The sequence below is a fragment of the Equus przewalskii genome, chromosome 13, assembly GCF_037783145.1.
Source record: "Equus przewalskii isolate Varuska chromosome 13, EquPr2, whole genome shotgun sequence".
Classification (NCBI taxonomy): domain Eukaryota; kingdom Metazoa; phylum Chordata; class Mammalia; order Perissodactyla; family Equidae; genus Equus; species Equus przewalskii.
In genome coordinates, this window is record NC_091843.1 from 66,183,344 (window position 1) to 66,327,522 (window position 144,179).

Consider the following 144,179-nt stretch of genomic DNA (forward strand, 5'->3'; position numbering starts at 1 on the left):
CTATGAAGACTAACATCCTGGGATGACTGGGCCATTCCTCAAGCTGGGCTTTCTCAGCTCTTTGCTGGTTGGAGGATTAGGTGGCAAGAAGGAATCTTCTAGTATTTAAAAAAAAACAAACAAAAAAACATACTTTCCCAGGATAAAGTGAGAAACAGATGCTTCAGTCAAACTTCCACTAAACAGTGGTAACTATAATTTCTTCTCTGATATGAAAGACTTTTTTTTCGTTCTGGAAAATGATTCTAAGATTCTTGCAAATAAGACTGTCCAGTTTAGTGACTATAGTGAGATCACAGTTCTTGAATAACAATGGAAAAAGTGAGTTGTACTGACCTTTCTAGTTAATTTCCGTGGAAAGCAATATATTGCAATATGTATGGCCAATAACAATAAATTGTATTTAACAATCTAAGACAAGCATTGTTTAATACTGAAACAGTTTTCCTCATTATTTCTACTTTGAAAGCTAAAAGGAAGTAGATCAAGAAGAGAAATAAAAAATTATTTGCCATTTAAGTCACTCTCTGATTCAGGAAATAAAATATTTTAATTCAGTTCCACTTAAAAAATAAAAATAGTTTCCTTACTCCCACAATGAGCACATTAACCACATTTCCACATACAGAAAGCTTAGATACAGCCAACTGTTTACAAGACATGTCTCCATATAATACATTTACATTCATGTGAAGTATACGAACATACAGTTGTATGTATTTATGACTTTTGCATCTGGTACCTTCTAAAACTAACACGTAATATACTTATTTTCTAAAAGTCAGTACATATATGATGATTTAAGGTTAGGAGAGTCTCTTTTGAAGAATTTTAATAGTTATATTCATACAAGAATTCAATAATTTTTCTAAACATAAGCTTCAAACTAAAGCTTTAGGAATGTAAGTTATCTGACTGGCAATGCACAGAATTCTTAGGTTGCGCTGTTTGGTTTACGGTTTATTTCAAGTGGTCTGTAACTATTTGTGCATTAAGGGAAAAAAAGCACCAAGGATAATAAATATTTTTTCACATCATAGGTAAAATCATAACACAATGATCTTAATTTTCCTTCAAAATCTAATCATTTGAAAAGAGCATTTATTTCAAATGCTTCATATTTAAGCTTTCTTAGTGAGATCAACTGATACACCGGAGATAAGAATGGAAATGGTAAAAACAGGTGCTATACATAATATCTACTAACTACAGAATTCAGATATTCTTCTCACGTTGACGATTTCCATTTTTGAACTGAGTTCCTTAGATGTAAAAAGAATTCTGAAAGTAAGCATAACATTTATGAACTTGTCAACCATATCTCTTAAAAGGAAACTCTAAAGATGTCTTTCTTGCCAATATATGAAGCAAAATTTTCCTGATGAACAAAAGCACCTTATGGTAAGGAAATATATAAAGAAAATATTTTCTAAAAATTAATATACAAATTTGTGTGCATAAAAGTATAGTTATCCCAGCTGTATATGTAATAATATTAAATAATGCACAATAAAAAAATTCGAAGCACTGATTGAAAAAATAACTCATATGCTAACACTCCAGTTATTAAATATTGCAGTATATGTAACTGTAACAATTGGGAGAAAAAAAAAAGCTTTCTAATCTAAATGGTCAATGAAATCTCTTTGGAAATATACCTATTACAAGTTCCCAATATGTAATCCTGGCCATCAAATTTCAATCCAAGCTATAGTTTTTCACAGCCAACATGCAATCCCATGAAAATGAAAGTGTGTACAGAGGCTACCTCACAGATTCTTCAGTAAATAGCATCACTGGTGTGACAGTGGTACAGGCCAGCTGAGCTTTATGTTCCTTTTCTTTACCACAGGCACATGGTAAACACCACGTTAAGAATGACAGATCTTCATCACCATAAGTTTTGCCATTTATAAAATGCTAAATAAACATTGTTTTAAACATTTCCAGATCATGACAAAAGTTCCGTACCTACATATATACAAAGTATTCTCTAGATTTAACCTATTTTTTAATGAAGACAGAGATGTATAAAGAGAAACCATAAATTACTTGCTTTGACAGTTTTCAGTCAACGTTTATTACACGTCTTTTTCTACTGAACACATGATTTTTATAAGTATAAGGAGTTCCAGCTTCTGCTAAAAAGATTTCATTTCTTCTTCCCAGTGCTTTTTTTGTGTTCATGCATTTCTGTTTTGCTAGTAATACTCTTTCTCCGAGATGAGGTATTAGGAACAACTGCACTGGAAGGTCCACTGGTGGCTGTACAAAAAGATAAAAACTATTGCTTAGATTTTCACAAGCAATCCAAGTTCAAGTAATACTGCTAAATAACAAAATAAGTCATCTTGTGTTAGAATTGTGATGTAAATGAAACATTGTAAACATGTAATATAGCATTTTTAACTTTTTTCTTTTTAGAATTTGACACCAATACAGAAAAGTAATGCCAACGGGCTGTGTTCACAAATTTCTCTTTTCACTTTACATTCTTCTTAGGAGACTAATTTTTTTCATCATTTTTAACTACCATCTATTATGCTAATGACTTCAAATTTATACTTCTGGCCCAGGCCTTTTCCCTCACCTCAAGATCTGTACATTGTGTATATCCTACTAGAAATCTCTATATAGATATCTCAGAGGAAACACAAACTTAACAGGTTTAAAACTGAACTCATCATTTTCCCTATAAACACCTATTTTCTCCTATAACTCCTATCTCACCATTCTCTAAAAAGCTAAAATGTTAGGCAACTAGAAACGTTCTTGACTTAGGACTCATCCTTCAACATCCAAACCAACATCAAGCCCTAATGAGTTATCAAAAAGTCATTCTAAGCCGAGTTACATTCTGGTATGGAAGGGTAACGTACAGTCAGATCAATTGTCCTGCAGGTAACAAGTATAAACTCTGGATAAAATAGGAAAAACAACTACCCAAAGACACTGAAGAGCGAATAAAAGCAGGCATATACCGGACAAGAATCAATACTTGGAAGAAGGAAACAACATGGGATGAGTCCTCCTTGCCCTCCCTACCCCTGCCCTTTTTTAAAGCTTTTGGCCTAAGGACAGGATCCAGTCTGCATCATGTGGAATAGCTAAAACTCCAACATAAAACTCAGTCTTACTAGCATGAAGAACCAGAAGACAAGTACTAGGGCAGTTATAGTTTCTGGAAAGTCAAGAGAGAAATCCCAAAAAGGAGAGCCCTCAGTTCTTTGTATAAACCCTGATCCAAGTTATGGAGTGAGCAGAGTGAGCTCCAAGAAGTCTAGATAAGGCTAAAAGAAGTGAAGTGAAATTTGAGCTGTCAACCACTTCAAGGGACACAGTTTTGCAAACTGAGCTCAGCCAAGGTTAACTCTTTGCTTTAAAAAAACCAAAGCAACCCAATACTCTTTGGAGGAATATAACAGAATCTAGAGTTTCTACAACATATCATTGACAATGTCTAAAGCACAATAAAAAATTACTCAAAATATGAAAAAGTAGGAAAACATCTTTCTTCTTGAGAGTGGGTAAATTGACAGACTAATCCTGAAATCAGCCAGATTAACAGGGACAAGAATTTTAAAGCAACTATTTTAACTATACTCAAGAACAAAGGAAAATATGCTTATAATGAATAAAAACATAGGAAATCTCCAAAGAAAAAAAATAATCAACAATACTGTCTAAAATTAACAAATAAATATCTGAAATAAAAATTCACTGAATGGGTTTAACAGCAGAATGGAGACAGCAGGTAAAAGTGAACATCAACCAGGATTATTACCTAAAAAAAAAAATCCTAAGCATGCCATAGTCCAACAGCTGAGAACCAAAGAGAAAGGGAAAACATTGAAAGCAGGCAGAGTAAAATAACCCATTAACCACCACAGACATGGGAACAATTCAGATTAACAAAGACTTCTCATCAGAAACAATGGGAACCAGAAGACAGTGGAACAACATCTTTAAAATACTGAAAGAAAAAACTTTCTTCCCAGAACTTTTCCAGCAAAACTACCTTTCAAGAATGAAAGTGAAATAAAGATGTTTCAAACAATAACAGACCTGCAGTATAAGAAATGCTAAAATATTCAGGTTGAAAGCAAATGAAATTAGATGGAAACAAACACTTAGAAGAAGGAATGAAAAGCATCAAAAATGGCAAATATGTGGATAAATAAAAGACTTTTTTTCTCCTCTTAATTTCTTTAAAATACATATGACTGTCTAAAGCAAACACGATAACATTGCATGTCGCTCTTACAATATATGTAGAAGTGACATATATGGGTAACTTTGTGTAAAGGATGGGAGGAGGGGAAGGTAAAGAACCTATACAGTTGCAAGGCTTCTACATTTCACTCTAAGTGGTATAAAATTAATTCTAAGTAGACCACGGGAAGTTAGAGATGTATATTTACAGTTACCAAAAAAGGATAATGCAAAATGTTACAGCTAAAAAGCCAACAGAAATGAAAACGAAATTCTAAAAAACAATGAATTAACACAAAACAAGGCAGGAAAGAATAAAAGAAGAATAATAATAACAATTAGAAGGAATAAACAGAAAATAAAATAGTAGAACTAACCCAACCATATCAATAATTACATTAAATGTTAAGGGACTATAAACATTGCAACCATAAAGCAGATATTGTTAAAATGGCTTCTTAAAAAAGTCAAATACATGCTGTCTACAAAAAACCCCCTTAAATATAAAGATACAGATGGGTTACAAAATTACACCATGCATACAGTAAACATAAGAAAGCTAAAAGCAGCTAAATTCACATCTGATAAAACAAACTTTAAGACAAAGCATTACAAGAGATCAAAGAGGGAAATTTCATGATGATAAATGGGTCAATACATTAGGAAGTCATAATAATCAAACATGTATGCACTTAGCTAATAACAGGGCTTCAAAATACACAAAGTAAAAATTGACTGAATTAAACAGAAGAATAGACAATTCCACAGTTATGAGTGGAAATTCCTTTCTAAGCAATTGATAGAACAATCAGAACCTCTCCTTCCTTGCATGTGTCCCCACCACCCAAAATGGAAAAGACAGAGAAGATCTGAATAACATTGTCAACAGTCTTGACCTGATGGATACTGAGAGAACACTACATCAATGAACTATGGAATAAAAATTCTTTTTTAGCGCACTTGGTATATTTAAACTGTACCAAGTCCAAGTGTTAAGCCATAAAAGAGTCTCACATTTAAAAGACTGAAATCATACAGTGTATGTTTTGTAATTGCAATGAAATTAAATATGAAATTGGTAACAAGGTATCCAAACCTCAGCCTGCCCCAAATATTTGGAAATTAACCAATGTTTCTAAATACTCCATGACTCAAGGAATCACAAAGTAAATTAGAAAATATTTTTAGCTGAAAGAGGATGAAAATACAACATAACTTTCGCAAATTGTAGCTAAAGAAATAGTCAGACAGAAACTTACAGCTTTAAATGTTTATACAACAAGAGAAGAAATGTCTAACAATCAGTGATTTGAGAAACTAGAAATAGGGGAAAAAAGTATGCTCTTGGCTCCCTTGTCGAATATTAGCTGTCCATAAATGTGTGGGTTTATTTCTGGGCTCTCGATTCTGTTCCATTGATTTGTGTGTGTGTTTTTGTGCAAGTACCATGCTGTTTTGGTTAACATGGCTTTGGAATATATTTTGAAATCAGGGAGTGTGATACCTCCAGCTTTGTTCTTTTTTCTCAGGAATCCTTTGGCTATTTGGGGTCTTTTGCTGTTCCATATAAATTTTAGGATTCTTTGTTCTATTTCTGTGAAAAATGTTGTTGGAACTTTGATAGGGATTGCATTGAATCTGTACATTGCTTGTGGAAGTATGGACATTTTAATGATCATAATCCTTCCAATCTAAGAGCATGGAATATCTTTCCATTTCTTTGTGCCTTCTTCGATTTCTTTCAACAATGTTTTACAGTTTTCAGCATACAATCTTTCACTTCTTTGGTTAAGTTTATTCCTGGGTATTTTATTCTTTTTGTTGCAATTGTAAATGGGATTATATTCTTAATTTCTTTCTGCTACTTCGTTGCTAGTGTATAGAAACACAACTGATTTTTGTATGTTGATTTTGTATCCTGCAACTTGACTGTATTCATTTATTATTTCTAAAAGTTTTTGAGTGGATTCTTTAGGGTTTTCTATATATAAAATCATGTCTGCAAAGAGTGACAGTTTCACTTCTTTTCCAGTATGGATCCCTTTTATTTCTTTTTCTTGCCTGACTGCTCTGGCTAGGACTTCCAATACTATGTTAAATAAGAGTGGTAACAGTGGGCATCCTTGTCTGGTTCCTGTTCTTAGAGGGATAGCTTTCAGTTTTTATCCACTGAGAACATTTGCTGTGGGTTTGTCATATATGGCCTTTATTATGTTGAGGAAAAAAGTAAACTCAAAGTAAGTAGAAGGAAGAAAATAATAAAGAACAGAAATTAACGAAATATAAAACAGAAAGAAAACCAACCAATCAAATCCAATTTTTTGAAAAGATCAACAAAATGGATAAATCCCCAGTGAGAATGATCAAGAAAAAGAAAAGAACATGAATTACCAGTATCATGAATAACAGAGGGTATTACCACATTGATTAAAAGGATAATAAAGAAACAAGAAAGTTGATGATGTAGATAAAAGGAACAAATTCCTTAAAAAATAAAGTTACCAAAACTTCCACAAAAATGACATAGAAAATTAATTCTATCAAAATTTAAGGATGAAATAACTATCTTACAAAAAACTTGTCAGAAAATAGAAGAAGAAATACTTCCTAAATGATTTTATGAGGCCAGCATTATCCTGATACCAAAACCTGAAAGACATTACTAAAAAAAGAAACCTTCAGAGCAATATCCTTCACAAATGCAGGTGCAAAAATCCTCAACAATCAAACTGAGTTCAGCAACATATATATAGAAAAAAAATCATAAATCACAACTAAGAAGGGTTCATAAGATTGGCTTATGTCATATTTAAAAAGTCAAATGTAACATCACTTCATCTTTATTATTTAAAAATGTGTATAAATAATGCATTTATTATGTATCTAATAAGTAGAGAACAACAATGTACCATGACTCAAAGATTATTCAAATCTCAGGTCTACTGACTATTAGCTACATAAACAGGGACAAGTCACAACCTCTCTTCAAGTTTCTCCGTCAGTAATGGTTATAAGAAGGGTATTGATCTCTGGAGGCCATGTCGAGAACTAAGAATAAGAAAGCGCTTTGCAGTATAAAGAACTATATAAATGCTAGCTTTGAGTTGTACATGCAACACACCATAATTTACATTTAAAATACTGTTTCACTCATCTGTAGCTGCATACACTGATTATTTAGAAATGTACAAGGTTTAAATCTCTTTAAGATACTGTGTCTGATTTATAAGGCCTGGTAATCTGACAAAGCTATAATCAGGTATAACAGATCAAATCAGTGGTATAGAGTGTCATCAGAGCTCTTGTTTTGAAAATCATATAAATACATCATCAGTGGAGGGGGTTGGGTGGGGTCTTGAGTGGGAGATAAGAGAGAGAACATTTTAGAAAAAAAAACCGACATGAGTGTTACAGGGATTTATTTGGGGAGAAGTAAAGAGAACAGTTCGGCTATAGTATAATAACAATAGCAGCAAACATTTAGTGAGTGTTTACCATGTGTGCTAAGTACTTCATATGTTACTGCATTCACTTCTGACAACTTAAAAAACGGGTACTATTTCTCTGATTTTATGACTATGAAACCAAGGATCAGAGAGGTTAAGTAACGTGCCCAAGGTCATATAGCTAATAAGTAGCAGAGCTGAGATTTTAATCTACACCCCTCTGACTCCCAAGCACAAACTCTTAACCAAAAGAATATTTGAGAGGACTAAAAGGAGGAAAAGAATGAAGACATCTGCACTGAGGAGACAGTCAAAGCCTTGCAGCGATATGGAATTGAAGTTATGTGGAAGAAAAAAGGCATAGGGTAAGAAAAAAATGAAGAGTTGATAGTCCCTGTCTGGGCTAAGAAAGTAGAAAGAAGAAGAACCATCAAACAAAAAGATAGACAAATCAGATAAATGGAATGAACACCAAGACAGAGTAATATCTTGGAGGTCAAGATAAGAGAACATTTCAGGAAGGATCAATGACACAACCAATTATGCCAAGAACTTAAAACAGAAAAAAGCTAATAAAAGATCGTTGAATTTGGTAGTCATACCTTCAGACTGAGAATGGAGATACTAAAATACTGTAAAGAAAGAAAAAAAATCTTCATATATAAAGATGCCTAAGCTCAACAGAAAAACAAAAGAAGACAGTCCATAAATTAGTTTGGAAAAAAGTGTAAATATGAAACATATTTTATTAACAGATGCAGGGGGAGACAATCAACAGAGGAAAAATACAAACATATCAAAAGGCTACAATGATAGATTTTTAACCCCTAGGATCATTACACTCTAGGAGGATCATTACACCTCCCAGAGTGCAATGATCCTACTTAAAAACAGATTTTACACTTAAAAAGCAAGCTATTAATATCTATATCTAATTGATATACAGAATATACAAATTCCCATACACTTCTAACCTGGTTTGCTGCTTGCTTTAGTACTCTTTAAGGTAGCTGGTGGTGTTGGGAGGATCTTTGCAGGTGTATATGTATTTAAAGATACTTTTCGTCTCATTACTGGACTGGAACGTGAAGTTGTAGAGGCTGAAAAAAAAATAAACAAACATAATAATTCAGCAATTTCCTGCCAATTCTATCTTTACATTTTAGAAGATTTCTTATGACATATTTAGTGGCCCTATGAATACACATAATAACAGGAGAAGACAGACTAGGTTTGTAGAGTAAACTCAGCAAAACCATCTTTGCTATAAAAAGTTCTCTAATGCTCTTGACCAAATAAATGTTCTGTTTATATTGTAAACAATTAGCATTTAACAGTATTCACCAAAGGAATACCAACAGGAATAGAGCAATACACTTAATTTTATTCTGTCCTGATAGAAACTCAGATTCTTAAAGGATGGCAGAGAACTGACGGCATAGTTTTATTGCTAGTAACAGAAGACAAAGAATCCCAAATTGTTTCTCTCAAAAATACCAAGTAGCGATTCAAGGACAGTTCATCTGTAAACACAATGGTCTACTAAACTATCATATTTAAGAATAAACTAACCAGATGACAAGTAAGCAGGTAAATCAGATTGTCTCCCTGTCTTCCTACATTACCCAGCTGAGATTCATTTTCATGCAAGGGAATTTTAAAGACATTTTTTTCTCTTTCTGATCAAAGTGGGGAGACTGAGAGGTGTGAAAAGGAAAAGTAGGGATAATCTTAAGTATGGAATCCTCTGGGGAACGATAGGCCAGAGTAGGGGAGCTATTGGCATGAGTTTCTGGATCCTTCAACAAAGAGAGGTGGGGAGATAACAAAAACAGATTTGCCTATTTTTGCAATTTTGGAAGAGGACTTGAGAGCAATAAAACAGTGTGTCTCTGAAAAACCATTATGTGGGACAATTATGGCAAATGTGCCTTAGGTGGTTGATATCTACACTATAGGAACATAAATTCCACTGGCAGAAGCTCAAAGTAGTCACTAATGAAATAATCTAAAAGTGACGAAAAAGTCCCTAAAACATCATATGAAGCACTAACTTCACCATTACTCAGCTCTTTCCTGCTTGCATTTTTTATCCTATTCTGTTAACTTCCACCTCTAACTTACCCAATTAGTATTTTCACATCTTTTCCCCGAATCTGATCTTGTCAGTGCCCCACTGTAAGCCATCTACTAGTTACCACATATTGATTAATTTTGTCCTAGGTGAGGAAAAAAACTTTCTGAATGACAGAAGATTAACAATGTCTTCTCCCTTATTATAAACACCACAAAATCAATATAGTTCTATATTATGATGCTACTTCCTTGACAATTCAAGAAATTAAGTATAAATAATGTAAATATACTGAGATTACTAAATATTAATTCTGCAGTTACACTATAAAATACAGGATTCAGATACTTCCATCATAATTGGCACCATATTTTCTTTACTATTCAAGAAGAACGAAAAAACCATACACTTTAGAAGATCTGCTAACTAACACTAACTAGTTGATTTCCTCAATAGTGTCTTTCTAATATTTTTCTTGAAACCGTAAACTTTTCTCAAGTGAAATCTTAAACAAAATGGATCAAAGCAGACACTCCAGTTGAAGCAGCCATGGAAGACACAAGATTTAACCATTCAGCATCCTTCTCTTCCTCATGGAACTTCCAAAAGCTCTTGGGAATAAAGACCAACAAACTGAATTAACTCCAAGGTTTATCCAATTCTGTGAATTGCATTAACGACATTTACTTTCTCATTTAGTTTCCTTAGTAAGTAATGACATGAAATTTTAAGACAGCTAGAGGGATTGGGGTACAACTTGCATCCACAATACAGAGAAGAGCTAATCAGAACTGGAGAAAGAATTTAACATCCTCAATTAATGTAACACAATAATACACTCTGGTGAATTGAATTCACTAACCACAGAAATGAAGCCTTCATAAAATAACAGCACCACAGAAAACCCCTTCGAAGATTATCTTTTCATAAATATCCCACCAAAATTCTCTTTCCAAAACAAATAGACATCAGTACTGCTGCTATTACCTTTAAGTCATTCACTGAAAATCTTCTAAATTCTAAATAGCATTGCTATCTACCCTAAGTTCTTCTTTACTAATTAGAATCTTTCTTTAATCTCTGTTTTAAGATTACAAATCTCTGCTCCAAGGAAGCAGTGAAACATCAAGTATAAAAAGGAGTAAAAGGGTGAATGAGAATTTATTCAGGTTCTCTACTGCATTCTGGGGAGCAGGACTGTCCATTCTATCAGCTAACAGAGAATAAAAGGAGACGAACATCCTTCATTTTGCTGACTTGGACTTGAAAGCTTGGAGAAGTTATTTCATTTGGAGTGTTATCAATTCTCAGAATCAGGCACATTCATAAGCAAATTCTGAAATTCAAACTTATTTCCCAAAACCATTCCTAAAGTGAAATATTTTAAAAGTGTCACACCAAGATACCTATCACCATTGATGATTGAAAGCAGAAGACAATGTGAATAGAACTCTCTAGAATAATACAGTGTGGTAGCCCAAGAAAGGGAAGAGAATAACAAGACATGAAAGTGGCTTTCATTCCAAGACCTCTAATTTTAATCTTAGGAGAAATAAATTTACAGCATTCTCCTTACAAAAACGAGAATGGTACAGAGAAAGTCTGTAGCTTTCCTAAGAGATGACTAGGACTAGCAAGACTCTTAACTCTAAGAAGAACACTCTCTCCCAAAACTAATGTTTCCTAAACTGGAAATTCTAACATGCCATAAGATCCTATAGAGCTGAAAATGACAACAGCCAGCTGACTGCTCACATCTAAAAGGGGAGCCTTGAACAATTCTCAAGACAATGTCCCTAGAATAGAGCTACACGATGCATAAACGTGTTACCCAAAAAAGTATTTTCTCAAAAAATAAACTCTGGAAAATCTGGGAATACAGGTTTCCTTACAGAAGAACCTTAGCTGTTTACATACTAATGTGACAATACCTCTCCAAAGGGAGGTGGGATAGGATACACACTTTCCAAAACATACTTAGCCACGAACCCCTTTTCTTCACACACACAAATTAACCTCTTCAGAATATTTTCTGAAGAATACCATCTGAAAAACAGTTGTCCTAATTTGCTCTCTTTAGCCAAGAGCTCTTTCTGAATCAATATGACTTACTTACCAAGAGTAGTGAGGGGATGGGCAGGTGTGCATGTGTAGGTTAATGTAGACTGATATTTTGTAATTTTTAAAAAGTTTACTATAAAATCACATACAGTAGGAACGTGAAAAAAGACTGTGACTCTCTATTATGTTGCTGACTTCTATTGCTGGGTCTTAGATTTTTTGTTTTTCTTTTCGTAAGAAAAAAGTTTTCTGGGAGTCAAGAAAAGTGGTGCATTGCATATTTCACCAAAGAATTACAAATAATATTCTTTTTCACCCCTTTCTCTCCTAAAACTCTATTCACTACCACTACTTGAGTTTATATTTTTGTAATTCTTTTTATATTCAGATAATGTCTACTGCCCCCAAATCAAATAATAATTTTTCCTACAAATTTCAGGAGTCTTCCGTGGAACTTCACTTGATGGAGAAGCAATGGAGGCAAGAAAGTCATCCACCTGCTTTAAAGACAGGGCATTGTGAAGAGTTTCTAGAGGACAAATAGATGGCACCATGGAATACAATTCAAAGCCTGGAAAAAAAACAAAAATGAGAAAAAAGTTGGATATTTAAAAATCATTATTTAGAAGGGAAGAAGACCATTACTTAGAACTGGACAGTTTAGGTCTTTTCAATCTATCACATGCAAACACACGAATCTCTGAAGTCATGACACCAGATGCTATGCAGTATGCGGTTGGAACAAGATGTGACAAAGATTTCATTTTAAACGTAATCACATAGTACAGCATGCACACAATTTCATTCTATATTTTGGTAAAATCTAAGAATAACACTTAAAGAAAACAACCTGGGGGAAAGACAGAAAAAATACAATTTTTCAGTTTTTACTTTTTAAAATCAGGTCTATTTGACAGGTGAATAAGGGGATACCAAGATGTGTCCCTGATGCCAGGATGCTAAAGGTAACTTCTTGTTGAAAAACAATTATGTAATTACGCGTGAAGAGTGATTTTAAATACTTTTCCAGTCATACCAAGGCCAACCATACTCTCTAGTGCAATCCCATAACATTCATTCATTTATGCTGAAATTAAAATTCCAAAATGTATTTCACCTACCTTTATTGAATTAACACAGTAATTCTATTGGAAATTGCTAAGCTGAGTAAAGTCAGGCCAAGTAAAAAGCAAAATACAAAATACAAATACGTTTGCATTCAACAATGGCACAAAAGTTTCATGAAACAAACCATGCTGATATGTAACACCATCAGTGAAACAAAAGCACTTAAACACAGTTTTAAAAACAAATACAATATAGGTTCTTTGCTTTTTATAAAAATTGCCTGTTCATTTAAACTTTATTCAACTGAATGGCTTTTAAAATTGCTTCATATACAACCAAAATAACAAGTCTTTCTGCATCTACTTCCAAAAATTCAAACTAATTTTCCTCCAAAGGAAATACTTTTAATATGTAAATTAAGGTTGTATATGAAATCTAATATTATTAATTAAAAAGTAAAAATTAATTAAACTCTCTTCTTCAATAGGCATCTGCTCATTTTAATACTGACTGATATTTATTTAATTTTGGGAGGAAATATTGACCCAAGAACTGCCTGAGTCTTAGCTGGAATAGGGAAACTTGGTTAAAAGAGAATCTAATCTTCCTATGAAAAGAACCAAAGGATTTACAAAACCGGTATGTTTGATTTTCAGGTACAAACCACAGCATGACAGAACATTACATATATTTAAAAAGAAAAACAAAAGACAACTAGAACCATAATAGCAGCTAAAGCACCTACGTTAAGCACTAAAGAAATTAGGCTTGCACAAGTATTGCATTTTTTTAAAGTACCAGATTCATGCAAATAAGCGCAAACCCTTTCTTTGCATTACACTAAACTTAACAATATGGTTTTTTATCCTTTCCTCAGAATATTTACAAGTCTTTTGAAACAACTATTTTCTTGCATTTGCCTGTTAGATTTTACAACAGGCAAATGACAATATAATTGAGTTCCTCTGGACTATGTTTTTTTCCATTTATCTTTAGTAAACTTTTTCTTTAATGCACAATGAAAGGGTTAGCGCAGCAATTTAAAAAGCCACCCTGCTGTCATGTTTAGAAGCTATAAAAACATACCACTGGAGCCTAGAAATTCCACAGAGGAAACGGACCAGCACCTATAGAGGTGTAGGTGTTCTGCACAGAGGCCCAGAAAATAAGGTAAAGCACTGTCAGAAGATACTTGTTTCACCATGTTCCTTGAACTAAAGATGAAGGGAGGGTAAGTCCATGATATGTGTTAAGATGGAAATAACATGAAAGTTAGGGGAAATAAAAAGTGAAAGAAAGAGTCAAATGACAATTCATAGGACAGATAAGACAACATAATATATAAAAAAAGAAAAAAGAAATCTTGAAAACCCAAAAGAAGTATTTCTAGAGTTGAAAGGAATGCATTTTACATGCATTAAGTCACACAATGAGTGGAAAATCCACATTTTTTTTAAAAGCCTAAACCAAAGGAATATAAAATTACTCTATTTTCTGTTAAATTTAACAAAAGCATTTTTGTTCTTTTGTTTTTTAGCTTCAGTAAACATAGATTTCTCCTACATAAAACTTGCAATACTGGCTATAAACACATAAGCATTCTGCACAAAAACTATAGTCAGTTTTAAACCTGCAATGTCTCTTCTGAGAATTGTGTGACTTCTGTTTTTCTTGTGACTTCAGTTTTTCTTCTAGAGGTTCTTATGCATATGGGTTCTTTAGAAGCTGCAGCTGTATCAAATAAGGATCTTTTTCTTCTTCAAAGAGTAGCATTTAAACAGCTACAATGAAGGGAAAGCACATTAAGCTTTACGGCTAAATTTTCTCTCGTGGAGGATGAGATCTTCTTACTCCACCTTCAAGAAGTATTATGAAGTGCACTGTCATTGAGCTGTGCTGTTAAAGGGTCCGGATGGGGGAGAATGACTATAAACTTGTGTCCAATCCTTTAGCTTCATAAATGCTTTTGAAAGACCCGACTTGAGTTTTTGAGAGACTTATTTGCAGTTAAAAAGAAAAAAAGTTCCAGGAATAAAAGTACCTTCAATCTGAATAAAAGCAAAAATTTGTATGTTTTCTTTTAAATTCTTTGATCTTATTATGTAAAAATGATCAGTAAATACTCCCTCTTGCCCCATAAGAACAAGCCATATGTAAAGAAGCTGTAATAATGCAACAATTCAGTTTATAAATAATGGCCACGAAACACTTTCCTGTTCAGCCTTGAAAATTCAATTTAATTGAATCAGCTTTCTAGATTTTTAACTTAGTCTTCTTCCCATCAGGATTTCTCCAAATTTTAATAAAAAGCAGTGATACCAAAAGGAATTGGTCGCTTAACAGCAAACCATACTGCCACATGAGGACAAAGTGAATGCTGGGTGAAGTTTTCAGAGTGCTCCAGATCGAGTCGGGTTTTGCTTTAGACACAGAGCCAGGGATAAAAGAATGTTACACAGTGAAATCTGCACTCCCTGCTTCCCAAGAATTTTTCAAAGATACATCTTATTTTGCTATTTGACAAGTGTGGCTCTATAACTTTGTTAAACAGCTCAATAAAATAAACGTGATCAGAAAAGAAATCAGGCATGAAAAAACATTAAAATTATTAAGAATTAAGAAGAAAATAAAGAATATCAGTTGTTATATTTTTAAAATTTGTGTAAACTGATCACTTGAGAAATTAGATGGAATTTTCAGGTGCTAATTTAGAATTAAAACTCATCATCATTGTGGTCATCTAAAAGTTTGATGAGTAGTATTAAATTACTGTGTAAATTACAGCTAAAAAAGGGAGCTGGACAGTATCAGTACTTTGGGTAAATAATACGGTGGAGTCGTATGCCAATTGAAATTAAGGACAGAGAAATGATGATACTGCATATCCCACATTTTGAAATTAAAAAAAATAAAAAAGGATGAAGCAGGGAGTATCTTTTAAAATAAAAGCAAAACGTACCATTGGTTGGGTGTCGAGCAAATGAGATAGAAAACCTTTTAACAGCAGAACCGCGTGTGGCGTCTGAGAAAGAGAAAAACAGGTACCTGAAATTCGTAACAGCTACCAAAAGAAGGACACTTAAAAAGAGGGAAAAACAAATATATAAGGAGGTTAGAATTAGGTGACATGCAGAAGGGACAATGAGAGAGGGTAATAAGCCAAATACTGGTTAGAAGAAGTAAAATGGCTTGATGATAGAGGCAGTGTTTAATGAAATATACAAAAAAAAGAAAAGCAGGATGAGCTGGCAATTCTAGTAAACCCATGTTTTACTGACTAAAGTAAATTTGTAGATACATGAGAAAAAGTTTTAAATAAAGCTAATTCTGAAAGGGCTAATAAATACACTTATTAACAAAAGGGACAAGCTTCCACGAGTCTCAAAAGACATTCTGAATATTAAAACTGAAGGTATATTAACAATGGTGAGAGCATCTCCTTCAACTAGTGATCCTAACATATTCTCATCCTAGAATTATTTTTATAAAAAATTGCCAATATGATATTTTCTTCTACTTATAAACATTCTATTCACATCATTTTATTTAGATCAATATCAGTAAGTAAAATAAGGGTTAACAATGAGCAAATGTTGAAAAGATCAAAGAAACATTTATTCTTTGTAATATAGCTTATCAACTATCTAAAAGAATACACATCATGCAGTTCTAAATTTCACATTTCAGAAAACTACTAACTGAACAAGTACCGTAAGTCTAACTACAATTAACTGTTTGATGAAACATGATTCCAAGCTGTGGATAGTAAAGCACTGATAGTCATTTAGGCAAACGGTGCTAGGATTCCACTTGAATCAGTCAGTGGCCTTAGGCTTGCCTTTGAGAAATACTGTATGTTCATGGGTGTGTGCATGGGTGTAGGTATGAATCTGTGTGTGCACGTGTGCACATACCATCTATGCAGCCAGAAGAGGTCAGCTTTTTACGATGAGTACGAGCATAATCCTGTAGGTTAGGTGCGCTTGAAGAACCCCCGAGCACCGAGGTGCTAAACAGGCCCGCACAGTGAGACCCTGATGGGAGTTAGAGAAAATACATACAACAACGGGTGTTCTTCCATTCACATTGGGAATTCATGCAGCATGCAATAACTTGGCTCTTACCACACATATTTGGCAGTGCCTTGAACAGGCTCACAATTTGCTTGTAACATCAATTTTAATACAACCACTACTACCATTTATCATATGCACAAATGGGGGTATTTAACACTGGACGAAACGTTGTCTTTGAAAAAATAACATGCCCACACAATAATTAGACATATACATATTAAAAGCATTAAAAACACTACCATAGAAATTAATTTAGGATGATAAAGGACTCTGTCAATCATTTTGCATGAGCAGACAGATGAGGTCATATAAAAAAACCTCTCCTAGCACAAATTAAGTCATATTAAATCAATATTTTTGAATGTATTTCTGTAAATGAAGAATCTTTTCTGATGCCCTTGAATTAAGAATTATCAATATATGTTATGAAATAAGGCAAATCAAAGCTTACTTATTTGTGAGAAGATCAGGTAAAAATAATTTCTTTTAGGTCATCCAGGCCTAAATCACTTTAAATTTCCAATACTTAAATGACTTAAGATCTTAAAGATCCCAGTGAAATACGTTATTTGAAAATACAACACAGCCAATATAAATTGATGCTTAATTTGTAGCAAAAGTCTTTACATCCAAGCAAAACTTTTACCACTGGGTAAGGATTAAATCAGCTTCCATGAAATACATTATGATACATGAAGGAAAGAGTAATATATATACACATATACATATTTCTGGCAAGATACTGTGGGAATATTAAAAGCTATCAACATAAGCTATATGTAATTAACTAAAGAAAGATCTTCAAGTATGTTGGCATCAATGGACAGTTCATATACTGAGTATAGAGATCATAATGCATACATAGCTGAAACATAATGAAATTTACTTATGCTTTTATTAAATCTATTTAGACAACTATTTACAGAAAATAATATGCCAGTACCTCATATAGTTTATCAACAATGAGCTTAAAACCAAATATGTTTAGAAAGGTCTTTTTCAATGTTGCTTTGTTTGAATGTTAGCCAAGAGCTAATTATATTCTATAGGTCAACAAAGGGTAACAGTACCACTGTGCATTAGTTTTGCTTTGGTTCTCCTTAAGAGATGACAGAAAATTAATATACCCAAACAGGATGTGAAACACTACCACTTACAATGTTTTTTTAATCGGAAAAGTAGGAAGTTCCTTTTTGTATGCAATAGCATATTTTCATCTTTATCAATTGGGAAAAATGAAAATTTAAACATGCTGGGATTTTAATTTATAAAATATAAGATTAAAAGCTAGAATTGGCCATTGGACTAAGTAGTTTACATTATAGGCATTCAAAGTGTTATAAAACAAAATTAAATGTTATTTCTTGTTCATTTTATCAAAACTTTATTGTATATTTCCAGTTGTATAACTCAAAATGAACATTAAATAATAACTAAAGCATAGCATTTGGTCATGCTTTCACCACTGAAGAGTTTTACATGTGTGCAAATAGTGAGTTTAAGAAGATTTGGAATACAATTTCCTTTAGACCACATACCTACAGTAGGGTTCTGCTTCTGTTCCACAAGAGTTCTTGGTGTTCGCAGGTAATTAGCATTTTCAGATACAACCTGCACAAGGAAAGCAAAATAAATGAGGTAAAACAGTAAAATAACTTCAAAAGTCATTCTTCATTTGCAGCCTGTTCCAGACAGACAAAGGTTAATAAGCTGTATGATAATTATTAGTAGAAATACATAAAACATGAAAGATCATGCAAGATCCCCTTCTGAAGGGAGTCCATTTCATATGAGGTCCTTGCAATGAAGTGGTGCGAAGCAGGCATTCAGAATGAAATATCATGTATGAAACAAGACAGATGAAACAATAGACTGATATAATTTCACTCCCTCTTAAAAGAAGCCAAATGCCCACTCTTATTAAACAGCTCCTGTATTTGAAGGGGGGAAAAAACAATCACAAACAAAAGAAAAGACAGACAGAGACTGTTGAGGTCACCATACAATTACTGATCCATGCATGGGCTTTATCAGAGTAACCTTTAAATATTCACAGCCTTAATGGATACCATAATCCCTTTTCCTATAATCAAATGCATTATATTTCCAAAAGGAAATTGCTGGAATTCTGGGAAAAGTCATGTGTAACAGCAGACCTTCCACTGTAAAAAACCAACCAACCAAACAAACAAAAAACATAGTATTTTAAGTTTCCAAATGTCATCACAGAAAGTCCTTCTGAAGCCATTTCATTCTGACCATATTTTTGTGGGCACACATACATTGCCCCCCCTTATCTTAGAGAGAGCATTAAAATATCATACAACTCAGAAACTATCATACTGTATGCATCCCTTAAATCAGACAGTTCCAGATAATGGAAAAGTGAGGGACAGAACGATCAGTATTCGATGTATCCTGCTAATTAACACAGAGCCACATCAATTTTGATATTTTAAAACACGTTCACATTCTCAGCAAATTCCAAATGGAATCTAATTTTTCAATTATGAGGGAAAAAATGATTAAATTTTCTTACCATCAAATTATGTAATTTTGTTTCTCAATGTTTTAAAGGACAACTAAGCCAAAGAAAGATTTCTGTCCTTTTTAAAAAATTTTATTAACAAGCTAAAGTTCCAGGAGTGTACAATTTATTAATTTTTAAATCCTGGATATTTAAGACCCTCCCAGTAAAAATGCTAAACACATGCAATGTAAGCGGTTTCCTTCCCTCAAATATTGTCAGATATCACAAGCATTTTTAAATGAACTCTAAATTTAAAAACAGAAGGATTTACTCTGATGTAAAATATAAGGGATTAGATGTCCTCAAAGACAGCTGTTTGTTGCTCTGAATGCGGGGAGGAAAAATGTTTAATGAAGTAAAGTTTAAAAACCTGTTGCCATGAGCCAAAAATACTGGATGTGAAAGCCAATGATTTGGGGGAGACAGGGGAAGAAGTGATTTGTTCCCCTGATCTGCGTCTTCGACGCCCAGTACCCACACCACTGGTATAATGCAGCCAGGTACCAGTACCCTCTGGGCTAGACACACTCAGGGGGCTCTCTTCCTGGAAGTGAGAAAAGGGGGCAAAAAAAAAAAAAAAAAAAAAAAAAAAAGCAGAGCATGCAAAGTTAGATACAACAGAGCCAAATGATCAGAAAGAAAAAAAAATACAGTTTGTTTGCATTTGCTTATCAATTTTTTAAAAAAACTATTAAACAGTAATTTGGGAGCTAACTATTTCAATATTTGAGAAATTGATAGGAATGACATAAATCTAATTATATGTGCTAATAATTATGAGAATTACCTTATTATCTTAAATATACAAAATATTTATACTGCTTAATAGTTGTCCCTTCTCTCTTAAAACCGGAAAGATTTTAACAATTTTCTATCTTAGCAATTTTTTAAATATGGAAAATATTTTGTTTAATTTTAGATATTCAAAAGGCTTTGTGCGATATTGAGTAAACTTTTCAATCCAAAGCACTAAAGAATCGTGCAAACAGTTGAAGAGATTTCAATGTATATAACAGAAAAGAAAATCTGTCTGCCAGACATAAAAAAAAAATTAGAGATCATAAGATGGATTCAAATTGCACTTGTTTACACTTCCAAGCTATCTACTTGTTTATCCCCTCCAAAGATTATTTATAGAGTTCAATAGGCAAAACATGCAGCAAACATTCTCATTTTCCATGTTTGCATGTTCAGGTTTCAGACAGTGAGGACAGAGTAAAATCTACTTGCACAAAATGAAGAGAATAGTCTTTTTCTCTGTGTGTCTTTTGGAAGTACAAACTTCTGATATCCATGGAGATGGTGGACGCTGGAAAAAGTCTTCAAGGTTTTACTTGAATAATTTACCTTATGGAAGTAAAAGTTTAGCATGGCATAGAAATAATCTCTTGAACGCAACTATTTAAGTATTTATGAGAAAAAAGTTTATAAATGTGTTCTGCGTTTTAAGAGTTAAGAAAGGGCAGTGATTTTGTTGAAGATTTTACAAATACAGATGAGTTGCAAAATGAAGACTCAATACATTTGGCTCTATCAGTGTTATAGGCTTTTTGGAGAACAGAAGAAGGTTTAATGGTGAAATTCTGAACAATTTGATTAATTAATCACAGATTGCTTTGTTCAACGACATCAAAATCACTGCCCTCACACAAATGGTAGTTTAGGTTATATTAATATGTCATTTCCTGATTTTCTGAAATTAAAGATACCTGAACATAACCCCATGTTTTTCATTTTTAAATTAAGCTATAACAGAAGAAATAATCCCCAATTCTACAGTTGTTAATCATCCTCTTTTATAATTTAAAATATCTATCATGTTCACAGGAACACTAATTAGTATACAATTTCCATTATAAAATTACAACAATCTATTTTATTTATGGATGTTTCCATATATATAATTATCAAATTGGGGCACATATATATTTGGAATTTGAGAATCATTAGGCACTTATGTTTGTACAATTTGGGGCTATAGAAATGAGCATAATTCTTTGTTGTTTATACTCTTACTCACCAACTGCTGGATAATGTTATAACTAACTCTTAAGACTTGGCATATTTAATTATCAACAAAAAATATTTTTCTAGCATAAAAATTGATGGTTCTTTCTATCTTAAAGTTAAATTCTTTCTTTATACTTTTAACTTGAGCATTTAGAAAACATTTATAAGCACTGAACTCAATCAGTGCTGGGAGAATCATACTATAGAGAATATAAATAACCCAAAATAAAGGTATTTAAAGTATAAAAATGTACACAGATGTTAAAGATTTACTTAACAAGCTTCATTCCAACTATTCAACTTTCCTTTTAAACATTATTTTAGTAGTTATTTAAATGTTATTCTATTAGTGAACATAAGAATTAGCATGTAATTTAACTGTAGATCACAATACAAAGGTAAATTTTTCAACTATATCATCACATTTTCGAATTCCTATACTGACTTCTGCCATCAGGCTAACAACTTAGAATTTCATAGTGTGAGCTACAGTGCGACTGGAACCAGCTGTTGCTGAAGCACCTCCGGCGATTCTTCTCTACTTTAACCAAAAACTATTCCTGATCCATTAAATCAGACTTTCAAAAAAGTTCTTTATTAGAATAACCTAAAGTGACAAGACAAAAAAATTGGATCAATTCTTAGAAAGGCCTTATTTTACAATTTCTATTCCATTTTGTTATGAAAACTATACATAAAGCTCCAAATTCTAAAAACTAATCTCTATATTTTCTAACTACCTCTATATTTTTTAAAATTTGAAAAACAAAGTTGACAATTAAAAATCTGGTACGTTCCCAAACTCCTTAATTAAAGCTGTATTTTCTTTTCTGTTTTATTAAAATATAGTTAGTTTACTTTATGAAAAACATGCGCTCACATATACACGTACTTCATTTGTAGCCATCTTCCTAGATCTTGGAAGTGGAGACTTCCTGTGTATATGAATTGGCTCTGATACCATAGGTTTGAACAATATCACAGCTCGATCAACCTCATCTTTTTTAGAAGTATGTGGTTCGTCATCATTATCAATTTTAAAAGATCTCCTGCCTTCATTCTGTGGGCAAAGAACACAACATATAAAATTCAGGTAAAATAACAATCTCTTCTGATGGACAAATTCAACCATCAATTGGTATAGTCACTTGAACTACATATCCAAGTTTGTTTATTCAAATGAATATTAAGTGAATTCTTACAATAGCCCAGTATTATTCTGAATATTTTGGGACAGATGATAGAGTTCTCAACTTCAAGAAATACATATACTCTATGGAGAAATTAAACAATAAAATGACAATAAAAAGCCATTAAAAAAAAGTGCTTAATTAAATTTCATCAAATGCCCAAATAAATAAGCAATAATAATAAATGCCAGCAAGAAACGTAGAGCTCAGTTTTGTTACACAGGAATGAACCCGAGCACAAAGTAAAACGGCATCTGAATTTATAAATTTTAGAGTGTTTAAATTCTATTCCAAATATTTCTAACAAACGTGATGACTGCATACATAAATAACAATCATTTGACGACTCACTAAACATTTAATGAGTGTGTACCACATGCCAGGACACACATGAATAAGACACAATCCTAGACTGCAAGGATCTCACACTATGGTAGAGGAGATAGAAAACTTAAAAAAACTTATACCCTTCTATAATAGAATGGATAAACTGGGGCATAGTCATACAATAAAACACATATTTTAAAGCAGTAAGAATGGACGAACGAAAACTAAATAAAATTACATCAATGAATCTCCCACACATAACATTAGCCAAAAAGAAGCCAAGCAGAAGTACATAAAAACCCTCATCAAACTAAGAGGTATAGAAAATAAAGAGGAATTTCTTTAACCGGATAAGGGATATCTAAAAACTTGAAACAATCATCACAGTTAATAATAAATCATTGAAGGACAAGTGTGCCCACTATCACTAAATCTACTCAACATTTTACTGGACAGCTGTCGTTATTCAGGGATACGATCATAAACATAGAAAATCTAAATGACTATGGATAAATTATCAGAATGAATACAGCATGTAGTAAGATTACCAGTTATAAAATCTTTATACAAAAATGAGTTAAGATTCAATATGACAAAAACTAACAGAAAATGAAATTTAAATAAACCATTTACAACAGCATAAAAATACAAAGAATTTAGGAATTAATCTGACAAAGAAGTACAAGACATAAAAAAAATCTGAAATTTTATCAAAAAGATATAAAGAATAGCTAAATAAATTCAGAGATATATCAAGTCCTTGGACTAGAAGATTCAATACTGGAAAAGTGTTATTCTCTCAAAATTGATCTGCAGAGTTTATGTAAGCTCAATCAAAATCACAGAAAGTTTTCTTCGGAACATTACCTTTTGCTTTAGTTTGGGAATGAACAAGGATGCTTAGTGTCAATGCTTCTATTCAACACCATACTATCCAAATGGCCAAGATATATGAAAAGGTGCTAATCCTTACTCGTCATGAAGAAAATGTAAATTTAAACCACAATGATATCACTACATACCCCCGAAAATAGCTACATTAAAAACAATGATCACACCAAGTGCTGACAAGGACATGGCAGTATCTTTAGAAAAACTATTTGGAAAACTATCTGACTACATCTTTTAAACTTGAACATACACATACCCTATGACCTAGCAATTTTACTCCTAGATATTATTTCCAAAAGAAATGTGTACATATGTTCACCAAAAGACCTGTATAAGAATGCTCATAAAAGCATTCATCTTCATAGCTTGAATTGGAAACAAATCAAGTGATCATCAAAGTGGAATAGATCAACACATTGCACCACATTTATTTAATGAAATCCTACATGGCAACAAAAATGAAGAACAAACTGGATGAATACCACAAACATAATGAAAAAAAAGAAGTCAAAACTACCCCCACCAAAAAAAAAAGCAAGCATTTTGTGATTCCATTTATATAAAGTTCAAAAATAGGCAAAATTAATCTATCATGCTAGAAATCATGATAGTAGGTAACTTTGTGGAGAAGACAGGGAGGTTGTGAGAGGGAGGGGCACACGCAGGTCTTCTGGAATGATGATATTGCTCTGTCTATGACCTGGCTGGTTGTTTTACAATTGTGTTCACTTTGTGACATATCATTAAGCTATATATTTATGATTTAGGTACTTTTATCAATATGTATTATAACTTGGTAAAAAAGTTTTAAGTTGTGTACATATTTAATTTTGTAAGGTTATTATAATGACTAAAATGCAATAATGCATGCCAAGTGCTTAGTAGAGTGTTCAGCATGGACTAGTCCTCAAGGAAAACTACAACCAAAACCAAAACCAAAACTATAGTTATTCATTCTAAATAATGCTCTTAAAAATCCAAAGACTGTACATAGACAGTAAAATTCTAATATGCCTAAAATGTTGTCTACTCAAACCATATGTAAGATAAATTTAAACTATCTTGCTAATTAGTAGTTGAGATAAGAATTACAGTACATAATAGAAAATTCTTACAGAAACCTCATGAAAATCTAGAACTGTAGTAACCAAGTACTGAGAGTTTCACCTTAATTACCTCTCTTGAAGCTGGTCTATATCCATAGCCAGATGGTAAATTTTTGTCTTCTTCACATCCTTTGGCTCCTGGACTAAAGTGTAATTCAACATGAAATCGTTCCTCTGAGGAAAGATCCTAAAAAATATTATAGAACATTTTTAAATCTAGAAACTTCAAGCTATTTATTTACCTCTGGTAACACATGCAAATTGAGAACTCCTTTACCTTGTTAGGATCCTCATAAAGCATGATGACAATCTGAGTCATGTAGTTGAGCTCATTGACAACATTCAAATAATCCATAGCTCGTTTCCACTGTTCATCCTTTGATTCCTGAACAAAAAGTGTAAGGTAAGCATTTCCTCATATTGCATTAAAGTCATTTTATTTTCATTATGGTATTTGTTTAATCCTGAGTGATACCACACAAATTAGATGAATACTTATATGCACAATCTGTCAAAATATCTCCACTATATTTGTGTCAATAAATTACTTAAGCTTAAGTAAATTATTTAAGAAATCTCTTACCAGTAGTATTAGAAACTGTAGTGGTAACTTTTTTTAAATAGCTTATAGAAAGCAAAAATAAAGTATCTCTTGGAATATGATACCCACTATTGAATTCTGAGGATGAGGGGCAGTTGTCAACCTTAAGTCCCAAAGTACCTATAGTATCATGCTTCATAAACAGAAGACTATCCTGTAGGAGTAGTGCTATTTTTCCCACCATCATATAGTCCATAAATGGAACACACGCCTATCTGTAAATATCCCTCATTACACTGCAGTGATATTTTCAAACACTCAGCAGGAAGAGGCATATGTAGATTCTATTAATCTTACCATCTCCTTCACCACTCCTCCAACTTCATTTAAAGAATCATTGGTCTTTAAACATGTAATTATAGTGCATCAGAACTGAAAGGGATCTTAGAGAACACGTACTACAATTCTAGGTAGAAAATTCTAACTGAAAAGGTGAAACTACTCAAGTACATGTAAAGTCTATAGTCAATAGTCAACAGGGTCTACTTAGACCTTATGTACATCACAGATAACCTTCCTTCATTTCGTATATGTCATAAGCATTACAAATATATAAGAGCATCCAAAATTTTTGTTATACAATAAGAATACACAATATTTTGGACTTGAGTATACAAAGTACCTTGTTTTAAAAAATAAAATTTGGTATGTAAAAGCCCAAACTTACAAGACCACATGCTGACTACTTACTTAAAAAAACAAAATTCAGCATATATTTCCTTTTTAAATTTAGACATGTACATCCCTGAGGAAGCATTCTCCTTTTGAAGCTTTTGGAACAGTAAAGTTAAATCAATATCATGTAATTTGTATAATTACATATATTCTTAGCCTCATTTCAACAAATGGCTATTCATACCTCTAAACACTCCAATGCCAAGCCAGCTATTCCTACTCAAAGCAACACCCTAGAGTAAAAATTGCATCTGTGTGTTTGGTGTGTCTGCCTGTGTCTGTGTTTAGAGAAAGGATGCATGCAAAGATGTATAGTTACGCATCACTTAACAGGGATACGTTCTGAGAAATGTGTCATTAGGTGATTTTGTCCCTGTGTGAACATCACAGAGTGTACTTACACAAACCTATATGGTATGGGCTATTACACAGCTAGGTTATATGGTGGTGCAGTGCGTGAATCTATAGGTTTTTTTCAAAATTGATAAGATAAAACATAAATTAGCATAGCATTGCATTTCACTAGACGTAAATTACTAAATGATGGGTTTAAATTAAATGCTAAAAATTTTCAATAGGTGAAAAGATCTATTAGACTTTGTGATACTACATTATTAATTAGAATGTCATCTAATATCTAATTCAGTGTTGTAGCTAGAGATTTTGCTAGGTCTGCTCTAATGAACAGATAAAATTAAATAATATATTGCAGTATTTTCTGGAACATAATCAATTTACAAGAATCCATAAAAATCTTTTTTTTTATTAAGGCTCACTAAATATATTCCCTGAAATCTTGCTTATAATCTTATTTCCTTAATACCTTTTGAAGAAAACCTATTATGAATATAATACATTTATATTTATTTACCTAGTCCACACAGAAAAACTAAAAATTCCAACTTGGAAGAGACTGAACAAGACTTTAAGTATGTTAGTTACAGGGTCTTAATAAGGATAATAAGAGCTGGGATAATGAATTGTAGTTCAAATAAATTAATTTTCTTAAAATTACAAAAGAAGATATCATTTTGGAATAGACTTTAATTTTCACTTTAGTAAAAACACATATTTTCTTTTGTCCTGGAAGCACAGATTTGTTTTTTTGGAAGCACAGATTTTTAAAAGAATGGAGTTACTCAGCTTTTATTTTAGAAATGCAGTCGAATGCAATATATACTCAACAAGTTCTGGTTCTACTGCCACCACTCCAGTCCTAACCATATCATCTTTCTTCATATCATTGCTCAGTTTCCTAACTGGTTTCTCCTCATATCACTCCTGCCTAGCTATTGTCCACACAGCAACTAAAGCCACTCGCTTCCCTGCTTAAAACCTTTCAATGACCTCCTAATCCTCTGAGGAGCCCCAAGGCACTGGCCCTCCAAACTTATCTGTTGCCACTTTATCCATCACTCACATTATGCTCCAACCAGAGGCCTCCTATTGGTTCGTATATCCTCCATGTTCTTTCCACCTTCTAAATAAGTGCAAGAAGGTCAAAGGGGACCATTTAAGAGATACAGCTCTCCTCCCTAAAAACAATTCCATCATTACTACTGGATATATAAACTTTTGCCTTGCTAAATAATTGTCATTTTTTTTCACTCACTAGTTCTTTTATTAAAGCTCCACTAATCCACATATGTATGCAAGGGATGTCACTTTGCTATTCCTTAATGGGACAGAGAAGAAATCAAAGCAAGAGGAAAGAACATATAAATTGGAAAATTTGATGGAAATAGACCACTGAAATAGTTTTATGGTAACTTTAATAATAGCTATTCATCAAGGCCCAATAAGAAGACTGTTTAGAATAAAAACACATAGACCAAATCCGTTATACATTTTACTGCCCTTTATTTAAAAAGTATATAACAAAGCTGAACTAATTTTCTTTTTCTTTTCTTTTTTTTTTTTAAAAGACTGGCACCGGGGCTAACAACTGTTGCCAATCTTTTTTTTTTTTTCTGCTTTATCTCCCCAAACCCCTCCTATACATAGTTTGTATATCTTAGTTGCAGCCCCTTCTAGTTGTGGGATGTGGGACGCTGCCTCAACGTGGCCTGACGAGCAGTGCCATGTCCGTGCCCAGGATCCGAACCCTGGGCCGCTGCAGCGGAGCGTGCGAACTTAACCACTCGGCCACGGAGCCGGCCCCTAATTTTCCTATAAAGATCACTTTTTTTTTTTTTTTGATGAAGATTAGCCCTGAGCTAACTACTGCCAATCTCCTCTTTTTTGCTGAGGAAGACTGGCCCTGAGGTAACATCCATGCCCATCTTCCTCTACTTTATATGTAGGACGCCTATCACAGAATGGCTTTTGCCAAGTGGTGCCATGTCTGCACCCGGGATCTGAACCGGCAAACCCTGGGCCGCCGAGAAGCTGAACGTGTGAACTTAACTGCTGCACCACTGGGCTGGCCCCTAAAGATCATTTTTTATAGATGTACAAGAACCCCAGCCGAGGTCCCAGCTTACAGCCCGTATTAAATACCAGACATGAGAGGAAAGCATTTATGATTCAAGCCCCAGTCACTACTGGACTGCAACCTCATGAGAGACTCAAAACAAAACTCCCTAAGTGATCAGTTAAGCCTTTAAACTGAGAAATAAAAATACAATGACTATGTTTTGCTTTACACCAATAAGCTTTAGTATGAGATTCATTACATAACACTAGATAAGAGGCACAATGTCAACCAAACACCAAGTCCTGTCAATTTTAACCCCCAAATAACTCAAATTCATCAGATTCTCTTTATCTCACTGCCATCAGCCTATAACATCACCTAAAATGTTTTATATTATCACTTGCTTAAATGAATCTTCTCCAAAGGGAAGAGAACATGTCTTTATCCCCAACATCTACCATAGAGCTTGGTATATATAGTAGACCCTTGATAAATGATGAATTATTAAAGTTGCCCAATAAAAACTGGTGTTTGTGATTTGGTTACAAATTCAAGGAAACATATTTGTTAAGTAGGCTGGAATAATTTATTCTACTTACATTGCATAAGGCACCATAGCGAAGAATAGATAGTAAAGAATGTACATGACTTTCACTGGTGAAATATAATCTGGTACGGACATGACGTTCAGGAGACAGAACACCTCTGGAATACCTAAAGTTAGAAGCAGACAGTGTTAAAATATAACCATACAGTCAAAACTTAAGTTTGAAATTATTTTGTAAAATGGAATTTAATCTTACTAGAAATTAAAAAAACATAAGTAAACCTATCACTCTTCCAACCACAATTGAGGAGTTATCTTAGTAGATATTCCTCTAACATGAAGATAACTGGAACTAACTGGGACCTCTGAGATTAGTCAAAGAAGAGCTAACATTAGTCAAGTTCACTGTAAATAGGTCATTCTAACCACTCTATTAGCAATGACAGAAGCTCACAGACATTTATGCTGCTGAATGGAGTACACACTGATGCCCATGTGAATGATGACACATATCCCCTTTCCTTGTTCACCTCAGTTTTTCCCCCAATTTGGAGCAAAAAAGGAACCTTGGATGAAAGTTAACTCTTAGGAATACCTAGGTAATCCTTATTTCCACAGTGTGCCAAATGACACACTCCTGCTTTCTTCATAGAAATGTTAAAAACTAATTTAGATTTGAAGTATGTAAAAATAGATGCCTATAGTTTAAATACCAGTACAGTCTCTTACACAGGATGGAGTTTATTTACAGTGTCATCATCTTGAGTCCTCTGAAGGTCTGAGCGAATTTTTCTAACTAGAGGAGTACAGTAGCCTTTGGCAATCTCCAGTTTTTCAGCTTTAGTTATACCATATTCCTGAGCAGAAAATACATGATATTAGAAAAAGAGTATAATCACAAAGAGCTCTAACAAATGTACTGCTAAGTTAAAGAATTCTAGTGAGAGACAAATACTTTTATTAAGCCTTTTTTGAACATTACACAACATCTAGTTTACATTTCTGCAACTGCAAGTATACTACTCCCAAAACTATTAAGTATAATTGGAAAGATTTTTTGGTGGAACTTTGAGTTTCTTGGAAAAAGCAAGTAATTTCTGAAGAGGGGAGGAGGAATGGATGAAGCAATCTTTATGGACAGTAGTTCAACTCAATTGGAAGGTTTACATGTAACAATCCTAAAAGAAAGATGGATTAAGGACACAAACACTGATGCACAAAACAGTCAATAAACATACGGTAAGAAATATAAATTGAAAGCATGAGATTTTCTCTATCCAAATGTCAAAGAATAATAAGGCTAACACATTACTTAAAAGCCTTTAGCCAGTACTTTTAAAGCTTTAACTAGTGGTGAGCAAAAAACAGCATGAAATTATCAAATTTAATGGTCTATAATCATTACCAGTTAATTAAATTTATAAGGAATTACAGTCTGAAGTGTCAAGAAAACATAGTATTATAATAATAATAAAAATTACAGTTCAGAGGGGTAGATTAGAAAATGACCTGATATTTAAAGAGAAAAATCTGTGATGTATGTAGAAGGGAAGGGAGGGGGAACGAGGAAGAGAGCAGAAGGTAGGGTCGAAGGATAGAGAGGGAAAGAAGGGAGAGTCAAGAGAAAGAGGGAAGAAATAGGCCTACCCTTTCTCTCCAAGTTCATTCTGGGATATCTGAATTTAAAGGCTACTTCCTGCTATCAGTTACTTCCCAGATGGCAAAGTCAGTACAGATAAGAGATCTCAAAACTGCCTATTAAAGAAAAGCTGACAGATTACAGAACGAAGACCTATGAAAATGGAACTTCTTGGGGTCAATTACCTTAAACTAATGTTTGGATGGTTCAATAATCTCACCAGCAGAAATGAATGTGAATTGGGAGTGCAAAAGGGATATATATGTAACTGTCTATGTGTAAATAAAAGGAAAATGTTGAAATTAAAAATCATCAGGGGATTATAAATCATTATGACCTCAATAAAATTATTTTTAAAAAAATCATCTGGGGAAATTTGTTGTTGTTATTAGCAAGGTGTGAGGAAACAGGTACTCTCATACACTGTTCGTCTGGAAGAAAATTGGTAAAAGATTTCTGTAGCTACAGCAATAGTCTTGAGTGCATGTAAAGACATGTATAAAGAGAGTGAAAAAAATTAAAAGAATCCAGATTTCTAAATAGGAGAAATTAGTTAAATAAATTATTATTACATCACACCATTCGGCCATTAGGAATAATGATACTTATTAGCTTTACTGATATGGAAAGAAGTTCTTGATGCTAAGTGAAGGAAAAAAAAAATCAAGCTGTAAAACAGTATGCTTTTCCTGGTTCCATTTTTGCAAAGAATACATTTGTTATATATATGAAATTATGAGAAAAATTATATCTGCATGAATTTAAGGGAAAAGGCCTTTAAGAATTTTCCAAAACACTGAAATATTTTTCTCTAGTTGGTAACGTCAGTGATTTTTTTTTTTGCTATATACATTTTCTCATTTTACAACAAAGATATATTACTTTTGTGATAAACAAATCTTTCTCTTCAACACAGTGACATATTTTGTTCATCTGCCACCACCAACTAGGACAAACAATTAATTGTTAGATATCCAAGTTCTGATACGTAATTACAATATTTCTGCCATAAACAGAACTGATTAACATACCAGATGAAGCTATTTGAAAGCTTATTATGTGGTGATATTTAACAAGCGTCTCATTGGACTTTATATGGCAAATGCTATTATAAAGAATTCTCTGCATTTCACAGCCTACAAATTACAAAGAAAATTGTCTTCAAACTTCAATAAATGTGTGCCATCTCAATTAAGAGAATCTTAATACCAAATTTAGTCTTAGTTCTTATCTACCACAATACCATTGTCCACCATACTATTGTGACTATTATACAGTATCATTTTTAAACCAAGGCCTCTATTTTTTGAGAAATGAGACTACTTAAAAAGTGAAGAGTTGACTCTATCGCAGCGAAAATACCTCTCATAATTAAAATCAGTTTGTTAAAATAACTAAAAAGTAATAAATCATGTTTGTCATAGTTAAGCTTAGATCTGATTAGAATTACATAATTCGCATAGTATATATATGAGAATTAATCAATTAAGAGTGGAAAAGGAGTTTTTAGAGGCACAGCAATACTGTGAAGTACACCAGAACACATATACATTTTTTCTGCATGGATAGTGGTACTCTTTTAATCTAAATTAGTATATTTCAAACAAGTCAAAACTTTACAATATTTGACTGAGTCATCAAGTCTCTAAGCTTGCAATAGTCTTTATTTAGAACTAAGTGCAAAATTTTCATTTTTTCCATTACAAACTATAGTTTCATTACCATTACTGTAAATATGTTTATAATTTTTAGTTACTTGTTCAGTGATTGAAAATGCCTACATTTTGTCCATGGTTTTGGATTTATGAAGGGTAAAGTAACAAAGCAAAATAACACTTACTGAACTGAATTAAACACCCCATTAAAAAAAGAACAAACCCCAAGTTTTTGCCAGAATAAGGAATATCAAACCAAAAAGTTATAGAGGTAAATCCCAAGTTGTCCTCTCAATTTATAACCTCAGAACTTAGGAAAGCACATAAAAAGATCTCTGCTTTTAAAGTTATAAATTTACCAAAATTTAACTATGAATTTACCAAAAATAAGACTGATTCTTGGAAGCTTGGCATAATGTTGTCTGAAGAGTCCCGAGATTTCAAAGATAAATAATTTATCCAAGAAAAATAATTTTGGAGATGTCTTCAAATAAGTTCTCAGACTTATTTGTGAAAATCTAACCTAATTGCATCAAAAGACAATTACTATAACAGAGACTGAGAAGAGTTGAGCATGACGAATTACTTTAAAAGACACAAATAATGTCTCAAATCTTCCCTAACCATTCTTACCTTTGGTGTGTCTTCTAATTATAATACTTTAAAAATTCATTATAAATATTTAGCTTACAAAGAAATGGTAAGAAATTTCCTTAGCTACATAAGCAATACACCTGAAATATACACAAAGTAAGTAGAAAACCCCATTGACAACTGAGTATTCTTTTGAGCCCAACTTTTAGAAACCAACTTTCCAATCTCATTTCTAGAACAGTTAGCATACGTAACTAAGAAGGAAGAGGTAAGAGATTAAATAAGCCATGCAACAACAGACGTGATTATACTAACAAATCATTTGTGTATTTATTTAGCCACTGAGTAGGTCATACATTTAGATAGACTGACAGCCTACCTTGAAAAATGCACATAGCCATCATAAAAATTTAAGAGGGTCTTATGTTTACAACTTACCTGCTAAAAAGTATACTTTTAAATAATCTTCACTGTAAGAATAGTACAACAGGATGCACTGAGCCTGGACTAACGTCAAAGCAATCCAAAACAATGAAAAAGATCAGGGTCTTATTTATGCTTCCAATGCAAACTAATTATATGTTTACCGGAATTAACAGTAACCATTCTCAGAATCGTTAATAAGAAAAATCTGAATGAATCTTCTATCTTGAATTTCATAACAAAGATGGATGCTGATTCAGTAACTTTACTGAATGAGTTATAATCAAATAAGTGTCAACTCAATGATCATCTATCTACACCATGTAGCTAAAATTGAGTTCTGCACAATTTAGTGTGTTCACTTTGATGGTCATCTTAAAATATCTTATCTGTTATAAAAAGAAAACCTTTTATTGTGTGAAACAAAATTTCTTTTTTGCAGAATAAAACTTCTCCTCCATTTAGAAAGCAAAAGAAGTTGTCAGAGAATAAGTCCTTGTTTTCTAAGTAAGTGTACAGTGAGGCCCAAAGACATAGTCTTGAAGTCTGAGATATTTTTATCCTGTCTTTTAAAAACAATTCCTGTTTGCAAATCACTGGTTCATATAATATACCTAAAATTGTCTATATTATATATCTGACCAAACAAATAAGTAGTTGCTCTTTTATGCTGTAAGAATAAGCTTATCTTTAACATGTATACAAATAACTATAAGAAAGTTGTGTACTGTTCAAATTCCCAGTTTTCCACAGTCTGTAGTTTTTCCTGGACTTTCTGTGAATATTAGAAAAGGGACATTGATATTATTTTAACCATTTTTACATATGAATATTTTTAAGTGAGGTTACTTTTGTTCATAATCTTTATACTTTTCAAGTATTTCATTCTTTCCTGCTTTTCAACTTTGGTTCACAGTTGGAATGTCTGATATACTCCAAGATCCCCTTTACAATATCCAAATAATCTTTTAGTAATTGAGTTGAAAAATGGCCCCAAAAGGGCATCTGGAACTATTTTCTTCTAACATATCCGTTATCTCAACTTGTCTTGTCACTTGCCTCTTTATTATCAATCTGATTCTCTGCCTAATTGCATTTCAGTTATTTGAATTCTGGTTTCACCCTTTATTTTTATTCTTCTATAATGAAAATACCCAGGACGCACCCCCCCTCCTCAAATAACCACTTACATCTTGACCTCTAAATATTATTTTCAAAATATGTTCACATAAAGGGAAAAAACTTGCAAAATTTACACAGGGCCACAACGACCTTTTCCTCCCTCTCTGCACACATTTCCATAGCATAGAGCCGGTAGGTGCACAACAGGTGCCCAATAAATACTTAATTGATTTATTCCATCCTGTTTTCAGTTGTTTTGATTGTTACTATATTGTTCTTTAGGAGTATCAATTCTTAAATTTTAAAAAGCCACTACAATCAAATGATTAAGAAATCAAATAATGATTTAATATAACAAAAAGTTTAAAATGTAAATTCAGAATTACTTACTTTCCTTTTTAAAGTTATGGGTTTTTTAGGGACATGAAAACCAACTATCTTTTATCCACCGACAGACATTTTAAAAGTACCCATACAGCACTTTAAGAAAATTGATTCCTAGAAATCACTTACCTGAGGGATAACAATATCTGCTAAAGCTTTCGAAAGTCTATATAATTCCATTGTGTTTTCTAATTTCAAGGAACCATTATGCTGGACATCATATTTTATACAGTCATATATGTCAGGGATTTTACTAATGTCATATCTTCCATTCTTTGTTTTAAAGTCTTTCTCCAACTTGGACCATCTACGTAGCATAAGCTCTAACGTCTCACTATGGTAAAGCTGAATATCTAAAACAACATAATATTTTTAGTATATTAAACTCAAAAATAAGATTAAGAATATATATTAAAAAGTTGATAACTGGAAACTTTTTTAAACATCAAAGGTAAAATTGTTAAGAAACTAGGAAATGTTATCACAGGCATATACTATTAGCAACCATATATTTTGTAGGCTTGAATAAACGCATAAACACATGGGTTAGGAACTGGGTTTATAAAAGATTTTTCCATATGTTACATACTTCAATAGTAAGAAAAAGAACTACAACAATTATAACAAAACTCTTTTAAGCTAATACATTTTCAATTCTGAATTTTAAATACCATCATTTTAATTTGATTCACATAACTAACAGAATAGACAGACTGTCTTTAGCAGAAAGGAACCTTAGAAATTAAACAGTTCAAAGGATCAATTTTTACCAGTAAGAAATCCAAGATGCCAAAGTTGCCCAAGTTATTAACCAAGCTAGTCTCAGAGCCAGAGCCCAGATCACCTTCCTTTTGCTTGCTCCGTCTTATTATGCTGCCTATTTGCTGCTTAACTGTATGGCAATGCTACATAATTAATCAAATGAGTGTTTTAGTATATCTTTCATGCTACCACAGACAAAAGCAACTCTAACTTAGCTTTTATTCTTTTGCAAGATATATATTAATTCATATTACTCCTAGATATAGTATGAGAGTCTTGATTTCTTAAGATTGGTGCATCTTATTTTAGGATATTTATAGTAATTAGACAGTAAAATTTGTTTTATGCTCTAAGAAAAACATAGTATTTACCTGATGATTTGGGATCTTCCATTCGATGTCTGATTTGAGAAGTTAAACTTTGTATCAATGAATAAACTTTGTCACAGGTCTTCACAGGATTTTTAATTAAATGCATTGATTTGATAAGAGAAATGCTTCCAGATGGAGTAAGCTACAAATGAGTAAAGTACAAATATTATGTCTGGTTATGCCCAATTGTCCAAGAGAACAACATACAAAATTTTCCAGTAGCTAGAGAATAATTCCATACCACAAACTAAGATAACCTCCCAAATAAGTAACAAGATCAAGGAGGAAGTAAAAACCTCAGAATTTCATGTTAAAAACATACTAACCCTTAGCAACATTAGATTATCCACAGGAAAGGTTTAGCAGAAGTACTCTAATTTATGATGAGATTTTATTCTAACTTACAATGACAATTTGCTGACTCACTTCATATGTGCAAATATGGTTCTAACCATTTGACACATATTTACATGTAATAACCCCAAGACTCTATTATTATCATCATCTTTTTCCACATAGAGTACTTAGAGGTTAAGCAACTTGTCCAAGATCAAACCACTAGCACATGAAGAGTGGGATAAAAAAGCAAGTAGTCTGGCTATAGAGCTGGTGCTCTTAACCACCATGCTAATGCCTTTGTGATGAGATTTTCCCAAGTCAACAAAAGCCATTAATGACAACAGTTTCAAATTTAAGTTTTGACACTTAGCTTGGTAAGTTATTTAACCCCATGAAATAAGTTTCTACAAATATAAAAAATGTAAAGTGGAATTCTAATTCTTATTATGGTAAACTAGGTAGTTTGGACCAATCTAACCATTGAAGATAAGTAAAGATCCTGGGCAAAGAACTTCTATACTTCTGCTTTAAGGAATCTGAGAGATAAGATGGTAAAGAATTACATAATCAAAACTCATAGGTCAGTGATCCAGAGAGTGATCCTGAATAGACAGCAGAGGAGTGGAGTAAAGCATTAATAGCCTTGTTAGGTTAAAGAGCGAAGTCCAAGGTTCCCAAAGGTGGAACTCTGGTAAACTCTCTGCATTTAGGGTTCAAAAAAATGAGGGTGAATAAGAAGCAAACCAATCCACTGACAAACTGCAGACCAGGTTCAAAGAAACTGTTGGCCCAGAAAGATCTGTTCTCAAACTGGATTAAGGCAACCTTAGATTGCTGTGTCCATAGGTACATAGCAGGAACAAATAAAAAGCCTTAACGGAAGATGATAATATAATCTTAAGCTCATTTTATTTCCACAAACAAATAAAATATACACCCATAATTAAAGATATTCAGGCACACAACAAAACAGGACATCATCAATGCCAATAGGCAGAACAAACAACAGAAACAGAACCAAAGAGACTCTAGGTGTTAGAATTATCAAAATCTAAAAAGTGAGGAGACTTCCTATGTTCAAGAAGATAAAACATCAGAAATCATCAAAGAACTACAAACTACTAAAAAATGACAATGAATTATACAAAAAAAGGATGCAAATAGAAATTCTAGAATTGAAAAATACACTGGCTGATTTTAAAGCACAGTAGATATAGCCAAGACAGATTTAGTAAATTGGAAGACTGGTTAGGAGATGTTATCCAGAATAAAGAATAGAGACAAAAAGGATGAAAAAAACCAAAAGGATAAGAGAAGAGAAAGTTCTAACAAATATATATTAGGAGACCCAGAAGAAGATAACAGAAGCAATATTTTTTTTAAAAAAACTCTCCCAAACTGAAATCACAGATCCAAGAATCCTAATAAACTAGCAGCAAGATGAATTAAAAATCAATCTACATGTAGACATACAATAGAAAAACTGCTGAAGACCAAAGATAAAAACAAAATGTTAAAAGTGCCAGAGGGGTTATTTAAAAAGATTATCTTCAAAGGGGCAACAGTAAGATCAACAGATGACTTCTCAAGGGAAACACTGGAAACTAGAAGATAGTCAAACAACACTTTCAATGCAATGAAAGAAAATAAATGCCATCCTAGAATGCTATACTCAGTGAAAATATCCTGTAAGAGTAAAGTTGAAATAAAAAAATCTTCAGACAAACAAAACATAATTCACTACCAGTAGACTGATACTAACAGAATTACTATATTTTTCTTCAGACAGAGAAAAATGATCTTAAATGGGAACTCTAAAATTCAGAAAGAATAAAAGGTATTTAAGAGGGCAAATTAATGGGTAAAGCTAAATGAATATTGCTTGCATAAAAGAATAATAATAAGTGATATACTGTGAGGTTTAAAACATACGGAATTAAAATAAACAATATAAATAGCACATAAGTTGCAAGCTGGAAAAATGTTGCAATGATTTTAGGCCCTGCTGCTAAATGTAAGGTCCAAAGACTAGCAGCATTGGCAAGAACTGGAAGTTTATTAGAAATGCAGAATCTCAGCCCCTTCCCCCAATGTGATGAATCAAAATCTACATTTTTAACAAGATCCCAGATGCTTCTGATGCAAGCTAAAGTCTAAAAAGCACTCCAGAGTCCCTGCATTATCCAGGAGGAGAGTAAAAACATGACATAAACATTCGACTTTCAGAAGTCACTGAAGCCTACTGTTATCTCTAGGGTAACAACGAACAAATAGTAAAGTCCAAAACAATTTTCAAAGTAACAGAGAAATAAGTAAATAAATAAAAAGTAACAATTCCAATGAAGCATGAGAAAAAATTAAAGCAGGCAGTACAAATATATAGCACTTAAAAAGATAAAAGATTCATATATAAATTTATCAGTAATTTATACTATAAATGGGATAATTGCCCTAAGATTTTCATAACAAATTTTTTGAAAACTATATGCAGATTTTAAGAAATATACCTAAAAATATAGTTTCAGAAAGATTGAAAGTAAAAAGATATACTATGAAAACACCAAATAAAAGGAAAAAAACTGTTGTAGCTATATTAATCTCAAACTAAACTTTGAGGTAAAAAGCACTGATTGAAATCTATCAATTCTAAATTTGTATGCATCTATTAGTCAACCCAAACGAGTGATATATATTTAAAAAAAAAAAAAGTTGATTTTATTCTAGGAACCAAGGTAGCTTCATATCCCCCAAAATCACACGATGCAACAGATGAAAAGAAAATATGACAAAATTCAGTAACTTTTCATGATAAAAACTCTCAGCAAAATAGGAACAGAATGGAATTTCCTTATTCTGAAAAAAAGTAGCTATGACAAAATCTACAGAAAACATCACACTTAATGGACAAGTGTTAAAAGCTTTCTCTTTGAGAACATGGACAAGAAAAGAAACGTCATTTTAATTCTGTTTTGAAGGTGCTAGCTTTTGAAGTAAGGCAAGAAAAAGAAAAAATGTAAGGATTGGAAAGAAAAAAAGATCTGTGGATATGCTGTAAAGGATCAAAAAAATCTCCAAATTATTAAGTTAATAAATTAGTTCAATAATTTATAAAATAGAACACAGGTCAACTCTTATGGACTTCTGGTGGGAGCGTAAACTGGTTCAATGACTTTGGGAAGCAGTTTGACATGACCTACTATTACCAAAACATAAGCATACTGTGGGTCACAATAATTCCACTCTGAGAATATGCCCAGGAGAAATGCATGTTGATATGCACTAGGAGGCCTACAAGGACTTTCACAGCAGTATTAATCATAATAGCCTAAAATTATAACAGTAGTAGAAAGCATACATAAATTGTAGTACATTCATAAAATAGAACACGGGTCGACAATCTATGACCTGCAGGCCAAAGGAGGCCTGTGGCATGGCCCATTAGCTAAGAATAGTTATTACTTTTTTTTTTTTGAGGAAGATTAGCCCTGAGCTAACATGCACCACCAATCCTCTTCTTTTTGCTGAGCAAGATTGGCCCTGAGCTAACATTCGTGCCCATCTTCCTCCACTTTTTATATGTGGGACGCCTGCCACAGCATGGCTTGATAAGTGGTGAATAGGTCCGTGCCCAGGATCCAAATTGGTGAAGCCTGAGCCGCCAAAGTGGAGTGTGTGAACTTAACTGCTGCATCACTCGGCCAGCCCCAGTTTTTACATTTTTAAACGGTAGTCAAAAAAAAAAGGAATAATCAAGAAGAGAACATGTTACCTGCAAAGCCTAAAGTATTTACCATCTGGTCTTTTAAAGAAACAGTTTGCCAATCCCTGAAATAAAATACTACATAGAAACGATTAATAACTAAGGAAATTCTCAAAAATATAGATGAGTTTCACAAACATAGTATTGACCAAAAGCAGACAGACATAAAAGAAAGCGTTTTATTATATGAAGCTTAAAAACAACCAAAATTGAGACTAAAGTAGTTAGAAATGCATACTTATCCAAATAAGTATTCTGGATATTATAAGGCTACAAAAAAGAGCAACATAAAAAGTCAGGACAGTAGTTACTTCCAGGAGATAGGGAAGGGGCTGCAATTGGGAGGGGCGCACAGGGGCTAGAGTTATTTCACGCTTCTACTTCTCCAGGGGGACAGCGATTACATGAGATTTGCTTTATAATACAATAAGTTCTAAGTTTATGGTTTACACATTTTATATGTGCATAATATTTCACAGTGTAAAAGAATTTGCTAAGACTCACCTTTTCATAATCCTCAGCAGTAAAATCCCTGTCTTTCTGAAGTATTTCATGAAGTCTTGCTTTCACACGTTGCTGACAACTGCTCAGTGAGTCACTATCGCTATCCAAAAGACCATTCATATTCGCACTTTTCACCATTTGAACAAGAATGGGTGTGAGCTCTCCTTCTAGAGCTAAGAGCCCCTAGATATATTTTAAAAAGCCAACACAGATTTAAAAATTAGTATGTGAAATAACAAAAAGTATCATCATAATTATTGACACAAGCTGAATGTCATAAGGTATAAGCTATTTATAATATATAAACTGTATTAATAATAAAGTTTATCACTGGCATTCAGGGCTTTAGTTTGAAGTTTCAAATTTGGAATTTTTAAATACTGCCTTAGTAAAAATCTTTTAAAGTGCAATATTAGATGAAAATTCTAGAAAACATTTATTTATACCTTTGCAAAAGCAGCTGCAGTCATCTGGACTCGACCTTCATCAGAGGCATATATTTTGAGGTCATGTCGGTAGGTACTATGTAATCTAAGTAAACCACAACCGGGAAATCCTGCATAATCTCCTGAAAAGAAATCCTCAAATCACTTAAGCTATATTTTTACCTCACTGTATTTCTATAAATATTTACTAACATCCTCGAAATAAATGAGGATTAGAAAATACAATGTATGAATTTCACCCAATTAAAGAAACCTCAAAATTTACCTTGACCTCCAGGATACATACACCTGAAAGCTCTTCCAAGTTCCTCAGCCTGGACCCTGCCTGCAGGGGTTAGTTCTCCTCCCCATTTTAGAACCAAAAGCAAGGATGGTTCTTCTCTTCGGCTGTCTAAGACACGTGAATGGATAAAGCAAACGTCAAGTTTATTTCTTTTAAACAGACATGTTTCAAGGTTAATTTTTTCTTTGTGCTCTCTTCTGCAGTGGAATATGGCCCTTATGTAAATTACTTTGTTCCTTAAACATACCCATCTTTCTAGGCTGTTGCTTCTGTCAGAAATACCCCTTGCTCCACCTGTTAAAATCTTAGTAAGATTTCAAAATCTCTTCCACACTTTGGGAAGAAGGCTCTTTCCCAGTTTTCTGAAAGGAAGTATTGCCTCTCCCTTCCCTGCTCTCACAGTGGTATGAAAGCCACGGCATTTGTCCAGTATATTTAATTTAGTTGTGCTAGGTAGCTAGATTAAGCACTCCTTGATGACAGGGTCCAGATCTTGTCTTTATAGCAAGAGCCTCCTGCAGTGCTGTTACATAAAAGATACTCTTAGCTGAGGTACAGAAGATATACACATTTTTATGATTAGGAATCAGAAATTTGCATAATTTTTAGGTAGATGTGAGATGACAGAGCCTAATATGTATTACAATTTAAATTTATGGGTGAGATATACAATAAAATGTAGCCAAGAGCAGCTTTTTAAATTTGGAATTGTGGAATCTCTGTATGTCCTAGATTAAAGTAATTTTCTCAGACATAGGAGAAGTACCATAAGTGAATGAGTTTCTATACTTAATTTTGACTTGCCCTTTATCACAGCCTAAGATCTTTGTTGGGTTACAGAAAGAAAGACAACTTAAAAATAAACCATATAAGCGCTAAAGAATTTAATGATAATTCATTAACAGTGATAGAAAAATCACCCTTTCCCCTGGGGTTAGTTAGTAGTTGTATGTGCTCTACCATGTAGGCCAATACTAATTTATGGAAAGACATTTAATTGGCTTTTTAATGACAGTTATTTAAAGAATGTTTTTGATCACAGACATTAAGATATAGGAAATTAATCTGCACTGTTATTAATCACAGATTGTGATAAGAGAGCAACATGTCAAATTTTAAAATAAATATATAAAGGTCAACATAATCAAACTTGTGTTTGCAGTGAAGATAATCACTAAAATTTTGCTACTATAAATAATGCCATTGATCAATCTTTCCCTATCTGATTACTTCCTTGGGGTAGATTCTTCTAAGAAAAATTAAGGTCAAAGCATACGAATATTTTTTGAAGTTCTGACACATACATATATTGCCAAATTACTTTTCAAAGAGTTATTTCAATTTATACACCTACCAGTAGACTGAAATCCTGTCTCATCAGCATTCTTCATTACCAGTTTGAAAAAAGAATAAAATACTTTGCCGATGTCATAGGCAAGAGTGATTGATTACAAATACTGTTATCATTATTTTATTGTGCATCTGCAACTCTCCATGAAACGGCTCCTCCAACCCCTGCCCATTTTTCTTTTGAAAGGTAGATAAATTTATGGACTTTTGTGCTGACTGCTCTTAGGAGACTAATTTTATTTAAGTGCTTAGTCTGATTTATTGGGTGGAAGAAAATATCCATTTTAGAAACACATTGATTGTGTATTTTTTCATATAGTCTTTTCATACTTTTTGAGCTTTATTCTGTATACTCTGCCCTCTTATACCAAAAGAGGAAGAAAGGGACCCATTAAGTAACATCAAGTTATAAATAAATAAACTTTCTGAAACAACCTCAGAGTAAAAGGGAAGCCAAAAGCAGTTTCCAAATTAATAAAATCTATCCTTTACTTAAAGGATACAGAATCTATACTTTATTTAAAAGATAGAAGGCACAGTTAACAAAACTCCACTTTACTTTTCCTTTATTCAGCATGCCAGTCCGTAAACTATTAGACAGAACAAAGCCCAAAGATAATCAACGATGAGTAGCAAGTCCCTACATGTAATTAAAACACAACAGGCATTAATAATGACATACCTTCCTCTTCACTAGATGTTTTAGGACAACCATGAGGGAGATAGGTTAACTGGACCTTACGATTTATTCCAGAAAAATGGCCATACCTGACAAATGGCAAGGAGAATGGACAATATTCAGTAAGCGTTCAATGTGAACTCCTAAAGAAAAGCTCAAATCCATTTTAAATATTAATGTCCCCTTCTGTTTGTAATTACCTTGTTGAATTCTTCAAAATATACTAGCAGAAAATCTGTACCATAGCTAGTCATTCTAACCCCATTAAAAATGAAAACACAAAAAAGTTTCTCTACAAAACTTAGACAATTTTGAAGATATGACAAAGTATAGAAATATATAAAAACATAAATGTATGTGTGCTTAAAAAATAAAGGAAATAGGGGGCTGGCCCCATGGCCTAGTGGTTAAGTTCGCACACTCCACTGCAGGTGGCCCAGTGTTTTGTTGGTTCGAATCCTGGGTGTGGACATGGCACTGCTCATCAAACCACGCTGAGGCAGCATCCCACATGCCACAACCAGAAGGACCCACAACGAAGAATATACAACTATGTACCAGGGGTCTTTGGGGAGAAAAAGGAAAAAAAGAAAATCTTTAAAAAAAATAAATAAATAAAGGAAATAAGATTGTAAGTGGCCAAATTACGTAAAGCTTATAACAGGAATACTGGTGGTACCAATTTCACTTGATTAAAACATCAACATTGTTTTTTATTCAAGCAGCACTGAATCTGTGGTCATGTTAGTAATGTGGCCTTCAGTCTAAGTAGCACTTTAGAGGAGATCCAAATTTTGATCTTCTCACCAAAATTAAAAGTAAAACTAAAACAATAACCTTCAGTATAACAATCTATTTTCACACTGGTGAAAATAAAAATCTCATTAGAGTTTCACTAATTTCTCTTCAGCTACAGTGATAAGAGCAAACAGATCAAACTGTGAAGGAAATTAACATGAAAAGTCACACATACCAAAAAAGAGTACTACAAGTAGTTAGCAAAATTAAGGATTTAAAAAAGATACTCACATCTCTAACACGGTCTTAAGTTGTTCAAGTTTTGACTTGTTTTCTTCAATTTCAGAATCATTATTTTGCCCCAGCTCCATAAGAAGTTGTCGTGCAATATCCAGCACTTCCTACAAAATAAATTAATAAAGAATTGAATTTTTATATAACTTTTCCATTAGCAATTTAAAACTCAGTAAGAAATCAAATGCACTTGCCTGTAATTGTTTTGGCTTTTTGAGTTTTAATTTGCCAGATTTATATCCATCACACTTTTCAAAAAGATCAAAAAATCTTGTAAAAAAGACAGAGCACTGTTAGTTGTTTGCAATAATTAATATTACCACCATATACATAAAAAAATCAGTTATAATAAATGACAGATATGGAACTCAGGGGTCTAGGGATTTCAAATACTGTGTGTCATCTTTTACTATACCATGTTGCTCCTCTACTTTGAATGATAAAACTTAGTATTTTCCTAAACCATATCAAACTAATAATCACTAGATTATTTTTAAAAGTTTACTCATGATGGAAATTGAACATATGATTATAATACAAAATATATTCGCTGAAGTCACTATATACACATAAATATTTTAAAAATACATTTCCACACATATTTAATAGCTCAGGTTTTCAAATTTTATTATCTCCAAATCAAATACCGAATAGAAATAACATAAACTTTCATTCCACCAATTTTCTTCTGGAAGGTTGAGAGGTTAATGACTCTCAGAAAGCAACGTAAGAGAATAATAAACTAAGATTAAACAGCACACCTTTACAATAATAAATGAAAGCCAGGTCAGACTGATGATCATCTATGGATACTGCCACAATAATTTTCAGATGCTGATATATACAATTATTTTAAATGGGCTTTGTTTGCATCCAGTGGTTTAAATATTAATGGCCATGAAATGGTGGTAAACAGCTTTTCTATATGATGTATTAATCAAAATAGCTAATCACCTATCAGAAATCTTAAATTATCTCCTGAGTGTTAAATTATTCCCCTTAAAACATACTTTTGATGCCTCACTTCCATTTTCATTTTTTGTTTTGGTGTTCGATCCCCGTGACGTATGACAGCTATGACACATCTAAGTTCCATCCTAAAATAAAAAAAAAATATGTTCTCAATTTTCTAACAAAGATTTGTGTTGTATAATTCAAATTAATGCAACATCTCGTTATTTAAAGCTATCTTTTACCATTTCAAGATCTTCCCCATGAGAATAGTACTTGTAACAACCAGTCCATTTTATCAAATCAAATCCTAAAAAGAATGTAAGAAGCTGGAGGGGGAGTAATATTAAGCTATACAATATCTGCTTCTTCTCTGGAAATAACTATGCTAACTCTGAGATAAAAGGAAATGGACTGCAATCCCAAAACTTGATTAAATACTTGTCCTGTAGATCACTATAGACTGAGATTTCAATAAATCCAAACAAAATTAAGCTTTATTGATAGGTGCTATATTTACTTTGCCCATGTAAGAAGAACAAGGATTTCAAACTCAAATTACTAGAGGATAAAACTGTCCTAGGAAGAATGCTAGGGTATAATTTAGTGTTTGCCAAACTGAGCCTCGGAATACACCCTGAAGGATTTTAATAAGTTATCCCCCAAAATTTGTGTTAAGTAAGTTTGGAAATACTGGTTTAAAAACAAAATTAAATATTTTTGGTCCTCCCTCACCCTAATCAGGACTTGTTCAGAATACTTAAAATGATAATGTAAATCTCTAAGCTGTAAATATGAAGAATTTGGTAAGTTTCAAGTAGTAATTTTCACTAGTTGAATGTTATGAAACACTTTGACAATATTGGTCTAATTAACCTACCTCAAGATATAATTATATTTTTTCTTTACATGCTGAGAGCACCAAAGTTGTGTGACCACTGACTATGAACCTTTAAGTAATACACCTGTTGGCACCTCCTTTATTTTTATAGCTTAATTCAATAGTTCTACAATTATCCAAGCACTTTCCAGGATTTTATTTGTAATAACAGAAAAGATTTTTAGTCTAGACGGACTCCTATAAAAACATATAATCTATTTCTCTACCTGCAAAGTGAATCATATACAACATACACAGTAAAGTGTCTAATAATCATTCAGAAATTTAACCTTTATTGTAACAGCACAGACTGATGGGGAAGACCCAAGCAGTTTCTAAATTAAAATATTCAAACTTACATAGTTCCAGAAGTAGTTGGTACAATTGGGATATCTTCAGCTTCTAAGGGTATTGACCATGGGATATGAAATTGTGGAGCAAGCTCTCGCATTACAATATTGCTTTAAGACAAAAAGAAAAAAATTAAAAATTAGTTCATTTTAGGACAAAATTGGATATTTAATGACAAATGATAGAGAGCCATAAGAGTGAAAGTCAAAGTATCGAGTGATGATAACAGCACATAAAAAGCAACCTAAAGAATCAATCCTGATCAAGAAAAACTAGATCAGCAGTTCTAAATTGATGTATCAGAACATACTAATGGGATGTCATGAATTTGGAATTAGTTACTTATTTACTTTAGTTTTAAAAACATAAATCACACTGGATTCAAATAAATCACTATAATTGCATCATATCTACTTACATAGATTCTAAAACCCAGGACTGTCTCCTCTGCATGGCCACTGATCATTTCTTACTAGTTTATTGATCACCTATAAAGCTATTCTAAATACCATTGTTCTTTTTTTTTTAACAAATTTCTATTATATTTTACTAAAATGTTAACAGTGAAGACATGCTTAAATACATAAAACATTTTTTATTTTATTTAAATTTAGCATTTATTCATGCTGACATTTAGTAAGCTCTTCCAAATTTCAGGTTAAGGGTAAGTTCATGAATCTTTGAAATATACTATAAAAGCTGACTCCAATTATTAAAATACATTTTAAAGCGTAAGTTTCTTATGGCTTTGTCATTTTTACTTTGAAATGGTTTAAAATAGCTTGTCTTGTGAGTCTTCTAAATCAAGGTATAAGAAAACAGATCAAAGAAAATAAAGATGGCATTCTCATATGCAATAATTTCTCTTACATTCACCTGATAATCTAATGAGATTATCTTTAAGTAACACATGCTTGTAGAAAGCAGCATCATTCAAAAGAATCCTGAATTCCAAATATTTCTATTTTACTCTGGTTACTTATTTTATGAATGTTAATTTTGTGCCATTAAGTAAAAGAATGAAATTTTCTGAACTATAATTATATAGCAAAAACTTCAGAAGGGACCTGCCCAGTGGCGTAGTGGTTGGGTTCACGCGTTCCGTTTTGGTGGCCCAGGGTTCGCAGGTTTGGATCCTGGGTGCAGATCTAGCACCACTCATCAACCCATGCTGTGGTGGTGTCCCACATACAAAATAGAGGAAAACTGGCACAGATGTTAGCTTAGGGACAATCTTCCTCAAGCAAAAAGAGGAAACAGCTGATAGCTCAGGGCAAATCTTTCTTGTAAAAAAAAAAAAATTTAGGAGCAAAGTAATCTAATAAATCAGCTGTTTTTATTAATAATCACTTTATAAATCACTGTTACAGCATTCCTAAATCTATGAAGTTAAAATTCTTTTAAAGCTTTATCTATACTGGTCATAAACTAATCTGTCTTTGATAACCCAAAGTATAAGCCAGGATTTGGCATCATCTTTGGGGATATAATTTTATGAACACTAATTTCTACTCTAGAGTGCTTACACAAAATCTTATCATCTGACATTTACAATTATTTGGTTTCTGAATAAACAGTGTTCATTAGCTATAACAATGGTAAAGAGGAAAAAATATAGAGAAAAAAAATTCTTACCCAAGTATTTTTGCACAATCATCATAATACTTCATGGAATTTTTCACAAAACTGAAGCCATTGACATCACAGACATAGGACTGTCCATTGGCCCGTAACAAATCAAAGCCACAAACTGTTTGCTATTTAAAATAAATTATAAACTTTAAAGTACCATTTGAATTAGGATTCGCAGTTTTCCAGTCTTATTGGAACATATCAAATTATATAAATGGCTAAAAGTGTATTACCGGTTATTAGTTTACTTCATAATAAGTAAAAAATGAAAGAAATTACTTATTTATAACCTGAATACTCTGAAAATATATAACACATGCCATATGATTATTTAACTTCCTTACTATGAAGCAGATGTAGAATAAAGCTTAAGAGACAAGAGAGGCCACAAACATAACATATGGTATCAAGAAGCTCTTCAATTAACATTTCATTAAAAAATAAAAGTAAAAAATTTTAAAGACTTTGATAAACTTTGTGCTTGTAGAAATTATATCCCTTTAATCTAAAAAGACATATCCCAAAAGAAATGTCAAATTATCCCTATTAATCTTTTAAATCCTGACAACCATATCTTTTAAACCCCACAACTACACCTGTGAGCACCCCAAACAAATTTACTTTATTTGGGAGAAGAAAACAGTTGAAAGGTATGAATTTCCTGCTCAGGCTCCAGGAATTTTCTAATCTTCTACATTTTCTATTCAAATCATCACATATTACTACTATTACTACAATGTGATTTAAGTCTGGTATTACAAAATTTAAATGACTTATATAAAGTTATTAAAATACATTTTCAGGCTAATATTCCTTCTGTAAAAGAGGCTTCAAATTATAAAGACACAAAGAATTTATTATTTAATAACCATTAATATACACCAGTCTTTAAGTTACATATCCGAGGCAAGGCTTCCGAAAGGTAATTTATCCTTTATTAGATGCAAGCAGTACTACTCCTATTTAAATCTTTACTAAACGGTAGTAAAAACTTAACAATATAGATTAATTGAAGGAATTAGTCAAATGTGAGAAGTAAAAAGTTTTCTTTGAGAAATGTATTTGTATTGCTTTCACGCACATATTTTATCACAAAATAGGACAAAGGATCAATTGCCAAGGCTAGAAGACTACTGAGGACTTTTTTATTCAACAAAAATATCGTTTATCAATTCTATGAGTAAATAATACTTGTAACCAGTTTTGTTTTTAATATGCTAAACAATACCCCTAAAAACTGGTTAACTCTACTGTTCTAGTTAAGTTTTCCTCTGTAATTTTAATTTCTGAATAAAATGGACAAAGTCCCTTTTATATAATACAAAAAGAATATAGAGAAACAAAGGCCTTCATTTATTATACATTTTTATTACTGGCACAATAAGAATCCTTTGAAAAGTACATAACTCATTCAGATGTACCACTCTCACTTTCTCAGCTTACTTCTCCAATTATAAGCCCAAATCTCTTTTACTCAAAAAAGAAAATTAGAATTCCTTTTACAAAGGTCTATATGGCCTGTATAACATCTTACCTTAAACGCAAGGCAGACTTTCCAAGCAATTAATTTCTCTCGTGCATTAAGAATAACAGGGTATCTTACTTCTTTTCCTTCACTATCTCGTTCCACCTTGCCATCGAGTGCTGGAGATTTTCGAGCTTCGGCATGGGCATAATCTGGACCCACTGTATAAACCTTTCATGGAAATTAAACGTATATTTTATTTAAAAATATCTATATAAAAATACAGCAGACAACAAATTCAAAGGAAAGAATAATCAATAAAAAATACTTCAGTTTCCAGACTATTCTTTCACACATTTTTCCATTTTGCACGTCAAAATTTTCAATACACTGAAAGAGGTTATAAGTAACTAATTTCATGGCAAAACTGGTAAAGTGAGGTTTCATTCTTTACAGAAAGTTATACCAAGCATTATGAGGAAATACTAGGATATAGATGATGTGATCCCTCTCAAATTGCTTTTAGTTTAACAGAAGAAAGGTACAAATAATCACAAAAACATTTTAGATGGAAATAACTGCCCAAAAAAAGATTAAAAAAGGAGTGGGGGAGGTGAGGGACAGCATGAATTCAAAGGCAGACAGGAAACGGAAGGGCACTCTAAACAAAGGTAATAAACACAGACGGAGTCAGACGCATGAAATAGCATGACATATTCAGGTAAGAGTAAGTTATTTGGTATGGTTTACACTGTAAGAAACAAGGTCCATAGGACAGAAAGAAGGTAGATTGTGAAATATCTTGTATGCCAGCCTTATGAATCTGATTGTTATCCTGTGGTCAATGAGGATCCACAAGAGAATTTTTAAGAAGAGGTTCACGATCAGGTTTACACCCTTAGAAAGAACACTCTGCGTAGACAGAGCCTGGTTGAAGGTAAAGCAATTAAGACCTTATTTTTCACCAACAGAAATCACAAATATTTTTATATCACACTACAGTTGTTGCAGATCTCAAAAAAACATTTAAGTTAATCAATGCTTGGAAACTGAGGTGGCTATTAGACCCTTACCCACTATATTTTGTTACTTAATGTCCTTTCAAAGAAGCATACATATTATTGTATCACAAAATTGGTTTTTAAATATTTTGATAACTACATTTCTACAAAATTTGTCTCCTTTGTAATCCCGTATGTTTTATTTTAAGCATTTGGGAACATTATTCTAAAAAAAGGGTCCACAGGCTTCAGATTGCCAAAGGCATTCACAGTCCAAAAGAGATTAAGAATCTCTTGCTAAAAAGAAAGAGATACAGAGTAGAGGTTAGGGATAGCTAATTAAAGGGTAATCTCTTTTTCTGAGATCATTGGTAAACTCTAAATACAAAATTAAAATATACTTTGATCAATCTTACCTTAACATCAGTACCATCTGTGGGCATAAACTCTTCATATATATATGAGCCTGTTTTCCGTACATTGCTTTCTGGGGAATAAACACTACTTCTACTGCCAATCTGAAAATCAAAAATCAATATGACAACTACATTATTCCCCTCATTTTTATAATATAACCCTTTAACCATCTATTTCCATACCAGATATTCCAAAAATTTTTTCAACCCACAAATATTTAACAAAACTTACTATGTAGTTGATCCTATGTTATTTTCTGCTCTAATTGTAACTTACGTGTTAGTTAAACAGCATAAAAAACAATGAACACTAAGAATAATGTTTCTAAGATTCAACCATGTTGCTGCATGTAACTCTAGTTTGTTCATTTTTACTACTATAGAATTTTCCATATATAGTGTATGGTATAAATACACCATAATTCCGTCATTCTCCTATCAATGTATATTTAGGTTGCTTTCTAAGCTTTAGCTAGTAGAACAATGTTGCTTTGAATATTCTTAGAAGTGTCCCTGTGGCACATGTGTGCAAGAGCGTTTCTAAGGTCTATACTAGAAGTGGAATCGCTAGGTGATAGAATATGCTCATATCCAATTTACAAAGATAATGCCAAAATCTTTTATAAACTGTTTTAACAATTTAGTTTCTCCAGCAATGTATAAGAGTTCTCACTGCTCCATATCTTTGTCTATATTTGGTATTGTCAGACTTCTTAATATTTGCAGCTCTCATGGATTTAAAATTGTGTTCTTACTTCACATTTCTATGGTTGTTTGTAAGTGTATATACATTTTTAAACCTGATATAATGCTAAATTACGTTGCTAAGAGGCTATACTAATTTACCTTTCTGCCAGGTTGGATTTGTGCTTGTTTTCTGACTATCTCAATCTTTTTGATCTTTGCTAATCCAAAAAAGTAATTCAATGTTATTATCTTTTAGACTTGATTTGCATTTATTTTACTATGGGTGCAATTTTGAGCATACTTTTATGTATATAAAAGTTATCGGTATTACTCCTATGAACTACCTATTTTGGGGACCATTTTTCTAAAAGACTGCTGATCTTTATCTGAAATTTCTTTTTTTTATTATTATTTATTTTATTTTATTTTTTTTCTGCTTTATTTCCCCAAATCCCCCTGGTACATAGTTGTATATCTTAGTTGCAGGTCCTTCTAGTTGTGGCATGTGGGACACCGCTTCAACGTGGCCTGACGAGCGGTGCTATGTCCACGACTAGGATCTGAACCGAAACCCTGGGGCACTGCAGCGGAACCTACAAACTTAAACACTCAGCCACAGGGCCAGCCCGCTTTTTTTATTTTTATTTTTTATTTTTTTTTCCTGAATTTCTTATATAACAGATACATAAATGCAAAGTAGAAGGAAAATCAAGTAATTTTCTTGGTATTCTGTAGGTACCAATTTTGCATAAGCAACATTGTGTAACCAAAACGATGCTTTGCTTTTCTAACAAAGTATATCAACTTTATTAATTTATCTCTAAATGATACATTCTTATTTAAATGCAGTATTATTAAATACTTGATTGCCTTTAGTAAAATTCATACAACAATGTATCAAGAACAACATTCACTAGGATAACAAAGGTTACCTTTCGAAAAAGTCTTTGACTTCCACCACCAGCAGATGTTGGATAATAAATGTAAACATTGTGATCTTCCGCACTGACTGGCTTTTCTACAAATGGCTTTTGGAAAACCTCTCCATTTACTTCTACATGATCTTCCCCTTCAATCAGATTGCATTCTATAAATCAAACATAATAGCAAGAAAAGTTACAGATTGTACATTATCTAGATATAATATTATTGAGGATGTTTTATACTAGAATATTGATTACAAAGAAAAGTAATAGTGGATAATGTACTGATTTGATTTGAATCAAAACTATTTATGCAAACAACACTTATAATATATCGCATTAGGAACTATAGTTGTTTTTCAAAATCTTATGGACCTGCCATTTCACCCTATCATCCCACAGAATTCAAGGTGAGATACGAAATGATGCCAATAGGAAAAACTGAGAAATAATTCCATAATGCTATCATCTTCTGAAAAACATATGGGATCATTCATAACATAGATGCCATAAAACATGAAACTATTTAGTTGGAAAAGTAACCTATATGCAGAGTAAATAAGCAATCCAACCAGGAAGTCAATTTTTCACCTTGAGACAAACAAGAAAAGTTTCCTGTTACAGATAATAAATGCTTTACCTGGATTTTACCAGAAGTTTCTTTAAGGTACAATCAAGTCATCAAAATTCACGAAAATATTATCAGAATCTTAGATCTTAAGATAGAAAAGGCTTTTGTAGATTAAGTTATGTATAGCTTAGGAGCTATGTTTTGGATTACCAGGAAAATGAAGCCAAAGGTATTTGAAAATACTAATAGATAGTAATATTTCAAAATTCCTAGTCATTAGAAATTTAATCACAGCATCCCAGCATGAAGTTACTAAGATGTAGTTCAACAGTCATAGATGAATCACTTGTTTACCCCCAGTCAATACAAATATTCAAATATGTAATTTAAAAATTCTTTGATCCTCAGAGATACGTCAAATGTAGACCAAACAAAAATAGGACATACAACTCCTAAATTATTAGTTAGCCTTTTAGTTCGTAGTGTCACATTTTAACTAAATATAATGCATGTTTATTTGGATCATTAAAAAAAACCTGAATAGAACACTATGACTTCTTTAAGTACATGGGAAGTGGTTCAAAAGTATGTTGTGTGACAGAAGGTACCCTGCTTACAATCTCTTACTCTTACCTTTGGGATTATTTGGGTCACGGTTCAAAATTGCATAACGAGGAAGTAAGATACCTTCCGCTTGAAGAATACTATATACTTCTCTCCTGAAGGAAAAGGAAAACATCCTTATTATTTTATTGCTCTATTTCACAATAAGTATATTATTGTACTGTTCATAAAGTATATTACTACTGTTCTACCACTAAAAAAGGCATGTATACTCTTTTTATTTTTTAAATAAACAAATTAAGTCATTTAAAATATTGAAAAAAGGTATTCTAAGGAAATACTCAGCAATTAGAACAAAATTGTATGCACAATACATTTTGTGGAATATTAAAATACTAATTTTTAAAACTGGGAATGTAAATGTATAAGAAAATGGTTAAAAAAAGTTGCTATACTGCAATGACAGAATATTACCTAACCATTAAAAACCTTATACTCTACAAATTTGGGAAAATTTTCACAGTATTATAAAAGTGATCCTGATTTTGTAAAATGCAAATATATGTATGTATTGCTTTCTATATGAAAAAATATGGTAGATGTAATGGCAGAGTTAAATACATGTCTTTATGCTTTTATTTTCCAAACTTCTTGAAATGAATATGCATTTATATATGTGTGTACATATTTATATTTATAATATATAAACACCTATTAATATGTAAACCTTGGAAAAATGTTTTAAAATTTTAGATATTAATAATGTTACTATCTGGAAGAAGAGAAAAAAATAAAAAGAGAAGTACAAAAAAACTATAAAGCCTTATCTCTATAAAGCATTTTAATTTATATAACCTTATATTGTAATGCTAACACACAAATAGAATGTTGGTGAAATCAGAAAGGTTCTCATCAGCGTGAAACATCAATTAAATCAAATACACAAATACATTCATATTTTACAATTTCTCTTAGAAATCCCTGCTTCTGGCCTGTTAAATGAATGCAAAGATATATAGCGAAATATTTTTCAAAATGGTTACACTTCACCATTAAAAAAATTTAGTTAAATGAGTAAAGCCCTAATTTCATTATCAGTCACATGATAGAACAATTGTTCATAATTTTTAATGATTTAGTAGGCTCTGGAAATTAAACCTGGTTTAAGTCCTTGTCCCACTACTTGTGGAACTACTTGTAACTTTGGACAAATTGACATTCCTGATTCTCAAGTTTCTACATCTGTAAAACTGTGTATAAATACCTATATCTAAGTATCATTTCAAGGATACCATGAATTAATGTATATGAAAACACCTGATGTCATGTCAGCTTATAGATACTAAATAAATGTTAATTTTCCTTCCCTTAATTTAGTCAACTTCACCACTCACCTATCTTGTATGAGATACTGCATATTCAAGTCATTGATTACAAATGGATTCCTGAGTTTTGCATAGGCAACTGCTTTGTCCAGTGGAAATCCTAAGAACACATATTATTAACATATTCTGTACAATCTTAAGGTAAGTTGACATCTATAACTTTATCAACTTGAATTTACACCACTTCCCATAAAAGATTAACTTCATCATGCATATAACTGCTGTCTATATAAAGCATGGAATAAAACATACATAAAACTTGATTTAACTTTAGATATTAAAAAATCCTATTTTTCCTAGTTAATTTGATTGATAAGGCACAGCAAGCCAGTGGTTATATAACCAAATTTAGAGCACTGACACGTTAGTCACTGCCTGTTTATTCAGTCACTTGACAGAAGGTAAGATTAACTCATATACAAACAGAAATCTATACACATGAGTGTATCACAGTCACCTGGTGATTTTTAAAAAATATATACAATTCTTCTTAAGTATTTCGATGCTTATACATATAAATGAGCTGCTAATTCAAAGAATTTATGCATCTTTAAAAATAGCAGCAAAAACAAAAATCAATTCATACAACAAATATGCTTAAAATATAAAATATATGAGTAGAATCATGCTTGCTGTTACTAGGTCAATGTTAAGATATCAAAAGTTAACTCCCTAAAATTTCTAGACTTTGGTAAAGTTACTAATTACAATGAAAACAAATTGAATGGCAGATATAGCAAGAAGAAATCCAAAAAACAATCTAAAGAATTTTAATGATTATACTTCACTCTCTGTTTTGACACTAAAAATCTCCAATCTTATCCATCAATACATATTATTAAGAGAGGCAGCGTACCATGGAGGTTAAGAGCATAAACCAGGGTTCAAATCCTGGCTCCATCTTTCACTAGCTATGCGACCTTGGGCAAACTTATTTAACATCTCTTGGCACCTGATTCCTGGCTATAAACGGATATTATACCAATCTTCTGTAGTAGATCTTTTGAGGAATTAAATAAGAGTGTATATAAAACAGCACAACACCTGGCATAGTAAGTGCTCAATAAATGTTAACTATTATTATTCCTTTAATGACAATATTTTAATGAAGGAAAAGGGTAAAAATCAGCAAGCACGCATAACTTTAGCATTTAACTATAGTACACTAGAGCACACCTGTAAAGACACTGTATTTTGTAGTATTATCAGAATAATTAGTAGAGAAAATACTAAAGCATATTGAATTTAAAAAACAAACAGAAAGCTACGTCAGTTAAAAATTTACTGCTAAATTCCTGTTAGTTTTTAAGATTTAAACAGAAGTACTCCATACCAAGAATCATTGGCCACAAATTACAAACCCTTCAAGTTTCATAAAGACTCTCAGAAGAATTCAACACTTGTAAAGACGTTTCAACGTCTATGAATCGAAGCCTCCTAACAGGATTCAGCAAATTGGAAACAGCTACACAGTCAGTTCCTGCTTTTGTTGTTGTTGTTACAGAAGAACTTTTTCCTTACCAAGAGGTAGCACATGGGATGTGACCTTAGATAGCACCTAGTTCCTACAGGCAAACAGCTTTTATTGGAAGAACCATATTGTAGTAAGGGAAGAACACCTTACCCTCAAGGATAAGCAAATTTTAAGATTCTCTGAAATGAGGGATTCAGTCTGTAAGGACCAGGGTCTTGGCTTCTTTATGAAATAATGAAAATCAACATAGGCTATGGGAGCACAAAAAGTCTCAGCCACGTTCCATCCCCTTCTTGCTGATGGAGATGCTTCTTGGACACCTAACTAAAGCGAGACTTTAACACAGCTCAGGACTACATATTTTGAGAACAATTTAATATGAATACATTTATAATTGAGCACACATCTTTTAAATTATAGTTCTTAGTGAGAAATCCACTTAATTCACAGATTCTTCTAACTTTTCAGGTATACACTTAACAATAAGTTTGATTAGTGGACTTTACTATGAACTAATACTTTACTATCAAGTCATACTTAAGCTTAATTGATATTTCAGTTTGATTTATAAATGATAGCAAGTAAAATCTAAAATTCAAATATTGAGTTCGTAAGAAATAAAGTATGAATATGTGTATGAGGAATGATAGAACATTTTCTACATGGCAAAAGCATAGGGGATTAAAATACTCAAGAATTTATCCTAAGAAATTTAGAGTTGAAAACAAAGATATACATTCAAAGAGTTCATCACAACCTTTTTTTTTAATATTGAAAACTGGAAACCACCTGTTGGCTATCGGTTAAATATGTTATAGTATATCCACTCAATGATACACTACAACGCCATTAAAAATCAAGTTTTTGAAGAATGATATGGAGGGGAAAAAACCTCATGATATAATTAGTGAAAAAATTAAATATATATTATAGTACTAAATTTGTTTTTATAAAACACACAGAGGGGCCGGCCCAGTGGCACAGCAGTTAAGTGTGCACATTCTGCCTTGGCGGCCCGGGGTTTGCCGGTTCAGATCCCAGGTGCAGACATGGCACCTCTTGGCAAAAGCCATCCTGTGGTAGACGTCCCACATACAAAGTAGAAGATGGGCATGGATGTTAGCTCAGGGCCAGTCTTCCTCAGTGAAAAGAGGAGGACTGGCAGCAGTTTGCTCAGGGCTAATCTTCCTCAAAAAAAAAAAAAAAAAAAAAAACCACACATAGAGGGGCCAGTCCACTGATGCAGTGGTTAAGTTTGCATGTTCTGCTTCAGTGGCCCAAGGTTTGCTGGTTCAGGGTTTGGATCCCGGGTGCAGATCTATGCAATGCTTATCAAGCCATGCTGTGGCAGGCGTCCCACATATAAAGTAGAGGACGATGGGCATGGATGTTAGCTCAGGGCCAGTCTTCCTCAGCAAAAGGGGGAGGATAGGTGGCAGATGTTAGATTGGGGCTAACCTTCCTCAAAAAAGAAAAAAAAAAACCACATAGGCAAAAAGACTGGAAAGATATATATCGAAATAACATCACCTATCTGTGACAGTGGGTGAGTTTAAATTTATTTTTCTACTTTACCTAATATTCTACAATTAATATGTATTAGTTTTATAATCAGAAATGATAAAGGAGTTTCCCTCCCCATTCTTTAATACCTTTAGAATGGAAAGAAATAAGACAATCGCATAAAGGCCAGTTTTCCACTGGTTCATTCAAAATAACATCCTCCTCAAATACTACTACTGTGATGTATTTAAATAAGGAGATCCGTTCAAGAATTTCCTTCATTGGTTTGGATTTGGATTTCTTTGCCATGGAACATATTCCAACCACAATCTGCCTTTCCGGTGGCTAAAACAGAAAAGAAACAAAAACTCAGGTTGACTTCACAAGAACTCCAAAGTACAGCAATCTTACATCTTTCTGAGAAGTAGATGAGGCATGTCATGAATCAATAAAAGTAACACATCAACCAAAAAAGGCATTTTTCAAAATTATGTCATTGTTATAGTAAACAAGCTTTCTACAAAAGTGTGGAAAAAATTTTAAAACAAAAAAACTTTCAGATGTCGTTACTATTTTCATTCAGATTTCAAACTTAAACAAGTACTCCTTCTTTAACTGTCTCTAGCATTTATTTACCTTCCTCACACTAGAAAGGGGCAAATAAGGGCAAGATTGTATCTAATCTAAGTAAAAAGGCCAATAAAAGTGAGAAAAAATTATCTTGCCTAAAATATGATGTTGTTCTGACTACAAAGCTATACAGTATTAAACTATTTTTGTAGATTGAGCTTGAATATTAGGTGGTCACCAATGACAACTTGGAAGGAAATTTTGGAGAAAGCCACATTGCTAACAGAGGTGTCAGTTCTTTGACAACCTAATCGTCATACTCGATATTCCTGTTTAATGGTGTTGGTCATCTCTTGTACCCACGTTACAGCTCAAATGCCATGATTTAGCCTAAAACTAAAAAAAGCAGGATCTAGAAATAATAACTTATGAGTAGCTCATGGGTTTATAAAATTACTTAAGATTCATTCTGAGGTCTTTGCAGTTAGGTGCTTAGAGTTTTATCGAATATCTAAAGCGTGACCAGTTTTTCATTTCAATTCTCTCTCCTCCATGATATTTTATATATTTCCTATGACATTATAATCTTGCTCAAAAGTATTTTACCAGACTTTATGTTATTATAAATCTAAGAATAAAATTGGATATAACATCAGAATTAAATCGTTATTCTTCTTCAGCTGAGAACTATATTTCTTCACTGCCTCCTCTAACTCATATGAAATTTAGAGTTCAAATTGGTATTGGATTTGACTGTAAATCAAACAGACCGTAAATCCTAACCTCCCTGGTTAACCTGTAATCCTATAAAACCTCCCTTTTATGTTTCCTTACTCAATTTTTTTCTGATCAAAAGCCTCGACATAGCTCATTATGATGTTCCTAAAGTAGATTTCTCCAAATAAAAGAACTCAACCTAACATTTCATGCTGCTTTACAGTTAAAATAAAAAGACTAATATGTTAAGTTTTGTTTACTAACTATAGATCTATTCAATGAATATCTGTTCATTGGCTAAGATAAACTGGAAACATTCAAGTTTAAAATGTACAAATAAACCTATATTAAGACAAAATTAGAGAACATTCCTATTAGGTAAAACCTCAGAAGCATGAAAATAATTTTTTAAGCAGATCTAAGTTATTTTATTAGATTTAATGTCTAAAATAGAATTTACATCTTTGAAATCTTTAAAACAGGAGAATGATCTGGGACAAATCATTTTACCAAATTATAGGTCAAATGAACTATATCAAGTTCCTCAAAAGTGACACCTATGTATCCTGAATGCAAACTCAATATAATTAGTACCGATATTCCAAGAACTATGCTAAGTGCTAGCGAGTTAGATATACAGAAACAACCTGTTCTCAAAATACTTTGACTCTAAAGGGGAACACAGTATTGATACAGTACATTATGATACATGGAATACAAGTATAGATGTCAAGGTATAGAAACAGTACTGAGGAAGAAGTGTTTGAGTTTCTCACGGAGAAAAGAGCAGGAGAGGGGGAAGAGTGAACAACACGAAATCTGAGCAGGGTTTTGAAGAATGAAAAACAATTCATAAGGCACCCAAAAATAAGGGCATTTCATAGAGATGAAGAAGTACCTACAACAGCATGGCGGTGTGGTACAATGGGATGGAACATGAGGGGAAAAAATTTGATATTGCTAAAACATAAAAGGTAGAAGGGATGAGAGACAACTACAGTTGTAGATATAAACGAGAGAAAAGTTCTTATATGTAAGAAGGCTGGACTTGATATAGCAGTAGTGTTCACAGTGTGTTCAGAAGAACCCTAGAGAAAAAGGGCAAGGGTAGTAGAGCCTGAGCCCGTAGTACTTTCTCGTCTAAGTCAGCCGGAGAAGCTCTGCTTTTATGTTTTACTTACTGGACTTCTAGATAAGACTTAAAATGAAGAAAAATTTTGGCTGGTAAGATAAGCTTGAAAATCATTATTTTTTTCCTGGGGTGAAGTGGGTGGGTAGGATAGGTTTTAAATGAGTGACAGTTTGATTTGCATTTCAGACATGTGTAACTGCATTGTGAAAAGTGTTGGTAAATAACTATGAAAAAGAATTTTTAAAGAGTTATCTAATAACTATTTTTGGTTTGTTTTTATTACTTTTGCCAAATATAAAGGTTTTCGTTTTTTGTTTTTTTTAAAGATTTTACTTTTCCTTTTTCTCCCCAAAGCCCCCAGGTACATAGTTGTGTATTTTTAGTTGTAGGTCCTTCTAGTTGTGGCAGGTGGAATGCCGCCTTCAGCATGGCTTGATGAGTGGTGCCATGTCCGCACCCAAGATACGGACCGGCGAAACCCTGGGCCACCGAAGGGGAGTGCAGGAACTTAACCACTCGGCCATGGGGCTAGCCCCAGGTTTTTGTTTTTAAAACAAAATTCTCTTTCCAATTGGAAATAAGAAAAACAAATATATTATAAGTTTATATTTTAAATCAGTTCTCAGACTAAAGCAATCTCTACTTATAAAGGGAAAACGATGATGAAAAAGCAAAAGATTGGGCTAATGTAACTATAGCAAAACGAACATAATAAATGTGTGTTATTCCTAAAGATCCTGTATGGATATACACTCTAACAGATGACATCAGAAAGAGAACAAGACTTACACACACACACCTGTAGATACCTGAGTAGCCTCTCCTTCTAACCACACAGTTTAAAGACTACTGAATAGTTAAAAAACAGGGATATCCTCAGGTCAACCACCACTTGTGCTGACAACATGACAAACCTAATGAGGCTGGTTAAGCAGTCCTTCTTTAGTATCTTTAAAATTATTTCCTTCTACTTCTTTATCTTGACCTATTTGTTACGTCCTTTTATACACAAGAAAAGCTTTTGATTTATAGCCACTTTTTCTACCCAAGTCTGTGTCATGCTAGGCACATCACTGAAAGATACCAAAATAGGCCCATTAAACAACTTAAAAGTCTAACCCTCAACTGTATTTCTTCATACACCATAGATTCAGTAATGTTACTCATGAAAGAAAATATGCTTTTTCAGTTTAAAATATTTCCAACAAATTTCTATGTGAGAAAAACATCTTCACAATTTCAGATAATAGTATTAATTCACGTTAACAGTGATCAGTAAAGTCTATCTCTTACTGGTCTTCTCTCACCAAACAAGCAAACACTTACAGACTCATCCTCTTCCTCCTCATCTTCATCTGCATGGTGGAAGAAATGTCGATAATTTCCAGGGTTTATTTCTGTATCTTCAGGCCCAACAAAGAATCTGGGGGCTTCACTCATTTTTACTTCATTTGATAGAAATATAATTTAAATGTGCTATACTAAAACGGCTTCTAAATAAACAGCCGCAGAAGAAAGCATTCTCTCTATACTAGCTGACACATAGGTCTGCTGCAGCTTGCTTCTGCTTATACAGCCACTTGAAAATTGTGATGACAGTTAGTTGGCAAACATTCTTTCCTTCTCAGATATCATTGCTTCATTGTTGATGCAGCTTAAAAGACAAAGACAGTAAGGCTATTGCTTTCATGAGTTGATACAGCAATCTTTTTACCTAAAATGAAATGAAAGAAATAATTTTGGAGACAGAACTTTAAAATATTCATGTAAAAATAATTTTAAATGACACTTGTAAAATCAGTATCAACAACTTGACGCATACCTCCAAAACACATTTTTTCCATAAAATTAAGAAATTAAGACTCTGATCTTCAGTAACATACATCTTAGCAATTTGACAAATTGATACAAAATAACAACTACACACTAAATTTCTCAAGCCCAAAAATATCTAACAAATTAGAAGAAAATTATTCAAATTATAACAAAATTATGTTAAAAGCTACATCCCTCTGTACATAGGTCAGTAATATCTGAATGGAATGGAAAAGAATAAAATGTAATGTGGGTTTAAAAACCATTGACAGCTATACATTAACCTGAAATTATATTAAATCAATTTTAGAAAGGCTTCAATTTATAAAAGTTCAGTTTGTAAACAGGTTTTTTAAGGAAAATAACCATTTGGCTTTCTGGTCTCATATATTAATCAACAAAAGAAGATCAGAACTTTTTGTAGATTTCATTATAACAGCAGCTCTCAAACTTTTAGAAGTCAAAGACTCTCTGGCAAATCTAATAAAATCTATGGGTCCTCTCCTCAGAAAAAAAATGCACATGTGCACTAAATCCTACAAGCAATTGTTTGTCATTGACTGACATCCAAACTCTTCCACATAAACCGATGTCCATGAACATCAGTTTAAGAATTAACATATAACAGTGATACAACCTCAAAATATTTTTTACTAAAGCTGTTTACATGTACGTGTTCCTTGCTCATATTAGAACTAATTACCTACCAAGACTACATATCAAATGCTTCCTTTGATTACTGGTAATATAAGAAATTACTTGATCAAATATTCTTAAGAAGAGTTGAATGATATGCAAGATACAATTGAAAAGCATAACTCCAAAAGTCCTATTCCTAAAGATCTAATTCTAGTTTAACCGGGGGCTTCCCATGAAACATGAAAACTAGTTTACCCAACCAGGCTTGATTTTATCCATCTTTATAACTAAAATTACACAGTGTTATGAAATTTAAAACAGTTTGTGAGTAAAGAATAAAAGTAGCAATAATTCATTTTACAAATCAATGCCTTCATGTGTGTGGTGACGGACTGTAATCAGTCTTTGGGCAGTGAACATGATATAATCTACACAGAAATCAAAATACAACGATGTACACTTGAAATTTATATAATGTTATAAACCAACGTTACCACAATTAAAAACTAAGTAAATAAATGCCCTTCACTCCTACTCCCTTTGCACTGTTTTATATATACAAGATGCTTGCTGAAAAAGAACAACAAAAGCTTTCAATTGCTATAAAACTTGATGGCAGCGTATAAGCTGACCTCAGTTCTGGTTTTGTTATCAAACACCCTTTGGTTTCTTTTTACTTTCTCACTCCTCCCATCTAAAAACAGCTCTAATATTTCAATAGTGGGAAGGGCACAACTTTTGGAGTCAGATATACTTATTTAAATCTGTCACTATGTAACAGGCAAATTATGCTAGTTTCTCTAGGTCTCAGTGTCTTCATCTGTAAAAAAGGGGATATCATAACACCCTGTAATTCCGTGACGACTGAGTAGCATAAGTGTTTAGCATATACTAAACACTCAATAAACCTCAGCTTCTACAGGCACTCTATAAACCAAGCTCCTAATGTAATGTGCAAAACTAACAGAATGAATATTGCTGATTATTTATTGAAGTGAATATATTTATTCAACAAATACTTTTCACTTGTTATAGAAGGCACAGTATTGAGTGCTGATGATATAAAATCACAGTAAACATGGCCCTTTTTCTCGTTTTATAAATGCTTAAAGTACATAACGTCCATCATTTCATTATAATTAAACCAAATACAGTTTATGCATATAGCATTTCCACATTATTCAACATTTTGATCAAACTACATCCTTGGTCATGAATTCCAAAATATGTAATTATTTAGCCTTAAAGATATTGCATTATTCAAACAACAGACTTGAGTCTGTCTTCTGGGATGCTTGTAAAAACTCATGTTACTAAACCTACCACAAATTTTCTGAAGCATTTCCTAACTAGAGAATCTATATTTTAACAAATGGATGTGCGGCCAGGTTTGGGAGTCTCTTTAAATCTGTGCCAAAGAAAAATACTACCTAACCCTGATTTCTAAATTTGAAATTTGTACCATGCTACTAAAGTATCCACACTCAAAGCAGTGGTTCTCAAACTTTCACAAGCATCAGAAATCACCTGGAGGGCTTGCTAAAACACTGAACTAAAAAGACTGGGAGTCGGGGTCATTAGTCTGCTTTCCTGAAAGTTCCAAGGTGATACTGATGCTGCTGGTCAGGGAATCACACTTTGAAAACCATTGCTCTACACTTTGACAAAACTTAGAAACTTTTCTCATAATTGCTCAGCTCTGTGTCCTTAACTAAGTTATTGAAACTCTCCAGTCACCATCTGTAAAATGGAATGACAAATCTCATAGATTGCTTTGAAGATTAAATGACAATCAGACACCAGAGCAATTAGCACATGGTAAGGACTCAGTAAATGTTAGCTGTTTATATATCATGTTAGCTGTTGCTCTAAGACAGATTTCTGAGCTAAACTAAACTGGCACAGAACAAATACAAACAATTCCATTTAGAATGTACCTATTCACCTCCCGTTTAATGAAGCCACAGAAACTTCTCTTTGCCACTGCTGCTGCTAAAGACCTCATTAAACTTTTTTTCCAGTCTTACCACACTGCTTGAGACTCTCATGGACACCAGTGCCTGAAATAAACAGTCATCTCCTTCACATCTTTAATGGTCATGGTCAAAGCTACCTAATTCTTAAAACGACACCTTGGATCATCCATCGGTCCAATGTAGTGTTCAGAACCACCTCCCTTAGCTAAACTTAAAATCTTTGCAAGCCATCACTGTAGCCCTTTCTATAGGTTCTCAGGAGCCCAACTATGAACTAGTAAATCTCTGCTCCCCAAATCAGAGAAAATAGGAGTCCCAGCTTCTGCTGCTCAGCCTGAACACAGACACACAACCAGTTTTCCTGAAATCCTAAAAGCATTTTCCAGTGGAAACACTTAAAAATGGTGACTCCTTTCCAGGGATCCATTACTACAGCTACATAATTATTAAATAGGCTTCTGCAGGGTGGCAAAGGCAGCCAAGCATCATTTACAAAATTATTTATACAAAAAGGACCATGCCAAGTTCCACACAATTTTCACATTAATTTCTTTCTTTCTTCAAACATTCATGCAATATCTTTTTGCTGAGTCTGCTTTTCCTTCTAACTGGAATTCACTGCTCTCCTTGAAAGTTCCTATTTCTCCCTCAATAACCAACTGGGAAGTCCTCAGTGAATGCTTTTCTGACAACTATCACACCTCTGCCAGTCCCAAACACACATCAGCACCCTCTCTCATCTTCTATGTTCCACAAAGCATTCTGGAGTATCCAAATTATCTGTTTCCATTAGAGTTAGGGTTTTTCCTCTCCAGCTTTTTATTATGAAAAAATTTCAAATATTCAGAAAAGTTGAAAGAACAGTTCACTATAAACACCCATCTACCCAGCAACAGACTCAACAATTACTAACATTTTGCCATATTTACTCTCTATTTATACATACACATACCACGTTTGCTGTACCATTTGAAGGTTGCAGACATCAACACATTTCCTAAATACTTTAGTATGCATCTCCTAAAAAGGACATCCCCCTACATAACAATATCATTTCCACTTAAGAAAATTAATAGTTCCATAATACTATTTATATGTAGTTGGTTGTGTGGGAGCTTTTGGAGAACAAGGACCTACTTTATCTATCTTCCCAGCACTTACTTGGTGCACAGTACTTACTTGGGTGATCAATAAATGTTCTGCCAATTGTCCAGTTTAAACAAATAATAGTTTAAATAAATAAACTGAACAATTAAATAAAATGAGAATAATAATCTAATATACCTCACGGAATTGTTGAGGTGTATGGGAGATAACATGTAAAACACTTGGCACGGTTAATGGCAGTTATCGTTATTCTGTTTGCCTGAAACAAAAACTTTATTTTTCATTGAAGAATTTTCAAAAGCAAAACAAAACCCTATGCCAGTGTGGAGTAAGGATGCTGGGTGCTAAATCAGCCACATTTCCTATCTCCACGGCTAAGCCTCCCAGCACGCTAAAGCAAGACTAGTGTTACCCACACGACTACAAAGGTCGCAAACTCCCAGGAAGTCGCCGAGAACCCAGTAAGTGAGATGCAATGGTCGCCACCTGGCTCGAAGCGCGCGAGCAGGCAACCCTCTCCAACCGCTGAGGGGCGGCAGCGACCTGCAGCCTCCGTCCTGACACTGGAATGCTGCAACGCGTGGAGCCTTTGTTCTTTGGCAGTGGGGGTGGAGGCGCAGAGGAGCAAAGAGATAAAGACTGAGGAATGAAAATAAAAATAGCCACCTCTGTCCGCAGCAGTGCCCAAACTCGAGGTTGCCTACGCGGGTGGAGCGAGCTCGCAGCCTGGAGTACCAGAAGCAGCTCGACAGTTCCCTGCCAGCTGAGCTGAACCCTCTGGCTTCTCAACCCCAAGAAATGAAATAGGGAAGCAAGGGAGGAGCAGGAGGAGGGGAAATGAAGAGGCGACAAGACGCTCCGGACTGTGCTGTCACTCCTCCACGCCCACACTGCCCTCCGCTCCGGCGCTGGCGCTCAGAGGAGTGCGTGCCGAGGCGCCGCACAGCCGCCCGGAGACCAAATCACTGTCCAGCAAGGGCCGCCAACCTGGGGCGACCAGGTTCCGCATGTCAGGGCTCCTTCGGGCTCGGGGCTCTCACCTGCCACGCTGCGGTCGCCACGCGAGCTGCTGGAGATGGCCGAGCCCTTGCAGGTCTCGGTTTCTCCGTTAATGCCGGGGGCGGTAGGGAGGTGTGGGTCAAGAGACTCCAGCTGTGAGCGTGGACGTGGGTCTTCCCTCTTCAGCAGCTGCTGAAGGACCACACAGAGGGACCTCTGCACCGCACTACTACATCTAGCCAAGCTTGGGCACGCCTCTTTTTCGCCCGCCTTGGGTCTCCCACGCAAACCTCACCGGGCGGAACAACTTCCGGCAGAAGCCAAACGATCCACTCTAATTTTCCGTGACCCAAGCGCTCCACTCCCCATAAGTACCCACCTCTTAACGGCACGGGTAGTTCCGCTTCCGGCAGCATCAGATAAGTCGCGAGAGGAAGCTTAAATTCTGTCGCTTGCATTTAGGACCACTTCGGTGAGTGGTCGTTCTGGTGTGCTTTGTCATACCTAATGATTTTTAAAGTGAGGCGTGACCTGACAATTTCAAAACCATTCGCGTCGCCTAGCCTAAGGAAGGGTGGAATTGACTCCGGATATTTGCGCAGGCGCCCTTGGGGCGGGAGGGCCTTGCTAGGGCGTTGCGGTGTCCCGAGGCAGCTGAGCAGAAAAGGGGCGAGTTCAGTTGTCGGGCTTGGGGAGATGCCGACTCGGTGGAACCGGGTTTTACTTAATGGTAGTTTTCCTGCTTGTGCTAAGTTTAACTGGACCTTGCCCTTAAGAATTAGTTAATGGGCCAACTAAACGCTCTGTTAATGCTCCCTCGCAATTAATGTAGCGTCCGAGACTTTGAGCAAATTCAAAAGTTGATTGCGGCACTTGGCTGATACTAAAGGATTCTCCCCCTTACTTTATCACAGTTGTCATTTAATCTGAAATATTACGCTTTCCCCCAAATTAAAATCTGTGGAGGGGAGAAACGCGAGCTCAGGGAGAATCTTGTCTCGTAGTTTTAAGGGAAAAGGACACTATCTCCGTGTGGGTTTTTATTGAATGAGAGTTTCTGAACCAAAGTAGACATAATTTTCAAAATGGAAATTCATTTATCACATGGGGCTTTGTGTGTATGCGTATGGAGATGAAGGCATTTTAAACGATTTTGTACGTTGAAGTGAAACATTGTAGAGAAATGTCTACTGTATTTAGATTTCCCAGTCTTTGGCCTTACGTAAAATTGTGTTCTTCCATATTTCAGAGATTGAAATAGAATAATTGAGAAGTAAAAATTTTGATCCCAAATTAACATGTTTATTGAAATATTAACAGATTTTAAGTTGGAAGAAATGCGTATTATAGCCTTTTAGAGGCTTAAATTGGTAGCCATGATGGGTTTTGCCCTTAGTGAAACAGTTAAATCCTAATTTTAAAGTGGTGACTGTCTTTATTGCACATACAGGATAAAATTACTAAGGGAATTAAATAATAAGTATTTACACGAGTATTTATTGATTTTATGTGATGCCGTACAGGGACATTGTGTAAAAAGCTCAACCAGATATGATCCTGACATTTCCTCTTGCATAACTGGAAGTTGCAACGTGCGACCTTCACTATCTTTCTTACTCCAGTGTGTTTTAATACACAAGCAATTATTATTTTAACAAAACTTATTGAAAATATGCGCATATCCAAAGAAGGCCTAATATAACCTTCATTTTTATAATTCAAACCATTTAACTCTCCCAATCATTTAATAATATTTGGGTATAGGAAGATAGTTTATTTATGTTTGTTCCAAATATTACAGCTTAAAACCATATTCTCATATTAAATACTTAAATAGACGGTTTCCAGGGAACAAATGGTGAATATACTTTGAAAAGAAAAGACTACTGGTTCCTTAAGTTATTACCGTACGTAAATAACAAATATTAGCAGCAAACCTTAGCCATCTACTTAAAAGCTAATTTTTTGTGAACTGATTTTTCTTTCTTACACAGTTTTTCACTTGTCCTTGTCATCTGTCATTACTGCCAGAACTAGAAGCTTAGACTATAATCTCATTATAAAGTATACAACTTTTGAGTCTTCTGGGTTTTGTTGTTACCCATAAAACATTATAAACATTGCAATAAAACATAAGTTACAATTAATGAAAGGAATGAGATTTTTAAGGCTTTTTCTTTATACAGATTTTGAGAAAAGAAAGGGTTCTGTGTTACTTTGAGCGGCTTCATATGGATGATAATACTTAAATATTTTAACAGTGATTATCTATTGCTTTACCATTTGCAAAGCACTTTTCAAATCCATTATCTTAGTGATCCACATAATTGTGAAAAAGGAGGGATAAGTATTGTCCTTTTTCCAAACGTGGATACTGAAGCCTAGGTATGTCACCCCCTAGAAATTCTGACTCCTAAAAGCCTTACTACCTTTTTAAGCACATCCTACTTGTAGTGCCATGTATATGCTAGAGAAGTTATGTTTTCTGAAGCGAAGTAATAGTTACCTTTGGAACACGTGGTCTTTTTTAGTTCAGTGCTCCCCCTCCTGTCAGGAAATGCAAGTAATTCTTTATTCATTCACAAGTAGTTGAATGTCCACAGCATCCCAGACACTGTGTGAAACAATGTAAACATTAAAAATTAATAAGACCTTCTCATTCCTCATTTATAATCTATTTATTACAAAAAACACTTTATAACTTTTCTAGCAGAGGCCTGAACCAAGTATTATGAAAGCTAAGGATGACAAATAATTATTAGTGTAGCAGGGGGAAAAAACGTGAAATTTGAAGCAGCAGAGACCAAGGTTCAGATGTCAGCACAGGCACTCTCTTAACTGTGTTGCCTTGAGTAAACTGGATAATTTCTCTGAACCTCCATTTTTGTATCTACTCAATGGATGTAAGACTCGTACCTACTCCATAGGATGTGAGGATCATCGCATAAAGTACTGTATAAAGTTCTCAATTAAAGAACTGCTTTTGTAGTTATTTAAAAGATTTCAAAAATTTTTTAAAAATTATTTCCTCTCCCTATAGTTTTGGCTTTTCGAGATGTCATATACATAGTAGCAAATAATATGTTAGCCTTTCGTATCTGGCTTCTTTCACTTAGCATGATGATCTTGAGATTCATCCGTATTGTTAGGTGTGTTAGTAGTTTGTTCCTTATCAATGCTGACTAGTATTCCACAGAGTGGATCTACCACAATTTGTTTATCCGTTCACTAGTTGATAAACATTTGGATTGTTTTCAGGTTTTGGCTCTTATGAATAAAGCTTCCAGAAACATTCATATATAGATTTCTGTGTGGACCTATACTTTCCTTTCTCTTGGGTTAAAACTGTTTTCCAACATATTTGCACTAGTTTGTATTTTCGCCAGCAATGCTCTGCACCTTGGTAGTACTTAGTATTCTTAGATTTTCTTTTGTTTGTTTTTTTTTTTGATTTTTGATTGTTCTTTGCCATTTTGATGGATGTGTAGTGGTAGCTTATTGTGGTTGTAATTTACATTTTTCATTGTCTAATGGTATTGAGCATCTTTTCATGTGTTTATTTGCTAACCATATCTTCTTTGATGAAGTGTGTGTTCAAATCTTTTTCCCATTCTTTGAATTGGATTGTTTTCTTATTATTGAGCTTTGAGAGTTCTTTATAAATTCTGGACACAATTTATTATAATGTGTACTACAAATATTTTCTCAAACTGTGACTTCTCTTTTTATTTTCTTAACAGTATCTTTATAAGAACAAAAGTTTTAATTTTTTCTTTTATGGATGGTTCTTTTTGTTTGCTGTCTAGGAACCTAAGCTCACAAAGATTTTCTTTTTTGTTGTCTTCTAGAATTCTATAGTTTTAGATTTTATATTTAGGTCTATGCCCCATGATGAGTTAATTTTTACAGATGGTGCTCATTATCAATTGAAGTTCATCTTTTTTCATTTAGATAGATAGTTGTTCCAGCATCATTTGTTGTAAGTACTATCCTTTCTCTATTGAATTACCTTGGTACCTTTGTTGAAAATCAATTTGCCATTTCTATGTAGCTCTGTTTCTGGACATTCTATTTCTGTTCCATAGATCAATGGCTATCATTTTGCCAATACCACACAGTTGTGATTACTATAGTGTTAAAGGAAGTCTTGAAACCAGGTACTGTGAAATTCTTCAACTATGTTCTTGTTTTTCAAACTTTTTTAGCTATTCTAAGTCCTTTGGTTTTCCATGTCAACTTTAGAATCAGCTTGTCAGTTTCTACAAAAGAGCTTGCTGGGGTTCCAACTGCGTTGCATTAATTCTGTAGATCAGTTTGCAGAGAACTCACATTTTAGTGAGTTTATCCAGCTTTTTCTCTTTGTTAGGGTGGAAGTGACTGTTTTTCCAGCTTTCAGCATTCTAGACAGAAGATTATATTGGAATTCTTTTCATGCTATTTCAGAAAGGAATAATTTGCTTACATTGTTGAGTATTATAATTTACCAATTTCAAGCTAAGTTAACCTTTTTTTTTTTTAATACTTTTTGGTGAGGAAGATTGGCCCTGAGCTAACATCTGTTGCTGCTCTTCCTCTTTTTTTTTTCCCTCCTCAAAGCCCCAGCACATAGTTGTATATCCTAGTCATAAGTCATTCTAATTCTTCTGTGTGGGTTGCTGCCACAGCATGGCTTGATGACCAGTGTGTAGGTCCGTGCCCAGGATCTGAACCAGCAAATCTAGCCCACTGAAATAGAGTTCACGAATTTAACCACTCGGCCATGGGGTGGCCCCTAAGTTAATCCTTTGAAGTCTTTTTCTTATCTGGAAAATGGGAGGTTGAATCACAATCTCCGGGCTTCCTTTCAGTTCTTTAGCCAAGATCTAATTTTTCTGTGCATGATGTGATATATTTAATTTTTCAAAAATCTGATCATATTTCTTTACTTCTTGAAAATTAAATATATTTGTATTATCCTTTGCTATGTTATATTTCTGTGAAAGATGCCAGGGAATGGAAATAATGAAATAAACTGACCCTCCTGTTAATAATAATTAGTCTTTCACATTAGAAAGCCTTACTTCATGAACTTATTGGAAGCTAGAAATACATATCACCAAGCATGATGTATATGATTTAAGAAGTGTAAAAATTAATTTTGCAAAGAGAAAAATCAAATAGGAAACCTCATTCTTTTGTGAAGTTACCTCTTGCCTTTTTTCTTTATTCAGGAAGTGCTTGGAAAACAGAAATGAGGAGTTGACCTTGTAGGTCCTTTTGCGTTAGACTCTTAGAGAACTTGGTGAATGTTAAAAAAGTGAAACACCCATGTAGGGACTACCCAGATCCCACCTCCAGATAATGAAATAGATCATTAATCATACTCCAGAAGCCCCCTTTCTTTCCTTTCCTAGTCACTACTCTTCCCTCATCCCCAAACCACAAGTATGCTTTTTAAAACTTTATATTATAATCTGGTTTAAACCACAAATTAGGAAAGGAACATAATCCTCTAATTTCTCTCTGGGTATATGTGTTTGAAAATATAAAAATTAATTAAAATAAATGTATAGGTGTTTATACTAATGTGAAAATTAGATTGATTCTATAAAATATATTCATTATTATCTTCAAGACTGCTATGTTCATAGGGATATAAGGACGTATAAGTATGGTCCATTCCTAAAGGATATTATGGTGAACATAACTCTAAACTTGACCTTTCCTTCCTCCTTTCCTCTTCTCTTAGTGGAAGAGATCAAAAGACTAATGCCTCTGTTTGTGAGTTGGATCCTGTTCCCTACTGCTGTCTCAGGAACTTTCTTCCATCAGTCATAATTTCTCTCCTTCTTGTTTCCAGTAGTCTCTAGAAGCCCTTACCTTAGCATAAAGCTTTTCAGGTCATTCTCTTCTTGAAAGCAAAACAATCTCTCTTTAAAAATTTTTTTAATTGTAGTAAAATCACATAACATAAAATTTAGCATCTTTTTTTTTTATCATGAATGATATCAGGTAGGAATTCAACTTTTTATTCTAAATTGATAGTCAATTTTTCATAAAATGCTATTTCTCTATTAGTTATACCATAAATTTTCATATATAAATGTTTGTTTCTAAACGCTCTATTCTTTCATGAAACTCTGCTTATATTTATATTAATAATATACCATTTTATTACTATAACTTTATAGTATAACTTGATATCAAAAAGTTGCTTTTTTTAATCCCTGAAACATTTCCTTGGCTTCATTTCTCTATATATACTTACAGAGAAACTTTAGATTCAACTTGTTAAATTTTATTTTCAAAAAAGACATTGGGATATTTGTTGATTCATCTTAACTATTTCTAAGTGTACAGTTCAGTGGCATTAAGTACATTCACATTGTTGTGCAGACATCAGCAGAACTCTTTTCACCTTACATAACCGAAACTAGGTACTCTTTAAACAGTAACTCCTCCATTACTCCCAACCCTCTAGTGCCTGGCAACCACCATTCTACTGTCTGTCTCTATGAATTTATCTACTCTAGGTACCTCATATAAGTGGAATTATACAGTCTTTGTCTTCTTGTGACTTGGTGACTTGGCTTATTTCACTTAACATAATGTCCTCAAGGTTCATCCATTTTGTAGTATTGTGTCAGAATTTCCTTCCCCTTTAAGGCTGAATAATTACTCCGTTGTATGTATATACCACATTTTGCTTAGCCATTCATCCATCTATGGAGGCTTAGGTTGCTTCTACCTTTTGGCTGTTGTGAATAATGCTGCTATGAACCTGAGTGTCAAAACAATCTTTTAACCCTACTAGAATGTAACTCCATAAGGGTTAAGAGGATATGTGTTTTGTTCGTTATTGCATTTCCAGTGTTGTCTGACAAGTAGCAGGTAGCCAATAATATTTTTTAGATCAATGGATGGGCCTCATATTTGTCTCTAGCAACTGTCTTGTAGTTTCTTGCCTTCAAACTAAATTTAAGCTTACTAAATTCACTTTCTTGATGCCTCTTCATTCCTTACCTCATTGCAGACTAGTTTCCACCTGCCCTGCTCTACTATAACTATTGCCAAAACACTAGACACATTTTACTTCTTATATCACTTAACCTCTCCTCTGCTTGGCACATAAGAACTCTTTATTCCCTAGGCTTCTGTGGTTAGAACCTCTTCTAGCTTTTTTCCTATCTCTCTAGCTATTCTCATGCCCATGAGGGATTTACAATATCTTTGGGAGAGAGACATATAAATTAGTAGGCTCAATAAGATGTAGATTTTATAAAAGTTGGTACATGTTACTGTGAGTTTACCAAGAAAGGTGTGCACAATTCTTCAGTTCTGCTTGAGAAGAAATAGATGTGGTCAGGAGAGAATTATAGGTGAGTGAACTCATTAATGTGAATGTTAAAGGATAAGGATATGTACACTGCTCTTCTTACTCAGTACACTTTCCATGAGCTCCTTCCTCCACTGCCTTTACTTCATCTACCGTCCACATGCTGAGTTCATCCATGAGCTGAATACAACATGTTCAATGTCATCTTTCTCCCTAAGCCAGAACTTCAGAAGTGATCCCAGACTCTTCTTTTCATACACTCCACACATCCAGTCAGTCACAGTTATCAAAAATATCTATCCATTTCCACTAACACTGCTTTGACTCAGAATTTCATCATTTTTTCCTTACTTAGGCAGTAGTCCCTTAATTGACCTGTACTGGTCTTCCTATCTCTTCTCCCCAGTCTATATTTCATATTGGTGAAGAATGGACTTTGTGGAATAGAAATATGATATATAACTCCTACTTATTCTTCAAAATTCAGGTTATCCCGGGTGGGGGTGGTCAGAGAAGGCACTCTGTATGAAACAACACCTAACCAGGGTTTTGAAAGATGAGTAGGGTTGGAGAGGTGGGGATGAGTTCTATTCCAGGCAAAAGTACCAATAAAAAGGTGTGAGCACACTGTACAGAATGGTTGAAGAACTATGGAGATTTGTATAACTGGAGCTTAGAGTCTGGGTCAAGAATGCCAAGAGATAAGTATGGAAGTATTGGTAAAAATCAAATCTTAAAAAATCTTGTATACTGACTGAAGTGTTTAGATATCGTCAGGAATATCAGAAGGCCATTATTTCAAGTCAGGTTAGTATTTTGATAAGACTTGATTTTAGGATGACCTCTGTGGCTGCAGTGAGGAGAGGGACAAAACTAGACAGCAGAAGCAAGGTCAGATACGAAGTGAGTCTGAACACAGTGGCCCTGGAGTGAAGTCCAAGCTTCCACCTCATCCAAAATGCTTTGCCTCCCTCCCTAAGTGCATCTGGGTGTCTGCACATCTGTTTTAATACTAGTTTTCTTTGCATATTCTGTCATAACACCATTCTATACTGTATAAATGCTGATTTACTCCTCTGTGCCTGTCCTTACACCATAAGCTCCTTGAGGGCAGGGATTTCCTCTTTGATAGGAATACAATAACTTTGTATTTCTATCACCTAGTACATATAACAATTTAAGGACTTGGTAAATGAATGAACAAACAAATAAAAAGACATATGGATGAATGGGCAAACAACTATAGTGGAGGGTAAAACACGGAAAGTTCTACAAAGGTGCAAAGAAGGTCAGGGGAGGTCAAGATCACTTCAGATTCAGAAATCATGGAAGACTTGCTTCACTGAGGAGCTAGAGCTTGATTTTGAGAGATGGGTAAGACTTAATCAGGTAGAATTGGATTGTTATGCCACTCAAGGGAAAAGTGATGACATAAACCAAGGTACAGAGAATGGTTGGGATGTGGCCAAAGGCGTATAAAGGAGACTGTTGAGAGAAGAAGCTGTAAGGCTTGTGTTGTGCCAGGTGGTAGACACTAGGCTAAATAGTTTAGACTTAAGTCAGTAAGCAGTGGAGATGCCCAGGGGCAGTCTCATAGTGTCTACCCTGTCAGGTAAATCATTTGGAAAATAAAAATGTGCTAAGGATGATTGATAATCTAAATAAGTTTCAAGGTAACTATGGCAAGCAAATAATCACCCCTTTAAGTGTTCTCTTCTTTACTGAGCCAAGACAGCTGACCCTTATAAAAAATATAAGGTGAGAATAACACACTTGTGAAAGGACTTGTGAAATAATGAAAATATGTAGAAGTTTTCTGACTTTTATGTTTTCTGCCACTAGAAGAATCTCTCCCTTGATGATGACAAAAATAAGAAACCAAAAACCTCAAAGAGCTGTCTTCAAAATTTTGTTTAGTGATTTCTTCTACTCCTTGACCTTTCGTACTATAGGCTTACTCTGAGAGGAATGAATTACTCTATTGTGATCCATTTTCAATTATTCAAAAATTAAGGGCTGGAAAGTGGAGAGATTAATTTCAGTAAATAGACTTTCTGAAGATGAATCTGTGTGCATGTATTGTAAGTAGGAAAGCAAAGACTGTCCTAATGGCACAGATGCTTGAATGTACTGAGGGCTTCATTGTGTATTGAGTAATTAGATAAAGATTTTCTGGTATCCCCAGTGCTATAGACTGAATGTTTGTGTCCCCCTAAAATTCTTATGTTGAGATCCTAACCCCTAATATGATGGTATTAGGAGATGGGACCTTTGATAGGTAATTAGGTCATGAGGATGGAGCCCTCATGAATGGGATTAGTGCCCTTATGAAACAGAGGGTAGGGAGTTCCCTAGCCTCTTCTGCCATGTGAGGATGTAGCAAATGGGCCCTCTATGAACCAGAAAGCAAGCTCTCACCAGACACTGAATCTGCTGGCTTGTTCTTGGGCTTCTCAGCCTCCAGAACTGAAAAATAAATGTTTATTGTTAATAAGCCACCCAGTCCATGATATATTGTTATAGTGGCCTAAATGGACTAAGACACCCCAGAGAAGGAAAATGGGGGGAGGGGGATTGTGGGAATTTAGAAGAGAGAGATTTTTAAGTATAAGAGCAAAATATGAACATCACTGGTTTATGCAGACATTCATGTTTTCCAGTGGCGAGTTTTTTTCTGTCAGTTGCAATTACCTACAACCCTCTGTGTTTTGGGACCTCTTCTTCCTCTGAGGTATGAGACTTTGGTCTTTTGCTCCTGGAAGCTTTTTAGAGGCCTGAAAAGACTTCCCCTCCTCTTTTCTTTTTAAGGTCCTTCGGGAGATTTTGCAGCCTTTACTGGTCTCTGAAAGGAAGGCAATAAAGGATTTTATCTTTTTTTTAAATAAACCTCATCTTTCTACAGATATTATGCTCCCAGCTGGCTTGGATGGGATGTTCAAGGATTTCTTTTAGATGATTTAGAACATTGATGATACCAAAAGCCATTAAGGGAAAACAATAATTTGGAGTCATATATAGTATGTTATAATATTAAAGAATGTAGACCACAGTGATTTAATCTAAACTGAGAAAGGGCAGGTCTTTCTGTGCCTTGCACTTGGGAGAGCTTGTGTCGCTATAGCCTAGAGATGAAAATAGGACACAGAGAAAAATGATTTTGGCTTGTTTGTTGGTTTGTTTTTTAACAGTTGAGGAGGATTAATACATAGCTAGAATGACAGGCAGGCAAATGTAGACTGACATAATCTATATCCCCTACTTGAAACCACATGAGCCTTCCTGAATTGAAAATTGATGAATCTCTTCATCTCCTGGCAGAGGAAAGGATGACATGAAAGTAAAGGCATCAAGGGGTCCTAAGTGACAGATTGGGAAGGAGGGGGGTTAGTGTTTCACCACAGATAGTTTGAAAACACTTAAGATTTGGGGCAACATGAAACTGGAAAACAATAAAAGCAGCTACAGGACAGGACTGAAGATACACATGGTAAAATCTCTTGATGCCTTTACTATTTCCAGTTAGGGGTTATTATGACTATAAAACGTCTGTGAACATTTTTGTACACACCTTTTGATAGTCATATGCTCATTTCACTGAGATGCAAACTTAAAAGTAGAATTACCACCCTTTGGGTAGTCATATGTTAGTTTTAGAGGAAACTGTTGCTTTCCCAAGATGGCTGTAGCATTTTACACTCCCACGGACGATGTGTGAGTTTCATCTGTTACCTGTCCTCACGCTGCCTCGTGTTGTTTTTCATTTTAGCCTTTCTGATAGTGTGTAGTTATAAGTCATTGTGGCTTTAATTTGCATTGCCCTGAGGAGTAATGGTGTTGAGCACATTTTCACTTGCTTATTAACCATTTAAATATTCTCTTTTTTGAAGTGCCATGTAAGATTTCCCCCATTTTTTAAATTGGGTTTTTATCCTTTCCTTTTTGATTTGTGGTAGTACTTTATATATGCTCCGTATGAGTGCTTTGTTAGACATCTATATTAAAGATAGCTTCCCTCAGTCTGTGGATTACCCCTTTCCTTTCTTAGTGGTATCTTTTGATGAACAGGTTTTAATTTTGATGAAGTCGAATTTGTTACAAATTTTTTTCTTTTATGGATAGTGTTTTTTGTGTCCAGTTTAAGAAATCTTTGCTTTTCCCAAGATTTTGAAGATCTTTTCCTATATTTTCTTCCAGAAGCTCTATAGTTTACCTTTCACATTTAGGCTTATGATTTGTCTGGAATTAATTTTGTGGAAGATGTAGGTAGATGATCAAGATTCATTTTTTCCTATACAGATATACAATTGTTCCAACATTGTTTATTGAAAAGACCATTTCTTCCCCCATCGTATTGATGCCTTTGTTGTAAATTAATTGACTATATACATGTGAATTTAATTATGGACTCCCTGTTCTGTTTCATTGACCTATTTGTCTATCCTTATGCCAATACTTTGCTGTCTTATTTACTGTAGTTTTATTGAAAGTCTTCAGTCTGATTCATTCATTTCTGAGATGTTTTAGAAACTGTGAATAGCTACATTTGTTTGATTTGGGGTTACATCCATCTATTATAAAATGAAAAAATTCATATATTTAATATTTGATTGAAAGTGTATTAAACTTAGAACAAACTAATGGGTTTTTTTAGGTTATGCTAGGACAGAATTAGCTTTGTAGAACCTTTGCTTTTAAAATGTCGTATACTTTATGCTAACCTAAGATTAAGGGATGTTAGAAATGTACTGATATTCTCACTGGAAATTATGAAAAGATCAGAAAGATTGTTATTGACTATGCCAAATGCTCTATGATAGGGGAAAAGACTTAATTTAAGCCATAGTTCATAGGCACAGTCTATTCTGCATTATTCTAACATTCCCTCTGCAGTGATGTGCTCTTTTAGCCTCATCGCTGCATCTTCTAGTCATCAGAAAACATCCTTATTGTTTTTTAGAAATTCAAAATTTTAGGCATTTATATTACTCAGTGTCCTAGCAGGAAATAGAAGATATACCTTGCTGGGATTTTAAAGAAATTTAATAAAGCTCCTATTTACAGACATATGGACAGGGTCAAAGAAACCAACATGGCATCTGGAGACTAGCAACAGCAGGACATAGTTACCACCTCTGGGGCTAGAGCAGCAGGAAGAAATGATGTTATAGACTTCCAGTGAGAAGTAGAGACATGGAATATGGGCTACCTGACAGGAGCTATGGTTGTAGAAGGTTGCAGCTTAAACCAAGGAAGAACTCAGGAAATAAATATCCTGACCTCTTTTTTCTGCATTCTGATTGCCTGCTGGTGCCTCCTTTTGGACAAGTCCAACCAGAAAACTATAAGTGCAATCTGTAAGAGTCAGTCTCCTAGGGCATAGCAGCAGGGAGGAAAAGGCCAAAAATGGATCTGGATGGGTGGGGGTGTTGGCAAACAGAATAACTAGCACAGAATAGTTCCTTTCAACTGAAAATATGAAAGAGGGTTTTTTCTTCTTAAAGTAGTGGTGGCTTCCTATATTACTTAGGATCTAAAAATAGAGAAGTTTTGCTTTGGCTAGTGCAGCCAGATTTTTCTTTATAACATACAGAAAGTACGCACAGGACCAAAAATCGCTTCTGTTCAAGAAAAAGCAGCTTATATGTATTTCAGAAGAGTGTATGAGATCTAGCATAGCTAAATATCTTCTCTGTCATTTATCATTTGAACATTTTTAAAGTATATCTTTCTCATAAATGATTTGAATAGTTTTTTTTTGCATTTTGCAATGACCATGAATATATTTAGAAGTAATATAAAACTACATTTCTCCCCTTATAACTTATCATTTATTTAAATGTCACATCACAGAACCATTCTCTGTAAGTAACATTTCAATTGATGATAATGAGAGACTTTAAGCAAAATTTTTTTGAAGTGTTCTTTTTCATTTCCTTTTTTCCCCAGTATGTGGAAGTTTTTCAGAATTTCTTATCACATGGAAGGAGACAAGATAATTTGTCATGATGTATCTCAAAAATAGCACTTGAATATTTTAGTTCATATGCAGCACACTGTTCCTTTTCTGTACTACAATTATCTCTGTCACAGATAATATTCTGGGAATGTGCAACTCATTTGTAAGGAGAAATATGACAGAAGCCTGAACTGAAATAGCAACTGAATTAGTTTATCATTTAAATTATATCTTTAAATACCTAGGTTCACGATGGTCCGTAGTGGAAAAAATGGTGACCTTCATCTTAAACAGATTGCTTATTATAAACGAACTGGTGAATATCATCCAACTACTCTGCCCAGTGAGAGAAGTGGCATAAGAAGAGCAGCAAAAAAATTTGTCTTCAAAGGTAAAATTAATGCCCCAAATCATGAGTATAGAGTTAATAGAGATGCTTCTCTATGTGTGTTCCATGTTTAATTCTGAGAATTTCTGTAGTAGTTGGCTGTTGCTTAACAATTATCAGTTCAACTGATGATGCCACTCAGTCAAAAGCAAAATAAAAATCACACTGAAGCTAACTGAAGCCCAGTAAGCATGAAAGGGCATTTAAAAATCACAGACAAATGATACCATGAGAAAACCAAAACACTTCCGTAAATTAACCTCTCCTGCCGCTGTCCTCAGATGGTTTCTACTCTAATGGTGCACTTTCAAGCACTCATGTCACTATCAGTGAAGAACTTATCTGATGCTTAATAGAAAATGCTGGCAAAGTTAACTTGTTTGTTTACTATATTTATTTCTGTGGTCCCCCTCCCCCACTGCTATTAAACATTCTCAGAATTACATTTGTTTTTGAACCCCTGAATGGATTAAATCTTTGAAAGGCACAGTGAAATATTTCTCTTGAAAGATTATGATAATTTTTCCCTCTCTCTCCTCCTCCTTCAAAGAGGAAGAAAAGTTTGGGATGAGATAAGCAGGAAATACAGTCACCAGATAACTAAATGAATGTTGGTGTTGTGAGTGGGAGTTTTGCCTATAGGTACAGAATCAGGCTTCTTCAGAGCAGGTTAAGAAAATTCTAAGATAGTAAGTAAATACCTGCTCATTTCTCCCTGTGTACACCCCTTCCAATAACTCCCTTATGCTTAAGAACAGGCACACCTATTACCTCTTAAACTAAAATGAGCATTCATTCATTTATTTAATCATTTACCTACCAAATGTTTACCGAGTTCCTACTGTGTGCCAGTCATACTTTAGGCCTTGGGGATTCACTGATGAATAATATAGATGAGATTCCTGCCCTCAAGTTGCTTACCTTGTAATTCAAATAAGGAATGTTCCACTCAGCATGTGCTTAATTAAGCATATTAGTAGCTTAAAGGTGTATTCTGGCATTTGGATAGTTCCCTCATCCGCACTGGAGAGCTGCTGGTTCTCTGTCTGCCCTGGTTGCTTCCCAGCTGTCGGTTCTTCTCAGGTCTCCTCCAAAAGAAAGCAGAATTGCCGTGAGGATTAAGGTTCTCCCACTTTCTGACTTTACCAACCCCACCTCCTACTCAAATTTAGAAAAACTTAAGGGAGGTGGTGGCTTACACAAATGCATTTATGGTGAAATACTGTTTCGGAAAATTTATTCCTGAAGTTGCTTGTCTGTGCATAATCCATTTGCTAATTCATGACATTTTTAGGAGATGCCTGCAAGCGTTTTTCTAGTTTGAGTACTCCCATTGAAAGATAATTTCATACTCCTATAGTTATTATTCTGTGCTTTGATGAACAAGCTAGCTCTGCTTATATTGATAGCTACAAAATTATAGCAGTTAGTGCTCCTCCTACATATCTAGTAAGTAGCAGCTGAGGACTTGTCAGATTGTATGGCAGCATGATTACAAATAAATATTCTGTCTTAGAGGGAAAAAAGTTTTTAATAAAAAAAAATCCTCTGTTTCGAAGATAAGGCTATCTTAAAACTATATAAATCTCTAAAAATTGCAACTATATCTTTTTGGTATCGTTTATTCCAGAAAAAAAGCTGTTTTATGTTGGAAAAGACAGAAAACAAAATCGTTTGGTAATTGTTTCAGAAGAAGAAAAAAAGAAAGTCCTAAGAGAATGCCATGAAAATGACTCTGGAGCCCATCATGGCATATCGAGAACCCTTACTCTAGTGGAATCCACTTACTATTGGACTTCTGTGACCAATGATGTCAAACAGTGGGTATGGCTTATGTATTTAGAATATTTTGAATAATGTCTTTGTAATAGGTGAACAAATTCATTATTGCTCCTGATTTACTCTGGGTAGCACCTCTCAGTAAGTACTTTTTGTATGGGTTTTTAAAAGGAGTTTTATTTCCCTTTAGAATTCTTCTTAAAATCACTAATGTGTAATTTGGACTAGAACAAAGCATTATTTAAAGATTTTAAAATACCATATTTAGATTGGAGATTTTTTTGATCCAGATTTTGATCACTGAACTCTTTTGTGTAGGCAGAATTTAAAGGGGAATGAAATTCACCTTTGACTAAATCATTCCTTTTTGATGGCAGTCATCTTTTCTTGACAGGAGAATGTGTTCATAATAAGTCAGGCCCAGGGCGTGCTCTCATCTTTTATGCCTATTTCATCTTGATATAGAAAATGTCAAATATGACAGAAACTCAGAACCAATTAAATGCAAAATCAAGTTGTGAAGATGATGAAATCAGTCTGAGATTTGTAACTTAATAATCCATTAGGACCTTCAGCTTCTTCTAATAGAAAATTCACCTAGGAATTCTGCGATTCTTGCTAGTAGGTCAACTGATCTCCACTCTTTCTCATGTACTCTATATGGCACATGGTAGGAATTCCTTGGTATGTATGTCAGATCCCTTCAATAATTGTAATAGTGCATCAAAAAGACTGTCATTTCAGGCATAAAGAATTAAACCAACTTTTAACAAGGTATCTTTTATGAGTGCTCAGTTTATGAGTCTATGCAGGTATTCTAAAGACCTCGATATTTATATTTGCCTTTAGAACGTGCCACACGTTCCTTTACAAGCATTCAGTGAAATCTTTGTCATTAAGAATGGGTATGATTTTTGGAAATAACCGGAGGTTATTTGTGCATAAGTTGGAAAATTAAAATTTTGATCAAAAGTAACTGTAATGCAATAAGATCATTTTTAAAATTTTCTTCAGGAGTTGGTTTGAAAGTAGTTTCCAAAGGGGAATTCCAGAAATATGTTGAGCAATGGCAGCATCCATAAGTTGATCAGTTGATCTCTTCTCACGTAAATGAAAGCTCCCTGACAGCATGATGGGGTTTGTTTTTGTTCATTCTCTTTTCCTGGGACCTAAAGGAATTTCTGGCATCTATAAATATTGTTTGAATAAAATTATGTTTTAATAAATATTGTTGGAATAGGTAAATGAATGAACTTACTACAGTGATAACTTTAAAAGAAAAAATCTTTTCATTATGGAAATTAGTGTATATTCATATACTGATTTAAAATTTATAGCAAACTTGTTTTAAGATCTATTCATTTAATAAATATTTATCGAATATAAACCGGAATTACATTCCACGTGAATAATACTCCTTAAGATGATCATTGAATAGTAATAGCAAGTAATATTTGCTATTATTTTCTGAATGAAGCTTTTATTCTATTCTGAGAATAGTCCAAAAGTTTCTCCTTCAAAACGCAAAGTACTATTAACCATTTTAAAGTTTAGATTTATAAGACTGCTTTTATTATGTTGACTATATTAACATTTGTGTATCCTTTCTTTATTGTGTGCCTGTTTTATAGGTATATGCTTGTCAGCATTGTCAAGTGGCAAAAAATACAGTTATTCTAGCACCCAAACAGCACCTTCTCAAGGTGGAAAATCCATGGAGCATAGTTACTGTTGATCTAATGGGCCCATTTCATACAAGCAACAGAAGTCATGTGTATGCTATAATCATGACAGATTTGTTCACAAAATGGGTTGTGATTTTGCCTCTATGTGATGTTTCAGCATCAGAAATTTCTAAAGCTATTATCAATATATTTTTCTTATATGGACCTCCTCAGAAAATAATAATGGACCAAAGAGATGAGTTCATTCATCAGGTAAGACAAATAAACTACCTAGGTCTAGGAGCATATTTTACTCACCTTTCGGTGCCCAGCACACCTGTGCATTTTAGGGTGCTTAATAAGTTTCGATAAATTTCTACAGATATAGAGATTTAATATTGTATAGTACAAACGTAGTTGGACTGGAAATTAAGGGACCAGAATTTTAGTACTTATTGTGCCACTAAGTATTTGTAAACCTATCTTCAGGTTTCCTCAAACTAAAATAAGGAGGTTGGACCAACCAAATAATCTTTGTTTACTTCTAGCTTAAAAATTCTATGATTGATATGTAGAGGGAGAATTGACTACATAGAGAAATGCATCATGTTCATGAATGAGAATATTCAATATTGAAAAGTATGAATTTTTTCCCAAATCAAAATTAATTTATGTAATTAATGAATTTCTAATCAGCATTAAAAAGGAGGGAGCTTTTTCTCTTGTCCTGGGCTTTTTCCACATTAAAGTTAACCTGAAAAAATAAGCAGTCTAGAATATATACGAAAATTCTAAAAAAGGAATATAATAACTACTACCCTTAAGGCATATTTAAAAATTTTTATAATTGACAGGGTACTGGTATAAGAAAAACTCAGAGGGAGCTGGACTGTCTTGGTTCACAGCACCTTTCATATCTCAGTCCGAAAGAAATTCTAAAGTTATATTTATTAAGTAGTTAGGTCTTGTGTCAGGGAGTCCCTAAGATTATCTCCAGGTTTTATGGTTTACTAAGAGTACTCAGCAAATGGTTATACTCATGGCTAAGATTTAATATAATAAAAGGATGCAAAGAAAAGGCTCCTGGGGAGAAGTCCAGGGGAAACCAGGAACAACTTTCCAAGATAGCATCTCCCAGTGGAATCACACAAGACTGGTTTAATTCTCTCAGCAAGAAGTTGTAGCAGCACATGTAAAATGTTATCTACCAGGAAAGCTCATTAGAAGCTCAGTGCCTAGGATTTTTACTGGGGGCTGGTTACATACACACACTCTGCCTGGCATGTGGCAAAATTCTAGACTCCCAAAGAAAAGAAGGTGTTCAGCATAAACTGCTGGTTCGTATAAACAGTTTAGGCACAGTGAGCCACCCTTATCAGTTAGGGAATGGTGGAAACCCTCCTGAAATCCAAGTTCCCGGACACTGGCCAAGGGCCAGCCTTGTAAGCAGGCCTTTCAAAGGATAGCAGCCCCAGGTCTGCTATGTTAACTGTTTTGTGCACAGGTCCAAACAACTAAATAAGTATTTACATCCTAACTACTTAACCGTTAAAAAAAATAATGCTCATAAATTGAAAGAAAAAATATTTTTATTTCATTCTTAGGTAAACACAATTACTTACTAATGGGATGTGTGTATGTACCTGTTGACCGCTACTCAATTTCTCAAACCTTGGGATGAAACTGAATGCTCATTTCCTGTTTTACATTGATTTTTACAGAGTTGCTCTTTATCACAGCATCTACTGAAAAACCAGTTCTGTAAAGATAAGACATCAAAAGGAATGTAGCCTTATCTAATGTTGAAACTGTAAACTACCTTTAGCTAGTAGTTTTCAAGGTGTCCAGTAGATGTTAAGGGGGCCCCTTGGCAGAGTTTGGTAAGCCTGGTTAAAATGATAGAGCTGGCATCACAAATGAGTGGAGTAGGGAAGGATTATTTAATAAATTTAGTTAACAATTGGCATAAGTAACAGCTTCCTAATTGACTTTTTTTAATAATCTCTAGAGATGGAGGTAACATTCTAAGCTTAGGAACAGTGATATGAATTTCAGTGGAAAAATCACTAAATTTGGCTGCATATAAATTAGAAACTTACGTGTGGTAAAATAGCCAAAACATATAAAGGCCAAGAAATAGACAAGCAAAAATAAAGCAAATCCATGCAGGAAAGGGCTAATGTCTTTACTATAAAATATTCAAACAAATTAAGACATTTAGTCAATGGCAAAAACATAATTTGCAAGAGAGAATAAAAATAATAAACATGGAAAAATGTTCAAATTCAATAGTAATGAGTAATGCAACTTAAGACCATTTTTTGCTTATCTTATCAGCAAAAATAGTAATAATATCAAATAGACTCTAGGTAAATTATATAGCCTTCCATTACTGGTAACATTATAACTTGAAGCTAACTCTTTTGTAAAGCAGTTTGCAAAAAGTCCGCTAAGAGCTATTTATATTTTTGTCTTTTTGTTAGCAATCCTATTGCTAACAATTTTTTCTAAGGAACTTATCCAAAGAATAGAGATAATTTTTTTATGATGCTATTTACCACAATGCTATTTATATTATTCAGAGACAGGAAACAACCTGAATATCCAAAAAAAGGAAGTATTTCAGAAAAATATGTCTAGCCACATGATGAAATATTTGTTGCCATTAAAAATGATGCTTACAAGGAAACAGAAGTAACACGAACAATGTTTACCACATTAAGTTAAAAATTTAGATAAAGAATTTTATTACATAATGTTATATATACATATATTTACATAGATAACTGTGTAAAAGATATAAAAAAGTAAAATAAAAATCCTTAAGATTACCAAGGAGTTTTTTTTAAAGAATGATGAGACTATAGATTTTTACTTAATTTTTGAGTTTATATGTGTTATCATTATGTTCCTTTTATAGTTTTTAGTGATTAAAATATACATAATCATTTATTGCTTTGTGATATAAATTGCTAGTTCTTAGCAATAACTCATTCTCCTAGCCTTCCAAACGTAGAAGGCCAGCCTTCGAGCCTCCTGCAGGTAGACAAGGCCAAGGAACTAGATTTAGCCAAAGAAATTAAGTGGATAGATGTGTGCCACTTTCCGCCTGAGGTAGTGAAAACCTCATGCTCAGTTCTTCAGTCTCCGTGTCTTACTCTTTCTCTGTGGGGTTGACTGAATATTCCAGATATTACGCTGTAAGGTGGTGGAATTTCTCTCATCCAGGATTGTTCACCTAAAGGGGAACAGTTGCCTTGGAGAGACTGACCTCCAGCTGACTTGCAGGAGCAAGCAGTAAAACTGTTGCGTTAAGCCACTAGGACTTGACTGTACTTGGTACCTGCAGCATAATCTTGCCTGCCTTGACTGACACAGCAGTGGTCTGCAAAATGGGACGTGTAGGACAATCCAGTTTGTGGGAATGGCAATATTAAAACTTCTATTCATATTTCTTTTTTATCTAATAAGAAAGAAATGAAGATTTACTGATAATGTGTGCAGATTGATAATAGCATCCTGAATCAACAAGGCAGATTGTTGTGTGTCACACCGGTATGCGAAGGTATCCTGAGAGAAAAGTGAACATGTAGGCATCTGCGGTGGTTCCCTCACTCATTCTTTTGTTTTCAACAGTAATTGAATTTATGGATATCACCTGGTTTTCACCAGACTACTCCCCCACAGAATAGCCAGGTAGCTTAATTTTCTTGCAGTGAAATACGATAATAACAATAATGCGATCGCCTGTCAACCACAAGAAAATGATAGAGCTGACACTTCTAAACTTCTGGTACTGGCTCTTTCATAGACACATTAATGAGATGAAAACAAATATGAACAAGTCAGATCTGATGGGAAATTGGCCACCAAAATTCAAAATTATCAAGGAAACTATTTGAAATATTGATTTGCTTCCACCTTTATTAATGAAGAGCGTCACCCTAAGTACGTAGAGTGCTTCAAGATAGTAGATAAGGACAATATGAAGCCCTTATGAATTGCCAGTAGTTTTTGCAGTCTACTTAAAGTCTTGTGATAATAAGCCCAAGACTTTGAAAATTTTACGAAAGGTAACAATAAAAAGCCTCTGTATGAGGTTTAATGATATCAAAAAACTAAAAACCACATATGATTGAGACAGTTTGTTCTATTCGCTATGATTTAAATGGCTTATATATTACACAGAAAGCATAATGGTGATGAAATAAAATGTTTTCTTTTGTCAGCAAATACTGACAGAAAATGCTACTAAAGTGTTGAAATAAGATTAGAATATTTTACACAATGTGGGAGATTTGTTACACAGTTGGATGAAAATACAGATGTTGCCAACACAGCTTAGAGTATTTGTTAAAGTGTTTCAATAAAATGCACAAAGAACTTTTTGTAAACCTCTCAAGGAAAGAGAATAAATGTTTTCAAAGGAAAAATTACTTCTTTAATTTAAAAAATATGTCTTATGGAAAACCAAAATTGTAACCACTCATGGAATATCTGTTTTGATGGGGAGGAAAAAGGCTGTTGGCGTCAAGATAGCAAGGTAGGATCTCACAAATGGACTCATTGGATCATTTCTAGGCAGTCTCTTGAAGCAAAGAAGTTGAAGGCTTTTCCAGAGGTCAGTAGTTTAAAACCCTTGATTGTGACCTTGGATTAAGGCTGACCCAAATGACACCAATTTCTGGGATTTCTTTTTAATTGCTTTTAAATTAAAAGGAGGCAGCCTAAATTGGCACATATATTAGCTAGGAATTGGATTCAGCTGCAAGTAACAGAAAACTCCTGTCTTCCTCTCCAATAAACTCCAATAAACTCCAATAGGGGTTTATTTTATACTTAGATAAAAGAAGGCCAGGCTGTCCAAGGTTGGAAGGGTAATGGAATGTCATTGGGAACCCATGCTTCCAGCTCTCTGCTTCTCCATCTTTGAGATGTGATTCTCAGTTTTGTGCTTACAATATGGCTGCCAGAGCCCATGCCACAAAGTCTACATTTCAGAAAGAAAGAAGGGGGAGAGCAATGGGCAAAAAAAGCTTGCAACAGCTGAGTCTGCCCAACAACTTTTAAAAGCCCAACTTCCACTTTTTGGCTAGAACTTTATCATGACCACCACTACCTGCAAGGGAGCTTGGGAAATGTGATTTTGTTTTTATTCATTTTTTCCTAATTTATTAGCTTTACCTTTTTAGTTACTCTGATACTACTTGTCTTACAATTAAGCAACAAGAAATATAATAGTCTTCCTTTTTTTTGTTTTTTGAGGAAGATTAGCCCTGAGCTACCTACTGTCAATCCTCCTCTTTTTGCTGAGGAAGACTGGCCCTGAGCTAACATCCATGCCCATCTTCCTCTACTTTATACGTGGGACGCCTACCACAGCATGGCTTTTTTGCCAAGCAGTGCCATGTCCGCACCCAGGATCCGCACAGGCGAACCCCAGGCTGCCGAGAAGCGGAATGTGAGAACTTAACTTCTGTGCCACCGGGCTGGCCCCTATAATAGTCTTCTTTTAAAAATCAAGTTGATCAGCCAAAAGTTTACCCAGTTAAAACTAATAAGAAATAAGTCTGACGAATAAGGTAGGAAAAATAAGTTATTTTACATTTAACAGGCTTACTGTTGGAAGTTTTCTAAACTTGTTTTGACTTCTTTTAGGCCTTGCACATACTAAATACAAAAACAACAATAATGGTAACATTAAACGTTATAAAGTGCTTACTACTTGGCCAAGAATTGTTTTAAGTGCTTTACAAACATTTACTCAGTTAATCCTCGAAAGAGTCCTGGGTAGAATTTTCCTCATTTGGCAGTTGAGGAAACTGGTTTAGTGACGTGGCTATGGTCACATAGCTGTTAACTGGATTATGTGACTTAGTGTTTATTTGAGAAACTGTCTACTGAATTAAAATGTTATTTGAACTCAGAGTTGGTGTTAAATTCTGTTCTTCCATTTCCTTGTTGTGTGTGTGTCTCTGGCAAGGCACTTAACCTTAAAGCTTCATTTAGCTTTTTATCTTCAAAATTGGGTTAATAATGCCCCATAAGATCGTTGTAAGCTATAATGACAGTAATGTAAAACATTGTGTGTTGACTAGCACATAATAAGGACTCAATAAATGGTGATCGCTGTTTTAAACAAAATATGTATGTTTTTATATAGAATGGCTATGGTCAATGAAAAAGGCAAGATTTAAATTCTTTTGAAAACTTAGAGTCAAGGGAAAAATAAAATACAAATTTTAAAGTCAGCTTTGTTTTATATATTTTGCAGATCAATGTTGAACTTCGTGGATTGTTTGGCACAAAGCAAATTGTAATTTCTCATGCCTCCCAAACTGTGAATCCAACTGAAAGTACACCCAGCACCATCAAAACGTTTCTCTCCAAGTACTGTGCCGACCACCCAGACAACTGGGACGACCACCTGTCAGCCGTTTCATTTGCCTTCAATGTGACTCACGTGGTATGTGCCTTTATACAGTTCTCTGCTTTTGAGTTATGACTATTTCTTGGCTAGACAAATGTTTTATTAAAAATTGTTTATTTTCCTTAAAACAGGAGTCTACTAAAAACACACCATATTTTCAAATGTTTAATCGAAATCCTTGTGTGCCTGAGACTTCAGATATTCTTCGAGAAGTGGATGGTGATAATACAAGTATGTTTGCCAGAATTCTAGGTGCAATTAAAGAAGCTGATAAAATAATGGAGAATAAGACAACTTCAGCAGACCAGGTGATTCTATTTAATAGAAAACTATAATCTAAAAATCTATACAGTGATTTTTTTTTAAATTTCAGCATATATACACACACACAGATGCACATACACATACATGCACATACATATGTTGTTAAACCAAATTTTTTTCTGTCAAATTCTGCTTGTCTTGATTAAACAGTATTCTTATTAGCTGTGACATTCTGAGAGACAATAATGGGAAAGCCATGTATTTTGGAATCAAGTAGGGCTGAATTCAAATCCCTAGTCTTATTGCTTTCCAGTTGTTTGACTTGGGCAAATTACTTAACCTATCTCAATTTACCTTCTTTGTAAAGTTGGGATAATAATACTGACTTTGGAATATCATTTTAAGAATTAAATGGAATTCATGCCTACTTTTTATAGCATCTCAGTAAATAACCATTTTGTTATAATATTACTATCTGCATTTACCTTCAAGAAACTGTACCTCTTTCATCCTTTTGTTCTCTCTCTTTTTTTTGTAGATGGAGGACAACAATTTTGATGAACTAAATAAAAGCAAAATCATTGTTAAAAAGAAACCAAAGCAATTAAATCCATTTCATCTAAAAGTGGGTCATGAAGTTTTAAGACAAAGGAAGAATTGGTGGAAGGATGGTCGTTTTCAGTCCGAATGGGTTGGTCCTTGTGTCATAGATTATATTACAGAAAGTGGATGTGCAGTTCTGAGAGACAACACTGGGACTAGACTTAAAAGACCTATCAAAATGTCCCACCTTAAGCCGTATGTGAGAGAATCCAGTGAACAAGGTAAATATCTGTCACTTCTCCACATTTTTACTTTCTTTGACTGAGAAGTTAAAAATATAAGAAATTCTCCCTCCTTTAGTTAGGTTTTCTTTTCCTTTCTCATTTTTATAAAATTTGGTACAGTTTTAGATACCAGGTGGTCTGATTTATTAGAATGTCTCTTCTGAACTGTCAGGCTTGTAAGAGATTTTATTTTGATTTCTAATGCACTTTCCTTACACTTTTCCACAGTTCATGTGGGAGATAATGAACCTGTTCCACAGAAAGAAGAATTACATCTTCTCTGTTTTCACTTTTGCAATATTTTATTAGTCACTTTGTGCCTCATTTTAGCATGAAAAACAGCAATTAAGAAAATTAATGCCCAAAACAAACATACTATCCAGAATCCTGTTGTGAGATAAATATATTAGGGAACTTAAAAAATGTGATTAATTTTTAATAATCTATTATTGCATCATAGGTCATGGTGGGTACAGGGGAGGGTACCGAGTGGGATGTGCTCAGAATGCTCGAAGGTGCTAAAAGAAGTGATCGCACCCTAAATAAGGTTGTACTTGCCCCAAAATATGGTTTTGAACAGTCAAGATATTGTGATCTCTCTAACCCTTTCTTTTCATAGACTGGAGCTAAATGACATTTTCCCATAGCTGTCATATTAAATCCCACTTTACTGAGACTCTTTTATTTGGTCCTATTGTATCTGCTCCCTAAAATTTCTCTGGGGTAGATAACTGAGAGGGAGTTAATTGGTACCTTAGCCAGTTAATTTTTCCTTTTCTATAGAGAAAGATAAATCATGCATATTATTTGAATATGAGTAACAATTAATGGAAGATACAATTCAGTACATTTTTAAACAATATAAACAACTGAGTTATTCAACAGGCTTTTAAGTAAATAATAATTACAAAAGCAACAACAACAGATACCTACACATACCCTGTTTTTTAGGATATGAAGCCCTTGGTGGCTGCTCAGTAACAGCTCAACTCTGCCTCTGATCTGTGTCACTACTGTTGTCTTAAAAGCTTTTAGTGCCTTTCCTTATGCTGTGACAGACCCACTTGCTCTAGTGGTAAACTTATCTTGGACCGTTCTAATTCTGAAAGCTCACAGTACCTTCATTCTCTTTGTTAGATGATGAGTGTTTTCATTCCCCAGGTGCCTCTTCTCAGTTCTGAGCTACCCTTTATAATTTCTCCCTTCTGCAAGTTAAGTAGAAAAAAAAAAGATTATACCTGTTGTCCTTTCTTCTTTAGCCTGATTCTCCCCTTAATCTTTAGCATTCAGGATTTGCTCCCTTCTAATGTGTTAACCTTCTTTAATTAATACAGAATTTACGTATAAAATGTTGCTGTATCAGGATCTGTTTCAACATTTTGCGATTTGCTCTTGCCAAAGACTTTCTTAGAAAAGAGGCCAAACATTTTGCTACTCCTGCATATTTTGGAATCCAGTTGAGTAGAACAGTTTCTAAACAGAGACAATATAATTTTTGCATCATGCTTGAATTCTCTGCAGATATTTCTTCCAGTAATAGGAAGGAAATTGCAATATTAGTACTGGTTTACATATAAGGAACCTGAGATTGATAGGTCAAATTGTTTTTTCTTGTTAACCGAAGGAAGTACCGATCTGGCCTTCCTGCGATCTAGGTCGTGATTACTATTTGGTTCTTTTGTGTTGCTCTTATTTGCAGAAATTCAAAACAAATGTGATTTCTGCCATCTTTTCTTCAGTATCATATATTTTCCTGAAAATGTTCACCTCAGGAGCTGATTTTAAATAGTCCTTGAACTGAATTTAAGGCAAACAAAATGTGTTCCAATAAGCATCCCGTTTTTTTATTTGACGTAAATTTGGATGAACTTTAGCCAAAAGAACTATGAGTTTGTCTGTCTGTGCTTGTCAGTGCTACTCTTACCAGCCTTGAGATTTCGTAGCTGTATTAAAGACTCACTGTCCAAAGCAGATATGCTTCTGTTGCCAACTTCTTATCCATTCTTATCTAGAACATGATGTGGAGAGAGCACATTCAGTACTAGGTCTATAATTTTCTCATTGCTATGTTAGGCAGGCCTGTTTGTCATTTTGTCTAGTTTAATGCCAGGTACCTTTTCAGGACGATTTTAACAAGAAATTTTATGGCATACCATAGTGTCTCTTTGCAATCATAATGTTCCCCTTTGAAAGGAAAAATATTATTGACCCATTATTGTATCTGACATAGATTTTGAGTAGTTTTATGTGTGTGTGTGTTTGTTTTGTTTTGGGTAGGAGTTATTGTGATAGATTTGTGTCTGCCTCCTGTAAAGGTTTGAGTCTGATTTTCCTTCACAGAAAAACAAGTGAAATGTTTTTCATTATTTTGTAAGTTTTCTATCGCTGCCATAACATTACCACAAATGTAGTGACTTAAAACAACACAAGTTTATCATCTTACAGTTCTGCAGCTTGGAAGTCCAACACAGGTCTCACTGGACTAAAATCAAGGCATTGGCAGGGCCGTGTTCCTTTTGGAAGCTCTGGAAAAGAATCTGTTTCCTTGCCTTTTACACCTTCTAGAGGCTGCTCACGTTGCTCGGCTTGTGGCCCTCTTCCTCTGTCCTCAAAGCCAGCAGTGGTGGATAGAGTCCTTCTCACAGCGCGTCTCCCCAACTTCCTCTTCTTCTTCTCTCTTCCATATTTAAGGACCCTTGTCCTTGGGCCTACCCAGATAATCTCCCTATTTTAAGGTCAGCTAGTTAGCAACCTTAATTCCATCACTACCCCAATTCTCCTTTGCCATGTAAGATGACTTATTCCCAGGTTCCAGGGGTTAGTACATGGACGTCTTTAGGGGACCATTATGCTGCCTACCACAGTTATGGTCCACATGCATGAAACAAAACAAAGCTTAGTCCTATATTATCCAGCCCATGATCTTGGCTTTATTATTAATATAGTTTAGACAAAGAGCCTCCCTTTGGCCTCGTAGTTATCTAATCTCTAAACTAATAATTCAGTTCTCTGTTAGTATTGGTTACCTCTTATAATGACAATTATATAGTATCAAGTTATAGTTATTAGTTGTTATTTTATCATGAGAAAGGATGTACTAGTGTGGCAACACATTCTGATAGTTTTAGGATTATCAGGCCATACATAGGATTACTCTAGTGACCCGCCTGCAGAGTAAGAAAACTAAGAATTCTGAAACTTTGTACTTTTCTTTCTATTTGAAGAAATAAATTAATCTAAATCAGACTTTTCTGAAGCTTTGATTTTAACTTTTCTCCGTAGGGAAATTTAAAAATGTATTTCTCAATGTCATTATTTTACTCCTTAAAACTACAGAAGGAGAAGTATGTCAAAACTGCTGAAAAAATTTCCTGTAATGTCTTGAAAATATCTCCATTTTTAGGAAAGTAAAAACTTAATTCATGCCTGAGTGGTTAAGTTCACACACTCCGCTTCAGAGTCCCAGGGTTTCGCCGGTTCGGATCCTGGGTGTGCACCTAGCACCACTCCTCAAGCCATGCTGAGGCGGTGTCCCACATAGCAGAACCAGAAGGACCTACAAATAGAATATACAACCATGTACTGGTGGGCTTTGGGGAGAAGAAGAAGAAAAATAAAAAGATTAGCAACAAATGTTAGCTCAGGGTCAATCTTTAAAAAAAAAAATTATTCCATCTGGTCAAAACTGAAATAATACTTTCATCAAACAGATGTCATAGTCATAACTAAATCAATAGAATGAGAAAAGAAAAATACTTCAGTAAAGTCTATAGTGTAATGTGACTGAGTGGAGAAGTCCTTTAATATGGTGTTGGTTTACCTCTGTCATAATCTGTCTTGAGGGCAAAAATCTGTCTTGTTCTTTTCTATATGTCTAACTCAGAATTAATCTGAATCAGTACTGTCCTATAAATGTATAATACAAAACTTATGTAATATATAATTTTAAATTTTCTAGTATCCACACTAAAAAATTACAAATAGTTGAAAATAACTCTAATAATATATTTTATATAACCCAGTGTATCTAAAATATTATCTCAACATGTACATTAGGCCTCAAGAATCTTTTTTCTGGTTTTCTTTGGTTTTTTGTGCTTTTTTGACGTTAAAGAGCATTTCTCTTTCTTCCAGCATTTACTGGACCGTAGTAGGAGTTAAAACATATTTGACCTTTCTGAATGAATGAGAATTTTGTTTTTTTCTACACAATCAATGCTTGAAATCTCCAGAGTAATTTTCCATTGCATATAAAGTAATTTGTGTAGAATTTGCCCTCTATGGTTTTATTATAATAAAGTACTTTAAAGTTTATCACTCATTTAAAAGAAAAAGTATGTGTGTGTATATACTCAGATATATATGTGTGTATAAATACACTTATATAGAAGCTCTCCTCTTACAAATGAGGTTGGTAAAGTCCATTTGTTTCTAAGTCCCTTGTAACTAGAAGATTCTTAAGCTCCAGGTCTGTGAATGCATTTCCAGCAAATAAAAATGGTAACTTCTAAGAGCTTTACATATATGCATATTTTCCCAGTTGATATATGTTTCCTGGACATATTTTTCTAAAATAGACCTGCTTCATCTGTTTGGAAAAAAAATTTTGAGATAGAAAACTTCCTTCATCAAAAATCTCTGTAAGAATATTTGGAAATACCTTAAGTTCTGTGGTACGTGCTGTCACGGATACTTTGCAGCATTGTTCAGGCCTTGAATCTATGGACTTCTCCATGGCTTATTAGAAAAATTTGATCAGCAACACTTTGACCATACCTAACCTTTTTAAGTTCACTTATAAACTACTACCTAGCATTCTCCGGTATTAACAGGCCAACAGCAAACTTTGGTGTTAAAAGTCTAGCAACACATTCGAAAAGTATTTCAATTTCATTGACCATTTCTCTTCCTTCTTGCTGCTATTGCACATAGCACTTCTCATGGGCTACATGATTTTTCTTTATCTTTCATAATTATGCCTCTTGTCCAGCAATTCATCCCATACTAACATAACAAAATTCATGGTCTTACCACTTTCAATTATCCATATTTTTATTTCTGTCATAAATATGTGTATTTCTTAACAGCATTTTCAATGTAGTTATTACTTTTGCATTCATAAGAATTGGTGGGATTAAACTTAGAAAACTTCTCAAAACTAAAATACCAAGAATACTTTGTCTGATGAAGAACCAAATAGGCAAAACTAAATGTCCTCACAAGCCCGAGTCCACTTATGCCATCTGTTGGTAGAGAGCATAGCTTGGATTCATCTAGTGAAGTTTGTAAATTGAAAGTTCTTAAATGTATAAAATTCTGGGAGTGGAATAGGCCCAAGTGAGCTTTTCACATAGTATGAGGATGGCTAGAGTTGGCTCATGTTCCAGAATATTTGTCTGCTCTGAGAAACTTTCATTGATCTCCAATTTAAATGGGCAATTAATCTTCCTTTTGTTAATTCTCGAACTAAAATTTGAGGACTCTTTAAGCTATTAAAATCTTCAAGAAAATCTGTTAATGTTTTGGGAGAAAATCCAGAAAGAGAAGGCAGGATCCAGGAGGTTAATCAGCTGTGGTGGAAGAGTTCCTTGTAATGAATTAAATGTCAGGTAGGGAGGAATCCTTTTATCTACATTAACCTTTATTTATAAAGATGCTACTGCTTTATCAGTTTAACATTCACTTTGAGCATTTTTTTTCCTTGTAGTGATGATAAATTTGCTCAAAATAGAATAAAATGCTGACAAGAGAAATTTCTTGTCAATATTTCAGTATGGAGTTAGCTACACCTTACAAGTTTATAAGTATTTTGTATTAAGTTAGACTTAAATAAGCTGAGCTTTTAAAACTACTTTACTGCAGCCTACCTGCTTACACATTCCTATCATATAAGACTGATTCTAGAAACTTTATCTTCATTTTAGTTTATGACTTTATATTGTAACAATTTGACATTATTGTCCTAATATGGGTTCTATAAAGATTGGAAAATTATCTAAAGTTGTAAATGTAAGGATTCAGTAATTGTTTTGTTAAAATATCTTTTAAGACCCCATTAATTCACCCAAAAATGCTTTGCAAAAGCATATTTAAGGATACCAACATTAAAAATATAGTTTTATAACTTTGTTTTTAATCTATACCATAATCCTGAGCCCCTTCCTTGCCCACACCTACCAAAGACAGGTCAAAGAAACAGGAAAACTTGACTCTTTTAAAATCCTTGGTCTTTCCTGAATTCTATATATATGTACTGTCAAGCTTATATATCATTTTACTTACTCTTTGGCATGTATATTTATTTAGTAGATAGGAGAACCCACCAGAAGTTAAACTTGATGGTTAATTTTTATTACTTGGAATTTTGTTCCACATTTAACATTGTTTAATTCTTTTTAATGATGTTTGATTATAATTCTAAAAGGCAAACTTATGATGTTTCTTCTTTCAGACAGTCTTTATCTCCTGCAAGGTTCAGTAGTGGCAGATCATGACTACATTGGATTGCCTGAAATTCCAGTTGGAGCATACCAAGCCAGTATTCTGGTAGAAGATGCAACTATTGGTGTAGTCGAGAATGAATTACTGACATCAAGCAAGGATCGTGAACTACTAGAATACAGAAATGCCAAAATCTCTCCATTGATAGAGGATCATAGTACTCTTGAAAAGCAGACTTTCAGTCTTTTGGACTCTTCAAACCTTGAGTACTTAACTTAGCAAATAACGAAATTCATTTAAAGTTCTTCTTTAGAATTACAATTCCTTGAATCTTGATATCTTTTCCATTAAAAAAGGTTGTATAGAAGACGTATCTTTACACACTCTTAGTGACAGATCCTAAAGGTTTATTTTATAACTATTTATTTATGTAAAGTTGTGCCACGTTTGAATGTCAGTGCATATATATAAAGGCAAAGGAAGTATATAATATATAGAATTTACTTTTTCTTCTAAAAAGAGAACAGGCAAAGCATGCTTGCTTCTTAAGAAGTAAACTAAATTCCAGCTCAGAACTCTCAAATCTTTGTGTGGTATTGATCCATGTTTTCAGTTTTAATTTTTTTTTAATATTCCCCCCTTTTAAAAAATAAGTTTGAACTACCTAGAATGAGATTAATAAATATTTATTAAACCATAACAATGAATTAAGTGAAACTTCTTTGTATCATTGAAACTTCTAAACACAGTATTGTAGGAAAATATTTAGAGTTGTTTAATGAGGTCTTACAGGATACTGGTACTTTTACCTTGTTGGACAGGCGTAGGATTAGAATCTGAAACTGTATGTTCGTTTGAAAACATTTGTGCATTTCCATAATATGTATTAAAGCCAAAAGCATCCATTAATAAGATTTTTCCTGCAATCATAAAAAAGTAAATAACGATAAAATAATGTCAAAGATTTTCAACTATAATTCCTATGATATGTTTATCTTCATTCAACAATATTTGTTATAAAGCACTTTGAAGCATACCGTGGGAAAATCAAAAGATGAGTCAGATGTGTGCCTCATCCTCATGAGGGACTTACAGTCTGGTGAGGAATATAGACCATATAAGCCATGTACAATGCAAACAAGAAGTTACTTGCTACATTCCATAAGAGAAGGACAAATAATGTACTTAAGGAGGCAAAAAAGAAAGGTTGTTTATGAATAGGAAACTTAGGTTTATGCTTATGGAAGAAGGATCATTTGAGTTTGACCTTGAAGAATGTATAGGATTTGGTGAAAGAGTACAAAAGAATTAGAGGAGAAGAAATGCAGAGAAACAGAAGAGTATTGTAATGATTCACAAAAGGGCAGGGATTTTTGTTGTCCACAGTGCCTTGGGTGTAAAGTGAAGTAGTGAGGAACAGATCAGGCTGAAAAGGGAAGTAGGAAACATTGAAGGGCTTTGAATAGGATTATGGGTTGAATTGTTTCCCTCCCTCAAATTCATAAGTTGAAGTCCTAACCTGTAATACATCAGAATGTGACCTTATTTGGAAATAAGATTATTGCAGATACTAACGTTAGTTAAGGTGAGATCGCAGTGGATTAGAGTGGGGCCCTAATTCAGTATGACTCATGTCCTTATGAAAGGGACAGATTTGGACACAGACTCAGGGAGAATGCCATGTGAAGAGGAAGGCAGAAATTGGGGTGATTCTTCTGTAAGCCAAGGAATGCCAAAGATTACCAACAAACCACGGAAACTGTGAGTGAGGCGTGGAACAGATCCTTTCTCACAGCCCTCAGAAGGAACCAACCCTGTCAGCACCTTTGTCTCAGATTTGGAGTCTCCAGAACTGTGAGAGAGTAAGTGTCTTTTGTTTAAACCACCACATTTGTAGCATTTTGTTACAGCAGCTCTAGCAAAGGGCTAAATTATTTTTTATTTTCTGAGAGCTATTGGAGGTCTTTGTATAGGTGTCATGATCAGAACTTGTTTTAGGAAATTTAACGTGGCAGCTAGTAAAGAATTGATTGAAGATGAGGGAAGAAAAACATGAGGATTAGTTGATAGGATTTGCAGTGATGATGAGTAATAGAAACCTGAACTATTCTGGGAGCCTTAGTAATGAATGGAGCATATCTTAAGATCTACAGAGTATCTCACATATTTTATGTGTCAACCATACTGAACAGTGAGCGTGATACTGAAAATGGAGACCTATATTACAATTACTAATTTAAGAAGAAAGATTTAAATTATGTTTGATGTAGGCTAAGTGATAGTGATTGGGGGAAAGAAATCAATCTAGGACCTTGTCTTATACCACAGACCACATAAATCCAGGTAGAATTCCAGAAAGAAACCTTAAGAAAGCATGGTTGTCTCAAACAGTGATACCTATCTTGCTTCCATCAGCAGGACAAAGTTCATGATGGAGTCATTTTGGACGCTCTCTTTGGTAAATATAAGTAGTAATTGTCCTTTTCTTAGCTCAAGTGAAGTAACTTTCAATGGTTATCTGACTCAAAATCAGCCTCTTTCCGTTATAAGAGGATAATTAGTGAGTCATTTTAGAATGACAATTTCTAAGCATTTTTTTAAAAATTCTGCCTCTCCTAAATAATTTCTCATCAAACAGACCTTTATCCTGTGTGCATCAGTAATGTTGGGCTATGCTGTGCTGGGTCTACAAACAATCCTCAAATCTTAGTGGCTTGAAACAACAGCGAATCCTCTTGGTTCATTAAGGGCTTGGTTCCATTTTCATGCTCCCTCCAAGATGCAGGCTGAGGGAGCCTCACCCTGCCACCATGGCAAGGGGAGAAGATGGTGCACTGAGCACCAGCTCTGAAGAGACTTGCTGTGAAGTTATGCACATCCTTCCCACTCACATTATAATGGTCAAACCTAGTCACACACTGCTCATGGGTATGGGTTTCTTTTTGTGGTGATGACAATATTCTCAAGTTAGTGATGATGGTTGCATAACTCTGAAAATACTAAAATCCACTGAATTGTAAACTTTAAAAGGGTGAATTTTATAGTTTGAGAATCATCTCAATAAAACTGTCATAAAAAGAGTCTAAACCAAAGCTTACCAAAAAAACTAGCCACATAGCCACGCCTAAAACCAAAGGACAGGAAGTACCATCCTACTATATTCCTCGAAGGAGGAAAAGCAAAACATTGGTGGATAGCTGTAATAGCTGCCGTTTTCACCTTTGTTTGCAAGTTCTGTTCTAAGCCATGTATGATGAAAGTTATTTTTACTTCCTGATAAATATCCAGTATAAACTATTCAAATAAAATGCTGATTTTATTACTGAAATCTCAGGATTCTAATGTAGAGATTCCACATACAGATTTTAAGTAAACAAATACAGAAAATACCCACCAATTATATACACACTCATAGTCCTGTCTTTAATGTTTGCAGGACCCAGTCAAGAGCAAAAATGAAAGTCCACATGCCATATACCTAAATATTTAAAAGGTGTAAATCAAGCTAACAAGCTATTCCTGCCTCAGCAAATACACCTTCTTAAGTTTACTAGAATTCTTGGACTTCTCAAGCTTTTAAGTTTGGGCAAAGTGGGGAGAGCTGGTCTCAGAGAGCCCTCTGTGTCCCAACGCCATCCTCTCCCAAGAACAACCTACCCCGGCTCGTGTAGACACACCCCTTCCCAGCTCAGGCCTTTGCAATGTGCTCTCCAGCTTTCTGTCCACCCTCCTGGGGCAGACCAGGAAGGCTTGGAAGAAGTTCTCCAGGGGAGGAAGGGCATGTCCATGGGCCTTGTGGTCTTCTCACCCTGCAGGGAGGGACGTATGCTTTAGTGAGACCTTCACCTTCAAGCAAAGGGTCCAGAGTGGGTCCCTCTTGCCTGGATTTAAGGGAGATTTTCTATAAGATAAGTGTATAGTAAAATTTGGACCAAAAAAATCCAGACATGTCTTTATGAGGTTTTGTATGCCATCTTGTGGTATTTTTATGAACAGTTAAAATATGATACAAAAGGAAATTGAGATGCTGAAATACACAATAAAGAAAAAATACATTTTGAATAGTTTCCTGGTTTGAAAAGTTATTTTTAAATATCATGATTAACATTTCAAGTGTAAAATTTTCTTACATTACCATCTAAAAAAAAGTAAGATTTATAAAAGAAAACTTATTACATGTTTGGCTATGGGATTGATTCATATACTCAACATGTATTAAAGACCTACTGTGTCCCAGGTCCTGTTCTGGCACTGAGGTTACATTAGTGAGAGACAGAAATCCCTGCCCTCCTAGAGTTTACGTTCAATAGGGTGGTGGAATAGTGACCGGTAATTCATAATGACTGCATTTCTTTACTTACATCCAATCTTAAAGTCTCATTGATAGCCTTTTGCACAGACATCTTGTTAGGATCCCTACCTCAAGCTTTGAAAAGCATGAGTATTCTGTTCCACTTTTTTGACTGTGTAGAAAGTTGTAACGTTTCATTCAGAGGTCTAAAAAGGACTGGGTCACTTCCATTTGGAGTTTCTAATCATTATAATTAATAATTAAAAACCAAAATAAGCATTTAAAAAGCAAACTCGTTTCCTACGAATGCATTTATTTGAAAGGGAAATACTGGCTCTGTGTAGTGCTGCAGCTGATATTTAGCAGGCGAAGATCAGTTCAATGCCATCAAACTAAAAAGTATCTAAATTGGCAGTTTGCCCTGAGCTTGAGGCTTAAGGCAGATGATTCTTCTGCTTCTTCTAACCCTTCGACGTCCTCCTAACCTCCTTCCTTACTTCCTCACCCCCGTCCATGCCACCTCCTTTGTGTACCCACCCACAATCTTGTTTAAAAGTTAAGGAGCACTGGATCCAGGGGACTTCCTTTTCTGACCACGTCATTGTCCAAACTTTGAAGGTCCTTGTGAGGAGCAAACCATGAAGAGAGCCATTTCCTTGGCCTGCTGGGTAGCTGGAGGAGACCAAATAGCTGATGACAAGCTCACTCCTCTCCTCTACATCCCAATGAAGCTCACTCTCTTAGTTCTGAAAGAAGAAGCCCTAGAAATTGAAGTGGAGAAAGGAGGAGAAACCAAAGGAAAAGGACTCTGACTTCTCTCCTTCCCCTCTACCATTTTCATATGGTAGTGGGGAGAAAAATACAAAAAGATGGGTCTCTTCTTCCAATAGAATGTTTTCCTATTGCATAGTAATGTATATATCACAGTCTACAGTTTCTGGGCAGTATTTTATTCTCGGTTTTTGCTCTTTCCGTTTAGAATTCCATCCTGACAAATATACACATATATTATTCATTTTTCAATTTTATTTGGTAAATAAACAGTGATAAAATAATCATAGTGGTGGTTTATATGACTCAGTCACAGCCAGAAGCAAATCAGTGGCAAATCTTCCTAGGCTTTGAGAATAGGACTTAGAGTCAGTCCCCTATTAAGTCGTACTGATCACAGACTATGTTTAATAATCACTCATTTTACCTGAGCTAGATAATGTGTTATGGGTTAAAGGGCTAATGGTTTCTTTTTATGTAACATGAAAAGGAATAAAATCCAGAATACATTAAAAAAAAAAAAAGCCTATAACTCAACACACAAAAAGATAACTCAATTTAAAAATAGGCAAAGGACTTGATTATATATTCCTCCAAAGATGATCTACAAATGGCCAATAAGCACATGAAAAGATACTCAACACCATTCGTCATTAGGGAAATGCAAATTAAAACCGCAATGAGATACTACTTCACATCGACTAGAATGGCTCTAACAAAAAAAACCCCAGAAAAATAACTAGTGTTGGTGAGAATGTGGAGAAGTTGGAAACCCTCGTACATTGCTGATAGGAGTGTAAAATCCTGTGGCCACTATGGAAAACAGTTTGGCTGTTCCTCAAAAAGCTAAACACAGAATTACCATATGACCCAGCAATTCCACTCCTAGGTATATACCCAAAGGAACTGAAAGCAGGGACTGAAATAGATACTTATACATCAACGTTTATAGTAGGATTATTCACAACAGCCAAAAGGTGGAAAGAACTTAAGTGTCCATCAACAGATGAATGGATAACAAAATGTGGTATATACATACGGTAGAATATTTTTCGGCCATCAAAAGGAACGAAGTTCTGAATGATGCTACAACATAATCGAACCTTGAAGACATTATGCTAAGTGAAATAAATCACACACAAAAGGACAAATATTGTATGATTTCACTTATATGAAACATCTAGACTAGGCAAATCATAGAGACAGAAAGTAGATTAGTGGTTACCAGGGCCTAGAGGAAGGGAAATTGGGAGTTAATTCTTAATGGTTGCAAATTTTCTGTTTGAAGTAATGAAAAGTTTTGGAACTAGATAGTGGTGATGGTTGCACAACATTGTGAATGTAATTAGTGTCACTACTGTACACTTCAAATGGTTAAAATGGCAACTTTTATGTTTTTTATATATATATTTATTTACCACAATTTTTAAGACAATGTAATATACCAAAAACTCTTGTTATTCACTTTAAAGAGGTGAATTGTATGGTATGTGAGTTATATCTCAATAGAGCTGTTTAAAAAAATTTGTGGGATGCAGCTCAAATTGTGCTTACAGGAAAATTCATGACTTCGCGCTCCCATTGGAAAAAAATAAAGGTTATAAAGTAATGAGCTAAGTATCCAATCTAATGTGATATAAAAAGAACAAGTGAATAAGCCCAAAGAAAATAGATTTGAAATCATTAAGATAATAGAAATTAATGGAATAGAAAATAAACATAAAATGACCTGATGAACTGAACCAAAAGTTGCTTATTTGAAAACACTAATAAATTGAGACTAATCTAGCAAGCCTAATAAAAAAAATAAACCTAAAGAATTTATAAATAAACAATATTGTGATATAAAAAGCATCAGAACCACATATATGCAGATATTTAAAAGACAGAATATTACTTTATTCCAATAAGTTTAAAAGCTTAATAAAATGGATACATTCTAGATAAATTTAACCTGTAAAAGTGGTTCAAGAAAAGACAATAAGCCAGATGATTTCGTCAAACATTTATAACAAAATTTAAGGAATATCTAATTTTAATCTTACACAAATTATTCCTAGTGTAGAAACGGAGGAACACTCCTTAAATCTTGTCATCAGGGTGGCGTAATCTTGATAGCAAAATCTGCAAAGGATAGAATGAGAAAGGAAAACAAAAGATCATTCTCTCATGAACACAAAGACCTAAAAGGAAAATTATCAAACTGAATCCAGCGGCCGAGAACAATATTCTTTATAACCAAATTGAGTGGATCTCAAAAAGGCAAGTTTGATTTAATGTTAGAAAAGCAATCATACAATTAACAACTACAATTCTGAGATCTGATGAGAAAGAAATGAAACACACAAAACAGTTTTAACTGAAGACAATTTAAGGAAGACTATTTAAGGAAAGATTAATGGAACCCACAAGGGATGGTGGGACATTTGGTGACCAGCAACAGCCAGAAACCTCTAGGCCTGAAGGGGCAAGGAGAGGAAATGCCCAGTGAGAGATGGGATTATGGAAGAGGGTTTAACCATCAGTATTTGTAGCCATAGAGGAATGCAACCTCTGCCAGAACCATAACAGTTCAGAACTGTGACAACTGCTGCCCAAACTGTGACCAATGGGGAGTACCACCCTCCCATCTCCCGCCAATGCCTCTCATTTCAGCCCCCATGGGAAGCCTGGGGCAAGGGAGCTTGGGGATGCAAGCAGTAAAGATCAGCATCCTAGGAAACAGAGCAGAAAAGGGCAGAGAAGGGATTTGGGGGGGGGGGGGCGGCAAGTCGAAAATAGCAAAACCATATGATCAGATGTTAAAAAATAAGTTACATAATCATCTAGTTGGCAAATGTTTTCTGCCAAGAGCTATCTAGATTGTAAATATTTTCAGCTTTGCAGGCCATACAGTTTCTGTTGGAACTTACACAATTCTGCCGTTGCTGTGTGAAAGCAGCTATATATACTAAGCAAATGGGTGTGGTTGTTTTCCAATAAAATTGTATTTACAAAAGTAAAAATTGTTGTTTGGATCTGGCCTGTGGGAGCCGTAGCTCATCAATCCTTGATCTAGTAGATACAGAAAAATATTTGCTGTATGTTAACATTCATTTGAAATTTTTAAAAAATCAACTCTTGACAAACTCAGGAGGGTATTTCCTTTTCCTGATAAAGTGTACGTGATTAAGGAAAAAAATCTATGGTAAGCATTTACACTTAATGAAGAAAACATTGAAAGTATTCTCTTTAAGATCATGAGCAAGACAAGTATCACTGCTATTATACTGGAGGCTCTAGGCAGCATATTAAGACAAGACAAGAGGGAGTCATAAGAATTAGAAAACTGATCTTATCTTCAATAGTTATAATTGTCCACATAAAGAACTAATATAAATCAGTATGAACAAAGATAATATAAAAACGGGCAAAAGTCTTGAATGGGTGCTTAATAAAAGAGAAAAGCCAAATGGCTCCTGCAAATATCTTTTATTTACCCCTGTATACCAACTCTCCATTCTTCTTCACTCTGTGCTCTGCCAAGGATCCTGGCTTCTGTGGACTAACATCAGCAGGGTTCCCATTCCTTCTGACTTCTAGTGGGATTTGGCCAATGGAGATTCCTGGCAGAAGATCAGAAGGAGGAAGGAAAATGAAGTTGAGATATTTGTTCTCGTTGTTCCCTTCCTCACTGTGGTGGTTTTCTTTCAACCAAAGACCCTGCTTTACAAGACTCTATTCTTCTGGGTTTCCAGTAATTTCTCCCTCTTCTTGTCCTTTTGGATCTAGGAATGGAAACAGCTCTATTGCTGACAGTCTGGGTCCTCCTACACCCCATATACTTCGTCCCTTTGATTATCCTAACTTGTCATTTCTTCCTTCTTGGAATCCTGATACAGCCAATAAACATATTAAAATATGCCCAATCTCATTAATAGCCAGAAAAAAATACAAACTAAAACCATTATTAGAGGTGATTTAAACCCTACCAGATAGGGAATAATTAGAGATATTAGCAAGGATATAGAGAAGACAATATAGTTATACATTATTGGTAAGTGTATAAATTGATAGAACTATTTTGGAAAAACAATTTAACATTATATAGCAAAGTTGAAGATGCACCAGCCTATAATCCAGTAATTTTGCACCAGGTTCAAGAATATGTTTATAGGAGGAGTTTTTGTAATAGCAAAACATTGGAGTCAAAATAGATATCAATAGATAGTATCATATTCATACAATGGAATACTATATAGCAGTTAAAATGAATAAATTCCAGCTACAAAAAGAACCAAAAAGCATGGATGAATTCAGGAACACAATAGGGAGCAGAAAAATCAACTTATGGAGGAAGGTAACACGTGGGCAAAGTTTTGAAGAAAGTGAGAAAAGGACCCATGTGTCTACCTCAGGGAAGAGCATTCCAGAGAGAAGAAACAGCAAGTGCAAAGGTGATGAAGTGTTTCTGTGTCTGGTGTTTTGAGGAATAGTAAGGGACCCAGGATACTGAAAACACAGTTAAGAGGAATATAAGGAGATCAGAGAGGTAAGGGGTAGAATAAATTGTTTCAGGCCTTGTAGGCCATTGTATGGACCCTGTTTTTAGTCTGAATAACATTCAAGCTCACTGAAGATATTTGAGAAGAGTGACATGATCTGATTTGTTTTGTTAGATAATCACTCTGGAAGCTGGAACGAGAACGGACTGAGAAAGGGCAGTGGAGGACTCGTTAGGAGGCTGTGGCAATACTTGAGGTGAGAGTGGATGACGGCATTGGTAGCAATAGAGGTGGTGGAACTGGTTACTATCTGTTTTATACATATATATAATTTTTTTTTTGATGAAGATTAGCCGTGAGCTAACACTTGCTGCCAATTCTCCTCTTTTTGCTGAGGAAGACTGGCCCTGAGCCAACATCCATGCCCATCTTCCACTACTTTATATGTGGGATGCCTACCACAGCATGGCTTGCCAAGCGGTGCCATGTCCATACCTGGGAACCAAACCAGCGAACCCCATGCCTCCGAAGCGGAACGTGCGAGCTTAACCGCTGAGCCACTGGGCCGGCCCCACTATCTGTTATATTTTGAAGCTAGATTAGACAAAATTTGCTGACACTGGATGTAGGCATTTAGAGGAAGAGAGGAGTCCATGATGACTCTAAACATTTTAGGCTTGCAGACCTGGAAGAAGGATAGAGCCGCGGCTAAGTGAGATAAGGAAGACTAGGAGGAGCGGGTTTGGAAAAGAAAAGAGAAGTTCAGGTTTGATCACGTTGAGTTTGAGAATCTTACCATACATTCAAGTGGAGGTATTCGGTAGATATTTGAATATAAGAGTCTGGAGTTCAGGGGATGCGATTTCAGTATTCATCTATGCACAGTTCAGAACTCTCCAAAATAAAACTTTAATTAATATGTTCCCTTTGGGGGAGGCCAAGGCGTTCTCTTGGCTGCAGAGATCTGCGCTTGCCGTTGACCTGCCACACTTGTTAATCATTGCTGAGGCAGCAATCCAGAGCATCTGGTGATTGATTAGACAGCCTCCGTGGCATTATTTATATTACCTGGCAGAGCAAACAGATGCTCTAGCAAGTTTCCTAGCTTTATGAATGACAACAGCAGAGCATTTGTCCCTTTTCCCCCTATTGATGGATGTAGCTAATGCTAACAGCACATTTAAGGGACTACAAATAGAGCAGGCAAGTTCTCAAGAATTGCATTCTCATCTGCCAGTGGAAACTGAATGAGGCAGAACACGAGTCTCTGCTGTAACGTATGATTTTGCAATCACATAGTACTTTGTCTTTGCTAAGGAATTTACAATCCAATGTAATTTATATAGATTTTCTGAGGTTGTTCCAATATCACTTTCCTTGTTTTACCTCAATTGGCAATTTGAAAACTGGAGAGAGGAGCACTTTTTTTTTTCCAGAATAAGCATCAGAAATTTTTTGGAATATCTTCTATTCCACCTCACAAACTTGAAGTCGTTAGCCTGTAATTCTAAGACTTCCTTTGAATTTCTGTCAGTGAATAATAGAACCGAAAAGTCTTAGCATTGTACGTAATTTTACTAAGATACCTACATTATCAAGGTCATTGGGATAGAGGGCTTTGCTGAAGCAATATGACATTTCATTTCACTCAGAGGAAGTTGTGTTTGGTTCCAGGGGCGAAGAGTTTTATTCCAACTGTGATGTATGTCTGGAAAACTAGAGGAGACAGAGTGGGCGCTGAAGGCAGTGAAGAAGCAGAAAGCTGACTATTTTCTGTTCTTCACACACACATTCAGCCCTTTCCATACTAGCTTCACATCTCTCCCTACTGGGAGGCCTTCTATCCCTCAGGTTTTGAATCTTAGAGACTGAGGCTCCCCGAGCTGAGGCTTCCTCAGAGGTAGAGCGTAGATCTACCTTAGCATGAGGGATTTATCCACGGCAAGAGGACACCACCAGGTAGGGAGATTCTACACACAATAAAAATTTTCCCATATCTGTGAGACTCTCCCTAAGCAAAGAAGTCAATGTTGCAGGACACCGTGGGGAAGGGTATACAGCTGGCCTAAGCAGGCCATCTACAGCGTGTTTTCACAAGTGTGAAGCTGGGCGATTACTTAATGAGGCCCTTGGTAGTAGTAGGAATGATTCAGTATTTGGAGGAGCCAAGACTCAATTTTGGAAGCCATGAAGGCATTTTGGGGCACAGCAGCATTATGGTCCAGCTGTGACTGGAAGTCTTCAGGCCCTGGGGATGGACGATGGTTCACCCGTCTTGAAAATCATTTTACAGTTTTTCTAAAAAGAGCTTTCTTGAGATATAATTCACATACCATAAAATTCATTCATTTAAAATGAAAATTCAATGGCTTTTAGTAGTCACAGAATTGTGATTTTAATCATTTAGTACAGAAACTTTAATTGTAAACTGCTTGAAACCAGCTGTGCTGAGGGGTGGCAGGAGAGAGGGGAACAGAGCAACACCTGTCAGCTGCACTCTCCTATTTCATACTGTATTCTGCCCATCATCTGGCCTCTGCTTCCATGGGATCTGTGCCCACCTCTTTGTAATCTTTCTCCAGGGCTGCCAGGTCCCCCAGGACCTCAGAGAAGTCTGCTTCCTCCATGACTTCCCCCATGTATCAGGGCACGAATGTTCACCTTGCATAGGTGAGATTGAACTTATGGTCCAGGCGTGCCCAGGCCTTGGTGAGGGCAGTGCTGTTGCCCAGCATACACATGGCCCACTGAATATTGCTCATGTTTCCCCCAGGGATGACAGCTGGGGGGCTGGTAGTTGATGCCCACCTTAAATCCACTTGAGCTCCAATTCACAAACTGGATGGTGTGCTTGGTCTCGATGGTGGGGACAGCCGCGTTGACATCTTCAGGACGGGTCCCCCCATACAACATGCAGCAGGCATGTACTTCCCATGGCAAGGGTCATACTTGACCATCTGGTTTGCTAGCTAGAAGTAGGCATTGGTGGTCTTGGCCGCTGACAGCTGCTTGTAGTAGACAGTCTTGGTTGAGATGACCAGGCATAGGTAGCCAGGGGGAAGTAGATGTGGGGGTAGGGACCAGGTTGGTTGGGAATTCCATCAAGTCCACTTTCAGGGCCCCATCAAATCGATGGGAGGTGTTGATGGTGGACATGATCTGCCCAATCCCACAACTGAGGTCAGTGTACATGGGCCATTGGACAACCAGGTTGTGCCCACATATGTCGTAGGTGGCTTCCTTATCTACCATGAAGGCACAGTCATAATTTTATGTATTGTGTGAGTGGTCAGGATGGAGTTGTAGGGGGTCCACTATGGCTTTAGAAACATGGGAGACTGGGTAAATGGCAAATTTGAGCTTAGATTTTGTGCCACATTCTACCAAGTGCTGCTTCATGAGCAGAGACACAAACCCAGAGCTGGTGCTGCACTGAAGCTGTGGAAGATGAGGAAGCCTCACAGCCCCATGCAGAAATCTGCCAGTTTTTGGATCCGGTCCAGGACTAGGTCAATGATCTCCTTGCCGATGATGTAATGGCCTTTGGCCTAATTATTGGCTGTATATTTCTTCCCGGTGACCATCTACTCTGAGTAGAAGAGCTGCCTATATGTCCCGTGTGCACTCTATTGACTGCGGTGGCTCCAGGTCCACAGACCCTGCTTTGGGCATGTGCTGGCTAGCCCCAATCTCCCCGAAGAATGTCTTGAAGGAGTCATCCCCACCAGCAGTGGTTTTGTCACTCGGCATTTGACCATTGGGCTAAATTCCAAGTTCAAGGCAGTACAATTCCCAGGAGGCATTACCAATCTGGACTTCTACCTACCACACGTGGACAAACTTGCACTGGCGCATAGCGGTCACCACCTGACTGTGCACTGTGCTCCCACCTTCTCTTAGTCTAAAGCCAAGTGCCCAACTTTGTTGTTTATTTTTTGGTTGAACCTGATTTTAATTTACTCTTATTTCTTAAAATGGCAATAGATTAACAAAATATGCAAATGATTTTGAATAACACTATATATGTTTATTTTTTGCCTCCTAAAGTGCTCATGTTAAAAAATAGCTAAACAATTTCATGATTTCCTGTTCTCTGGTTAGAGAATAGTGACTCTGTCAGCGGAGAGGACATAGATACTGTCAGTATCTGACACATGACGTTCCAGAAATTTTCAAATACCTAGAAGCTTGGCATGATGCAGAAAAAAAATTGGATGACTAGCAGGATATTAAATTATTCTTCTTGAAAACAGAGCCATCATTCACTGAATAGCTCCTCTTTTATGAGTGCACAAATCCATGCAAATTTTTACTAAGTTTTACCACCAGATGTCAGCCATTCACTGTGTTGGTTGTAACTCTCTGAAGAAATCTTTATGAGGAATGTACGTATGTGGCTCCTTCATCTATCCTTCCCTCTGTCTCTCTTTCACTCCTTCCCGCTGTGACTGCCTACCAATCAATCATCTATTGATCTATCATCTATTTATTTACTTATAATGCACATATCAATTCTAATCTATCTAAATAATAATAGGGATATACTAGGTATTTTAAGGCAAATACAATAAAGAGTTTAAATATTTACATATAGAAATATGAAAATGAAACTAAAATGTTTTCTAAACTTTGGTCTGGAATTCACGCTCTTTTCAGCTTATGAACTTCCCGACCAGTGTAATATTTTGCCACCTTTGTTTTATAACATACTTACAACTGTCACCCAGAACCTTTGAATTTTGGAAATTTTATTAGATTCTTGATACTCTGGAATTATATTCTTACTGGAAGAGTATCAATACTTGATTTTAAGAAAGGCTCTAAGGTGATTAAAAAACTAATTAATCGTTGGAAAACTTTGCAAAGAGAATTTTTCCCTACCAACAACTTGTTTTATTTTTTTTCTATCAAATGCCTTCTTGAGCATTAACACATACCTTTTATGATCCCTCACTCCAAACTTTGCCTGTCTCTACTTCCATCACTGAGCTTAACACAGTAAATTTATGCTTTCTTTTCCCTCTAGACTGTGAGCTACTCGGGTTTAGGAGCTTAGCAAGTATCTATTGATGAATGAATTTTATTCCCTAAACATGGACTGTACCCAGATGATAGAGGATTTTTGGTTGCCTACTCAGCAACCATTTTCTTCTATCTTTCCTTCCCACCCAAGTTTTGCTTAGGTATCTAGCACTTCTCTTGTGGAGCAATGGGACTTCGGGGAAGTTGATTCCACTCAAGCTTCATGCACAGGCCTGAGCGGTCTAAAAATTCTCCCCTTCTGTTTGTTAAGGATTAGCTCAGAAATGATCACGTGATGCATGTTAGGGAGAATTTTCTTAGAAATTTCAAGGAAAATGTTCCTCATTCCTGAAAGACGGGACTACAAGGAAGACTGGTGGATGAATCTTTGTAAATCCATTTTCATTTCTGAAAAACAAACAAAAAACCTAATGTTCGTATGTTGCTCAACCATATAAATATGGGGAGACTAGGGGAGTCTCTCTCAAATTTTCAGCCTCCTACTACATCATCTTTCATATCATGAAGAAAGAACATTCTAGAGAATGAACCAACACAAAGGAAAACAGCTGGGAGAGAGAGAAAGTCTTGATGTTATCCTTTGTGTCCCTACAGCCTCTTACCCTAGGATTTTTATGAGCCAAGGAGCCAATAAATTTCTCTCTTATTTTATGCGTTTATAACCTAACGAGATAAGAGTTTTGATAGGGGAAGTCTGTCTAGTCAGTTGGAAAAATGTCTAGAAGCTGAAAGGGCAGTAAGGGCATGGCCATTTGAGAAAGAAGTTGAATATGGCTTCCTTTTGGAGTGAAGACAGTGGGGAGAGTTGGTGAAGTAGGGGTGGGGTAGGAGTGAGATGAGGCTGGAGAAGTATGCAGGCCTCTGGGATAGAAGTCTTCTTGGTGTTCACCTTCTTTTCTGAGTTGAAACAGAAAATCCAGTGCCTTAGTGAAATTCTTAAAGATTTCTCTGAATTTTATGACTGTTGGGAACTATAACAAATTGGAATTCATCACAATTAAAAACTTTTCTTTGAAAAACAAAGTTGAGAGAATGATAAGATAACCCATATACTGGGATAAAATATTTGCAAATCAAATATCTGATAAATGACATTTGTCCGATGTAAATAAAGAACAACACCCCATTTCCTAAGAATTTGGACTAACTTGAGATTTTGTTACAAGTATAAGTTGTTCTTTTCTTTGTCCTGTTCAATAGAGAAAGTAATTTTTTTTTAACTTTTACTAACAGGTCTCAGTTAAACCAACATATATGATAAAATCAAGTATATTAAATGCAGTTAAGTTCAAATTCCTCCTTTGGTTTTGAAACCCTTCTTGTTGCACCAACCTGCCTTTCCAGCCCACCTACCACTGCTCCCCTAACCTGCTCTGAGCTCTAGCCCTGCTGTTAACCCCTAATATGACCAGCATCGTCCCTTAGCCTGCCTCTCCCTTTCTCAGCATCACCTGCCTTATGAAAACTCAGTGCTCTTCTATCTATCAGCGGTTTGATAGCATTTTGCATGTACTTCTCTTATACTTTATACTTCAATCATTTATAGGCTTATTTTAGCTCCCTTGCTAGATTACAATCCCTCAAGGGCAAGACTGTGCTTTTTTTATCTTCGTATTTGGCACGTAATGAAGCTCAATCAGTATCTGTTGAATGAATCCTTTGCCTTTCCATACATTTATTTTTTAATTGGATTATCTGAGTACATAGTTTATTACAGATGTGAGAATTGTGGTTGCATTTTTAAGAAAGGAACACTTCCCTTCTAATGGTGGCCAACCAAGGCTCAGAACAAGGTCTTAGAGATTTGTAATGCTTAAAGATTTCTGTGAATTCTGTGACTTCTGGGAAATATAATAGTGTAAGAGAAAATAAACTGAAAAATTAAAGTGCCAGAAGCTGAGTCAACCTAAAGAGGTATTGGGATTAGTATAATTAGAGTGATCGATTCCTTTCTTTTGGCCTCTTTTTTTAAAAAAAAAATTAATATGTGTAACAGAGTACCCAGCCAGGGATTACATTTCTGTTTTTCTCTTCTTCAATAAGAGAAAAAATATACACACCACTCGAATGTAAATCCTAGGACAGCTGGGCTATTGCCCTTCAAAACTCTGTCACCAGAACTTGAGTTTTCTTGCTTGTTAGACATTCAGAAGTGCTTACTAAATAACAAACAGGTGTCAAAAATCACCTTTGAATCATGGAAGGAAGCTTCCCTGGCTAGGTCAGGTTGGGACACTTAACACTCAGCAAGGAGTCTCTCTTAGAAAGAGATTGAGGGCCAACAGCCAGCCCCAGTCTCTGGTAAAGAAGGGCTGATGGATTACTCACAGTAGCCGAGATGCGGAAACAAACTGAATGTCCATTGACTGATGAAGGGACAAGAAAAATGTGGGATAAACATACAATAGAATACTATTCAGCCTTTAAAAAGAAGGAAATCTTGCCATATGTGACAACATGGATGAACCAGAGGAAATTATGATAAGTGAAATAAGCCAGTCACAGAAGGACAAATTTTATGTCTCCACTTAAAGAGATATCTAAAATTGTCAAACTCATAGAAGCAGAGTGCAGAATGGTGGTTTCCAGAAGCCGAAGGGAGGGAGAAGTGGGGAGTTGCTACTCAACAGATATGTAGCTTTAGTTATGCAAGATGAATAAGTTCTAGAGATCTGCTGTACAACATTGTGCCTATAGATAACAAAACTGTATTCTACACTTAAAGTTTTGTTTAGAGGGTAGATCTCGTGTTAAGTATTCTTACTACCCTCAACAAAAGAAGAAGAAGAGAAGAAGATGGGCTAAAGGAACTCTGTGAGTTTTGAGGGTTTAAGAGGAAAAACTGACCTCTAGTGTAGATTATAGGGAGGGAAGGCGGGTAGGTGATGGTTCTGCATCTATGAGGCATAGAAATAAGGATCAGCCCTGACCCAGGACTCCTGGGCCTATCAGCACCTGAGAACGTGGCTGTGTGTATAACGACAAGTGTCCAGCGCTAAAAACTTTGGCCCTCAGAGGCCAAGCAACAACTCTCTTAGGACTGGAATGGAGAACAATCTTCAACAGCAACATCATGAGGCAGCAAGAAGGAATCACAGCGTGGACGAATCAGACTTGAATATGCTCCCGCTGTGTCTGCAAACCTGCTGATTCCATGCCCCATATTCCCCTTTTGGATTAGGATTTTTCTGACCACTCCAGAGAAGGAAAGGAGGGAGAAGCCTATCATCAAAAGGCTGATAGCTGGCTTTCTGTCAATAAGAAAGGTAAGACTTGAGCAATTAAGTAGCATGATAAAAGGTATTTGACCATATTTGTACTATAAGTTTGGGGAGCATGTCATATTGGTTATAAATAAAATGAGGGAATTCTTTTATGCTCTTGAGTAGATGCTGCCAATATTTCTTGGGGTAAGAGTCAGTAAGACTCCCAGTCATTTTCAGAAGAATGCCAGCTAATAAATGAAGACAAAATGATAGAATTAGAAAATCATCATTTAAGAACTCCCCCAAAATTATGGACTCAGGAAAAGATCATCAATGGACACCAAAACCATTGGGCAAAACATTGTTAGGGAACAGGCTATTCACATGGTCTTAAAGTGTTCTCTCTCAGAAATACTTCTAAAGACAAAGTGGAAATGAAACACACGTAGTGGAGAGATTTGTTGGACACCATCTTACTTAAGTGATCAACTTTAGCATCTCCAATAATGGGGCAAATTGACATCACATGCCTTCTAATATGAGCGAGTGGGAGGTAGACAACATCACAGTCATGAATCAATCATGAGGAAACAGATGAAGCCACACTGTGAGGCCTTGTACAAGACAATTGGCTTGGACTCTTAAAAAAAATGTTTTTGAAGAAAAAAATGTCAAGGGAATTACTTTAGATTAAAGGAGACAAAAGAGATGTGATAAATACATTGTGTGAATCTTAATTGGATCGTGGATCAAAAATAGAAAACTCCAAAGGGCATGTGGTGTCATTGGAGGTTTGAATGTGGACTACATATTGGTTGATATTAAGGAACCAATGTTAAATTCTTGAGTCAAATAATGGTTTTGTGGTTATGTAGGGGAATGCCTAGTTCTTAGGTGATACGTGTTGAAGTATTTAGTGTAAAGGTTATGATGTCCTCAACTTATTTTCAAATGGTTCAGCAAAAGTAAGTAGATTAGAGAGAGTGTGGGTGTGCATATGTGTGTGCACATGTGAGAAAGAGAAAGCAAATAGAGGAAGATTCTAATCTCTGGTGAATCTAAGTGAAGGGTATGTGGTGTTCACTGTAATAGTCTTCAATATTTCTACAGCTTTGAAATTTTCAAAGGAAAAAGTGGAGACAAAAGAATAATAATTTGCTTGTGTGTTTATTTTGAAATGAACTGGATTGATGGAACCAATGGTTTATCTTTTTACAACTAAGGCAACTACCTCTTTTATTGATTGGAAGCTACCCGTTTACGTCAGCCTTGGTTGAGTGGAAATCACAGTATAAATGCAACTTTTAGGCCTCAAATCTCTGCTCTTGGTCCTTTGTATATTTTTTATTGTCACTATTATTGTGATAAATCAAAGTTGAACATTTCTTTTTGTATTCAGTATTGTTTGTGGGAATTTGAGGCTATCTTGATTTACACATTGGTATGACAATCATTCAATGTCCCTCTTTAATGTAATAAACACCACACAAATAGCTATTTCAGCAAACCCCTTTATCTGAGAAATACTATGGTTAAGTGGTTGTAACATAGCAGTAGTGAATATCTATTTTTTATTCCTAGAATCTACCCTTATTCAACTGGCAATGGTATCTGAAGTTTTCTTGGGGAAATGAATTTTTTTTGAGGAAGATTAGCCCTGAGCTAACTACTGCCAATTCTCCTCTTTTTGCTGAGGAAGCCTGGCCCTGAGCTAACATCCGTGCCCATCTTCCTCTATTTTATATATGGGATGCCTACCAAGCATGGCGTGCCAAGCGGTGCCATGTCCGCACCCGGGATCCGAACCTTCGAATCCCGGGCCGCCGAGAAGTGGAACGTGAGAACTTAACCGCTGCACCACCGGGCTGGCCCCCGGGGAATGAATTCTTTAGAAATCATTAGTGTGGTTGCTGTGGGAAGTGACTCTGCCCTGGTTCCATGCATCACACTTTCCCTGCCCAGAGTGACTGAGGTTAGTACATGTGAATATCAGGCCAGTTAGTCAACATAGTGGAACACTTTAGAAAGAGAAGCTAGCTATCTCAGAGTTAATGCTGGTAGGATTTAAACCTAGACCTGCTAGTTGCCACCTTTGTTACCACATATGTGGAAAGTCTGCATGAAAGTGAATCCTATATAGAAGAAAGCCAGACTGACGGACGGAGGGAAGCAGAATCCTGATAGCATCATTTGAATCTCTGGATGTAGCCATGCCTGGGTTTTTCAGTTATGTGAATCAATAAATAATAACTTTTTCTTGATAAATTATTAATTCTTATTATTTTCATGATTATTTATTATATCATCAATTCCTAATAAGTAAGAATTGTTCTTAAACCTTCTTGAATTGAGTCATAATTTATGACTAAAGAAGTCTGACTAATACAATGGTATATAAAATAATCAAATCGAGGGGCTGGCCCAGTGGTGTAGTGGTTAGTTTGTGCACTTTGCTTTGGCAACCTGGAGTTCACAGGTTCTGATCCTGGGCACGGACCATCACTCGTCAAGCCATGCTGTAGTGGCTTCCCACATAAAAAAAAAAGAGGGAGATTGGCACAGATGTTAGCTCAGGGTCAATCTTCCTCACCAAAAAAAAAAAAAAAAAAAAAAAAAAATTCAAATCTAGAACTTGAAATTTCTGCTCTTTTTGATCTTAACCCAGTGTTCTTTCCAAACTCAATTTTGGTGACGACTGGGTCATACTATTGAATAACACTGTCTCCTTATTTAGCAGTGAGTTGTAAGAACTAGTATAATTGTGTCATTTCATCCACATGCATGCTTATCCCTCAGTTCCTGGACAAAGTATTTTCTTAATGACATAGAGAATGATATGGTATAGTAGAGGAAATAAATAGAGCATTCTCAAGTGCCTGGTTTATTCATTTTAGGAGAGTACATATGATGAAATGCATTTTTGCTCAAAAATGGAGAGTCCTGTCTTCTATTGTCAAATTTGTTTTTATAAACTCTTGTCTATTTCCTATTCTATCTTGGTACATCTTAACTTGAGCACTTTATTATGAAGTCTTCATTGGTAAACCCCTTCTCTACGATGGTACGGTGTGTACTCAATTTTAGAGCACAGAAAATACCTGTCCTTGTTTCGTTCCTGTAGTTTGCACATATGATTGACATCTTTGTGCTTTGGTGTTTCAAAAATTTTAAGGCTACAAGGGGGAGTACATTTATTATCATCAATATATTCTCTAGAATGAATATGCTCCCTTAATTAAATCATGATGCTAGAAAAACATACCAGATAGCTTTGGTTGATTCTTGCCTTTAGATGTGATTAAAAAAATGTCTATCACGATGATCTGCGGAAGACATCACTTGTATTTTGTCTTTGATGCTTTTTTAAAGAAGATTATAGGGAGGCCCCTAGTAGCCTTTCTATGCATCTAAGTTATTTCCCCTGGTGGGATACTCACTGTTAGAGGACTAAAGGGAGAAGCTGCTGGTAGGTAAGTTCTGGCCCTGAAGGTAACTTGCATCTGAGTTTTTTGCGATCTGGGTTTGATGACCTGGGATTAATGACTTCTGGGCCTAACCATTACTCTACAGCGACCACATTTTTGAGAAAATGGTCTTGTGTGCCTAATAATTTGTTTTAAGGCTCAGCTATTCTCTGTAGGACTGTGTTTTTGGAGATGGCCCATGCAATACCTGGATCCAAATCACCAGGGGTGCTTCTTAGAAATGTAGATCTCTGGGCCCGACCCAGTGTAGTGAATCAGAAACTCTAGGAATGGGACAGTCAGTTTTCTTAAAACAAATACCCCTAGTTAATTCTTATACTCACTGAAGCCTGAGAAGTAATGCTATCGGCTACATCCACTTTGACTTACATCAATTTTGAGCTACTAGGTAGGTGACGGTCTGGAGAATAAGCCCTAATACTAAGACTATGGCTTCCCTTGTCATTCAGCTTCTTAAATATTCAATTATATAACATCTGAGTGAGAGTTTAAAGATGAATGGGAAGTTCTGACGAAGAATATGCTGATTTAATAAACTAAGGAAGAAAGCTTAGAAGATTTTATGCATATGATAATTCAGGGCCAACTCAGTGAATGATAAAGCTATTCTTTTAACTCTCCCAAATAATATTCTCTAGATAATTTAATGCAAAAAAAATCAGAGCACAGCTGTTTATCTTTGCCTTTTTACTAAGTTAATTATGCCTATTTTAATTATCAATTTAAAACACTGAACAATTAAGGCACTCAGATCTTAGTACCAATGGTCATATCAAAACATTTCAGACCTATTTTCCCTCTCTAAGAATCTGCAAACTATAATTTATGTGAAAATCTAGCTATACATTTGTAGTAACAGGCAAAGTAGAACAGCCATTCTCAAAGACAGGATTTTCAACTCTGCCTGCGCGTTAGAATTACTCTGAGAAATTTAAAACATGACCTATATCAATATGTTACTGTAAGCCGACTAAGTCAGGATCTCTGGAGGTAGTGCCCAATTTTTCTTACATTCTACTGTGATTCTACTGTGAAGCCAGGAATGGGATCCACTCCTTTAGGCACTTCCCAGACAGTGCAATCTCTGACTGACTCAATAAACGACGTTCAGCTAAGAACAATAATCCATAGAGAGATTGCCTGAAGTCAATGCAGTTCATTCATTTCCTGTCTACCATCTTTAATTAAGCCAGGTTGGTAGAATAAGGGGGGGGGGTGTACTAGGACAGGATTGTAACATCCCAGCACACTTTCTTTTTCTGAATTTCCTTTTTATAATGCTATTTGCTAATATTAGGCATATCGTGCCACATGCTATATTAAGGAACGTATGTAAGAAGAGACTTGCCAAAATGCATTTGTCTCTCTATGGATATTGTTGAAGATTTTAATTATACAACTTGGTGCTATCTTTCAGAAGATACAAGGGAGCAAATTTTTCTCGTCTTACTATTAGGAATTCTAAACTTTAATGGATTCATGAATTATGTAACGAATTAGGTTTTATTTAATGAGCCACTAGAAAGTTTGGAGCCAAATTTTCTCTCCATGAGCAGGTGTCATAGGAATTATTCCTATATTAATTTTTCCATTTTTATCCTTGTTGTACTTTTTTCTTTCTCACCTCCTTATAATTTATCATTTTGACCTATTTTTTTTGCATCCATTGAGCCATTGTAAAATTGTTTAGGAATAAGATTAGGTGTACAAAACATTAAAAAATGTAGCTAATGGAGATGATGATCAAATATTGCACCAAAAAAGATGGCTTTAGTGCAAGTTAACTAATTTACTCAATGTAAGAAAACTTGAACAGCATCAAAGCCAACCTGGAAAATAAGTGTCTTGCACTAATTCTGACGTTAAAATAAAAATATGTCAGATGCAGTGAGCAGGCACACCTACATCAGAATAATGATGTTGTGATTCTACATTTACATATTTACCACTGATACAGTGAAAGAAGCAGAAAAAGAGTAGTCAGAGGGAGGAAAAATGTATCTTCATTTGAGAGGGAAGATCACAGGAATCAAAAAAAAATCAAGTTTGTACCTGGGGAGGATGCTCAAATAAGAAGGTGAGGTGAACATATGAGAAGTGATAAATCTTTCAATCAGATTCTCTTTGCTATCAATTATGAGGGGAAAAAAATCTGGGTTACGTTTTTTAAATGACATAGCTGGAAGACATTATATTTTTGCAAAGTAGCCTGCATTGTTTTCATGATTGGTCAATTACATCTCTAATATCTCAACTACTAAGATGCCTGCACTGTAAGTAGGCATTTTGAAGAAAGGGCTCTAGAGTCTGATTATTACAAAAAGGAAAGTTATCAGGTTCTTACTAAATTGCATTGATGGATTATGAAAAAGGTGTTTTAAAAGTAAATTTGTAGTCACTATAAGAGATGAATATTTCTATGAATACACAGGAATTTAGCTGAAATTATTCTTTAAAAAGAAAACTATGAGTAGTAACCTACACTGATGAATTTATTTGCATATGTAATTTGAGACACAGGTTTCCTCTCAGCTATGATCACCTTTTATTCAAGTATTTACCTTCTGATTGATATACAGGCAAACACTCTCGTTGAATCATCAGAGAGCCTGATTTTACACATGTATGTAAGCTCTTAGGCTGGTTTTTAATTTGTATCAGCTACATAACAAAATATCTTCTTGATTTTAATACAATACAACACATTTCTTTTGGTTGAAGACATTGAGTAGGTTTCACTCAATCTGTGGTTTATGTAATTATTACAAAAGTATACAAAACCCTGGACATATGCAAAAATTGGCAAAATACACTCTGACAGCTAATGCTCTGAAAACACTTTATTACACAAATTACATTCAGATTCTGAAAATAGTGTTCTAACAGTGTAACCATCTAAAAATAAGACATCCCAAAAACACACCAACTAAAGAAGAAAATTTAAAAAAAAGAATTTAAATAGAGACTTTTTTCTTTCCCTTGTTGCAATATAATGTTAGTGATTTTAAAAAAATAGAAGAAGATTTAGCAGCTTCGTCGTCGTGTAGCACAAAGTTTCTCTTTACTGCCACAGGCTGAGAATGCTGAACAGGAAAGGCACCAAAGAAAGACACTGGCAATGGAAGTGCTATTGGGAAAAGACTGTGTCCAAGCAGAGAATGGGGCTATTTACACCTACAGAAAAGTCTCAAAATGTAAATGAGCAAAGCTTCCATCATTAAATTAGTAACGTGATGGAAGAAGAGGACTGTTTCTCTATTCTATGTTCAGATAAAGACAATGGCACTGTTATGAACTTTTAGGAAACTCCTCAACCAGAAACAGAAGCCAACTAAACCAAAACGAAGTAAATAAAATGTGTACAGTCCCACACAGACTAGTACAGTTTACAATTAAATACACAAAACTCTAATCGTGCTAAAGGGAAAGGAACCTGGCATTCTTGGTAAATCTCATCAACTAAATCAAAGCCCAGTTTTCAGGAGGAGGAAGGTGCAGGTGCGGGCAGAGGTGCTGAATATTCTTCTTCTGATTCACTTCCGTCATCCTCATCTTTCTCCTGGTCACTCCCCTCGGTGCTGAGCCGGTCAAACCCTTTCCGACTGTAGCCTTTACGGCTCGCAAAGAAATTTCCGAGGTTTAAGCCTCCACTTCCTTTTCCTGAAGAAAACAAACAATGACATAGAATTGAGGTAAAGTTTGCACAAAGGATTCTCAGTTTCCTTGTAAGTTCTTAAATGGTAAACAAAGTTGGAAGGTGGGGATGGGAAAGGGTAGATATTAGTTAAAAAATAAAAAAAGACTGACATACAGAGAGACTTATCCTACAGAGTTGGAAAGATATTACTCCATAGACTTGGGAAAAAACAAAGCTCCCCAGGATTATGTGTTTCTGCAGGATTATTTCAGATTCACTTTTCACCTCCTGCTTTGTCCAGGCTCTCTGGAATTGGCATCCCATGAGCAGCTCTTCATTTCAATGACTTTATGGAAAGGTCATCTTCACTCTGACAAGTACTGACATGCTGACAGGAGTGACAGGAAATTTACTGAAGACAAATGAAGCCAGATAAAAGGCAGGCGAAGAGAATTAGATAATATAGAATGGCAAGATGGGCAAAATGAAACTAGGAAATTTGCTGCCGTAGCCACGCCTTCGGTTTAGTTTATGGTTTGCATTCTGTACTTAAACACTGGGGGATGCTATGCTGAACACAAGGAGTTTAATTTTCAGAGAGAAAATAAGAAATCTCTCCTTGCTCTTTAAAAGACATGAGCTTGTTGACTTTGAACCAAACGTGAACGATTCTAAAAGGTCACAGGCATACCTCTAAGTCTTCCCAGTACTCTTCCTGAACTTGCCTCGACTTTGTGTTCAGACTCTGCTAGAAAAAGACGGCACATTTCAAAATGAGTCCCAATCACCCTCCTCAATCCATGGGCTCAACTTTCAATACAAAATCAGGAATTCATAAATGATAACAAGGCCTGGCTCTTGTCTGTATGCAATTCCAAGGAAAAAGAGGCAACATATTATTGTGATGTCTATAAGGGCCAGAGCTGGGTTTGACACCTGCCTGTGTCTCTTACAGGCTGTCCAATCTCCATGAATTACTTCTCTGAGCCTCAGTTTTCTCCTCTGAGACAAGAGGGATCACTGACAATCCCTATCTATCTGTAAGGTTTAGATGGGCTACTGTATGTGACGTGCTTAGAACCGTGCCTGGTACATACAGAGTAAATGCTCAATAAATATTAGTTATTTTTATTAGGACAAAATTAAGTTATCAATAATTTGTAAATTTGGAAGCTTTGCTTAGTACAAATATTAGGAATATTTGTCTTAGGCTTTAGTCTTTCTATTAAGAACAGTGCGTGTCCTGCTTGAGAAAGCTTTCGATTCATGTACGTTATCTCCCCTTTATATAAGACTTAAGTAAAGGCAAAGGACCTGACCCCGTGAGGATTTTCAATCATACAAGATGACCCAAGTGCTCCTCATGGGGCTGCCCATCCCCATGAAGGATCAACTTTCTTTCCTTATAGGGAAGCAGAACTCCTGATGGACTTCACTTCATTTCTTCCCTTGCTGTATATCTCTCTGCACTTTTGGCCCTGGCTTCCAACATTCCTTAGGGGAAGCAAGGCTCATGGTTCTCCTAAAAGTCTCTAACCAGGAGTGAAGGCAGCATCCTGGAGAAAGCTAGCAGGTGGACGACAGAGGGAAAGCAGAGGAGTGCATGGGGAGAGACAGGCAAGCAGGAAAGAAGAATCTGAAAAAACTGTTAGAAAGCCAACAAATTAGACTGTAAGTTCTACAAGGATGCAGGACAGTCTTCAGTTGGTTTTGCATCCCCTGTGCCTAGCACAGTGTCTGATGTGGAGCTGACATGTATTAAGGATGTTCTGAATAAACGGAAGGTCTGTTATGAGGGTTACTAAAAACCCTCAAAGATTGGATAAGATCTATCAAGAACAAATGTTGAAAAAATATGAGAGGCTGATCTACTTTTAGAATTAAATGCAGAGATTGAGCCATATGGAACTGCAATTTTTCTAAATAAAACATGATTGAATAATTTCATATTGTTCATAGTTTCATAATTTCATATGGTTTGACACGGGTCTCTGCCTGCCCATCACATTCCTGTAGACTCAGAATTCTGTAACAGTGCCATGTCACACGTGCTTAACAGCAAACAGGAGATACTTCCCAGCCACTCCTCGACTCCCCAGCCACTCCTCCTTCCAGTGTGAGTTGATTACCAACATTCCTGCTACCTGCCCCCAGGCGCCACGTGTTCCTGATATTCTGTGTGTTTATTACCGCTCTTACCACCCTCAATTACTACTTTCATGTGTCATCTATTCTGTGAGCTCCTCTTAATTATTCATTCTTCTAACAACTATTTATTGAAGCCCTAGTGCCAGGAACTGTTATTTGTGCTGAGGATACCTCAGTAAACAAGTAAACATACAAGATTCTTGCTCCTTTGAAGCTTCCATCTAACTCCATGAAGATAATGACTACATTTATCTTTGCTCCTGCTTACCACAGTTCCATACACATAACAGGGGCTCAACAGAAGTCTTTTTTGGGAAGAGTTAACTGTATTTTTGCAGAGCTTTATTGACTGCAGATGAAAAACAAAAGAAAGTCCTAGAAAAATTCCCTTTCACAACGTATTAAATTGAATCGTCTGGTTTTTGTTTCTGTGTCATGGCTTTGCCGTGGGCACTGAATCCCCGCCATGGCCGCCTTGGCCTGAAAGAGGATCAGATGCTGTTTCTTGATCAAATGCTACCTCCCACCTTGGTCTATGGATTCCTTCCCAGACGCAGCTGTAGACTCTTGCCTTAGGACCTGGGGACCCAGCCAAGGGACAGCTCCTGAGATGTGAGAATCATGGGTTGGATTATTTGTTTATTTATTTGGATGCCCTGAAGGGAACTCAGCTCCTGGGTTCTAGACTATAATAATGATTTACTAAAATATCGACGCCAGTACTGGACCCTGCCTTCTTTGGTTAGGGAGGGCCAAAAGCCAAAATTACGACTATTTAAAAACTACCAAATAGTTTGTTATAGAATAGTTGGTTTCCTGAGAAAGCTAAGGTTTAAGACAAGTATCTTTTATGTCTTCTTATGACTTTCATTACTTTATTACCAATGATTATTCCTCACAATCATTGGTGGTATTAATTGAGCACTTACTAGGTGCCAGGTACAGTGATAAATACTTTATGTACATTATTTTACTTAATCCTCACGTGACCTTGTGAGTATTTTATCTCCACTGTATAGAGGAAACTGTGGCTTAGAGAGATTAAGTAACTTGCCCAAGGTCATGTAGCTAAGAGCTAGAGCCAGGACGAGGCGGAAAATTACAACTCCCAATAACTGAGGCAGGTATGTTGAGGACTGGGCTTGTTTCTAATAGCAGGGGTCTCTGCCTTCCTGACCCTTCAGCTAATTTCTACTGACTCTACTTATCTACATAGTTTCATATGGAGACATTAATTAGGCTTAAGTCAATTGCTAAAAGGCAATATTAAAGGTTATACTTTAACTTAACTATCCAAATTTCTAAGGCTTCGGATATATTTTCTACTGTGATACTAACTACAGACAGTATTTGGAACATAGACAATAACGTCAAAAAAGGTAGAGAGCACTTAAGAAGAACACTGATAAAAATCACAACCGAAGTTTGAGGATAAGGTCAAACACTCTTTCAAAGGTAGGTTCCAAGTTCAAGGGGCTCATTTTACTTGCCTCCAAAGGCCCTTGATTTTTTCCACCGAATAAATATGGCAATGGCCAGCAGGACAACCACCGGAATAACCAGAAGGGTTGTAATGAGAACAACGGGCACTCCCGAGCCTGGCTCTTTGATCAGTTTCTGTTTCTCTTGCATCTTCTGCAATTCTGAGGAGGCGGGTTTGTTCTCCATTTTGGTTTCAACAACTGCCTCGGATTCTTCAGGGAAAGAAGAGTTCACAATATTCAACTGACTCAAAGATGCCAAGACCGCCCCCTCCCACCCCTACCCAGTCAGATCAACAAATGCTCCCAAAGAACTTGTTGAGTTAATGCACGTGGGGCTCATGTTTCAATAACTGAATCTATCAAGCTGGCAGCAGGTACTGTGATTAGAAATTTCCACTGAATGGTTTTTCACCTTAAAGTGATTTTCTTTGGTTCTATGCTTTATTCCCTCTTTAGCGATAATTCTACAAAAAATATATCCTCCTTTCATATTTTTTCAAAATTAAAATCAACAGGCAGCATGGTGTACGGGACAGAATTGGTATGCACACTGGAGTCAAACGAATCTGGGCTCCAATCCCAGTTCTCCTACACAACAAGCTGCATAACTTTGGGCAAGTTACTTAAATGATCAGGGCCTTAATAACCTCATCTGTGAAACTGTGATAACAATGCCTCCTTCATAAAACTGCTGAGTGTAAATGCTGTCATCAAGAAGGTGCTTAATAAGCATTTGCTTCCTTGTATCTTTAGTTTATGAATCTCTTTCAATAAATTATTGGTACATCATATGCACAATTGCAAGATTACAAACTGGAAAATGGAACTGTGTCCTTTCGAGGTTCATTTCTACAGTTCCCAGGAAACTGTAAGTGCACACGGATGCACTGTATATCCTTTGGTTGTTGATGATAATAACTTTGACAACTATTCTGTGATATTGGCACATACTGGGTAGATATCAGGCCTAAAGTACTGTTGCAGAAACTGATGCAATGAAGTCATATAAGCTGCTGCGGGGATCTTAATAACTACTGACTTGAAAATGAGGTTGACCCCTGAGACACTCTTGTCCCAAGAAACCTGTGTGTGTTTGTACAAAAATCCTAGTGTGCAAAGGTCAGTAGTTACAACCATCTTTGCCAAAAGGCTCACAAGGTTTCTGGAACTTCAATTTCTTGGTGTGCCCTTCTGCCCTGTGGTACAGAGTACATCATACGGCCTCATGGAAATTTTGATAGAATGACAGGCAAAGGTGGTTTAACATCATCAGGAAAATCTTCGGTTAATGTTTAATGTGGGTAGACACAGCTTAGCAGCTTGCTGGAACACATCTCCAAGGAATCATTTCTCAAATTACTTAAGATACTGTAAACACAATTTATAATACACACAAATGGAAGTGTTTGTGTGCCTAGAAGTTTGGAACTCTTTGCTTCAACGTTCTGAGCCAGCCTCCTTCATGGTCTCAATTATATCTATTGAGCACTTACACTGTTTCAAGCATTGATCTCATTTAATCAACACACCAAGCCTATGAGTAGGCACTATTATTATCACCATTTTACAGATGGCCCCATGGTCTTCATTTCCTTCCCTGGGCTATGGTTAAGGGGAGACCGTTATTTGTCTTCTTATGTCCACTGGAGTGGCTCTTGAAACTTCAGCGGGAGAGAAGGAAAGGGATTGGTTCTGAGACCTACATGGTTCAAATTTAACCTTTAGTCTCAGTTTCCAAGAGGAATATAAGTGCGATCTTACTCTTCCTGACTGCTGTTTTGTCTTTTTCTTCATCACTGTATAAAAGGTATATAAACTGTTCTGTATTTAAGCTCATTCTATATTTAAGCAGGAAAATAATAATAAATAAATGACAAGAATGAAAAAAATATAGGCCAAAGATGTAGATTTGTGGTCAAGAACTTGTTGCCTTCGAAGAAGGGTTTGTTTCTATTTGAAGGTGACTATAACCAGAGTAATTACATAGCAATTTCTACCCATTATTTAGTAGGTTTCCCTACACCCAAGACAACGGCTATATCAGCTCATATCTAGTTTCCTTCACAAGACAGAGCCAGGACTGGGATCCATTAAAAGGAAAGAACTATGAAGTAGGTGATAGACTACAAGAATCAGTTTAGCATTCATAGAAAGTGGGCTGAGAATGAGGTAATGAACTTGCTGAGATACACACATTGTGCTTTAGAAATTCTTGATTTCCACACCCCTTCTGGTACTCAGAGTGTCATCTGCTAAAAATACTTGAACATTCTAACTTTGGAACCAGCTGAAGTATGTTTAGATTTTAAAAGATGCTCTACGTTTTAAAGAAAGAGGATAAAAATTTTAAATTTCTCAGTCTAAAAAAAAAAGCAAAATTGCTGTTCGTCTCAGGAGCCTTTGTAAGTGGAATAAAAAGCCTGAAAAATAGTTAGCATTTAAGATTCTAAGAATTTCATTCAAAGCATAAAGAACAATCCTAATTCTGCCACTTCTACTTTTTTTTTTTTTTTTGTGCTGAGGAAGATCTGCCCTGAGCTAACATATGTGCCAATCTTCCTCTATTTTGTATGTGGGTTGCTGCCACAACATGGCTGCCAATGAGCGGTGTAGGTCTGCGCCCGGGAACCGAACCTGGGCCGCCAAAGCAGAGTGTGCCAAATTTAACCACTAGGCAACAGGGCTGGCCTCACTTTTACTTTTTATCCTAAATTCTTTAACTGAAAACCCTGGCAATCTGGAGCATCCCTGATGAAGGAGTGAAGAAGCTCTAACATTAGCCAGGACCCGAGACTTCTGGAAGATAGGACATACCCATATGACATTCTTCTACCATATAAGATGCCAGATGTATTCCATCTAGAACAAAAATGCTTCAAACAAGCTCTTCTGGCACCTTTACAGATAGTTAGAGGTAAAAATAATTTTGAAAAGCTGATGTATAAGAAGTTTTCTTCCTTCTTCCTTAAAGCAATGCATTTCTAAAGGGAGGCTAGGTGCACTGCTGTGTGAGCTCACACATGCGAGCATGCTCAGATCTCTCTCCCCTTGACAGAAGGAGAGAAGCCCAGAGACCATTTGGAATTGGAATTACTAGGACAGGAGAGGAGGGATAGTTCTAATAGCAACACAGTGATTATTGCCCAGTTCATCACAGAACTGAGGGCTGAAGGTTTTAGATGGCTTCTAGCATGTAACATTTTAGAAGACATGAAACGTGCATATAGAACCAATGAGATTACTCTTTTTTTTTTTTAATGCAACGTGCTTCCTCTACAATGTGTTGTTCTCTGTCAGGCCTAAGACGCTAACTGCACCGAGAGTTTCTTTTTATTTTCCTGAGACTGATTCGCCATCATCATCTTTTATTGTAAGTGGTGAGGGAAGGGGGAACCCTATGCTTTTGATGGGATATTGGCATATCTGTTTTATGCCTGGTAACTTTGTTTGAAAATTTAAATCCCTTTCATAAGTTTCTTATCACAAATTCTCTTATCCCTGCAACTCCCTGAGAACACAACACTGGTTCTGAAACCCTGTTATTACTGATCTGTTATGTGATCATTCACAGTGTGGATGAGTATCATTGGAGGTTCCTCGAAATTGGAAATTTACAATGAACTTGATCTACAGGGCTGTTAAAGCCGGGATGGTGTTTCTCCCCTTTTTTGATAAGAAGTGCTTTAAATTAAGCTTCTGGGTTTTGACAAAAGATAAACTCTTGGAGATCCAGCATGATTTATACTCCTTTTTGTAATAAGAAAGGTTTAATGGGAGTCATATGGGTTCAAAGCAGAATAGAACAACTTCATGTGAGTTTGGATATTCCTAACTAGTAAAATGGGACTGTCATGACAAAATGTTTCAATCAAATTTACTACTTGAACTTCTGGGTTCTGCCACAAAGTTGGGAGGTTTTCCAACCAAACAGACTCAGTGGTGTGCACTGATGAGAAAGGAAATGGCCTACAGGAAAGCTTGTTCATTCTTCACTGGCCAGTCAAGATGAGGTCAGTGGGGTTGGGATGTTCTCAACAGGCCAACCAGTACAGTCTAGAATTTTTTGGTGGATCTGTTTAAACAGAATGGTTCATGTTGAAATCCCAGAGGTTTCAGACTAAACTACAACCATTCCCAACCTGTAGTTCTTGGAAGAATTTGTGGTGAATGAATTGGGGGTATTCATCTCCCCTCAGCAGTACAGTAAGAGCAGTTAGGGGCACAGGATTTGGTACCAAACAGACTTTAGTTTAAAACCCAGCTCTACCACTTACCATCTAGTAATGGCTTGGTAGTAATTCTGATCCTCCATTCCTCATATGTAAAATGGGGATAATAGTAATTATCACTTGATTGGCGTAAGGATTAAACGTGATAATTTTTGTATAGCCACAGTTTGTGCTCCATAAGTGACAGCTATTATTAATAACAATAACTTTCCCAATATCTTTATTCCAGGACAAACAGAACTTATCAATAATTCTATATATAACAATGATAGAAAAATAGGGGATCAGGAATCTTCTTCAATATAGTAGTGTGCTATGAATGCCACTCAGTAGTGTCACCTGGGTAGAATCTCTACAAATGCCAAACAATTGCTATTTATTTATTTTATAATATTGTCTTACCCCTTTCAACCTTGAGCCGGCTATATTTTCTTATCTGCCTACATAAAATCCCTAAGCTCCCCCTTGGTTCTTGCTTCTTTTCATCTTTTTTCCACCTGCTTTCATGAGAAAGGAAAACAAGTAAGCCTAGGGTTAAGTCTGAGTATCTAGGTGAATCATTTGTAAAGCAACTAATAAAGGAATCACTTTGCTACTTAAACATTAGGAGCACTTCTAGTGAGTTCTTAACCATACATGACCATGTCAGATAGTAGAAAATAGTAGAAATATTTCTGCAGATAGTAGAAAATCTGTCTGCAGATACAGAAAATATGCAAATAGAAGCTGATCCTAGGAAAGGGAAAAAATAATTTGACTGAGGTTCCAAATGAACCCAGTGGCTGCTTCTCAGTAGCTAACACATTTCCCCATTCCTATAATATATACCAATGATATACTTATTTCTATATATGTGTATGGATATGTATGTGTACACACACACCCTCCTTATAGGCTCTAAGTGTCTCGCAGTCAAGCAGTTTCATTTCCCTTGAACCTGCTAGAGTGCCTTACACAAGATGGCCCTCGGTAAATGATGAGGGTTGAATGGTGCAAAGATAGGAGCTTAGGGAGCAGCTAATCTTTTCAGTTCCTTATAGTATTTACTCATCAAAGATATTTTTCACTCCTTTAGAGTAGAGACCATTAAGAAAGGCCTTTTCCAGTATGCTAGACAGTATTTTTCTGCTTACCTGGGGTTAATGTACTTCCTAAAGTGACTGACTGACTTTTTTCCTCTCTGAAATGTCTCTGGCCCACTCATTATAGATTTCTTACATCCTCAATCACTTTCCATCACTTGAAATCAGTGAATTTGAGCTCATTATTACTACTCCATTTATCAGAAAAAGCAGTGGCAACATGCAGGTTTAAAGGCTCAGTACATAGCAGAAGTTACGGATAATTTACCAGATTATATTTTATTTTTAGCCTGATAATTTTTTAAGTGCAGTCAAGAGCCATAAAAGAACTCAACACAAATAGCCTTGGGTTTCAGTGATAAGAGTAATCTGACCAACCTTTGATTTCCTGGACCTCAATGCCAGCCTTTTTAACTGATCGATGCTCCACTCCTGTAACATAGCACAGCAAGGAGAGAGGAAATCAGAATCCCCAAAAAGAACATTTGAAAACTTAATTTTGATATTAACTTTACTCAGTAGAAAATATTTCCTTAACTTACCAAATACATTACAATAATAGAAAACAATTTAATACAAAGCCCTAATAATATTTCAAAGGTCTTCATCTTTAGAGTGAGCTTTTCCTTGTGGAGTTCATAATACTGTATTATTTCTGAAATATCAATTAGTTCTGTTTTCATGTGGACATAGACTGATTACCAGTTCTACTATGTTTCGATTAATAGTCTTCTAGTTGGCATAAATGGATCTGATTAGTTAAATACTAGAATGCAAATACATAGGACACTTATTAAGCCTTTGATGGTGGTCTTACTGTTCCAAAGGTACCATTTTCCAGATTTATTATTTGGTTGCACTCTGGACTATGCAGAGGACTTTTCTATTTTGAAGCTGAATGCTATATTACAGCACTTGTCATCAGGGGATGTATCAAACCTCTTGGGAAGCCTTTCCAAAATATACTTATTATCATTCTTCCTTTTTCTATAGATCTTGAGTGGGGCCTGGCCATATGTATTTAAAAATCCTCTCCAGGTGACTCAGATATCCATCTCTGTTGAGTACCAACCACTAGGGTGGTATAAAGAGCCTCAGACTGGAATCTTAATGAGTTCAAGTATTATATTCCTATCTGCAAAGTGAATAAATTGGCTAGATTTCTGAAATCTTTTCCATTTTGAAATGTACTTATTCATTTTTTTATTCTGAAAGCCTGGGTTTAGTCATCCAGTTGGGAATTATCCATCTCTCTCTTTGCTTTCCTGTCTGCCCACACCTTCTGGTTCCTCTTTGTGGGGGAGCCACGCTTGCAAGAGGCATGCGAAGTTACTGCTGGAGTAGAATAGCCCACGATTGCGCTGGGTCTTTATTACAAAAGAGCAAAAGATACTCAAAGGACAATTCTGAAGATAGCAATTATCAAATACTTGGCAAGACCTGTGTGGTATCTGATTAAAGTTTTTGAACTCTTGATTTCACTTTTCTTTGTTATAATTTGTATTTTTCCCTTGCGGTAATTTGCATTTTTCCTTGTTACAATTAATATTTCTTATCTTCCTCAAGTCCATATGTCCTTATTATTTCTCTATCTAAAATGGCTTACTGCAGCTCAAATTTATCATCCTGAACTCTTTTCTTTAACTGTGTCTTCTCCTATGGAGCCTGCCATATTTTCAAAGCATCTCTGGACATTGTGGTTTGTGGCCTACTAAGCACTCACTGCTCTTCAACTTAGAAAACTTACTTTTTTTTTCATTTGCTGAGGAAGATTAGCCCTGAGATAACATCTGTTGTCAATCTTCCTCTTTTTGTATGTGAGCTGCCACCACAGCATGGCCACTGACGAGTGATGTAGGTCCACACCCGGGAACCAGACCTGGGCTGCTGAAGCGGAACACACTGAACTAACCACTAGGCCACTAGGGCTGGCCCAAAACTTACGTTTTTAGTATGTTATCAGAGGCTAGGTTAGTATACTTTTTAAGAATTAGAAGTAATGTCCAAATTGCATTAGAAAATCCCCAAATTAGCTGGCTTGATCCTGACAGAGAAACTCTTCTGTTCCCAGACATACTTTCAAGTGACATGAAAATAGCAGTTGAGTATTTTGAGCAAGCTGAAGCCTAAAGCGGAAATTCAGAGTGCTTCCTGTTTGGGATAACACGTGTCTGACACAGAAGCTGGCAGGAAGATGCTCAGCAGCTACTGAGAGCCGAAGAGCCACATGTGGCATGATGCTCATGTGGAAACCAGTCAGCCCCCTGCTTTGCCAAAGCCATCTCATCCCTCTGGAACTAAGTTGGAATTAACACCAGCTTTCAATGTAGTAGACATTACTTCAGGCATCAAGAATTTCCTGTGGAATATCTGTGGAAACAAGGGGATAACTGCCGGGAAAAAAGAAGATGTTTCTCTCCACTTCTAAAATTAATTTAATCCCCCAAATTAATACCAATAAAACTAAGGAAAAATGTAGACAAAAATACTGTACAAAGCATACTTTCAGTCGAAGTGAACTTCCACACGGTGTTGGTGTGAGCATCTCCAACATACACAGTCCCGTCTTCAGATGCAGTAATGTCATGAGGCATGTCAAAGTGCTGCCCAAACGAGAAGCAGACGTTAGAGGGGAGCCTCTATTTGAATTCTTCATGAAAAGGCAGAAAAACAAAGCAAAGCACACCACAAAGCAACAAGCATATGTATTACACCAAAGAAACAATAATTTCCATCAAACCAACTCTAGGCTAAGGAGAATCATGCCGTCATTCTCTGGGCACTCACTCTGCCAGGCATAATTCTGTGCATTGGGAAATGCTAAGCGACCCTCATCACTGACTTTCAAGACTTCTAAAAGGTAAACATGTACAAGTAGATTATTTGTTTTTTACAGTCTTATTTTCTTGGGGCTGCATTATCTACCTATTTCTTTATATTTATTTTTAAATTTCTTTATTTCTTTCTTTATTTTTTTTATTTATTATTTATTTATTTTTGCCTTCATGCTTCTTCTACGTTTTAATCACTACATTTAATAGAATTTGTGTTTTAATCTACACAAGTAAAAAAGACTGAGTATTAACTTCCGTTATTATTCCCATGAAGTTTCATGTGCAACCTTAAAAACTATTTGTACATTACTGATAAGAGGAGTCATTTCGAAGATTCCCAGCATTTAGATTATTTCCAAAATGCATCCTAGCAGATATGCAGCAATGTGAGGTTTAATATTCTGAAGCCCAGTGTTTGCAATATTTTCCGTAAGCAAAGGAAACAAATTGAGCATTACCTCCAAGTACTTCCTCAGGTTTTGTACCTACTTAGACACTTGGTGTTTCCGACTGTCTTTCTTCATGATATGCTTCCATTTCAAATCATCACCATCTCGGTCACGAGGACACAGGAGAGGGGTGTACTTTATGTGACTTTCTCATGGTCACCAAGCTAGCTCCTGGAAGAGCAGCCTTAAAATGCTGTGCTGCTGCCATTTCAATCTGTCTACTGGAGCCTCCAAAGGTGCCTCGTGCCTGCCAGTTGGCAGGACGTGGATGATGTTTTCATCTTCGAGGCCAGCAGGCCTGCCTGAATACACAGTTCTCAAAAATATGACCACTGAGCATGAACAGGAGCATTATCCCGACTGTGGGCTTATCAGCCAGCATCTGCCCACTCCGGTTTGCTGAGTACAAAGGGCGCTAATGAGGCAAACTACTGTTCTTAGCCCCCGTTAGGAGGGGCACAATCCATGCTTGGAGATACTATCACGCTTTCAAAAGCAGCAACAATTTTTCACATCGAAAAGAAAAATGAGACAGCCTTGCCAAGGAGGCTCATTCCTTCATAGTCTCAAATGAGCTGTGACACATGTGCAGGACAAGGACAGAGGGCCAGAAATCAAAATGTTGCCTTGTTGAAATCTCACAAGCCTGTCATTAAATGTTCATATTTATTTGGGGTTCAGCTAATGGGTGGCAACAGACTCGCAAATTACAGGCAGCTCCTCTTCTATACCAAAATGTTCTTGGAAACTGCTTAGTAAAACATATGGTTGTAAAGTGCTTCATATTTTCTGATAGGAAAAATATTATAAAAGGTGGGGGAATAAAGGTGAGGGAGGAATGTGTGAACTCTTCATGAGGTAAGGACTTTGCTTTAAATAAATCACACTATATCATCAATTCAAGGCTACAATAGCGATAAACCTCTATCCGTGGTCCTCAAACTGATCCAGGGAGACAATGGTTCTGTTGGAAATACTTTGGGGCCATCGGAAGGGTTCAGGCGGAGGCTCAGAGGATGGGACTTTGGGACCTCCTTTCCTACTGCAATCAGAGGCACCCAACTGTAGTCTTTTTAATGGACTATTCTACTGCTTTGTCATTTGAAATAGAAAATTCTGTTGCAAGCTTTGGGGTTTCAGAGTTGAACAGATTGAAAGAACTTCTAATCCAGGCTTTGCAAACTCTTCTCTTGAGGTACCCCTCCCCAGAAAAATAAAAGTGACAAGAAAGCATCTCCTGGGGCATTTGGTGACATAGCCCAGAGCAACCTGCCCTCAAAATTTTCTAATTTGTCTTCGAAATTCATAAGGAATTTGTGTTCTCCGTATCATAACTATGTTTACTTTAACACAAAATCATGTTTGAACTTACTTAATATTAAGTAAATAGTTCTTTAAGAAGTTGCACCAAGTTTATGTTGTGGCTTAAAATATCCCTTGGCGTACCAATGTGTACCTCAGGGGATTAAAAGGCTACACACATTTTATAGTTAGAAAGACCTGGGTAGCTTTGGATAAGTAATTTAACTTATGTGAACATTTCAGCTCAAATATTGTCAAATATTGCCATTTTAATCTCCATCTTTAAAGCTGGAGAAACAACACGAATCTGGGCTTACTGTTCTTTTCTTTCTTTTTTTTTTTTTTTCGTGTGGAAGGATGGGGATCATTTCCTTCTTTTTCCACATGAGCTGCCTTGCAGAAGACAGAAGACAAAAAATGCCAGCCTGAAGGGTGTGTGTGAGAGCAGACGATAAGGACTCTGAGTTTTTCCTGTGATTATGGGGGAAGAACTTTGGAGGGCAACTGTGCATCTTTTGCCCTCACAGCTTTTTGACACCATCTGATAGAACCATCTTCTTTATTGTCCTATATCTCAGCTTCCCTGCACAGACATGAAGATGGAGCTCATACATTCTGACATAAAAACATCTAAAGAATCTAACAGAAGAGGGAGAACTGAACTATATGAGGACTTAACTAGTGGACAGGCACAAACAGAAGCATAGACACATTATGTAAAACTTGACATTTGACTTAGAAGAAGAATTGCTTCTTATATAGAAGTCAACACATCATATTATTTTCTTCACCTAAACTTAATCTTCATGACGATAATCTAATTAAATGAAAATTCTGAGAGATTCATAAACTGATTTCAGTATACTGAGTCAACACAGAACAAACCCTTATGTTTTGGTGTAATACCAAGTCTTATTTATTGACAGGAAAAGCAAAGTTCACCCTGAGTTAGACTCTCTTTTCCAGTTTGCTGCATTGACCCATATATTGTGACTCATTCATTGCTGAATGTCGGACGAATGCTGATATTTAGGCATAATGCTTTCTGAAATTTTAATTCAGGGCTGTTCATATTTTCATGAGAGAAAGGCTCATTTAGAATCTAGCCTCTTGCTTAGCACTTAGTTTTGATTTGTAGATGCATATTTGAATTAAAAGTTAATATCCTGGTTGACACAGTATGTTATTATTAAAAGAACAACCAAGGCAAATACGGCACTAATAAAAGTCAAGACCCGAACGATGGTTAAGTACCTCACTTTCTTTATCAACAGACAGGAAGAGGTTCGCTCAAAGGTGCAAAAACAACGAAGATCAGCTAATCAATAAGGATCTGAAACACTACTGAAGTAAAATATATATGATCAATGTAATAACTTCTTTCTGAAGGGCTACTATGATTTGATATTTGATTGCTTATTGCTTTTCAGGTGAAATACTTCTGTGAAAAGTCCTATTTGTTCTATATGAATAGAAACTCAAGCAAAGGAATTTGTGTTGGAATCTTTAGTTCAAATTCAGTTGGTCCAACTCAGATCCTGTAACTTTTGCTAAAACTCAACTGAGGAAGAGGCTTTGTCTTGTTCTGTTCATTACATCCTTAGTACCTAACATACTCGAGGTAAAAGAAATACCTTGAGAATGAATTTTGATAAACCCCAGACTAGCTGTCAGTATTCTAACAGACTAATTTCTAAAATAATGAGGTATTTTAAAGTTTTTTTTTAATTTAGCAAATTTGGTGTCTTAAAGAATACTATAAATGAGTTAAGAGTATGGAGATACACTTTGTTCAGTGGCTTATGATAGCTGTATTTTGATTCAAGTAAAGCCAATAAATCTTTACATGTCTTGAAAAATAATTTTATTTGCAGCATTTTAGCAGGCTGAGTTTTCCAAAATAGATGTACAACAAGCACATTCAGGCAGTGCATGTGAACATTCTGATCCTTCTGGCAATCATATTTCAGGGAAAGTAAATTGAGGAAACAGAAGGACTATGAGCATATGAACCATAGTCACTGTGTTTGTAAAAAGCACTGTTAAAATAAACAGTGGTAAACCATTTGTGAAGCCAAAACTAGCCTTTAGTTTCTCATCTAAACCAAGTCTTTAGGACTTGAATAAATTCCAGGAAGTGCTATTTTCAAGTCTTGTTGCTCAGTGTAGTCATAGCATAAAAAAAGCAAACAAGATTTCTGTTGGATTTAAGAGAAATATAAAAGTACAGTTTAACATATTGTGGTATCTTCTCTAGTTGGAAGAAACTAGAAAAAGACTTATTTTTTTGGTATTCTAACTACAGTGAATTTAAACCTGCTACGGTGTGCAAAGTCTACTAAGAACCCTAGAACTGCATACAGTGTTAATTTGCATTGGAAGAAACTGATTTAGGAACAGACAAGGACATTTACTCTAAATAAAACATAGGAGTAGGGCACTCCCATCAACCTAGCTAAGAAAGTTGTCATTTCTCCTTAAAGTTTTTCTAAATTCAAGTACAAATTGAATGCCAAGATTCGTATTTTAGTTTTATTCTCACGAAAATGTAAACCTAGGCAATGTAGGTAAATACCTTGCGCACTGGCTTGAAGGACATCTATAATTTCCCCACTGGAAAAGTTCATCACAAATCCTTGTACTGGTTTTTGGTCCCCAAAGTAAGGCTTCCCATTTACGGCAAAGAGCAAACCTGTGACGACAGATCCAGTTAAACTTTCTTTAAAATACGGAGAAGACTGGCCTTCAAATATATGCATGTACATCACACAGATAGTGAATGTAGGGTGACCTGGTCCCTACAACTAACAACGAAAGTAGAAAAGAAACTATCTAGCAAATGTCTCTTCCTGAGTAATAAGATGAAGAGCAAACAAGTTATGGGACTAGTCTCCTTGTAACAGGAAAACCAGGAGCTGCAAGGCCTTCCACTTCGGAAGCCAGTAGAAATCAGGAACGCATAGATATAGATATAGGCAATAGGAATAAGAGACATAGAAAGATAGATATCACAGGCATCCTAAATAGCTGTTAGGAAGAGTCAGGTTATTTAAGCTAATCATTTTGGGGTATCAGATCTTTAAAAAAAATATGTAATGTCTGCTACAGCTACAAGGAGAATCAGAGAAAAACATGCAAAGAAAGTAAGTGAAGTTACAGTATAAATATAAGAATGATCTTATTTTAAACAACTGAAGTTAGAACATGTGAGATGCACATTTTAGATTATCAAAGACATATTTTTTCCGAATTAAAAAATTTAGACCATCTTTTTTATATTAGTTCCATGAATTCTCTTTGTAGTAAAATTACATTTCTTAGTATAGTAGTGTTTATCCAAAATAATGGAAACTATGATGTTTTGGTTAAATAAATACTTCAGATGATTGAATACTATGTCTTAAAGAATTAAAACACAATAAAATATACACAACACTAAAGTGGTATTGAAGATCTTTGTATCTTTCTTTAAGGATTTCAGGATAGGGTTCTTTAGCATATCATACTAAGAAAAAAGTCAACACTATCAACATCAATTACTATTCTGCAATATTGTAGAGAATTCCAATTATAATACGCTTTGTCTTTTGCTTAGATTCTGTTTTTAACTAGATAACCTCTCATCTTCTCTCCTGATGTTTTTCTCTTCATATTTGATTTATTTTTATTTGTTACAAACACGATCATCTTCTTTATCAAACGAACGGTCTTGCCAAATTTATTCTTTGAACATGAGGTAAAAACCAACATGAGAATTTCTCTTACAGTGACATTAATGAGAATCTTTTATTACCTTTTTACTGATTTTGGGGGGAACCAAACTTGCTCCCTATCCACTCACCTGAGTCCCTTTATTCCACATCCTAAATAAACTGGGGGCTACTTAGGAAGATAGTAGCCATATGCAACTTTAATAAGAAACAAACAGTATAGTGATGACTATAAATAGACAATGCTACTTTAATAAAGGTATAGATATATTTAATGAAATGTATTGCAAAAACCATATGTAAATTTTAGAAATATATTTTCAGTTGTTTGGTATTCAGGATTTAAAGAAATCTTATGCCATTATTTTGTAACGTGAATTAAGTGGATCTTAAGTTTGGATTATTTTTCTGATTTTCTTCAAGTCAAGAAAATCTATTCTGAAAATGTGAAAAACAATTCCAGATTTTATTTCTGGAACTGATCATTCTTCCTGACATTTAGACAGACACTTTACTTACTTTCCATATTTACTTTTAAAAAAAAAAATAGCCACCACTTTTTAAAAAAATGTGAAGCAGAAGTATTTTGAATACTGATTTTATCAGACACACACCATCTGTTGATGATGTGTGAAGACATAATGTTAGCCATTTATTAACTGGAGAAAATGATCATAATTAATGAAAAATGGAAATCAATGTTTGGGAACAATTTTTTAATTCATTACAAACATTTGTTAAATCTTTTCAAATTCTTCGTTATTTCAAAGATATATAAAGAACAATGGCACTTCAGTTGAAAATGATTTACAATGAAGAACCAGTTTTAAAATATTTTAAGATCTGATATATAAGGCATCTTTAACCCTTTAATAAGAAAAAATTCACAGAAAGAGGATATTACGATAAGACAATTTTTAAGGATAGAGTATAGTATGACAAAACACAAAAAATAAATTAAGATGAAATACCTGGTATATACGAAATTGCAAATACATTTCTTCCAAATGATGCATGCTTAATCTCTCGCACAAATTCTTTGGTGTCAGTTTTAAAACACTGGATCCGACCATTTTCCCGGTCGGCCACACATAATTGGCCCAAATGAGGCACAAGGGCCAAGCTGTGAGGAACCCTGAACTGGCCTGGTTTAGGATTGCTCTCAGAAGACTCTACAGAACAAGGAAAAACCTCAGGTAAACCATTTGTAAAATCACCCAAATCACTCTTAACGTTTTCTAATTTTTCAAATTCATGATAGTAAATGATTAAATACCTGGAACCAGTGGAAAAATAAGGTAAAGCAGTTTATATGTTTATTCCATAATATCGCTTACCCATAAACACATTGCAGATTTTCTCCCTATGCGGACAAAGTATTTTTTGGGTAGAAGCATTCTTTTCCCTCTCATAAGACTGTGTTTGTGTGTGTGTGAAGAGCCGACTGGATTCATTCGGAGGCCCTGTTTTCCTCACTGCAGGGGACAATTACATCCTCAAGAATGTGAGGGGTGGCCATTCTCTTGTCCTAGTGATACTGGCTAAGAATTACAATTAGAGATCAAGAGTCTTACTGAGTACCTTCTCCCCACTGTGTGATGAACCTTCCAGTTGGTGAAAACTGCACAATCCGACTGTTGCAGTAACCATCTGATACAAAGATGGTCCCAGTGTTTGGATCTACAGCCACATCGGTGGGTTGACAGAAGTGATTCTGGTCACTGCCTGGTTGCATGCTTCTTCCCAGGATCAACAGAGGGCCTTCTTTACTGTTTGGATCCAGTTTGAACACCTTTTTAAAAAGGAACAAAAGCCTTACCCACTTTGCATGAATAATAGTGACACACACCTACCTGCCTAAGACCACTTTCACAGACAATTAGAGTAAGTTCCCAGAAACGTATTTAAAAGAGGATACTTTTTAGAATGGGTTGCGACTCTAGAAATCATCTGGTGTGATCCCTTCATTTGATAAGTGAGGCCTATAGAGATGAAGTGATCTGCTCAATGTGGTCCAGGTAGTTAGTGGTGAAGAGAGACTATACATGGATGTCCTGTTCTACCCACCCCGACCCTTCCTTTTTGTCTTTCCTTAGCTAATAGTGCCATGCTCTCCACATAATACATGAGCAATAAATGTTTACTGAGATGATGTTTGAAGAGTTCTGTAACTATGTCTTTTGAGTTCCAGTTTCTTTTTTTCTAGTTTTCTTAGTTCTTTGCCACCTATTCATAAAACAGTATTAAATGTGACTTGTCTTTTGAGGGAAAGACCTTATGACTATTCTGTGATTAAAATACAACTTCTTCTAAAAAGGACAAAAATTTGATGTATTATATATATACATGTATGTACTAGGGACCTTGCCTCAATTTATAGAAGATTAAGGTGGCTTAGGAAAGAAAATATAAAACACAAGGGACAAAATAGAACTAAGGCCTGTGGACAAAGGAAAGAAAAGCAAATGCGGAAAGCCAAGAAGGAGGTGGTGGGCCATACGGTCATGAGAGTAAAGCTTCACATCTGGCCCTAAGCTTTCTGCCAGCCCACAGGAGAAGGGTAACTTGATCATTTACATAGTAGCTATCCTAGCAGTGGGTTATAAAACAAAAATTTTAGATGTGACCTCTCCATTTTCTTGTTATAAACTTACTGGGTCACGGGAAAAGACCCAGACAACTCCAGATTATAACTCCATAAAATTCTGTTTCAATAACTGCCAAATGGAAAATTACCTGATGGAGAGCCACGTCTGTGACCCAATAATTTCCATCTTTGTCTACGCTCAAGCCATGTGGCAAGTAAAACCTGCAAAATAAAAATAAGTGTCTTAATTACATACTGGTTCCCAAAGCACAAATAAGAGGAATTTTTTGGCTAATTAATCCATAAAGGCAATATAAATTTATAAATTGATAAATGTATACCTGCATTACTATAGAAAAGATCAAAAGAACTGTCAAATGAAAATACTTGTTATAAGAGAGACCTCTTTGTGACAAATCTTACATGGTATTTAATCATTTTAAAATCTACAAATGAAGCCTATATACGAATTACAAATATTCATTATAAAGTATGGTATCTTAGAATAAACAACACAAATAACACCAATTTAAACACAAGCCCTAAGATCATAAATATTAACATCTTAGAATGTGCATGTGCATAAAACAAATTGCCTAGAGAAAAATAAATGGATTTATGTAGTTTGAATAGTTTAAATATACTCCAAGGTAATGTAATGCTGCATTAATATAAAATATTAAATATATGACTCAAAAGCTTTAAGAGTGCCTACTAAAGACAGTAGAACCCAAAGAAAACAACTTTCAGCAGATATGGGCTGTGCTCATCTAAGCAAAGTGAAGTGGTTTGCTGCATAGTCATTACAGAAGGTTAATCTATTTAACAAATCAATTGGAATGTTCTGGGTAAGAGAACTGTAAACTAATGTAGACAGAGGCTCACAAGCTTAAGGAACTTGGACAGGCTTAACAGACACAGGGACAACATCTTAATGTGGGTGTGGTCAAATGACACTGGACAATCCACAAGCTATGTTTGTCAGACTGTAGCCTTAACATGGTGTTGGCACCACACATTTTTCTTTTTTTCCAGGAGCCAA

The 144,179-nt window shown here is 35.1% G+C and overlaps 3 protein-coding genes and 1 pseudogene across 54 annotated transcripts in view; 1 reads left to right on the top strand and 3 right to left on the bottom strand.

The window, feature by feature from the left end:
• Window positions 1-531: 531 nt before the first annotated feature.
• Window positions 532-67,994, bottom strand: PPIP5K2 (diphosphoinositol pentakisphosphate kinase 2). Of its 50 annotated transcripts, none has more exons than XR_011525658.1 (32): window positions 67,373-67,604; window positions 62,122-62,509; window positions 58,526-58,721; window positions 55,409-55,499; window positions 54,084-54,169; window positions 52,889-53,043; window positions 51,270-51,371; window positions 49,922-50,083; window positions 48,391-48,512; window positions 46,764-46,865; window positions 45,584-45,670; window positions 44,768-44,843; window positions 44,571-44,680; window positions 43,545-43,630; window positions 41,495-41,620; window positions 41,230-41,348; window positions 40,784-40,966; window positions 36,181-36,322; window positions 35,177-35,400; window positions 29,960-30,087; window positions 29,283-29,397; window positions 25,269-25,376; window positions 25,062-25,178; window positions 22,370-22,537; window positions 19,838-20,011; window positions 18,476-18,548; window positions 16,776-16,895; window positions 15,821-15,883; window positions 13,948-14,075; window positions 12,224-12,364; window positions 8,633-8,758; window positions 532-2,265 (listed from the first exon to the last, which is right to left on the bottom strand). XR_011525658.1 is itself a non-coding variant. In XM_070571330.1 (32 exons), exons 2-32 carry the CDS (start codon window positions 62,233-62,235, stop codon window positions 2,153-2,155), a joined length of 3,789 nt encoding a protein of 1,262 aa, XP_070427431.1. In that variant the 5' UTR covers window positions 62,236-62,509; window positions 67,711-67,994; the 3' UTR covers window positions 532-2,152. The 50 variants fall into 50 exon arrangements, 45 of the variants coding, with proteins under 45 accessions (XP_070427431.1, XP_070427426.1, XP_070427429.1 ...); XR_011525657.1 differs by having other exon boundaries at window positions 41,230-41,351; XM_070571330.1 differs by lacking the exon at window positions 67,373-67,604 and adding an exon at window positions 67,711-67,994 and having other exon boundaries at window positions 13,948-14,007.
• GIN1 (gypsy retrotransposon integrase 1) lies at window positions 67,655-99,095 on the top strand. Of its 3 annotated transcripts, none has more exons than XM_008527653.2 (8): window positions 67,655-67,803; window positions 80,848-80,993; window positions 82,621-82,814; window positions 84,401-84,706; window positions 90,708-90,899; window positions 90,995-91,171; window positions 91,666-91,951; window positions 98,406-99,095. In XM_008527653.2, exons 2-8 carry the CDS (start codon window positions 80,855-80,857, stop codon window positions 98,672-98,674), a joined length of 1,563 nt encoding a protein of 520 aa, XP_008525875.1. In that variant the 5' UTR covers window positions 67,655-67,803; window positions 80,848-80,854; the 3' UTR covers window positions 98,675-99,095. The 3 variants fall into 3 exon arrangements, with proteins under 3 accessions (XP_008525875.1, XP_070427466.1, XP_008525876.1); XM_070571365.1 differs by having other exon boundaries at window positions 82,621-82,810; XM_008527654.2 differs by lacking the exon at window positions 84,401-84,706.
• An 11,371-nt stretch (window positions 99,096-110,466) lies between these two features.
• On the bottom strand, window positions 110,467-111,823 carry LOC103555849 (tubulin alpha-3 chain pseudogene; annotated as a pseudogene).
• Window positions 111,824-122,497: 10,674 nt separating this feature from the next.
• Window positions 122,498-144,179, bottom strand: part of PAM (peptidylglycine alpha-amidating monooxygenase) — a 203,200-nt gene continuing 181,518 nt past the window's right edge. The window contains 10 exon segments of the mRNA XM_008527663.2: window positions 122,498-123,335; window positions 124,004-124,060; window positions 126,951-127,154; window positions 132,634-132,687; window positions 134,759-134,858; window positions 139,416-139,433; window positions 139,435-139,532; window positions 141,522-141,722; window positions 142,132-142,342; window positions 143,287-143,359. Coding sequence (XP_008525885.2) covers window positions 123,154-123,335; window positions 124,004-124,060; window positions 126,951-127,154; window positions 132,634-132,687; window positions 134,759-134,858; window positions 139,416-139,433; window positions 139,435-139,532; window positions 141,522-141,722; window positions 142,132-142,342; window positions 143,287-143,359 — 1,198 coding nt within the window. The 3' untranslated portion in view covers window positions 122,498-123,153.

Coding starts and splice junctions, on each gene's coding strand:
- PPIP5K2 (XM_070571325.1), bottom strand. CDS start 62,235: ATGAGTGAAGCCCCCAGATTCTTTGTTGGGCCTGAAGATACAGAAATA. Junction 58,722..62,121: donor AGGAGGAAGAGGATGAGTCT/GTAAGTGTTTGC, acceptor TTTCTGTTTTAG/CCACCGGAAAGGCAGATTGT. Junction 35,401..36,180: donor GGAAGATCCCAAATCATCAG/GTAAATACTATG, acceptor ATGTTGTTTTAG/ATATTCAGCTTTACCATAGT.
- GIN1 (XM_008527653.2), top strand. CDS start 80,855: ATGGTCCGTAGTGGAAAAAATGGTGACCTTCATCTTAAACAGATTGCT. Junction 80,994..82,620: donor AAAAAAATTTGTCTTCAAAG/GTAAAATTAATG, acceptor CGTTTATTCCAG/AAAAAAAGCTGTTTTATGTT. Junction 84,707..90,707: donor GAGATGAGTTCATTCATCAG/GTAAGACAAATA, acceptor TATATTTTGCAG/ATCAATGTTGAACTTCGTGG.